Below are 144,179 nucleotides of genomic sequence, written 5' to 3' on the forward strand. Positions count from 1 at the left end.
AAACTAAAAATAAAAAAAGAACTGATAAATAGAAGTATGTATAGAATGATTTTACATTCACACATATACATATATGTGTATGTATGTGTATGTATACACACACATATACACATTTGTGTCTAATAGTAACCATCCCTAGTATGGGGGAAGGGGGCCATATTAGGGGGAAGAACAAAAAGAAATATACATGATAACTTTGTTATATATTTAAAAGGAATACCAAGTCGTACATAATAGGTTTGCAGTTTCATGTGCAGCCATCTTTTTTAATTATACTATGTTATGGAAATGCTTGTTTTATTCCATAAATTAAAAACGAGATAAATTTTTGAAAGAAAATATTGTATTAAATCGTTTTTAAATTTGTTAAAATAATGTTTGGATGACCTTTAGAACAAGAAAATATAAATAAATCCAATGGAATAAAATTTCATTTTGGAAATTGGAGATTTTTAAAGATACTTCTCATAATATGAGTACAATGAGACTAAATTGATACTTGTGAGTTGGAAGTAACAATAAGGGCAGATTGTTTTATTTAAGAAGAATACGAATAAAATGACCTCTATAAAGGTGTCCCCCAAGGGCTATCATTCAGAATTCAGTAGGACATTTGGAGAACGAATAAGATGGAACACAACATCAATTATGTATATTTAAACATGGATGTTAATTGCTCCCAAATCCTGTTCCTATCATCTTTCAGCATTAAATATTCCCTCACAACTAAACTGAATCTTCAGCTTATATAAGCAAGATTATTATTCTCTTATAATAAGACAAGGGCAGATACACATTTCTCTAGAATTGATCTTAACAGAGAAATTAAATTAGGGAACATACAGCTGTTCTCTGTGTATGCCTCCTGTCCGAGGGATTTGCTTTGAATTGAAAAGTTTCTTCTGAAGAAGAATGAAAATTGCAGGAAGTCATGAGGATAAGACAGACCTCATCCTTCCAGGAACAGAATGAAATCAGAGTGAGCATACTAAGAATCACATCATTTAATACGCTTCTTTATGGTCTCCCTTATATCCTCAAAGGCTATTCATATTCTTTGTAATAGAAGAATGTGAAGTGTGTGTGTGTGTGTGTGTGCGCGTGCGCGTGTGTGTCCTTGTGAGTTTATGTATGTGTGAGTTTGCATGTATGTGGGAAGGAATGCAGAGTATACATTTAATGGACCAAATGAAAGGTATGCAAACTTAATGAATCTTTAATTCCACTTTTAAGGCTGATGTAAAAACAAAATATACTTGTACTCACTCATCTTTCAAATTTAAAAGTGCATTTTTATATTGCCAACATTAAATGTCACTTTTAGTACATGTACTCATGATGATTGAAATCTTAACTGACTCTTCTGATATCCTTAATTTTAGTTTCTCATCCTAGAGCCAGAATGGAAAAGAAGTGATGTGTGTTCTAAAAACAAAAACAACAACAAAAACCCACCAGTAGTAAGGTTTTAAAATGAAATGAAGACCCATATTATACTTGTGGGAAATTATGGCTGCTTCATTGACTCATTGCTAGGTAATCTGGGAAATTTAATATCTGACCCCACTCCATATTGTGATCACCAAATCTCCTTTCAACCTCACAAGTTCACAAGCCTAAAAACATGAATAGATTTATTTACAGGTTATGAAGAAGAGAACCCATATCAGAACTCCTCAACCAGAATGAAATCCCTCAATGAGCCACCCTCTACTGGATTTCTATGACAGGTAGCAACTTACAGTGATACCCCAGATAGAGTGTAAGCCAGCAGCATCTGCTGGTTGCTCTTCCATGTCAATATTCTTCTGCATAACTCTCTTAGCTGTCTATATAATATTGCTTTTCTTACATCTCACACTTTCTCCTACTCTTAGCAGATGGCAACATTTTACTGCTCCCTATCACAGGCCACAGAAACAACCACCCCAGTCACATTACAAGTGGCTTAAAATGGCTTATCATTGCTTGATTTCCTCTCTCACTAGACAGTGTCCCGATATCAGTACCTAGCCAAAAAAGACATAAGGAAAACATATTTTCTCCCCAATTGGCTCCATCCACTGTGGTTCATCATCAGGGATTTAAGTGGGATTATTCATACTAACCACAGCTTCTTCCTGAATCATCTTATGGGAAGGTAGGTCATGTAGTTGAGGTATGAAAAATTATGAGATCAGGGAATAGCTAAAAAGAGTCATATAGGGCATAGAATTCATAGAAGGAAATAAAATTAAATCAACTTTGAAAGGTAGGTTAGAACCAAACTCTGAATGAACTTAAATGTCAATCCAAGAAGCTTTTATCACATGAGAAATAAGGAGATACTGACGGTTTTTGAGCAAGCAAACAAGTGTTATATTCTGACGTGGATTCAACAGATTATTTTGGAAGTTATGTGAAATATAAAAAGGTGCCCTTTTCAGCTGTGGCCTGTTTGGCTCACGGGAAGAACCACTGTGAGGAAACGTGACAAAAGCAGCCTCACAGAGAAAGGGCACTTGTTCAGGGTAAAGGTAGCCAGTGTCTCATTTCACAGCATCTAATCTGAAAATGACTGACATGAAGAAAGTAATAGCTAGGAAGCACACATTCCTTCAATTATTTGATGACTATGGCATAAATGTATATTACCTAGTTTTGGTATAAATGGCAGAAATGTGGATTTTGGTTTACTACCATGAGATAGAAGTCATATTACTGAAGAGATCATGTCTTTGACCAATTTTGGACTAGCTGTGCAGAATGGAGCTTCTCTAAGCCAAGCTGAAAGTTGACTTCAGAAAAGATCTCTGGTCAGGTCTGAGAAAAGATATCAGAGATCACCCTGCTATCTGTTGCTTGAAAAAAATGGAAGAAGAAAGGATTTGCACTGCCATTTGCTGCCTATAAAAGTGGACTGGGGGAAAAAAACATGGGTTGCCTTTGCTTTTCCCTATGATATAACCTATTACTTGAGATGCAGAAACCCCTTAAACTCCAACCTAGGAAGCCAATCTGGAAAAACACTTCAGAATCCAGGATTAGTTGTTGTGCTTATCATCCTTGGTGTTGTTGTCATTGTGATTTTCTTGGTTTTGTTTTTTGTTTTTCCCAAAAGAGCATAACTTTACTTCAGTAACCCAGAAAAGGAGTAGACTGAGCAGAATAGTTAGAAGAGAAGTAACTCTGCTTAGCAACAGAGGAGGGAGAGACGAAAATGGAGCGGCCAGGAGGAAGCAGCCTCAACTCTCAATGAATTATTGTATACACTCTTCCGAAGGGAGACAAAAGGCATCCAAGTCCACAGTCTGGAGTTATGAGCTTAGTCCTAAGCAAATCGTTCCCTATGTATGTGCTTCCCTGACACATTTCTGAAAGTTTGTCTCTTTTCTGTATGGACGTTTTGTGAATTGGTAGGAGAGAATGTCTCCGGTTTATGAGTGGAACATTATGTCATTATTCTTTTTGCTTTACATCATGCTTAGTAAATGTTTCCGATAAAAAGTTAATAGAGTTTAGCTGACTGATTTGTTAAATAGGAAGCATATTGGGGGAGGGGTTCAGGAGCTATAGTATACAGTGGTAGGAGTACATTCTCCCTTTGACACTTGACAGAATGAGTTGTAGCAAATTGAGGCCTTTGGGAACCTCTTTAACATGCCAACATGTGAGTATGAGTTGAGGTGAGGGAATTGAGCCAGAAGGAGAATTGAAAGCCACACCAGCACTACAGAAGGACAGTCTAGATAACAAACAGGTTAGATGCTGGCAGGTCATTTAAAAGATTGTTATAATAATCCAAATGAAAGGCTATAAAGACCTGAACTAGGATGGTTGCAGTGTAAGTGGAAACAAGAGGACAAATATGAAAATATGTTATAGAAACAGAATTTAAAAAAACATGGCAATCAAATGGATATTGGGATTTGGGAAAGGGAAAATTGTCAAGATTTTTAACCTTTTAAAGGGAGGATGATTTAGCCATAGATAGAAATAAAGAATCTGGGAGGAGAGAAAAATTGAAGGAAAGATGATTAGTTTAGTTTTGGACATGTTGAGCGTGAATTTCCAGTAGGACTTCAGGGCAGAAATGTCCAACAAGAAACTGGAGATACTGAAAACTGAGTTCAAGAGAAAGATTAGAGCTGCAACTACAGATTCCTGCATCAACTATAGAGATGAAAAATGAATTCATGCTAATCTTCTCCAACGCTAACTTTCCCCTTGTCTCACCCTTTTAAAATTTATTGGTTTTCTGTTCACATATCTAGCTGGATTTGTCCCCTGTTCTAGACTTACCCTAGACAGACTGAAGTGAGGTCTTTAATGATTACTATCTCAAAACAGTGCTCAGAACCTAGTATTAGCTCTTAAGGTGACCCTGTCATCCAGAGATAAGAAATCTTGGGCCTTCAATTTTGTGGCCTTCATATGACAACTGAGTTGATGGAGGTCTCCTAAAGATATTCAACAGGACTGAAACTGTTGATGGATTTTATCACCATATTTACTATTTAAAGTTAGTTATTAATTATTGTACATTGTTTAGAAGCTGTTCTGCTGATTTATATAAATTTTGCTTATTTTTCATTCATTTGCCATTTATGATGTGTATGCATATGTCTAAGTATATTCATTAGCAAATAAACAAGGCCACAAACTGGTTAGTGGTAAGATTAGAACTCAGTTTTCCTGAGTCCTAGTTAATTATTTTCTCCTATATCAGGTTCTCTTGGGGATAATTTTTTCTTCCCTTCCCCTCCTTTTGTTAAGAAAAATAGACACTCAGTGAGACCCAACCCTCAAGAGTGTACAGGAGGGATAGAGTGGGGTAGGGGTAGGTGTGGTGGGGGGGCTGGGGAGTGGGGAGGAGACAGGTGAACCTGACAGCCCCTGGAGCCATGAAGGCAGTGGGGCCAGGAACCATGATGAGGCTCTTTGTGTTTGCGGTGTTGTGTCTCCTCTTTTGCACAAAGTGAAGAAGGGACCAGGCTTCTGGCTTCTAAGTCACTGCTGAATAGATATGCTGTGGAAGAAAAGGACCTGACCTTGCAATACAACATCTACAATGTCGGCTCAAGTGCGGCCCTACATGTGGAATTGTCTGATGACTCTTTTCCCCCAGGAGACTTTGGTATTGTTTCAAGAAAGTTCAATGTCAAATGGGACCAAATGGCTCCTGCCAGCAATGTTTCCCATAGTGTGGTCCTGCGCCCCCTCAAGGCTGGCTATTTTAACTTTACCTCTGCAACCATTAAATATCTTGCCCAGGAAGAAAGGCCAGTGGTGGTTGGCTTCACCAGTGCCCCCAGGCAGGGAAGAATTTTGACACAGCAAGCATTTGATAGGAGACTCTCTCCCCATTTTCTGGATTGGGCAGCATTCGGTGTGATGACCCTTCCTTCCATTGGGATTACCCTGCTCCTATGGTACTCAAGCAAGAGAAAATATGACACTCCCAAGACCAAGAAGAACTGAACATGCACCCTCCCCTCCCAAGAAATCCAGGTGCTTTCCAGACTCCAAAGGATGTCTCAAAATGCAATCTCTTCCCTTATTCCTTCACCACCTTCTCCATGGCCATGCTCTCACATGGAGCAAAGGAACAGGCCTAGGGGCCCAAGAGAGCCTCCTTGGTGCAGTTTTGAAGCCATCCATTGGGTTTTTATATAAACAGAAACACCCCAGTATTGACCTTGAGCCCAAGGGCCTTCTCCTCACTTTGGGGCTGCTTGGTGCAAAAGCTAGCAATGAGGACTTTCTCTGGGGTTCAGAAGGAGGAACTTCAGAGGCTGCCTTACCACCTTTGGAAAGAGGAAATCAGAACCACAGGTCTCTTGGAGGCCTCCTGGTTTGGGAGCAGGGAAGCACTTACTGAAATGGGTTTTCTAATAAAAACAAACTCCACCTCAAAAAAAAAAGAAAAGAAAAGCAGCAACTGTTTGATCCAACTCCCTGCAACAGTAACCCTGTGGCTCATTGCACCCTGTGGCCTTTTCCTCTTTCTCACATTCACAAGCCTCAGGACTTTGCTGGAACCCCCTGGTGGATTCTCACTGCTACTACTTCTCTCTCAACACAAATTCCTTTCATCTGTGGACCAAGAAAGGGCTTGTAAACATTAGAGCTAGAAAGAAACTTAGAAGTCAAACCAATCAAACCCTCTCATTTTACAGATGACTAAATAAATGAAGTGACTTTGTTGTGGCCATACAACTGTTACATAGCTAGACAGCGCACAGCTGAGATTCAAGCTCAGGTCCTTTGACCTGAAATACAGTGTTCTTTCAGCTACACTACAGGTATAGTACTTAAATGGAGGAAGATCTAGGTTTGAATCCTGCCTCTAACACTTATTAGGTCTCTGACTCTAGGTCAAGTTACTTGTCCTCTGGGTGCCTCAAGAAAGTCCTTAGGAATGATCTATTAAATCCTAGTTTAACATCTGAATTACAGGAGAAAGCTCCCCAACACTAAAGGTATCTCAGATACTTTATATTCACACTTGTGCAAAGCTTCTAGTCAGATGTTACTTAATGCATATGTTTGTGTATGTGTGTGAATGTGTATTTGGTCTAGATCTGTGATTTGATAAGCATATGGAATTCTCTGAGTGGAAACTCTACTGATGAATAGTAGCAAGTTATCCGTACCTTTTAGTTTTAAAGAGTTGCCTGGGGATACTGAGGGGTTAAATGGGTCATACAGTTGTATGTGTCAGAGATAGGACTTGAATAGGTTCTATATACTGTAGCACACTGTCTAGATAATATATTTGTGTAAATATGTGCATGTTTAAAATTCAATTAGCAATCAACATATTTAAAACAGGATCACCCAATAGAGGGCCCAGGTTAGGAATTTGGTAAATTTGTTCATTAAAACTGGATTCCAATACTTTTCCACTTATGGAAAGGACTTATTAAATATTATCCATAGAATTTTCTGCTCTATAAGTGAGAATTTTTTATACAACCTTCTGTAGTCATGTCACACTGTCAGAAACTGTTGGGGCCAAGAATATGCCACCACATACTGTCAAAGATTCTTGCTCACTGTCTGAAGCTCGTGTCTCATTTCACGTTCTGTGAGTTTATGGTCTATGGGACTAGAGGAAAGAGTCCCAGACTCCATTCATAAGAGGAGGAAGAAGGAGGCCCTAAAAAAGGGAATCTGTTACAGTGAGTAGAACAATTCCCCAGCAGTCAATTTCCACATTTACAAAATGAGAATATTAGACTGGATAGTCTCTATGGCCCCTTTTAGCTCTGACACACTATGAATTGAAGTAATTTGCAATATTGTGTTGTTTTGTACATAACACCAGTCTGAGGTGCATAAAATGTTTATATGTATGTGTGTATTTGTGTGTGTGTGTTTGTGTATACATGCATGGAATTCTGTGATCTAAAAGAATTAACATAAGCCTCAAACACCTAACTTCCTAAAGAACTTGGTAATGACCTAAAAAATGGGGAGAAGAGACAGTTAGTAGTACTTGAAATTCACTCTAACTCCGTGTCAGCATACTTTTCCAATAAAGTAATTTCTTTGATGGAGCTTAACTATACATTTGAAATAAATAAACCCGAAAGGGCAAGAGTATGACTTTAAATTCTAGCAAAGCCATAGAATTGTACATTGGCAGGCTGTGTTCCTCCCTGAATGGTTTTAGGGATAATTTCATATATAATGCATTGTCTAGGAAACCAGTAATCCAGATTGGTTCATTAAATTAAGAAACAGTTTGTAGAATTCTAGTCATTCATCAGAGGCCACACAAGGCGTTTCCTATTTGGAGGAGAGGTGGCAAAAGGTTTAAATATTTTGATACTGATTAAAGGGAAACTATCAAAGCTTCTCAGACTATAATTGCATACGGTTTACACTTGTTTCAACTCTTCCAATTCTAGACATCTGTGATCTTTAAATCAACTAGGCAATCACCAAATCTTTTAAAACCTTTGACCCCTTTTGTCAATTGACTACATTAAGAAGCACTACTTTTTCAATTTTAAAAAAACCTCTGGATCACCATCATCTTCCTCCTCCTCCTCCTCCTCTTGCTCCTGCTGCTGCCGCTGCTGCTTCTCCCCCCATTCCCTTGGAGCGCACCATCCTGGTGCCTCTTTTGTGAAGCGGCGGCTGAGGAGACCTCGGGACTCGCCATGGCCGACGAAAAGCCGAAGGAAGGAGTCAAGACTGAAAACAACGACCACATTAATTTGAAGGTGGCAGGGCAAGATGGTTCAGTGGTGCAATTTAAGATTAAGAGGCACACACCACTTAGTAAACTAATGAAAGCCTATTGTGAACGACAGGGTTTGTCAATGAGGCACACCAGATTCCGATTTGATGGGCAACTAATCAATGAAACAGACACACCTGCACAGTTGGAAATGGAGGATGAAGATACAATTGATGTATTCCAGCAGCAGACAGGAGGCGCTTACTAAAAAGAATTTACAACTCTTCTCCAGAACTGTGCTCCCAAGAAAAACAATACATTCACAATTAGAAACCAAGATTTGGTTCATCCACATCCTGACTACTGCAGTATAGTTTTCCCTCTTCTTTGATTCCCTTCCCCTGTTCCTTTATTGTACATAAAGTAACTGGTGTATGTGCACAGGCATAATGCGTATTTTTTTTAACTAAATGGCCGATGGTATGTTTTGATCAACATCAAATGGAGATGGGGAGGGGGAAAAACAAACTGGTTCTGTGAAAATACCTTTTCTCCATTAATGGCATGCTCATTCAACTTTTATCTTTATATTCCAGTAAGTTAATTTGCTCTCACTGTTTAACAACAAAAAAAAAAACCCACAAAAAATCCTTGCATACCTTGTTTGATTGGATAATTTCAATGTTTTTCTTTTATCATTGTAAAACCAAGGACGATCTTATAACTTTTTTGTATGTAGCTGTTACATGTAGGGCAATCTCTGTCTCTCAGTAGGGATAAATTACTATAAAGAAATTGATCCTAGATAGTTTTCCCTTCAAGTCAAACATCTTGTTGTTTAAATAAACTTCTTGTTTAAAATAAAAAAAACCTCTGAATTCATCACTTTTACTCAAAGGGTTTATCTACCAAATAGAAAAGAACCCCTCCAAAAAATCAGAAACTCTAAAGCACCTTCTTGATTTTTTTTCACTTTCTGGTGGAAGGAACCAGATGCCCCTCCTAGGATAAGCTTATCACTTCTAAATTCACCACCATGCAGCTAACTCAAGCCTTGATTGACAACACCTTCCTCAGCCTCTTCTCTCTGATTGGAGGGCTTGAGGGCAGAGTACCAAATTCCTCCTAAAGCCTTCCTGTATAGAGGGCAAAAATTAAATTTTCAGCTCATCCCAGTTTGCATCTGCTACTCTGCCTGGTTTCCACTCCATGGAACAAAGTGTTCCTACACCCGGTACCCCCTGGTGTCCAGTCTCCTTTTGTGTATTGTCTTCTCCCCTTAGGATAGTCTTTTTATTAGTTGTATTCCCAATACTTAGCACAGTGTCTGACACATAGTAGGCACTTAATAAATATTTACTGGATTGGATTGAATTTTCCATCTAGTTTTCTCTCATTCACTTACTAGATACTAACAAGATTTAAAAGGCCATTGTTCAGAAACTCCCTGCCATTGATTGTCAAAGGGTGGTGGAAAATGGAGATGAAGGAAGTCGCACAGTTATAAAGGTCTAGTAGTCTAAAGCAGTAAAATTTATATAATTTTCAATCAATTTCAATTAAACAAACCTTTATTAAGCAGCTACTACGTGCTAGACACTGTGCTAAGTAGTGGGGCTACAAATAAGAAAAAGACAGTCCCTGCCCTCAAGGAGTTTACAATCTAATGAGAGAAGACAACCCACAAAAGAAAGCTAGGGAACAGGTTGGGAGGTACATGAGGAGGGACTCAGCCTATGGTAGGAGACAACTTGTTCTATGGAGCTGAGCTGCAGATGGAAAGTAGGATGAATTGAAGTCCAAATGTAGCTTTCCATAAAGGAAAGCTTTCAGAAGAGTTTAGTGTTCTACCTGCCAGGTCTCCAAGCAAATATCTTTGCAGCGTGCCCTAATAAACTGTCCATATGCCCAAGCAAGATGCAGTTGACACTTCCATTGCACAAAATTATAGATGCTCTACTAATGTCTTTCATTTCTAATTATCTTGGATTTATTTTTATTCCTATTTCTTCTACATATACTCATATAATGTCTCCCTAGACAGAATAGAAGCTCCTTAAGGGCAGAACTAGGAATAATGGTTGTCAGTTGAAAATTTAACCTTGACATAAGGACAAACTTCCTAACAGAATTATCCAAAAGTGAAAGGTTCTATCTCATGAGATAGTCAATAAACAGTGCCAGGCAATATGCACTGGGAATATTCCCAAGCATTTAAATTTAAATTTATGAGATTATGAGAGAATTTAAAAAACACTTGTTGCTCTCAAGGAGCTAACAATCTAACAAGAGAGGGAACATAAAAAAGACTGTATACTAACAAGCCATATACAGAATAAATAGGAAAGAAGGAACAGGGGGAAGGTACTAGCATTAAGAGATAGTGGCTTTGCCCTCAGTGGAGGTCTTCAAGCAAAGAGTAGATAAATATTTGTCTAGTATTCTGAGAGGGAATTCTTTTTCCGAAACTGGTCAGACTAGATGCTCTTTGAGGTCTCATTTTTCTCTTTTATTTTAGGCCATAATTATAGTTAGTTTTCTGGTGTGTAAGGCCTTCTGCTTCTGAAACCTGATTGTTGGCTATCTCATAGTGGTTCCTCTGTTAATGGATGCTATTGTCTGGAAGAACAGAATTCTTGCTTCTTGTCCCTCACTTACAGAGCCCTGAGAGTTGTAGACAGCTCCATCTACACCATGAAAGGTTCTAACCACCCTAGCTACAACTCCTAAAGAAAACCAGGAAAAAGAATATAATTTCAGATATATAAAATCAGACCTATTTTTCTTGATACACTAACTTTAAAATGCATTAGAGCAGCAGTTCTTACCTTTCTTGTGTTCCGTAAACCCCCTTGGCAGTCTAGTCAAGCCTATGAATAACATTTTTGAATGCACAAAATAAAATATGCCAAGTAGTCAAAGGAAATTAGCAATATTGAAATAGTTATCAAAATATTAATAAAACAAGTTCATGGACCCCAGGTTAAAAACTCAGTCTATCATCTATCTCTTTCTTCTCTAACATTTCATGTCATAATTAACAAACGCCAAATCAAAATAAGACAGAGAAGAGAAACAAAGACAGAGAGAGAGAGAGAGAGAGAGAGAGAGAGAGAGAGAGAGAGAGGGAGAGAGAGAGAGGGAGACAGAGACAGAGAGAGAGAGAGAAAGAGAAAGAGACAGAGAGAGAGGGAGAGACAGAGAGAGAGAAAGAGGGGGGGAAGGGAGGGACAGAGAGAGCACATGCAATGGAATTGATTAGCAAAAGAGATACTCTCAAACGTGACAATATCTGAGCTTGTTTTTCCTTCCTTTCCAGATTTGAGTCTAGATAAGGACCAACCAGACTTTTCCCAGAGCAGAGTGCAATTTGTTTTCCCCATATAGGAATCATGGTTAATTTTGCATATTGTTTCCTTTCTTAAGTACTGCGCTACTGTTGTTTTTCCCTCTCCTAATATTTAAAGACATTTTGTTCTAAAAGAATAGATAATATTTCCCTGTAGGGATACTAAACTTAAACCTCCTCATGAAGAGAACTATTCATAGGAATACTTTAGATTTAATCTAAAAAATGTCCTTATGTGTAACAGCAGAGCTCAGTGATTCATGAAATTGCCCAATGTTGCTATATTCCTCCTTATAAAGCTAATGTGTTGGAGTCCAGTAGTTTATGTCGGATAATTTTTTCCTTTAAAACTTTAAAGTTAAAAATATATTTTCACTCAGTACATTGAAATTCACATGAAAATAAAAGTTCTTACTCATGGGAACAGTTCACAGGGATGGTCTTTAGAAGCATGGAGATCTCAAGTGTACACAGGGCTGAGCTGTTAAGCTGTCCCTATTCCTACCTGGGTCACATACATGAAAGATTTCCAGCATATTGGGTCTATCACAAAAGACTGCTCTGGTGTGCATGCCTCAGAAAAATATAATCACTAGATTGACTAGCACGGCATTTTGCAAACTAATCTGGTCAGGGAATACTTTGGGACTGTATATATATATTGGCAGGACTCACAACTGAAGGTACATGGAATCTGGAGAAATAAAATATTCATACAATAAAAGTGGAGAGTTCACAGAATTTTAGGACCTAAATAGAAGAAATTAAGCCTATTTTGTGCTCAAATGTGTTACATATGACAAATGCAGCATAATTTCATGTTGAGTAGTTTAAGGCAAGAAATATCACTAATTTCCTCATCTATAAAATAAGCTTGAACATAAAAAAAACTTCACTTGAACCGGTGATCCCTGAAAGCCACTGCCCCATATTTCTCCTCTCTTTCACACCCAAACCCCTATAAAAAAAGCCTCCTAAACTCATTGCTTCTAAATCCTTCTCTCTCACTTCTCAGTACCTTGCAATTTGACTTCCTACTTCCTCCACTCTACTGAAAATTCTCTCTCCTCGAGGGCATTTAAAAAATTGGCTTTTCAAGTGTCCCCTTCTCTGATTGGGTTCCTAAGAGTAATTATAAGAACTTAGCAAGTTTTGGGGTTACTAGTGATTACACAATAAGAGGAACAAGTGAGAGATGACACTGGTGACTCCTTTCTTTCCAAATGGCCTCTCTCTCTACAGGGGAAGTCAATTTAAGACAACATCAAATCTATGCAATTTTCTTTTGAACTGTGGGGAAAAACATTAATTTGTATGGACTAAAGCATACGATTAAAGCATGAAATTCATTCCATGTGTGTATGTGGGGCTGGGGGTGGGGGTGTCTTTCTGACCACAATGCCAGATAAATCTTCAACTCCTCATTCTCCACCACTCCTTATACCTGATCGATTGCCAAGTTTCATTGATCCTACTGCCACAATATCTCTTAATTCATCCCCTTCTCTTTACTCACATAGTCATTACCCTAGGTCACATTTTCATCTTCTTTCATTGGGGCTATAGCAATAGTCTCCTAATTCATTTCCCTCCCTGAAGTTCTTTCCCCTCTCAATACATCCTCCACATAGCTGTCAAAATGATATTCCTAAAGCAATCAGTCAACAAACATTGATTTTCTACTCTATGCCAGACACTGTGCTAGGTACCAGGTATATAAAACCAAAAGTAAAATAGTTCATGTCTTCAAAGAGCTTACAAATATAATCATATACAAAATAAATACAAGGTAATTTTCAGGGGAAGGCACTAGAACCTGGGGTGGCAAGGGGGAAGAATGGAGAAAGGCTTATCATGGAAGGTGGTGTTTAAAGGAAAATGGGAATTCTAAAAGCCAGAGGTAAGGAAGAAGTGCATTCCAGGCACAAGGGACATCCAACCCAAAGGCACAGAGATGGGACATAGGGTACTATATATGATGAATATTAAGAAAGCCAAATGTCTACATTATATCATACATGAAGACCAATGTCACTCACCTTCAAGAAGCCTTAGTGGAATTGGAAATCGAAGGGAGGCCCATTAATTGAGGAATGGCTGAACAAGTTGTGTTACATGATTGTGATGGAATACTATGGTACTATAAGAAATGAAAAGGGGGATGGTATCAGAAAAGCCTGCAAAGACCAAACGACCTGATACAATGTGAAGTGAGTAGAACCAGCAGAACATTTTACACAGTAGCAGCAATACTCTTAAGGATGACCAACTGTGAAAGACTTAGCTACTCTGATCAAGATAATGACACAAGACAATTTCAAAGGTTCTGTGATGAAAAATTCTATCTACCTCCAGAGAGACAACTGATAAACTCTGAATGCAGATTGAGACACAGTTTTTTAACTCTCTTTTTCATAGTTTTACTTCATTTGTGTTTTCTTTGGCAAAATAGCCAATATGGAAATATGTCTTGAAGTACTTCACATGTATAATCAATATCAAATTGCTTGCCTTCTCAAAGAGGGAGTAGGGTAGGGAGGGAGAGAATTTGGAACTCAAACTTTTTTTAAAAAAGTGATTGTTGAATGTACATGTAATCGGGAAATACTTAGTGAAATGAATAAAAATAATTTTTAAAAAAAGAAACTTTAATGACTCCCTATTACTTCTAGGTTTCATATCACTCCCTGTGTAATTTATGTTCCAGTAACCAAAGCAGCCTACTTCCTGTTTCATAATAGGTGACATTCCATCTTCCAGCTCTGTGTCTTTGTACAGGCCATTTCCCAGGCCTGGAAGATTTTTCTCTGCTTACCTTTGTGTCGTGGAATCCCCAAGTCCCTTCAAAGTTCCACTCATGTGCCACCTTCTACCTGAGGCCTTCCATGTTCTCTCCAGTTCTAGTGTTTTTCCCACCAGCACAAAGGACCTATCCCTTGACTCACTTCTTAAAGAGGCCTATTCACCAAATGCGCATCATCTCACTCTAAGTGAGTACATGAAAAGGCCTTAGCCTAAAAGAGCCAGGATCTCCCATTGCATCCCGGGCCATCTCCAGTCCTCCTGATGAATATCTGGTCACTGGATCCAGATGGCTCTGGAGGACGAAGTGAGGCTGGTGACCTTGCACAGCCCTCCCTCACTCAGATCCAAGTCAACTGCAAGTCATGTCATCATTTCCCTGATGTCATAGTCCCCTTCAAAAACGAAGGACAAACACAACAACAACAAGCCCTAAAATTACTTTGCTCACTACTTTACCCAGTAGAATGTAAGCTCTTTGAGGAAAGGAGCAGTTTTCTTTTTGTCTTTGTACTATAGCACCATTCATCTATTAGGTGCTTAATAAATGCTCCTCATGTTAAATTGAGTTGAATTGACCAGATGATCAAATCCTATGATTCCTGTTATAGCCCAATGAGACTGTGGGTTACCTGGATTAAACTCCAGCTTGGCTGCCTACTGTCTATGTGACCTTGGAAAGGCATGTAACCTCCCTGGGCATCTGTTTCCTAGACTTGGTAACTCCAAAATCCCTTCCTGCTCTAAATTGAGTATCCTATTATCCTGTGATCCCAAGATCTTGTGGAGCTCTTCCACAGCTTCGCATGCTCACAAACCTTTGTCTGAAACACACTGCTGTTATTTCTCTTCCTTCAAGTCCCAAATGAGGTGCCACCTACTCCAGGAAGCCCACCTTGACATTCCTGCCATCTAAAAGATATTTCTCCTTATGACAAGTTATCTAAACCATTCTTTTGACACTATCACATTATGCTTTCTATCAGAATGATTCTATACGCATCCTATCCTACTGATTTCATTCTTTTCCTGCTTCCCCCTATGGGCAGCTAAGTGGTTAGAGGCGATAGAGTGCTGGCCTAGCTCTGTGACCTTGGCCAAGTCACTTAATCCTGTTTGACTCAGTTCCTCATCTGTCAAATAAGCTAGAAAAGGAAATGACAAACCACTCCAGTACATTTGTCAGGAAAACCCCAAATGGGGTCACAGAAAGTCAGACAGGACTAAGAAGACCCAACAACAACAAATTTCCTCCTCCATTCCTATTTCCTAGCCCTGCAAACTCTTTCAGGTCAGAGGCTATTTCATTTGAGCTTTTGTATCCCTAACAAAACTAGCAGAGTAATTTGCACACACTTCAGTGGAACTATGATCGCATCACTATGGATGGATACTCCCTTCAGCTATACAAATTGCAATATGCTTCTTAAGCATGTGCTGCCATAAAACTTCTGGGATGACACTAGAGGCCTTCTTCTAGGTGCTTTAAAACCAACATGCTGGAGACCTTCTCCTAGGCCAGGCATTCTTAACCTTGTTTGTATCCTGGAACCTTTTGGCAATTCAATGAAACTTATGGACCCCTTCTCAGAATCATGGTTTTAAATGCATAAGATAAAACAAATAAGATTGCAAAGGAAAGCAAGTATACTGAAACACACTTTATCAAAATATTATAAAAACAAGTTCATAGATCCTCTCCCTTGAAATCTATTCATGATTCTGATGGGGGTCCTTGGTTCCTAGGTTAAGAACACCTACATTAGTTCTTTTAAAATTCTATCACTCACAAGAGTTACACTGCAGTACACTCCCTCAGGTTAAACTTCCCTAAATTATTGCCTTGTTCTAAAATTATCTCTCTATTCCCCACCTCTCCATGATTTCAATTAAATATTTAAAAGAAAGCTATCCATTTAAACTAATTGAGAAGAAAGTGCAAATTTTTTATAAAAAGTTGGCACCCAATGAATGAATGAAAGAAAGAAGTAAAAATCATTCAGTAAATGCTTGCACTCCTGGCAATGTTAAGTGCTAAGGATACAAAGCAAGGCAGCTCAAATCTCTGCTGGGCTGTGAATTTCAGGCAATATCTATTCTGGTTTAGGAAGGCACAGACACACCTCATATCATCACCTAATCAATCTCCTGCTACTGCCGGAGCAGAGACCAACTAAAGTTTACCTCATCTGATTTCCCATAAGCATCCCTTCCAGCCTGTGCCTGGCATTATCGGAATTATGCCAAGGATTCCAAAGGTCTTTTGAAGTAACTGTCCTTGCCCTGGGCCCAGGCCCCTATCTCTGAAATGAGCCAAAGAATCCTTTTTTTAAAAAATTGGCTTTTCAAGTGTCCCCTTCTCTGATTGGGTTCCTAAGAGTAATTATAAGAACTTAGCAAGTTTTGGGGTTACTAGTGATTATACAATAAGAGGAACAAGTGAGAGATGACACTGGTGACTCCTTTCTTTCCAAATGGCCTCTCTCTCTACAGGGGAAGTCAATTTAAGACAACATCAAATCTATGCAATTTTCTTTTGAACTGTGGGGAAAAACATTAATTTGTATGGACTAAAGCATACGATTAAAGCATGAAATTCATTCCAGTCATGACTATGAGAGGGGTTTGAAAATGAATTGAAGTCTCTAGACCACAGTGCATTAATGCAATCATCCATAGAGCAAATAACCTGGAATGATTAGATTGCTGAAGTGTACCCATGGGTTCTTACCCAGTATGCATGGAGGCTTTGGAATGTCTTCTGTTTTGAATGGGGATCAAAAGAGGAGCTGAAATCAGATGGCATAATGCCCATCTGAACCAAATGCAGTAAACACTCCAATAGCTAATCCACGAACTCTAGCTCTCCTATTCTTTTATTGTATATTCTTTTATTTTGAAATACTTCCTGAGCCAGAAATACTTTTGCTCATTTCTTAAGCCAAAAGCAAAGTAAACACACAGCGCTAACTTTCTTCTGGTCCAGAAATTAGCATACATATTTCCTTTTTCTTGTTGTTGTTGCTTGGGTGCCACGGACTCTTGAGGGACTTTCAGAGGGAAAAGAAAATAACTAAACAGTGAGCTATTGTTCTAAGGTGGGATCTAAACTAATCCTAGGTCCATTCTGAAAGTAAATTTACTGCCAGCATTTGTGGAGTATAAATCCTTATGCTCAGTAAATAAATAACTGGTTTTTAAATTGTCTAAATATCTCTGCCTTTTTAAGTAACCTGAATGTCTGTCAATACAGCAGATACCAGGTCCATCAACACTTCAGGCCCAAAACAACTGATTAATGTGAATGAGAAGATCTCCAAGATAATAACACTGGAGAAGCCACTGGATGTAACCAGGGTAGCTACTCTCTGGATAGCATTTGGGTTTCACTATCATTACACCTTATACTAGAAGTGCCACAGATGTCTCAGTCTCCCAATGGGGCTGTTAGAAAGTCTTGAGAGAATACATGTGGTTAGTCCTTTCAGTAACTGTCATACCATTTACCAACAGGAACCAATTTAGATTTGATAAAAAAGGACTATAGGATCACAGAGTCAGAGATTTAGAGATTTAAACTTTAAGCTTTAAAGGGACCTTTGAATTCATCTAATCCAACACCCTCATTTTAAAGATAAGGAAACTGAGAACCAGAGAGATTAAGCAACTGTCTTAAGGTTGAGCAGGTTGTAAATGGACAAGCTAAAATGAGGGACATTGAGGTAAAATAGTGAGAGAGTCAGCTTCTGAGTCAAGGAGACCTGGGTTCAAGTCCTATTACAGATCCAAACTAGTTGCGTGACATTGGGCAAGTCACTTAATATTTCAGTGACCAGACAACTTGCTGAGACTACAAATTCCCTAGTACCCATTATTCTGAACTGATAAAGGGATTTTCTCCCCTAGGAGCTTCCTTATGCCCATAAAATTAACAAGTCCTTAATGGGGAAAATGTTTTAACAGGGAACATCTGCCTTTTGAAAATACATAATTCCACATCAAATATGTTGCCCAGAGTTGGGAAGGACTAATAAAAGATATTCTAAATGTTTACAATACATTATAAAAAGACTCCAACACTAGCCTCTAGCACAGCTAGCTGAAAACCTACCTTGATTTCAATAATTGTTCCATTATAGGTGCAAACACAATAACCAGGAGCCAGGAGGAGGGAAGATAAGCACACCAATTGGGTTACCAATTGGGTTACCATTGGATTCCTGCTGGTTGAACAAGAGCACAAGAAACAACAATCTTTCCTGAGAGGACCAGGAAGCCTGCAAAAATAAACCTGTATATTAGACAACAGGCAAAAAGCAACCATCTTTAAACAAAACTGATCCATAGCTATATGCAAAATCAGTGAAATGGGATTCTAAATAAAATACCCCAGAAAAATGATCACTGTGTTTTGCTTATCAGGTTTGGTTTTGGTTTTTTTATATAATGTTTTCCTTTTAAAACTTAAAATATTGCAATAGCTCTGTTCTAATTTAGAAAGTATTATATCCATTTCAATGAGATTTTCTTTATAATGTTCATTATGGAATAAACTGAAATTGTCTTTTTCTTTTTAGAAAAAATCCATCAATGACAACAAACTAAAAGACAGAGAGTTTAAAAACTGGGTTGCTCACTAAACTACTTTCATTGCAATTTAGCCCTTCTGAACTCCCCAATGGATGCCCTGTCTTCTATCATTTTTATTTTGTGCGTGTTGCTTATCTGTAAACATTTTATTCCCCCATCTCCCTATTGTACCCTGAGGTCAAGGGCTGTCTTAATATTGTACTTGTCCCCACCATGCCTAAAATATAATAGGCACATGGTAAATGTCTGTTGATTAAGTGATTGATAATCTTTTGGTTTTTAAATTGTTTTATTGATAAAAAAAATAGAGGTGTTTTAAAAGTCATTTCTGAATGTGTCTTCTTCCTGCCTCTATCCGCCAAACCCTTCACGCCTTATAACAATGAATAAATAAAAAGAAGAAATAGTTCGGCAAAACTAGCCAGCACATCAACTGAATCTGAGAATATACATAATGTTCTGTGGGCATAGTCCCTTACTTCAGCAAAGAAAACAAGGAAGGGTGTTTTCTTATCTCATCTCTCAAAACAACAACGAAACAGAGTGGAAACATTCAAAAGGAAAACATTTAAATATGGAAAACAAACAGGTACATACGGAGGGGGGAGTAGTTTAGTCGTTGTAATGACACTGTATTAATTTTCATTTTCATTGTTTCCAATTATATTGTTGCAGCCTCATATATAGCGTTTTGTGAATTCTTACTAAATTATGCATCCATTTCTATAAGGCTTCCAGTGCTTCTCAGAATTCCTCATATTCATCATTTCTTCTACCATTAACAAAAAATTAATTGCCTATAACAATATTTAGGGACAGGTAGGTGGCATAGTGGATAGAGCACCAGGTCTGGAGTCAGGAAACTTGAGTTCAAATTCAGCCTCAGACACATACTAGCTGTATGATCCTGGACAAGTAATTTAATCTCAGTCTGCTACAGTTCCCTCATCTGCAAAAATGGGGATAATAATAAATTCTACCTTCCGGGGCTGTTGTGAGGATGAAATGAGATCATATTTGTAAAACACTTGGCAAACTTTAAAATTCTACATAAATATTAGCCATTGATTGTTATTATCATGTTCATTATCATTTGATTAGTTTTTAAATTTAAAGGAATGGCACATCTGCTTTACGTAAAACATTTTTCATCATCAATACTTATGTTTTCATAGAATCTCAAATTTAGAGCTACCAGGCATCTAGAAGAGCCTCTACTACTACACCAGTGCCCTCATTGGTGAGAATGAGAAAATAGATCTAGAAAGGTGAATACTTGTCCTACATTTTATAGGTATTAAGCAACAGTACTGGTGTTTTTCAAAGATTGGGCTACTAAATTCTTTTGTTTCTGGCTAATGTATACCTAACTTATTCTACTGATTAATCTGTTTTCTTGAACAAATATCAAATTGTTTTGAAAATTGCTGCTCTGGAAAATGTTATGAGATAATAGTACTGCTAGGTCCCCCCTTTTCCTGGAAGTCAAACCAAAGTCTTCTGAATCTTTTCCAGAGCTCTTCTCACAGTGGGGGTTGGGAGAGTTGAGGGTGAGGGAGGGGAGAAGGGAATACTATAGAGTCCTATATTGTGTACCATCAATATAGTCACCATATTCAGTGCAAAAAAAATCACAGATCCACAGCCTTTTACTGATGAGATTCAGGGGCACCCCAAAATGTTGGGGTGCAAGATTGCCCTGAAAGAATTAGCTCAGGCTGTCTCCAAATCAAATGAAGGTGTTTATTGGGGGTAACACACAGCACAACATGACACAACACAACACACCAAGCACAACACATCAAGCAGGTTCCTCTTCCCCTCAAGGAATATGCAGCTTAAGGGAAACCCCAAGGGTGGCAACCGCCCCCCCCCAATGGAGAGGGGGTTTAAGGGAGATGGGGCCTTAAGGAAGACACCCATCAAGGGAGACCCAAGCTTAAGGGGGATGCCCTCCACTTAAGGAAGACATCCATTAAGGGGGATGCTGTTCCCTTAAGGACAACCACACCACCCCCAGCCAGGAGAGGCTAGGGATTCCCCCTATGGGAGGGGAGATGAGGAGATCTCTTAGATGTTAGAGACAGGTGGGCAAGGGGGTGGGGAGGATGAGGTAATCAGGGACAGCAGTTTCAGAGTTTCAGGCATTGTGTATTCCAATGTTCACCCCAGGGCTGAGGGGGCCCCCATTAGTTGCATATTTCATGGGCCAGGCTACTTGAATCTCATTTTCTCCTAAAGTGGCTTTAAGTGGTCCTTGAGTTAATGGGCTTCTCATTGACCACTCTATTTGAATCTCACCATCTCTGCCATGTCCCTCCCCACCCCCCAAAATATCCTATTATACATAAACCCTTTTTAAAAAAATTCAATTCAACAAATATTTGCTAAGCACCTAGTTACTACGCACAGGGCACTGCACAAGATGCTCGGGATACAAAGATAAAAATGAAGCCATCCTTGGCAAAACATACACCAATAAATAAAATACAATATAATTTGAGCAGGAGATGAGAGCAAACAGGGGAAAGGTTAGGGAGGGAAGAAGAATTTATTAAGTGCCTACTATGTGCCATGCACTATGCTAAGTGGTTTACAAATATTATCACATTACATCCTCACAAAGCCCTTGGGGAGTAAGGGCTATTATGATCCCTATTTTACAGTTGAAGAAACTGAGGCAGATCAAGTGATTTGCCTAGGGTCACACAGCTAGTATCTGAAGCCACATTTGAATTCAGGTCTTCATAACTCCAAGCCCAGTGCACTGCTGCTCCACCTAGATGGGGGTGGGGTGGGGGAGTGGAACAGAAGGGAGGGATCTGTAATTGCTCAATATAGAAAGTAGCACCCAACCTGATACAGATTGTGAGAGGCAAAGTGAGAGGGCATGTATTTTATGCATGAAGAATAACCTGTGTGAAGGCAGGAAGGTGGAGGGTGGGGCGGGACTCTGAATCTGTGGAATAGCAGGCAGCATGGTCTGGCCTGAGTGCAAAGTGTGCAAAGAGGGGGAAGGGTGACATGAAATACTAGTAATATACTGCATGGATGAACTTATTAAGAAAATATGAAATGCTGAATACTATGAACTAGTAATTATTATTTCCATGTAGGACAAAAAAAATGCTTTTTTTTCTGTCCTCACTGTAACGTTTACTTGAAATATTCTTTTCATGGCATGACCTACTCAAGTTCTGTTCAAATCATCGGAATTCATTCCAACTATTCCCAAAGGAAAGTTTTAATTACTTGCTGCCATGACAGGTTGAGTTATTAATATATTCATCACTTCATGATTCTACAACTTTCTGATTTCAGAGGTTCTCATCAACAAGACCACCCTTCTTAGATGTGGCTAAGATCTGAGAGATGAAGAGCTATGATTTTATAATTAGCAAAGGACAATGTGTGGCTAACTCATTCAGAAGCAGAGAAAAGAAGACAGAATCTCCCACCATGCCAGCTTTGATGATTTTTACTTTTATGTGTCTACAACTGTAACTTAATCCCAGTCCTTGACCTGTGAAATAATATCATATATTAATATTAACTATCATTATACTTAGTCTTCCTTCTTGAAACATGAGCACAACACAAAGACTTTGAAAGGCAATCATATTGATAAATGGTTTAAAAAGTAGTCAAATTATTAGACAACATAAAGAAGAAACTCCTTAGACTTGAAATAGAAACAAACATGAAGGAAAGTTGCCTCTGGTTATGATTTGAAAAGAACCCCTTCTGATGATTATTCTGAGGCTGGGTGGAGTGATAGAAAAGAGAGAGGTGGCTGGGTAATTGCAGCAAATGAGAAAAATAGCCATAGGCTAACGAAAAGCATAGAAGTGATAGATAATTAGTTCTAATTTTTAAATCTTTATCCATCATATATTCTCCCTCTTATTTAAAAACAGAGATGTGATGTGTGTGTGTCTGTGTATGTAGAGAGAGAGAAGAAGAATGAAGGAATAAAAGAAGGGAGGAAGGGCTAATGAGACAAAGAAAGAAAGAAGGAAGAGAAAGAAAAAGGAACAAAAGAATGAAGGAATGAACCAAGGAAGGAAGGAAGGAAAAAAAGACAATGCTTTTAATAATCTAAAAGATCAAGAGATATCTTTAGTGGAAGTCAGTTGTAGTATTTTTAAAGTAGAATCACAAATCTTAAAATGACAGTGTTAAAATTGACTTTAGAAGTTCAAGTCCATCCTCTCTAGCAGTTTCATTTGCTGGATATATCAATGAATTTGTCATCAAAGGAATTGGATTCAGATTTAGACTTTGCTACTTATTACCTATGTAACAATATATGACACAGTCTGGAAAGGAGGGGTGTATAGGTAAAGGATACTCTCCCTGGATAGACCTCACCTTTGGAAAGTAGGAATGTCCACCTTTCCTCAACCTCTTATTCCTCCAGTGGAATAATTTTCCTTTAATTGATGTCTCCTATACCAAAACCTGGTTATATGTGTGTGAACATTAGGCAAGTCACTTAATCTCAATGGGACTCAGTTTCCTCAGCTTTAAAAGCATGACTTGAGGACTTCTGAAGTCTCTTCTAGCTCTAAATATATATGATCCTATAATCTCCACAAATATAAAGAAATACACTCTACAATATCACTGAGTAGGTGCTTTTGGGGTTTTTTTTTAACATTTTTTTAAACTTTATGTTAGACTCAAATACCAGAACACAAATACAGAATAGAGAAAAGAAACAAAAACATATCATAAACTTAAATATTGGAACTTAAATACAAAGTAAGAAAGGGAAAAAAGCATGTCATATGCATAGAACATAAGAGAGGATTCAAAATACATAACAATAAATTTTCATTTCAAGAAAGCCTGTATAATAAATACTACACGTTGTGTTGAGAGCTGTCCATCTTTTCTTTGCTTTCTTGTAAGTTTTCTTTTGTTCTCTGCTGTGCCTTTTTTGCTTTGTTCTTTTTTCCCTCCTGCCTCCCCAAGGCTACAATTAAGTGTGGATATGTTTCTCTGTAACTATAGATATATACATACACATATACATATATACATATGTAGAGAGAGACATATACTTTCCCAAATTCTACTCCTGATCTTTGTTTTTGTTTGTGCATATCTCTTCTTTCCTAGCCCTCTTGCCTCCTCTACTTTACTTCTACCCACTACCTTGTATTCCTATTACTTGCCTACCCCCCCAAAGATCCCTCCCCATCCTCCCATTCCCATAAATCTAAACACCTTTCTAAAGGCCCTTCAACCTATTCCCTCCCCCTCCCCTCTAAAGAGCCCTCTCTTGTCCTCTCCCCCTCCCTATGCTCCTACCATTTTATTTCTTCTGAATTTAGAAAACTTTTATACTCTTCTAAATATATATGTATTATTCCCTCTTAAACCCATTCCCAATGAAAGCAGATTACAAGAACTACCAGCCCTCCTAGCCCATCTAATTCCTCTGCATTGATTCTTCCTCTTGCACCTCATTTGTATAAAATAATTACTCATTTTAGCTGTTCCTAAATGGTTTTACTTTTTAAATTTATATCATTCTCAGGTTTACCCCAATCTTTCTTATGAGCTACTCAATTATTAATAAGAATCTTAGACATACATTTTACATTTGACACATATAAAAAGTAAACGGTCTCTCCTTATTAAATCCCTTATAATCAGACTTTGGTATGTACCTTATATTTCTCTTTGCTCTTATATGTCAAATCTTCTAATAAGTTCAGGGTTTGTTTTAACAGAGCCTTGAAAGTCTGACAATTGATCAAATACCCATTTTTTTCACTCAGGATCATGCTTAACTTTGCTGGGTATGATATTTTCAGCCACAGTTCCAGTTCTTTTGCTCTTCAATATATAGTGTTCCAAGACCTGCAGTCCTTTAATGTCTCTGCTGCTTGGTCTTGTGTAATTCTAATTGTGGCGCAGTCATATTTAAATTGTTTTATTCCTGTTGCTTTTAATATTTTATTCTTGAGCGGGGGGTTTCAGAATTTGACTATGATATTCCTATGAGTTTTCCTCATAGGATCTCTTTTAAGTAGTGTTTGATGAATTTTTTCTATTTCTACTTTCCCCACCTTGTTTTAATGCTTCAGGACAATATTCTTTAATTATTTCTTATATTATTGTATAAAGAGTCTTTTTTATCAAAGCTTTCAGTTAGTCTGATTATTTTTATGTTTTCTCTTCTTGATCTATTCTCCAGATCAGTTGTTCTTTTTATAAAGTGTTTCACTTTCTCTTCTATTTTTTTCATTATTCATATTTTGTTTAATTATTTCTTGATCTCTTTTAATTTTGCTGGCTTCACCTTGCCCAATTCTAATTTTCAAGGTGTCATTTTCTTCCTTAAGATTCTGGATCTCCTTTTCTAATTGGTTGACTTTCCTTTCATAATCTTGTTTTTCTTGGATTATTCTTATTTTTTAAGGTTTTTTTCCTCCATCTCTGTCATTTGGTTTTTAAAGACTTTTTTAAAAATCTTCTATGAACTCTTTTTTGGGCAAATGACCATTTGACATTACTCTTTGGGGGTTTCTTTACTTCAATATCCTCCTCTGAAGGTAAACCCTGGTCATCTCTATTCCCATAATAGCTTTCTATGATTGGATTCTTTCTCCATTGCCTGTGCATTTTTTGCGGTAATAGCTTGATTTTTGTAATCACCTCTAGCCCTGGGGTATGGGGGGTGGTGCCTCTTGCTCCAGATCTTCAGTTCTCCCCTCTAGCCTGACCAAAGGGAAACCTCCAACCTCCAGTAAGTGCCCACATCCAGGGCTGCCCAGCCCACTGCTTCTGCACTCATCAGGCCTGTGCCCTTTCCTTCTCACCCCTGCAGCTCTCCGTGGCACAGCAGGGTCTGGTGTTCCTTGTCAGCAGAGGTTCCCTCAATTGCTATTTTATCTCTTTTATGGGGAAAAATCTTGAATTTTCTGACATATTCCTCCATCTTCCCAGAATCCTCTCCTGAATAGGCACTTATATAATCTCTTCTTTAGTGCTCCCACTAACAGTCAACATATTTCTTAACGAAGGAGGCTAATCAATTGTGTATATTTGGGGATGGGGTAAAGAATGGGACATCGTTAGGCTAGACCTGTCCTTCATGTTTTCATTAATATAGGGAATTGCCAGTGTTGAAATTCCCTCCACCAATTCAGAACAGCAACTTCTCTGAACCTAGGGAGTTGAATGAGGAGTAGTTAGGTTAAATGCCTTACCTAACATGATACAGATAGTAAGAGGTAACTTGATGTCAAATCCCATGCTCTTTCCACTGTACCTCTACGCCTAGGATTGGACTACAAATCTCTGAGTTCCCTTACAATTAAAGGTGAATTTCAGATCAGCTATTATAATTCGTATGGCAACAATCAAGTCATTTAGTCTCCTTGGGAGGTAAACTTTGATGGCCAGAAGCTCCTCGGTTAACTTGGGGTTTACTGGCTAGATTCCTACCTCCCTGTCTTTCTTCTCGCCCCACCCCACCCCCTCTTTTCTGACTCATTTTACTCTGAAGCTCATAGATTGGACCACAGTAGGTCCCTGCCCAACCTCCACTTAATGGCTATATTTTGGGCCCTCCTGACTCAGAGTGATTGTCAATGGTAACAGTTTCTCTTTTGACTAGCAACCCTGAGGGTCTTCCCCTCCCAGTTTGATTTTTTTCTCTTTTTTCTAATTAAAGGGGCCATCTCTTGACTCACTTCTTAAAGAAGTCAATTGAACACTGAATGGGTGTTACCTCACTCAAAGTGAGAACCTGCAAAGGCCTTAGCCTGAAAGGGCCATGGTCTCCCATTGCATCCTAGGCCATCTCCAGTGTCCTGATGAATATCAGGCCACTGGACCCAGATGGTTCTGGAGGAGAAAGTGAGGTTGGTGACCTTGCACAGCCCTCCCTCACTCAAATCAAAGTCAACTACAAGTCATGTCATCATTTTTCTGATGTCATGGTCCTCTTCGAAAACAAAGGACACACACAACCTATATAAATTTTTTTTAAAGGAGAGGATCATAATGTAAGAGACAGTAAAACAGCACCTACAGGTAGGAGCAAAGAGACAAACTAAAGATAAGTGGATATAGAGAGAGAGTCACCCAAATATAGCTCAATGAAGATTCTACAAAGAAAAAAAAATCCCATACTAGTAGTTATGAAGAATGGCACATTCCCAGCTAAGAGAAGTACCAGCTATGGATCAAAGAAAGGAACCTCTCATCAGGGCCTACCTATGTGGTTTACCTAGTACCTAGGTGAAAAAAGGTTTTCCAGTATCAGGAGATATGAATTACCCCTTTGTTACGGTCATCCCTTATTATCATTATACTCTAAGTTTGAATCTATGCTTCCAAGGAACCCCTTTGTATATTTATGGGTCTTTTGGAGGGAATTTTTTTTATAACTGCCATTTTTGCTGTACCTTCTTAGTCAATGCCTTTTCTAAAAGCTAATTAACTCAAAAGATGGACTGTTCATTGGAAGCACATGAAGAGCTACAATATTAGAAATCTAGACCTGCAAGGTTATCCCTAGAACCTGAGAGTAATAGTTAAGCATTCTCTTAGGATGACAACATGTAAGTGGGATTACAATTGGGGGAAGTTGGCCCGGAGGGGTTACTACAATAATAACTAACCTGTATAGCACTTTAAAATTTATAGATTTATTACCTCACAGCAACTCTGTTGAGAAAGGTAATTCAAGCATTAAAATCACCATTTTATAGATTTGGAAACTGACAATAGAGAGGCTAAATCATTTGTCCAAGAACTGATAAGAAAATAGCAAAGCCAGAAATTAAATCAAAGCTCTCTGATTCCAAATCCAGTGACATTTCTACTATGCTGAATTTTGCAAAAGCTCTACATCTCTTAATTTATATGATATTACAAGCTGTTATTTCCAGAATCTGCCCTTACCTAGTTTTTACATCAAGTACTTTGTAAACTGCAAAGCTTGATACAAACATGGGCTGTTCTTACAGACTTTCATGGGATTATTGTGAAGGAAATGCTATATACACTGTCAAATTTTATTATTTTTTTCTCTTGGGAAGCTTAAATTCTTTCAGGAGAGACAATGTGTATATATACATATATACGTGTACATATATATATAAATACAGAAAAGTAAATAAAACAATTTTTATTATTATAAATATGTATAGTCAACCAACATTTCCACATTGTCCATGTCTATACATATATATGTATATGTATATGTGTGTATATATGTGCATGTGTGTGTATATGTATATGTATGTGTATATGCATATGTATATGTGTATGCATCATATTCTGCACTGAGTCCTTCACCTCTCTTTTATGAGTTGGGAAGCATGTTTCATCATTAGTCCTTGGGAATTGTAGTTGGTAATTATGCTGATAAAAGATTATTCCATCACATTTATATACCATGACTTGTTCATCCATTCGCCATTTATGGACAACCTCCCAGTTTTCCATTCTTTGCTGCCCCAAAAAGAATTACAAATATGTTTGTATATCCTTAGGTGTACAAAAAAACAACACCCTTAGATGTTTTGCTTAGGACTAATTATTCCCTTAATCTTCCCTTCCTCTAATTCCTCCTTCCCCCTTCCCCTCCAATTTCCCTGTTGAGTGAAATCTATTTCTGTAACTAACTCTATGTAGGTATATACATTCTTCCTTCTTTTGATCAGTTCAGATGAGTGAGAGGTTCACATAATGATTGTTCCCCTTGCTACTTTCACTTGTTTGTATATTAACTTTGATACCTTGATCAAGTGAAATAATTTCCTCTCACTTTCCTTTCCCTTCCCCTACCCCCCACCACAGAGTATTCCTCTTTGCCTCTGCATTTTCTTAAGATCATCAAGAGATAACAGGACTACTCCCAGGCTTTGTCTAAATAGGTTCCCTTCAGGACCCCTAATCATGATCTAATTCAGAAGGCATACTATCTTCTCCACACATTTGAATATAAGTAGTTTATCCTTGTTCAGTCCTTTATCGTTGTTCATTCATGTTTACCGTATTTGTTTCTCTTTATTCCATGCTTAAACTTCAAAGTTTCTACAAAGCTCTGTACTTTTTAACAGGAATTCTTGGAAGTCCTTGGTTTCATTAGATTCTTTTTTTTTTCATTTGCAGAATTATACCCAATTTTTCTAGGCAGGTTATTTTTGGCTATAAGTCGATATCTTTTGCCTTTGGGAACAGTATATGCCAAATTCTCCACTTCTTTGTAATTCTGGCTACTAAATTGTGTGTGATTCTGATGTCGCTCCTTGGTACTTAAATTCTCTCCCTCTAGCTGCTTTCAACATTTTTATCTGACTTGAAAACCCTGGATTAGGGCCAAGACGAGTTTCATTTTGCGATTGCCCTGGTGAGCAACCTCTCCTTGGGCACTAGAGTGTTCAGGGCCCAACCCCATCCCCAATATCCATGACATTCCTATCTGATTCCATATGGCAAACTGGGCTTGACAAATGACTCATTGTGACTTTTTTCTGGATTTCTCCATCAAGATTCAGTCTGATGCATTTTCTAGATCTGTTTGGAGGAATGTTGTGGAGAGAACCTTGCCTGCTTTCTACCACTCAGCCATCTTTGCCTGCCTAAATGTATACAAATTTAATACAAGGTAGTTTTGGAGAGAAGACACTAGCAATTGTCTTCTGGCACCCCTTACAGAGTCAAGAACCTTGTGGAGGCAGCATGTGACAAGAGAATTGGATTTGGGGTCAGAGGAACTGGGTTCAAATCTGTCCCTACTTCTTATTTAATTAGCTTCCATTAATCAATTAGCTTCTCTGTACCTCAGTGTTCTCAACTGTACAATGAGAAAGTCAGAATAATGACTTCTACACTTCCTTCCCACTTTAAATCTATGCTCTTAAGATTCTTAGAATCCCTTCCCCCATTCCTAACCCTGTCCCATTGCTTTTCATAATGACTTACCAACTTCAGACCCTGGATTTCCTCCACAATCACATTCCTGATCATGTGCAGTGTAAGGAAGTGACAAAATCATACTAAGTCTACTACTGATGTATATTCTCTGTTCTCACTTGGGCCCTTACTGAAGTGGGTCAGTCATTTTGTTTTCCTCTGATTGACTCCCTATTGCATTCCCCACGGTAGCTATTTCAAACCTATTGAAATTTGCTCAGCTGAAGCCATACAAACATATACTGTTTTCTTCCTTATAATCATGAGCTCTAAGATAACAAGATTACTTCCTCTCAAAGTTCCCATTGCTTCCACATTATCAAGGTTTTTATTGGTCAGAATTATGACAATAAAAGTTCCAATGAAGAATTTTATATGAGGTTTTAAGAAATCCAAAAAAAAGTAAAAAGTCTTTTCTCCCCTTGCCAAATCTACACAAACTTTGACTGACCAATAAAAATAAAAGCAAGAAAATCCCAACTGTTCAAATACCATAAAATAACCTGTTTGTGCACTGTCACCCCCATTCCTAGCTGTTACAGATTGGGGTCCATGGAGTTGAATCAGCTCTTCCTTGACTGGAGAAAAAAGGCAGATACCAAAGGGCATTTTATTAAGAACTTGGTCTACAAATAGAGGTGAAAAGGCCCAAGGCAAGAGACAATATATGAAACAGAACCTAGGTATAAATTAGGAATCACAACAAAAATCAAAAGGAAATTAATAAAAGGCAAGGACTAGAGTTCAGCCCGCAAGAGTTTAGTCCTAGTCAAGCATTAGGACATCAGTCTATATAGTAACTCTAATTTTCACCATTTCTTAGAGAAATAACTCTTATGAAACAGTTGTCACAACGGGTAAGTCAAAAAGCCCTTAAACTGTCTGGGCCATCAAACATTTTTTCCTCAACATCATCAATTTCCTCAACAAAGAAATACATGATAAACAACAACAAAACTGCTTAAAACTACAAGTTTATTTCCAATATATTATAGAGGAGAAAAGAAGATTGTAGGGTTGTTTTCTTCTATAAACAAACCAAAGTGTGAAAAACAGTTAAAGGGAAAATTAACCTGCAGATGTCATCTTTATTCATCCTTCCCCTCACAGACAAATGGTCCTACTTCTAGCGCAGCTCTCACAGTCATCCAGGGAAGCAACTCTTATGGAGAAGAAACCAGCCATCCCCACCAAATGCCAATCAATCACCACTCACAGGGCTGCAACCTAGCCTAACGCTGACCACAAGCAGGATTAGTCAATCAATCAACAAACATTTCTTAGGTTCCCTTTATGTCTCATAATAAATATTGGAGATACAAAGAAAAGTCAAAAACAGTCCCTGCCCTAGAAAAGCTTATGTTCTAATGCAGCATGTATAAATCAGAGCCTATGAGACAGAGAAGGTGACATATTGCATAACCAACGAAGAACTCCAAAGAAGTGATCTAAAGGCTCCAAGGAGCTGTTAGTGTTCTCTCCCTCCCTTTTGAAATTATTATATATTGCTTTTACATACTCTGGACTTATTTGTTTTCATCTTGTATTCCCCCAAGAGAATGCTCTTCAAGAGCAGAGAAAATTTCATTTTTCTTATTTTATCACAGGTACCAAAACCAGTACCTTGTTCATAGTAGAAGTTTAATGAATGCTTGTTGCATGTACAATTTGAAAAGGAGATTCAAACAAGGGATAGTTAGTTGATAGACAGCCATCTTGCTATACTTGTATCCATGCAACATCAGCAGGCTATATGGTCCTCTTGTGGAATAATTATAAGAGTACATGGACAAAAGTTTTTGCACAACGTGAGAAGGTACTATATATTGCAATTCTATACAATTACACAGAGTACTCACATCAGTGAGGTCACTGATTAGTCAAAATCTCAAGATAAATATGTGTGTGGCTGAAAAAGGATGTGAGAAAGTCATGAAAAACGACCTCATTGATGTGAGCCCTGTAATGGTATAGAGATGAAAAAGGAGCTAAAATCTTCACTGAAAAAAATAATTCCTTAAAAATTAGAATTGGGCAAGTAGAAGCTAATGACTCCACTAGACATCAAGAAACAATAAAACAATCAAAAGAATGAAAATAATAGAATAAAATGTGAAATATCTTATTGTAAAAGCAGCTGACCTAAAAATACATTAATAAAAATGATTTAAGAGTCATTGGACTACTTGAAAACAATGATAAAAAAGCCTAGACATCATATTTCAAAAAATTATGAAGGAAAAATGCCTTGATATCTAGGACTAGAGGGTAAAATAGAAATTTACAAAATCCACTGATCATCTCCTGAAAGAGATCCCAAAATGAAAACTACCAGGAATATTATAGCCAACTTCCAGAGTTTCCAGATCAAGGAAACAATACTGCAAGCAATGAGAAAGAAACAATTCAAATATCATGGAGTTACAAAGGACTTATCGGCTTCTACATTAAAGGACTGGAAGGCTTAGAATATAAAATTCTGGAGGAGAAAAGAGCTGGGATTTCAACCAAAAATCATCTACCCAGTGAAACTGGGGGAAACAGGGGGAAAATGGATATTTAATGAAATAGAAGACTTTCAAGCATTTCTGATGAAAAGATCAGAGCTGAACAGAAATTTTAATTTTCAAACACAAGACTCAAGAGAAGCATAAAAAGGTAAACAAGAAAGAGAAATCATAAGAGATTCAATAAGAGTAAACTGTTTATATTCCTACATGGAAAGATGACAATTATAACTCCTAAGAACTTTATAATTATTGGTTGTTATCCTTCATTCTCAAAGAGAACCAAAATGACATCACTATGCTAGAGTCACGTTTCAGTGTATCTGACTGTGGCTGATCAGACCAATATGAACTCAGAATGTTCTACCACAGGTCAAGCACATGTAGTCCATGTGAACATTTGGTGTGGATTCTCTAAATTTGCACATCCTGCATTTCCTTTGAGCTGTTTCAATTTTACTTTGCTCATAGAGCACAGCACCTTCTCTGTTGTGGGCACGCCATGCTGAATGGTCCTGTGCCAGCATCTCCCATGTCACACAATCAATTCCAAAATTCTTAAGAGACACCTTGAGAGTGTTCTTGTGTTGCTTCTTCTGACCACCATGTGAATGCTTACCCTGTATGAGTTCTCCATCAATAGTCTTTTTGGTAAGCATATGTTTTGCATTCAAACAACATGGCCAGCCCATCAGAGTTGCACTCTCTAAAGCAGAGTTTTTACATTCAATTAAAAATATTTAAAATCTTTAAAATATATATCCTGCATGTTGGATAGATCTTGGTAAGGATATAGATAAGCATCACTAAGGATGAGAAGGCATGATACTATCAAGAACAATGGAGGGACTATCGAACTTGATGAAGTCACAAATACATTCAAGTAATGAAGTATATGATGATATAATTAGATGGGCACAACCATAGCATTTGCACTAGGACACAGATACGTGGACCATTGTACAGAAGCATTCCTGCCATCCTCTACAATCAAGTAATTATATTTCAATCTAGAAGTTGGGAGAGTGGGAACTCCTAGTAGTGCCTCCCTTGGAGGCAAGGAAAAGACCCAGAGCAGATCTCTTTGCCCTTCCTCTACCTTCATCATTCATGAACTTTGGAATTGATTGTGTGACATGGGAGATATTGGCACAGGACCACTCAGCATGGCATTCCCACATCAGAGAAGGCACTGTGCTCTATGAGCAAAGCAGAATTGAAACAGCTCAAAGGAAACACAGGATGTGCAAGTTTGGGGTATCCACCCCAAATGTTCACATGGACTATTTGTGCCCAACCTGTGGTAGAGCATTCCAAGCTCGCACTGGCCTGATCAGCCACAGTCAGAAACACTGAATCTTCACCCAAGCATAGTGATGTCATTTTGGTCCTCTTCTAGAACGAAGGACAACAACCACCAACCAACCTTCACTCATCCTATTTCACTTCTACCATCACTCAGCAGGTACAGGTGCAACTGATGGTCCCCTAAAAATAACAGGTGGATATGGGTATGTTCTTAGTAACGGTGATAAGCTTTAGTTCATAATGAGTGACCTGAGCACATACAGCCAAATCACCAAATCTCAGAATATAATCAGGGGTGTTCACTGAGTTATTTTCTATGTAAATCCAAAAGCCTTAATTGAAAGTCAAATCAGCAGCTAGGTTCTTGGAACAGGTGTTTACTCATGTGACAAATTATACAAAATGAAAAATCTTCCAAATGACATTCTAGCCAGCAGTGTTGTCTAACAAGTCTGATTGTAACCTTGTCTTAAACCATTTATTACTTGAAGAGACAAATAAAGGACAACATGAAGCTGACCCACCCACCCTGGTTATGTAACAAAAAAAAATTTTTAATGTGATCACAATCACTTTGTATTAATAACAGTCCCTGCTACTTAAAAGTGTTAACATTCATTTTCAAACTAGAAATATGTTTTAACCAAGACCTAACCTGGCTGCCACCCTATCATTTCCACAATCTCTATTAGTCTTTGTGTTCCTTGTTATCACAGAGTAGTGACACTGATTAACTTTGACACTATCATGAAAGTAAGGAAGGATGTGATATCACATGCATTACTCTCAAGTCCTAAATTCTAGATGTCTTGAAACTTGGAGTGATTGACATATTAAATGAAATTCTAGCAACTTATAAACTTGAATCATGTAGCACTTTTTTTCTTCACAGTCTGAGTAAATTAACTGTGAATCTATGGAGTTAAAAAATAAATGGCCTAGTTATTATCTCTGCCATGTATTTTTAAATGGTCATGTGAAGAAAAAAAGAGAAAAGTTTTTTTTAACCATTCAATATTTTAAGAGAATTTGTAGAACATGTTTCATTTGAATTAATTACCTGTTTATTAATAAATTTATGGAAATACCATCTAAAGCTCATCAAATATTACAGACCTTTGAAGAGTTCTATATTCCTCTTTGTCCTCTATCACTTGCCCTCTATGCTTCTGATGTTTCGTTTTTTCTCTCTTTTCTCATATCTATTCTTCCTTCTTTTCTTTATTCCTTCTTTTCTTTTCCCCCTTCTCTTTCTCTGTCTCTACCTTCTCCTTTTCCTTCTTCTGTTTCATATTTAACTCTTGTCCTTGTTATTTATTTATTCTTCAATGTTAATCCAGTACAAATCTGTTTTCTTCCTCTCCTCTTAAAATCTTTGTCAGTTATTTTGTTTTTCATGTCCTGTCCTCTCTTTATCCCTGCCCATTCTATACCTTTAATTGCCACCTCTTCTGTTTTTACCTACAGTTATTTTTATTCCACTTTTCAGCTCCTCAATCATTTTTTTCTCCTTTTTATGTGAAGTCCCATGATACAGTGAAAAGAGCACTGACTTTGGAGTCGAAGGCCCTGGGATTTGATAAGTTATAATGAGCAAGTCAGTTAACTCCTGTGAGCCTCACTTTACTCATCTTTGAAATGAAGGGGCTGCTACATGGCTTTTAAGACCCCTTCTAGCTCTAAACCTATGATCCTATCAGCTGTTCGGCTACTGTCGAAACACTCTGGGCTGCTACTAGACATGCTAAAGCAGCACAAGTCTTACGGAGAGTTTAACACAGTATTGCTGTTGTTGCCATAGTAATTGTTATTCATTTCATTCTTCTCATCTTATTGAATAATTTGAATATAAATGGTCCTGGGACAAGACAATATCCTGCTGCTATTCTTTTATAGTCAATGCTCTGCAGACCATTACACAGGTCATGTAGCTAGAGTAAGTGATAACTAATAAACAGCTTGCATGCTCTGCTGGTATCCGCTCAATGTCAGGAGGACATCCCATCCTGACATTTTATACACACGTGAACAAAATAACTTCATTTTGTAGTTGAATAAAAGTATTAGAATATAAGCCCATCTTCGGTAGGCTTACTGAAAGTATGCTCAGTACAACTCAAGTATCAAACAGATAACAGTGATGATGCGTAACTCATCCTGAGATAACTAAATGCTGCAGCAGATTAAGTGCTGAGCCTGGAGTTAGGAAGACCTGAGTTTGAATCCTGCTTCAGAAACTTACTAGATTTATAACCTCAAGCAAGTCATTTAACCTCTCTGACTGGCTCTTTTCATCTGTAAAATGTCGATGATAATAGTAGCACCTACATCATACGATGCTGAGGATCAAATAAGATATCTGAAATATACTTTTAAGCCTTAAATGCTACAAACATGTTATCATGGTTTTGATCTATTTTTCTACATCTCTATATTTTGGAATCTTTTTGTTGCATGTGCATTATGCCTGCCTTATAAGGAGCCATCTATCAACAACATTGTTCTTACTAAATAATAACTCGCAATCATATAGAACTTTGTAAATCTTAAAAGTGTTTATCTCATAACAGAGCCTTTTTAGTCCTGGGGCAAGGATGCATCAATACGTCAAGAAACCATGATTGTTTGCACTTATGATCCACCAATGCATACAGCAATGTCTCTCTGCTTCACTTGATAGTCTCTTGAGCTACATAAGCTTAAAAAAGTTCATGACCTCATGGGAAACTTTCTCTTTCACACTGGAAGTTTTCTATACCAATGAAATCATAATTCTGAATACCTCCCTCCAAAAAAAAAGGATGAACCTATACTATCAAACCAATCAAACAAAATGAATCATTATTGCTATGGTTAAATTAACTTCAACAAGCTACGTTTGATTATCTATCATCTGTTTGATCTGAAGAGGCGTAAAAGAAAATTCGAATACTGAAAAAAGCTTTATTCAATTCTGATTCTCAATGCAGGCAAAAGGACTTAGCATTTCTAGATACTTTCTTCCCACCCTCTTTTTGGATTATTTCTTAAATTCTTGATGAAAAGATAAAATTTTGTGAACTTGTACATATTATAGGCAGCTAGCTGGCTCATAGGCAGTTAGGTGATAAAATGGATAGACAACTGAGTTATTCCCTACCTCAAATACTTACTAACTCTATGACAGGAGTAAATCATTTAATATCTCTCTATCCTAGTTGCTTCATCTGTAAAATAGAGATGATAATAATAGGAGTCACTTTACAGGACTATTATGATGATTAAATGAGATAACACATCAAAATGCTTTTTAGCCTCAAAGTACTATGTGAATGCTAGCTGTTGTTGTTTTACTAGATAACAGTAGGATAAAAACATAAGCACAATTATGTAGGTCATATTATATGAGGAGGAAGAACCAGCTAAAACTATTCAACCTAGGTATGTATGGAGTGTATGTCCTTCTCATTTTCTGTTCTTCAGTATTTTGGTATAAATCTTTCTTCTGTTATAAATTGAAACATTTTTAAATTTGGTAGAGAATTTTAATAACTGGATTTTTAAAAGCCAATTATCCCCTTGGATAATAGAGGGAAATACAGTGGTAGGCTCCATACCACAGCTCTTGGAAATTTTCCAACTACAGAAGCAACTGGTCATCTTAATTACATGGTTCATTACTTAACTGTAATCTGCTTTGCAAAACTACCATGTACAATCCTTGCCAAATTCTGGCCCATTCATTGTAAGGTCAAAGTTTCCTAGCTCATTGAGAAATAAAACCAGATATATTAAGTCTCTGCATTTCAAGCTCATTAAATATCTAGCCTTGAGTTAGTTACCATTACTCATACAGAAAAAAACTGCATTTCTACAGATAAGGCACCATGCCTTATACTTTATTCTAAAAACTCGGATGTCAGGTATTTTTAGGAAAGGCCTATTCATTGAGATGATTACCTGAGCACTTAAGATATATAAAAGAACTGATAAAATACTGAATTTCCAATTTCTCTACTTTAAGAAATGTTATCTGTAACTCTGATACCAAAAAGAACGAGTTGAGCTGAACGTGATTTCATAAATATATACTTGTTATCTATCTTTGGCTCTTAAAATGAAGGTTCATTATCTGGGCATAGGAATCTGGCTTGAAAAAAATATTTGAGCTTAAAGACAAAGCATATATGGAGAAAAAAGTCTAGGAAAATGCCACCCGAAATTTAATAATTTACAATGAAATGCAAGGAACTACCATACTGGTAGTATTTCCACTAGACAGAATATTTACATGAAAACCATTTTTAAAAGAAAATACAGGGTCAACATAAATGTGGAAACACATGAGGTTTAAAAGAAAGATTATCATGTATTTATTATACAATGGGAGAAGTGCTTCACTAGGATTAGAATCATAAAAACTTTTTTAAAAAAATTCAATTATATTTTTCAATTAATAGGAAATTTTTCTCTCCCCTCAACCTCTTTGGAAAACAAAAGAAAAACAAATTCTTTGTAATAAATGCACAGTCAAGCAAAACAAATTCCTTCATTGGCCTTATTTTTTTTAATGTCTTGTTCTGCACTTCAATTCCACTGCTCTTCTGGAATGATGAATGGTCATTGCATTGATCAGTGTTTTTACAGCATTCAAAGTTGTCTTTATAATGCTGTCATTATTATATAAATTGTTTTCCTGATTCTACTCCTTTCATTCTTCATCGATTTATAAAATACTTCAAAATTGATTGGTGTTATAATAATAATATTTATTTTGCATTTATATTACATTTAAATGTTTGCCACGTGTTTTACAGATATAACCTCATTTGATCATTGCAACAGACCTAAAAAGTAAATTCTATTATTGCTCCCATCTTACAGGCTAGGAAACTGAGGGATGCCTTGCCCAGGGGCACACTGTCATAAGTGTCTGAGACAGGATTTGAATTCAGGTCTTCCTAACTCCAGGTCCAACACTCTATTCACTACTATGATGTTATAGTAGAAATTGGTTTTCTGGTTCTGTTCACCTCACCCTTGATCAGTTCATGCAAATCTTTTCATGTCTTTTTGAAATCAACTATTTCCTCATTCCTCATACCATAAATATTTATTTCCATCATATCCATATATGACAATTTATTTAGACATTCTCCAGTTGATAGGTATCCCCTTCTGAGCAGGCAGTCCTTAAGGGAAGAAATTCAGGCTATCTATAGCTATGTGAAAAAATGATCCAAATCACTAATAATTGGAGAAATGCAAATTAAAGTAATTCTGAGATTTAACCTTACATCCACCATAGTAGCAAAGATGACAAAAAAGGAAACCAAGTGTTAGAGGCAATTTGAAAAAATGGGCATACTGATGAACTGTTGGCAGACCTGTGAATGCATCTAACTGTTCCAGAAAGTGATTTAGAAATACATACAAAATTTTACTGAATAATAAATGTCCTTAGGTCCAGCTATGTCACTTCTAGTTTTATATCAAAAGAGGAGAAGATCCTATGTGTACAAAAATATTTACAGCAGCTCTTTTTGTGGTAGAATTACAAAAGCTGGGGGGGCGGAGCCAAGATGGCGGCTGGTAAGCAGGGACTAGAGTGAGCTCCGTACCCGAGTCCCTCCAAAAACCTATAAAAATGGCTCTGAACCAATTCTAGAACGGCAGAACCCACAGAACAGCAGAGGGAAGCAGGGCTCCAGCCCAGGACAGCCTGGATGGTCTCTGGGTGAGGTCTATTCCACACAGAGCTGGGAGCCGGGAGCTGGGAGCTGGGAACAGAGTGGAGCAGAGCCCAGCTTGAGCGGCGTGGACGATCCAGACCAGAAGCCGGGCGGAGGGGGCCCTAGCGCCCTGAATATGTGAGCTGCGGCAGTTACCAGACCCCTCGACCCACAAACACCAAAGACTGCTGAGAAGGTTAGTGGGAAAAGCTGCCGGAGTGGAAGGAGTTCCCGGTTCCGCTTCCAGCCCCGGGGGCAGCGGAGGTGGGGCAGCTACAGCTGTTGTTACTTCTGGCTCCAGGCCCACCTGGTGGGAGGAATTAAGTGGCGGATCAGAGCAGGAGTGCAACAGCCTGCTGAAGATCTAAGTCCAGTCTGGACTGGGGGTCCTTGGGGAAGGAGGAGTGTGGCTCTGACAGAGCTGGCACCTCCCCCCCAAACGTAGAACATAGAACTCGTTAGTCTACAAGCAGTCATACCCCACTGAAAAACTCAAGGGTCAAGTTAGTTGGTTGGGAACATGGCCAGGCAGTGAAAACGCGCCCAGATTCAGTCTCAGACTTTGGATTCTTTCTTTGGTGACAAAGAAGACCAAAACATACAGCCTAAAGAAGACAACAAAGTCATAGAGCCTACAACCAAAGCCTCCAAGAAAAACATGAACTGGCCCCAGGCCATAGAAGAACTCAAAAAGGATTTGGAAAAGCAAGTTAGAGAAGTAGAGGAAAAATTGGGAAGAGAAATGAGAAGGATGCGAGAAAACCATGAAAAACAAGTTAATGACTTGCTAAAGGAGACCCAAAAAAAGACTGAAAAATACACTGAAGAAAACAACACCTTAAAAAACAGACTAACTCAAATGGCAAAAGAGCTCCAAAAAGCCAATGAGGAGAAGAATGCCTTGAAAGGCAGAATTAGCCAAATGGAAAAGGAGGTCCAAAAGACCACTGAAGAAAATACTACTTTAAAAATTAGATTGGAGCAAGTGGAAGCTAGTGACTTTATGAGAAATCAGGATATTATAAAACAGAACCAGAGGAATGAAAAAATGGAAGACAATGTCAAATATCTCCTTGGAAAAACCACTGACCTGGAAAATAGATCCAGGAGAGATAATTTAAAAATTATTGGACTACCTGAAAGCCATGATCAAAAAAAGAGCCTAGATGCCATCTTTCAGGAAATTATCAAGGAGAACTGCCCTGATATTCTAGAGCCACAGGGCAAAATAGAAATTGAAAGAATCCATCGATCGCCTCCTCAAATAGATCCCAAAAAGAAATCTCCTAGGAATATTGTTGCCAAATTCCAGAGCTCCCAGATCAAGGAGAAAATATTGCAAGCAGCCAGAAAGAAACAATTTGAGTATTGTGGAAACCCAATCAGAATAACCCAAGATCTGGCAGCTTCTACATTAAGAGATCGAAGGGCTTGGAATGCGATATTCCGGAGGTCAATGGAGCTAGGATTAAAACCTAGAATCACCTACCCAGCAAAACTGAGTATCATGTTCCAAGGCAAAATATGGAGTTTCAATAAAATAGAGGACTTTCAAGCTTTCTCAGTGAAAAGACCAGAACTGAATAGAAAATTTGACTTTCAAACACAAGAATCAAGAGAAGCATGAAAAGGTAATCAAGAAACGGAAATTGCAAGGGACTTACTAAAGTTGAACTGTTTTGTTTACATTCCTACATGGAAAGATGATGAGTATGATTCATGAGACCTCAGTATTAGGGTAGTTGAAGGGAATATGCATATATGTATATATATATATGTGTGTATATATATATATGTATATATATATGTATATATATGTTTATGTATATATATAAGTGAATGTGTATGTATGTATGTATCTATGTGTATATGTATGCATGTGTATGTATGTGTGTATATATATATGTGTGTGTTTATATATATACATATATATATATGTAAAAGAGAGAGAGCAGACACAGGGTGAGTTGAAGATGAAGGGAAGATATCTAAAAGAAATAAAATGAAATTAAGGGATGAGAGAGTAACATACTGAGAGAGGGAGATAGGGAGAGATAGAATGGGGTGGATTATCTCGCATAAAGGTGGCAAGAGGAAGCAGTTCTATGGGAGGAGGGGAGAGGGCAGGTTAGGGGGGAATGAGTGAACCTTGCTCTCATCAGAGTTGGCCTAAGGGGGAATACCATACATACTCAGTTGGGTATGTTACCCCACAGGAAAGAAGAGGGAGGAAGATAAAAAAAAATAAAAGGGGGGGGATGATGGAGTGGAGGGCAGATGGGGGTGGAGGTAATCAAAACAAACACTTTGGAAAGGGGACAGGGTCAAGGGAGAAAATTCAATAAAGCGGGATGGGTTGGGAAGGAGCAAAATGTAGTTAGCCTTTCACAACATGAGTATTGTGGAAGGGTTATACATAATAATACATGTGTGGCCTAGGTTGAATTGCTCAACTTCTTAGGGACGGTGGGTGGGAAGGGAAGAAGGAAGAGAATTTGGAACTCAAAGTTTTAAAATCAGATGTTCAAAAACAAAAAAAGTTTTTGTATGCAACTAAAAAATAAGATACACAGGCAATGGGGCGTAGAAATTTATCTTGCCCTACAAGAAAGGAAGAGAAAAGGGGATGAGAGGGGAGGGGGGTGATAGAGAAGAGGGCTGACTGGGGAACAGGGCAACCAGAATATAAGCCATCTTGGAGTGGGGGGGAGGGTAGAAATGGGGAGAAAATTTGTAATTCAAAATGTTGTGAAAATCAATGCTGAAAACCAAATATGTTAAATAAATTGCATTAAAAAAAAGTAAAAAAAAAAACAAAAAGAATTACAAAAGCTTAAAAGGTAATTTAAATTAATCATAAATTATGTGTAAGGCACTGTTACTGCTAGATGTTGGGAAAATACAAAGATAATTGAAACAGAGGCCCTCATAGAGTGTGATTTTAGGAGAATTAATATAAAACTTACATATACAATGCAAGAAACATACAAATTATAGGGAATGGAGAATGGAATTCCTGGCATAGATAGGGCATGAATAAAGAAATAGATGCCACAAAGCACTGGAGTTATGTGATAGATGGTGAATTGTCCACTTTTAAATGTATCATTGGTTCTTAGTGAACCAATGATAGCTTCAAGTGATCACTGCTTTCATTTCAAAGTGTTAATCCACCTCTACGGTAGTTCTAGAATTCTTCCAGATAACAACATTAAGCTATTCAGTTATCTCAGCCATCTCTAGAAATAGCTACATTTTAAATACATAATCAAATGAAGATTCTCCTTTATAAAAAATTTTATTAATGATTTGAATAAATGCATAGATGGCATGTTGTAGTTGTTACAAATATGGAAAATATAATGAACATGGAAAATGAATGTAGCAAATAATTAATATGGCAAAATCAAGGTTCAAAAAGATTTTGGCAGGCTACAAAATTGGCTTAAGTCTGATAACATAAAAGGTATTGGATAAAAATGTAAAGTTGTGAACTTGGGTTCAAAAAGTCAACTTGTGGGCCCTTCCAATGCTGTTGGATAATTTTCAGGTTGATGACCTTAGCTAGAAAAGGATGGTGTGAAACCCTGGTATCCACACTTTGTAAATTCCCTTCCTCTTCCTGAGATGCTGTCTTCCTTCCTCTATCAGCCCTGCCTGCCCTCTCCTCAGATTCTCTCCTCCAGCTGATGCAATGAACACTTGTGGTCTAAGAAGGGTCATCACCACCTCTCTTTGGAGAGGGGCACATCTTCGCTGCTGCCAGCCAGTATTGGAGTCCTCCCAAGGGTTTCTGTGGGAAGCAAGGACACAAAAAGAGAAGCCAGAAGTGTCATGCCATGGCCCCATCCAGAGTTCAGGCAAGACAGGTGGATAGATACCCCTCTATTCTTAGTAAGTGGGGTTGATAATGGGTATCTAGTGCCGGTAGGAATCTTCTCTTCACCTTCTCTGAGCAGTAAAAGAGGCAGCATCTCTGTAGAACTCATTAGTGGGGACCAGGGAGGCTAGAGAAGTTGCCTCAGAGCAAACCCCTTTATTCAGAGGAGCTTTGTTCTTGTGTCTGGCCCTTAGCGACCTTGCAGTAAAGCATCATATGTATTTAGGTGTGTGCTAATCCTTTGGCATGATCCTAAACTTGAAGTTGATTAACAAAAACCTTCTCTAGGCAATGAAGTTCAGCTAGGGATGAGCAGGATGACACCCTACTCTGAGAATGTGTCAGATCCAACTCCACCTCTGCTTCCATACCTGCATACCTTTCTAGGCATGCCATTGCCCAGTGGTAGTAGTTTATCTGCTGTGAAGCCACCTGGGGGCCTACGACATACTCTCCTGGCCATGCCTGTGACCCTATTTTATATATCTGCCCCTGTAAGTCTTCTAACAGCCAAATAAAATTCTAGCAATAAAATTGATTACTCTAAGATATGTAACAAATAAATAAATGAATGAAATGGGGAAAATGTTGATAGACACAAAAAAAATCTAAGTGCTTAAGAAGATTATAAGTTTACTATGAATCAACAGTGTGATATCAATCAATCAACATTTATTAAGTGACTACTATGTGCCAAACCATTGTGCTAAGTGGCGGGGATAGAAAAAGAAGCAAAAGATAGTCCCTACCCTCAAGGAACTTACAACCTAATGGGGGCAAAAACATGTAAACAAATTATATATATATATATATATATATATATATATATATATATATATATATATATATATGCGTATATATATATATATACATATATATATATATATATATATATATATATATAGCTATATAAAGGATAAACAGGAGACAATTAACAGAGGGAAAGCTCTGGAATTGAGAAAGGATGGGGAAGGCCTCCCATAGAAGGTGAGATTTTAGTTGGGACTTAAAGGAATCCAGGAAGGTCAGCTGTCAGGGCAAAGAAGAGAAAGCATTCTACACAAAGAAGACAGCCAAAGAAAATGTCTGGACATAGAGTTAAAATATCATGTTCATGGAACAGCCAGAACACCAGTGTCAATGGATTGAAAAGTATGTCAGGGAGTAAGGTGTAAGAAGACTGAAAAGGTAGGAGTTGGACTGGAGGCATTAGGAAGTCACTGAAGTTTATTGAGTGGGGAAGAGAGGGTGAGATTACCAGATCTGGATTTTAGGAAAATCACTTTAGTGGGTATATGAATATGTGTTACGGCAAGAAGAGATTTGGGGTAGGCAGAACCACCAGCAGGCTATTGCAATAATCCTAGCTCTGAGGTGAGGAGCTTACACTAGGGTGGTGGAAATGTCAGAGGAGAGAAGGGGGCATATATACGATATGGCAGCCAAAAAAGCGTAGGCAATCTTGAGTTTCATTAATAGAGTCATAGTTTCCAAGAATAAAGAGTGATGATAAGCCCACTTTATTCTACCCTTGTCAGACCATGCCTGGAATATTGAGCTCAGTTCTAAGCAACACAATTTGAGAAAGACATTGATAAGCTGAAGAGTGTCAGAGTAGAGGGAGGGAAACAAACCCCAGGTGGGAGAGATTAGCATAGGAACCTAGGGGATCCACAGTAATATCAGGAAGGATCAACCAACCACCCCACACCAAAAACACAGCACTAGGTAGATCCTGGCCCTGACACATAGCTCCCTTTCAGGGAGTCGAAGCCAAGATGTCATTGAAAAGGCAGGGACTCACCTGAGGTTCCTGCCAAACCCCTCCAAATATCTTTAAATAATGGCTAAAAACAAATTCTAAAGTAGCAGAATCCACAAAAGGATGTAGTGAATGAAACATTTTTCCAGCCCAAGACAACTTAGAAAGTCAGCGATAAAGGTCTGTCGCACCAGGGTTAGAGTGGAGTACAGAGTAGGCCCCAGCAAACCAGGAGTGGGCCTTGGAGGCTACTGAATCAGTGGTATCAGTGGTGGCTTCCCAGCCTTTCAGTCCACAAATGGTAAGGGAGTCAAACCACTTATCAGAAAGTGATTATAAGGATCCCTTTGCTGGCACTGGGGGGCAGGACTCTTGCATTGCCCATACTTGGATCTGGGTCTCAGCCCCAGGGTGAGAAGGAGCAGTAGCACACCAAAGCTTGCCCCACAGGGAAATGGGGACCCTGGTCACAGTTCCAGGGTGGAAAATAGCGCACAGATCAGTGTACAATCCAGGAGAGTATTAAACACACTTCTCCCTAGATCATACCACCTTAGACAAACCAAAAACTTACAGATCCCCAGAACTACCTCTGAAAACAGCTGCACAAAAAACCTGAAGCTTGAGATTATGTACCCTCCACTCCAAAAAGAGAGCCCCACTTTAGCATAGAGTTAAAAGTCAAGAAATAGACTGAAAAATAATCAAACAGCAGAAAAATATTCTAACTATAAAAAGTTATTATGGTGACAGGGAAGATCAAAACACAAATCAGAAGAAGATAACAAAGTCAAAACTCCTTCATCCAAAGCCTGAAAAAAATGAATTGGCCCCAGGCTATGGAAGAGCTCAAAAAGAATTTTCAAAGTCAAGAGAGGTAGAGAAAAATTGGGAAGAAAAATGAGGTGATACAAGAAAATCATGAAGAAAAAAAGAGTCAACAGCTTTGTAAATGAAGCACAAAAAACTGAAGAAAATAGCATCTTAAAAAACAGAATGGGCCAAATGGTAAAAGAGACACAAAACCCTAATGAAGAGAAGAACGCCTTGAGAAGCAGAATTGGCCAAATGGAAAAGGAGCTACAAAACCTCACTGAAGGAAATAATTCCTTTAAAATTAGAATTGGACAAGTGGAAGCTAATGACTTTATGAGACATCAAGAATCAAACAAAATCAAAAGAATGAAAACATAGAAGAAAATGTGAACTCATTGGAAAAACAACTGAGCTGGAAAATAGATCCAAGAGAGATAATTTAAGAATTTTTGGACTACCTGAAAGCCATGATAAAAAAAAAAGAGCCTAGATATCATCTTTCAAAAAATTATCCAGGAAAATTACCCTGATATTCTAGAACTAGAGGGTAAAATAGAAATTGAAAGAATCCATGGTCACCTCCTGAAAGGGATCCCTGAATGAAAACTCTCAGGAATATTATAGCCAAATTCCAGACCTACCAGATCAAGCTGAAAATATTCCATGCAGACAAAAAGAACAATTCAAAAATCATGGACTCATAGTAAGGATAACACAAGATTTAGCAGTTTCTAAATTAAAGGCTTGAAGGGCTTAGAATATGATATTCTGGGAGGCAAAAGAGTTAGCATTACAACCAAGAATCACCTGCCCAGCAAAACTGAGAATAATCCTTTAGGGGGGAAAATGGACATTCAGTAAAATAGAAGATTTTCAAGCATTCCTGGTGAAAAGACCAAATCTGAACAGAAAATTTGATTTTCAAATATGAGACTCAAAAGAAGCGTAAAAAGGTAAACAGGAAAGATAAATCATAAGGGAATCAAAAATGTTAATCTGTTTATATTCCTACATAGGAAAATGATGCTTGTAACTCCTAAAAACTTTCTCATTATTAGGTCAGTTAGAAACAACAGACAGAAAGCACAGGTATGAGTTGAATATGATGAGATGATTATGTAAAAAAAAATAAAATTAAGGGGTGACAAAGAAGAATGCACTGAGAGAAGAGGAAAAGAAGAGCTAGAATGGGATAAATTATCTGACATAAAAGAGGCCCTAAAGAGATTTTACAGTGGAGGGGAAAATGGAGAAAACAGGGAGGGGAGCACATAATCCTTACTCTCATATGAATTGGCTCAAAGAGAGAATAACACACACATTCAGTTGGGTGTAGAAATCTATCTTAGCATACCAGAAAGCAGGAGGGTAAGGGGATAAGAGAAGGGATGGGGCTGATATAACCCTGCGGTTTCACTTAACACCCCGCAAAATCGACAGAGATGACAAAAAATGGCAACAGACAATATTGGCCAAGGGAAGGGAAGCAAGAGAAAGCAGATGGGTTTCTTTTTATCCCCATACTGTAGCACAGTCCTGGTACATATTAAATGTTGACTAGCTACCTGACTAGACTATAGAAGGAATGAAAGGAAGTGATGTGTAATAAGGCTGAAAAAGGAGATTGAACCCAGGTTGCAAAGGCCTTTAAGTTTCTTTTCATCCTTAGAGGGAACCATGGGAATTTATTTAGCAGTGAAATGATGTTGTGAAATTGTATTTTAGGAATATTACTTTGGCAGCTGTGTAGAGGATGTGTTGGGGAGGGGTGAGATTTGAGGCAAGAAGGACAGTTAATTGTAATAATCTGGAAAGAGTAAACTATTACTTAGACTGAGGGTAAACATGATGAAAGCATTCAGATTAGATAGATGAATAAAATTGGGAAAAGAGTAAAGAAGAGATACCATAAATATCATGGGAATGAGATGGGAGGGTGATATTATGAATTATGAATTCCAGTATTCTACTCCAAGCTGTGGGTACAACAAATTCATTTCCCATGTCCCTTAACAAGAGGTATATATTATCAACAAAGCACTCAGTGTCCTCCACATTGTCTTCAACTTACTACGAGTGAAAGAAAGGCCTAATGTATAATATGATTGTCACTTCACTGCAGAGGGGAGCAAAGGGAAAGATGGCAGGAAATATTTTGGAAAATACCTGAGATTCAGGGAGCAATGACTTATGGACTACTCAGAAGCCTCACGCCAGCATTGCATGAAAAACTTCTAAAAGAAGAGAGCCAGAAAACATTGGTTACAGTGAACACAAAGCAATAATAAAATGAAAAAAAGAATTTGAATATATTTAGATGGTTAGGGACTGGTTACTGATGTAAGAGGCATTTCCAAATCTGCCATTTTGTTAAGTCACAAACACTGAACAGACCTATAGAACAAAGGCAAAAATTAACATCAAATTAATGAAAGGGTAAGTATAAGGAGAAAACAGTTAAAACAATTTTAACACAATCCCTCTATTGTATATAAGCTGTTGACTGTGAAAAGGGATTTAATGTATCTAATGATCACCATTTCTTAGAAAAGTTTTATTTATATAAAATATTCAACACAAAAATGAGATTGAAAAATCTCCCAAACTGCCTTAGCTGATGAACACAATCTCTTTTCCAAACTGAGAAACATAGCAGCCAAGCTAATGTGCCAGATGTTATATAAAAGGAGAGCAAATCTTGAGCCATCTCAACCTTGCAAAACTGCAGCAACAGATGAGGAAAAGCAGACTGTTGAAAGTCATGTGGGTTTCTGATAAGCTAATTCATCTCAAGACCATTTTTGGATGAGGCAGGAAGGGAATCAGTGTTCCTACAATAATCTTTTCCCATTATCAGTGACAACAGAATCAGCATGTTTGGATTCTAACTCCCTGGTACCCAATGTACCCTATGATGAAGCTTAAAAGTCACAGAAAATGAAATCAGAAAAATAATCTAACAAAATTCATACATAATAAAACAGTGCTAAAAGTGACACCACTTTGAAAGCTCTATAGGATCAGAGTACAAAATATATATCAAGAGGAAGAAAAGAACAAAATAATGGAGAAAATCATGAATGGTGTTAGACATCTCATACCCTCAAAAAAGTGGTTTAGAAGATATCAGCAACTATTATCCCCTATGCATACTTCTGCAATCCTGTGAAATGTTTATAAGGAATGGTCTACTCTATGCATATATTAAACATATTCTTTTTGAAAATATGACAACCCCCCCCCGAAAAAAACAAACAGAAAATATGACAAGAGATGGGCAATTTTCCCATGATGTTATTTTCAACAGACCACATCTTTACTGTTACGCAATTTTGTGAGAAAGATGGAGAATATAAAATCTCAATGTATTTATTGCTTGTTGATTACAAAAGATCAATTGGTTCAAGCTAGCAAAAGTTAGTGTGAAAGGCACCCCTCCAAAAGGACATATTCCATGCATATGCAGATGTAACAAAGGCTGTTCCTCACATGTAACAAGACCATTTCAGAGTGGCTTGCAGAATGGCATGAATTGATAGCCTCTTCTTCCCTACCTCTTCTCCAAGGGAGACTTTAATTACTGCCAGGAGGGGAAACAGAAGGTTAGGGCCAGAAGTTGCTGCTATATTCTCCTCAGAGAGAGAGAGAGAGAGGTGCTAGACTAGAAATAGATGTATCCATTTCCTTATATAACATAAGTCTAGGGAATGTAATTTTCAAGTTCAAGCTAAACTCCTGATCTCTATTTATTAGTAAGGAATGAAGGATCCCAAGCTCTATTATACAAGTCTTGACTCCCTTCCCATCAAAGAAAGAATGCATGAGACTGTATACATACATATATGTATATAGCCACATGGAAATTCCCCAAAGTCTCTAGTGCAGGGAGCTTAAAATAAGGACATAATCAAAGTTCTACATGTTAGCTTCTTCCCAGAGTCTTCTCCCTTCATGTCATTGAAAAGAGGTTACAATCTCATGTATTTTCCCCATCATGCTTTGATCTCCACCAATAATCAGAGTCCCACACCAATGGGCTCTGGACCTTAGGTTACAATTAAAACATAACAAATTCATTTATAGATGCAGCCTGAGGTAACTTTCTGGCCTGGCAAAAGTTCATAATCAATATTCTCAAACACTGGGAACAAAATTGATTAGGAAGAAAACAGATAACTAGATTAAAATCAGCAAATTGTGTGATGCTCACAACCCTTAAGTTGGTCCCTAATATATACATCCATATTTTTTAACTTCAAGATTCTACTTTCATGCTATCTGGCTAGAAATCAAGGAGCACCATGGTTAGCAAATCAAAACTCTGGCTGAGTTGATGGTAATGAAGACACATAATAGATGCAGGCAAGCTATAGTATCTCACAACTCTGTACAAAACATGAAATATAAGGCATCAATCAGGATATGTATCATTGGGGGAAAAGTGAGCCAGTTACCCAAACAGAATGGAGGATGCTAGATTGACAGCCCAAGTCCTGTACTGATATCTATGAAACGACAGAAGACCTAGAGTAAGACCTTGAGCATGCTGGATAGAATCTCTATAGAGAATATTATGTCAAGACGTGGACAAACATCACATTGTTGGAGAAGGAATGGATAGATTGTAATCTACAGCAAAGAGGAGCAACCATATAGATAAGTTTACAGGTCCTCAAGTGTATAGGAGAAACTATTTTGGTCCTGCAGAGAAAGGGACAATTTTCTACAGCCTGAACAAAAGTATGTCAAGAGACTTCCCTACCCTCTGTGCCACCTTTCTACATACAGGGTTTGTAAAAAAGAATAAAAATAGACTATTACTTATTATTATATTATCCCTACTTATATCAGGTGTTATAAAAAATTAGTTATCTATAAATATTATAAACAGGATTAAGCACTATGACACAGTCATAATACTCACACAGCATAACATGGAAAATTATATTTTTCTTCAAAATGAAAATTAGCTGCCTTGGTTGCCTTCAAGATTTTAGCTCAAAAAATTACCTTGTGAGTAAAGTCTTCCTTAGTCCCCCAGCTGATAATGCCTTACTCTCTCAGGTTACCCTGTATTTGACTGGTAGATATGTTATATATACTTCTACATGCAAGTCTCCCCCATTACAATATAAGTAAGGGACAGTTTAAGTATATAAGACAATATAAGTAAGGGACAGTATAAGAAAGGGACAGTTTCAATTTGGTCTTTGCATTCCTAGACCTTATGATACTGTGGGAGATACGGTTAGAATTTAACCAATGTTTGCTCATTGCTAGGTTAATATCTGCATAGAACAAAGCCACAGTTTTTAGTTTTTGATGTCAATAACTCATAATATTGTCAGGAAGACCTAAGTTCCTTGAGGGCAGGTAAAGTCTCATCTTTTTTTCTGTCTCCAGCTTCTAGTACAGAGCCTTACACAAAGTACATGCTTAATACATACTTACTGATTTGTTGAATTGAATCATGATTCCTAAAAATTATCATTGGATTTTGTTTCTATAATCTATGCTCTTTTTTGAGCTGAATGTGAAAAATAAAAAGAATCATGGAGGACGGTACATTGTTTTATGAGGAAACACTGGAAAAATGTGCAAGTGAGGATTAATGTCCTTTCCATTCGTTTCTGACAGCCTGTATTCAAGTTCAGGTTGTCTGGTCAACATTTGAGTCTGACGTTTAGTTTCCAAATCATGATGCTTCATGCTGGACACAAATTCCCTAGGAGAAATTTAGGAATAACTTTCCCACAGGTTTTCCTAATTAAAGATGCATCTACTCTTTGCCCACATCTGCTCATAAAAACTGGATAATTGAATGCACATGTGCTGATTTGTGATTCATTTTAGCATTTTGCAGGTGCAAATGTGAGTTTAAGGTGCAAAATGGAGCCACAAATGTCATACGCTTCATCTAGCCAAAATTCTGGGCTTTAATCACATCTAAATAACTGTTCAGGTGATGCAATCAAATGCCTTTGCTCACAAAAGGGTTGTAATAATAAAATATTGTGGGTGAGACTGAGATACAGTCACAGATGAAGCTGTAACATTTGGAGAAAATAAGATCCAGCTCATCTTTGCCAAATCTGACATTAAGCAATGTATACAGTACTTTAAACACATTAACATAAAATTCACTTCAGATGGGTTTCAGAAGAACGTTAACCACCTAGAACAACGGAAAAATTCTATACATATAGGTCTATAATCTAGATATAAATATACATATAGGTGTATAGACTTATAAATATATGATTTTCATCATATCACTTATATACATATGTACATCTACATATATAATTGACTCAAGGATTTAAATTAAAAATAATTCAACCTTCATAATCATTATGTAATAAGGAACACAATGTACTACACTGTAATCATTATGTACTAAGGGAAAAGCCTCAGAAGGCTATTAGCACCCAGAGTTAAAATCTCTGCTACATACAGTGAGATAGCAGAAGAAGGTTTGGGAAAGGAGTCTGGTTCAGACTCTATTATTTACCAACTCTACAACACTGAGAAAAGTCATTTGCTTTTTTTTGAGCCTCTGATTCCTTACTTTTAACAATACTTGCTCTCTTCTGTTTTTCGGGGCATTATAAAATTTAATAAGGCCTACAAATACTCTGAAATCCATAAAGTGCCATGTAAGGGGTAAGGTATTAGTGTTCAGTATATAGAGCGGGCCTTCAGGAAAGTACTACACCAAAACCTTCTCCAGCAGTGGAAGTCAACACTGGGTTCTCAAAGGACATGCTAGAAAAAATGTAAGCTCTACTAGGCTGGAAAGACTTTGGATGTGGGACCCAGTGATAGATTATGTGTCTCTTGTCCAAGGACCAGGCTAGCTAAATTCAAAAAGGCCCATCATCAGAAGGTTGACCTTTAGGTGATGAACTCTTTTCAGCCACAACAATTTATGAAACCATATGCTTAGGCACAGAGGGGTTTTGATCTGTGTCAGTGTAGGGATTACCCATACAGATGAAACCACAGGGTCTTTTTTAAATATTGAAGTAAATCAACAAGCAAAGTACTGGTGCAGATAATCCTAAACAGTAGAAAATCCAAAAAGTATGCATATTTGGTTTGGCAACATAGTTATTGGGTGCCTTTCTTTTTAAAAAGTTTGAGCAGCCTCCCCTTCCTAATCATGCTTTACTGAGGATAATATTACTAGTGGTTCTGTGAATCATAGACCTCCCTTATGCATGGGTGAAGTAATACACATTGCCCATTAGTCCATGTGGTTTTTAGCTAGTGTAAAAGCTATAGGCAACAAATCCATTTTGTTTTAGGAGAGCAAATTCAGGCCCCTTTTTTTTATCAGAAGTTATTTATTTCTGTCACTTTTATTTATACTACACTTACATGCTACACATTTACTCGTACTATATGTATATAAATGCACATATATATATATATATACATATGTGTGTATTTCCATAACATAGAAGGGATATATTTTTCACAAAAATTATGTGTGTATATCCTCTACATATAATTATTATAGAAAATATATCCATTTAAAATAAGAGCTGCCATTTTCTTCCAAGGTAGCAAATTAAGTAATAAATTGACCTAAGAGTATATCTCAAGACTTTTTAATTGAGTCCTTTTTGGACTTAATCAGTTAACTCCTTCAAAGGTTATCAAGGAAAAGACAGAAAAACAAATGTTCTATGCCAACCAGTCAAGCTGAAACCAAAGCCTCAGTAATTATTCATTCCGTCAGTTACTCATTTACATTTACATGCCAATTGAGAAAACACTGATGGTTCACTAGTTATTTCATGGTTACCCTATCCAAAGCATTTCTGGATTGAGGATGGATCAGAAGAGGAATAATGTTTTCTCTATGATAATATCTTTGAATCCTGTGTTGATCTTTATTATTCTTTTTAAACGTCTGTTTATCTTTACCCTCCACAGTTTGGCCCCTGTAAAATAATCATCAAATGAATAAGTTTGGTTCTGTATCTAATCTCAAATGTCTACTTGTTTGTTATGTTGAATATGATATAACATTTGTTATAATTTTCTATGTATATTTTTTCAGTCTTCTGTAAAGTTGTTTATATAAACAAAGTATTTCCTTATTTCTTTTCAGTCTCCGTTGGGTTTTGTGTGTAAAAGGTCTGCCACATTTTATGCCCTTCTCTCTGCCAAACACAACTCATTCTCACTGTAAACATGCATGATATAGATGTATATGTGTGCATATACATATACATATGTGTGTGTTGTGTATATAGATATATAATATAGGCAGCAGAGAGAAGACTCTTGGGAGGGCTCTGGAAAGGAGTGGTATGCAGGAAAATATGGCTGGAAAGCACATAGAGTTAGTGGAAGAGAATGAAGAATAGGTCCTTGATGGACTTTCACCTATTTATAACCTCTATTAAATCACTAAAGGTAAAATAATACGAAGTCATTTCTATACCTGTATTTATCCCCCATACCCATAGATTCTCCATGAAGACTTCTGTGACTTCTTCATTTGAAAGTGATCTCTGACCCCTCTGAATTACTACAGGCCTCACTATCTATGCCATTTATTTGGTTTGTCAATTACTGGGAGATACAAAATTTTTAAATCATGGAGGGGGAAAAACATGGAATATGGCATTTCTTTCTGTTTTTTATAGTTCATGAGAAGTAGAAACTTAACAAAGTAATAGATATTATAGTAAGGCTATGTGAATTCATCAATACAGGGAACTCCCAGGTGAGGTTATCTCCTATTAATGTAGGTTGACACCTTCTTTGTAACTTACAGTCTTAAGTAGTTAGCTACCCCTGAAAGGTTAGGCAACTTTTCCTGGGGTGCCTGGTCAGTATGTGTCAGAGGTGAGACTGGAACCCAGATCTTCTATCCACTATTCCATATTGTAGAGATAAAAAGATATTTGTTTTCTGATCTTCTCTGTAGTATTTAAGAGATATAGAAAGCACCTGTTTTTTTTGAAAATTGAGTTTGGGGATGCAGAAAGAAGCTAAAGGAAAAACAAAGTGCCCTGGGCTGTAGGTTAAAATAACTAGTTTCTAGTACCTGCTTTGTTATCATAAAGCTGTACAATTTCATATATCACCTAACTTTTTTTCACTTGTTTATCTGCAAAATAAGAGGATTACTTGATGATTTCTGAGGTTCATTCTAACTCAAAAACTGGCCATTTTTACTACATGGATCCTTCGATAGCTTTGATCTCATAGGCTTGGACACCAAACATGTAGATGATTATCTGTGCCTATTCATCAATTCTGGTCCATATCCTTCTACACATGTTCCACAGAGGATATAACTAGTGTGCTATAGCCATTCCTCTGGTTCCTCTCATACATCAAGCATACTAGTGCAACATTCAGACTGTCCACCTTTCATTCTTTTCTCCTGCTATGTGACCAGCCCTCCTTTTCCCCAGTTATACACGTCTCTAATAATGCATTTTTCCATGTTTCGTGAGCAAGTTGTCATTGGCAATATGCTGCAGCCTATTTATACCCCCATGAGTATTTTCCCCACAGCATTTTGGATCATTTACAATTGAGTCTTCTAAAGTCATAGTGTTCCATGATTTACAACCATATAGGATCCAGAAGAGAAAGTTAGTGCTAAAAAGATGAGGTTTTATGGCAGGTTCATTTTAGATCACTGAAAGTGTTACATAGTCTCATTTTTGAACTATCACCAAAGAACAATAGATTGGAAATCAGGTAACTCATGCTCTTCTAACCATGGTTCTGCTACTAACTAGCTGTGTGAAGTTTGGCAAATTATTTCAACTGTCTTATACAGTTTCTTCATTTGTAAAATAAGTAGGTTTGATGGTGTAGGAAGTAGAGGAACTTAGGTCTAAGACCAGGTTGGACTCTGATTGGATAAACAAATTGGATAGAACATCTCAGAAGTGATTTTCTAAAGTTTCTAATGAACGCTTGGGTGGAAAAAGACAAAGAAAGTGGAAGCAAGGGGAAGAAAAATGGAATGTATGGGAACATTCAGATTCTTTCTTCCCTCCTGTCAAGGTCAGATATTGGTTATAGTAGGGATCTGCATAAGTGAAGGAAGAATCTATATAAATTAAACTTCAGATTTTTTAAAAATGTAATACCTAAGCAAGTGACTATTCCAGTATCAGCCAAAGAATCTTAGAATCCTAGAATCTCTGTGGGGAATTGACCAAAGAAGTCATCCAGTCTAATTTGTACCTATTCAGGAATAGCCTCTACTTCTCTTCTAAATAGTGATTCAATTTCCATTTGAATATACCTAGTGATTAGGAACTTACCTCTTCTTCAGGCAGCAAAGTCCACATTAGGAGTGCTATGGTAGGAACTTTCCTTATATGAAGCTAAAATCTGTCTCTCTGTAACTTTCACACATTACTCCTAATCCTGCCTTCCAAGGCAAAGCAGAACAAGTGCATTTTTCCCACCACAGCCTTCCAAATATTCAAAGGGAGGTAGCATGTCCTCTCTAAGTCTTCTTTATTTTTCCATGGAAATACTCCTCATCTTGGTTTCCTAATCAAGAAGTCAACAACCAAATGATTAACATATAGAGCAAAAGTCAAGAGGAAGTCTACAAAAGATATTGAATCTCTATTCCATTTCTTATGAATTAAGAAATATATTTTCTTCCACTTAAATATATTACTTTTCCTCACTGAGCAAAAAAATATAGTGGTCTGACATTGCAACAGACCTTTTCTAATGGAAATAAAAATCATTTATAAAATCTGTACAATCCTTTGGCCCTACGATCCTGTGATCTCGATATTGCGTAGATTTTAGAAATCACTTGGAGAAATAAAGGGCAGGTAGCATTATATGGATGCTTTATCATAAGCATTGTATTTAGCATTTTAAGATCGTCATAATCCAAGGTTTTGTTTTTATTTTTCAGAAAATAAAAGGAAAAGAAATCAGGGCTTCTCAACTCTAGTAAAAGCTCTCTGACAGCACGAACCATATATGTATTTATATTTCTTTGTAACCACGGCATATAACACAACAACTTGAACATAACAAATGCTCAATACATACATATTCACTGATCAAAGCTCAGGAAAAGAATCACATTTCTTTTTACTTCAAGCTACAATTCTGAATTAATAAAAAGAAAACAAAACCCTCTCGTTAGGTCTAAGAATTATGTATAACTATTTTTAAAGACTTAAGTTATATAATCTGGAAGACAGAAAATCATTGAATTTTTCTTTCACTGTCATTGACAGTATATATAAGCACACACATACATATGTATGTATATGTGTTTGTGTGTTACCTTTCATTACTACTAGACTAGGCACTAAGTAAAAAAATTCTTGGCCATGGATATTCATGAAACAAAGAAACATATAAAATAGCCCTCATTCTTATATAGGCTTTCTGAACTTGTACAGTGATTATGGCACAGAAGAGGAAAAGATATCATAAAGTATTAAGAATTGCACTGCTTTTAGACTGATTATATAACCTTTCTGAACTTGTACAGTGATTATGGCACAGACGAGGAAAAGATATCATAAAGTATTAAGAATTGCACTGCTTTTAGACTGATTATATAACCAATAACTCTGAGTAGTCTAAATGTAAGATCCTTGTCCAATGTTAGTACAATCCCTAACACAGAGCAACACTTAATAAATGCTTTTTATTTTTGACTATTTGAAATTTTCATTATAAGTGAAATCAGAAGAAAGTTGCAGCTAAATGGAAAGATGGATCACAGGGTATCCTTGGAGAGACAAAGGAGCTGGTGGCATTAGTTTTATTTCATGTCCAAAGAGAGTCAATCAATAAGTACTTATCATACCATGGACAAAAGGGACTTCCACATTTCTTTATCATTTCCCCTTCCTTTGAAGAATACTTTTATTGTACACAAGGCTACATTTTGTGATATTTGACAGTAGGAAAGGTAGTAGAGAAGTATGAAAACAAGCCTGAATTGAGGTAGTGCCTAAAAACCTTCTAGAACTTGTAATTGCTCAATTGCCCCTAAACAAATAAAGCCTTTAGAAGCAAGAGAAAAGGTTAGGAAGACTTGTTAGTCTTTCTCTTCCTTCCCCCCCCCCCCCACTCTGTTTGCTTCTCTTTCTCATACTGCAATACAGAGAAATCAACAGGAATTCAGAAGAAGGATTTCTTACCCTTTGCTGCCATCATGAGGCCAGAATATCAAAATGTCAAAAAAGAAAGATTTTGATTTTTTAATTTTTTCAAAATATATCTAAAGAATAAAAATTTATTTTAAAAGAAGTAACATTACATTTATCATAATTAAAACTCTCCATCTAAAATAATAGCTGTAATTTCTATATGCTTAGGTCATTATATAAACCAAAATGCATATTAAAAAGAAAGCTATGAAATTAATTTCAATTCTTTGTTTTGGCATTATATCACTAGAATCCACATTTTATTTTTTAACCTAATATAATATTTTCCATTTCAAAATCAACTATAACCCATAATATAGTGAACAAGATAAAGTGCTAAAATTATTAGGAACTTTTTCAAGTTTATTTTAACATAATAAGATGATCTCATGCATTGGATCATGAGAAAAAGAAGGAAAAACATCAAAGACAATATGGTAAAAAAAAATTACGACAGAAAAATGAACAGTGCATGAATAATAAATTTGCTAATTGAGTGCTCTCTGTACCAATTCAATTTAATTCAACAAATATTTAGTAAATGTCTTCTATATACAACGAATTGTTCTTAGTGCTGAAGATACAATTGCAAAAACAAAATAATCCCTATCCTCCAGGGACTTACATGGATACCACAGGTACACAGACAAATCAATATAGAGTATATACAAATTAATTTTGAGAGGAAGAGGATGTTAACAACTGGGGTGATCCTGAAAATGTTCTTTGAAGGAAGCTAAGAACTCTATGGGGTATAGATAACTACCACAAAGAATTACGACAGAAAAAAAACAGATGAAAAGATTTTAATTGTCCTTAAAAAGGAAATCTAGAAATTCCAATAGAGATGTGCTTTTTAAAAAATTACAAGTAATCAAAACAGATACAAATATTCTATGATCAATAACATTCTATTTGTAATGCTATGGTTTTCTATGAACATCACTGACATATCACTTCTTACTCACGAAATTAATAATATAATTTTGCAAGTCTATTTGTTAGTTTACAAAGATTCCTCAGTCATTTCCTCTCTGAATTGCTTGGTTTTCATAACTAATTCAATTCTACAAATGATTAAATGACTATCAAGTGGAAGGCACAGAGATAGGCACTACAATAGAAACCCCAGGGGGAAAAAGGAAGCAGTCCTTGCCCTCAATGAGTTTACATTCTAGTGAAGAGATATACTGTGCCATGTACATAAATAAGTTAATATGAAGTAATTAGGGAGAATAAGGACTAGGAAAATCAGTGAGTGCCTCTTTTAAGAGGTCATACATGAGCTCAGCCTTGAAGAGCACTAGGAATTCCGAGAGGGGAAACATGAAGATGGCAAGCATTCCAGATATAGGGAAAAGGCTGGAGGCAGGAGATAGAATGTTGTATGCAGGGAATAGCAAGACCAATTTGACAGGAAAATAGAATGTGGGAGGGGTTAGTGATGTGAAATAAGCCAGAAAGTGGTTGGAGCTAGTTTGTGAAGTGTTTTAAACAGATAATTCTAAAGCACTGGTCTGATTAGGAAGAGTTCATATTTTATTTTGGAGGCAATAGAGAGCCAGTGAGTCTTTTTGAGCAATACAGTGACATGGTCATATTTGTGCTTTAGGAATATCAACTAGAATAACTGTGTGGTGGCTGGATTGAAAACAGAGAGCATGGAGAATAATTAAGAGGCTATAATAATTTTAATAATAATAATAGGTAACATTTATAGAGTACTTTAAGGTTTGAAAAGCATTTTCCCTATATTTTCTCATTTGATCCTCATAATAATCTTGTGAAGTAGGTACTATTATTATTCTGATATCACATATGAAGAAACTGAATGACTTAGCCCAAGGTCCACACAGAAAAGAAATGTTTGAGTGAGGCAAAGTTCAAATTTAGGTCTTCTTGACACCAAATCCAGCACTTGATCCCACCTAGGTACCTCTAGGCTAAGACAATAGTTCAAAATTGAGCGGTAACAAAAGCCCAAACCAGGGTGATGGCTGTGTGAGCAGGGAGAAAGCAGACAGGAGATGCTGTGAAGACAAAAGCAACAAGACTTAGAAATTGATTGGTTATGGGAGGGGTACAGGAGGTAAAAGAGAAAAAAGGGTTAAGGATGAATTGAACTTTGTAAACATGAGTGATTGAAAGAATATAGGGTCATTAATGGGAATAGGGAAGATAGGATAGGGGTTAGGGAGAAGGGAAAAGATAGGGAGTTTATATGCAAATCTTATACCTCATCTCTTTCTATGGTTTCAAAATTTTATCAACACCTCTTGCACTTTCAAAATCAGATTATAACATGTAAAAACCTCTAATGTGTCTAGGCCAATTGACACAGAAGCACCAAACCTGCTTCAGCCATGAAACTAAGTCCTTCACTGAACAACAGGAAGTTTTGTTGTCTGGATCATTTTTTGGCAAATACTACTGAAAACTGAGAAGTAAAAGCAGGGTGGAGGGTGTAGAGAGAAAGAAAGAGAGAAGTTCAAAGAAAAGGAACAACTCAAAGTAGCTGTTTCCATGAGAAAATCATTTCCCTTCTCTGTGTCACAGTATCCTCTCTGGCTAAAAGAAAGAATTAGACTACATGATTCTAACACTTTAAACTGCATTTTCTTCACCTCTCTCCCTAGGATACCAGATTTTAATCTTCTCCACATTGCAACTCTGTTCAATAGATCAGGTATGTATATACATTGAAGAAATAGAAGCAAGATCATCGCAGTGGCATAAGAGTTACGGTTCTTTAAATTTCAGATGCATCTTTTTCTGGTGGAATTCACATCTGGCAGAACTCACATCTGGAAATAGTAGCAATTTGTTCTCATTAAATGACAGCTGAGATCTTCCTCCTTTACGGAACTGCCTCTAGGATTCTTTCTCTATTAGAGATGTCAGGCAGGATCACAGTGATAATACCTGCTTGGCTTTGGGCATATAATGCCCTCATTTGGCCCCCCAGAATACTACTCAAGATAGATCATTATCTTTAACATTTATCTCAGGGATGAACAGAAGTTAAGTCTCCTGCCATTGTTATAGGATCAAGGGTATTTTTCACAAGCAAGAGCTACCAAAAGACAGATGGCTTCTGCCCTGATAAAATTCTCAAAGGCCTTCTGTCTGTGGCCACTACTTAACATAGAATCATAGAAAGCAATACTAACTATAGATGAAAAGGATCTCTGTGGTCACCCAGGACCTCCTTTCTGGCCCAACAGGATTGCCTCCAGTTATATGTACAGTCTTATATTCTAATATCTTAAATGCCTTTTCATCCCAATCTGGTTCATCTCATTTTCCAAAATGGTTTCAGCCCACCTACTTAAGTTCATTCGTAATTTCATCTCATTCCTCATGTATCTTACTCCTCTTAATTATAAGGTGGAAGAGTGACTGACAAAATGGAAGGGAAATGAAAGCAGGGGTATGTTGAGTGCTAGAAGGACAGGGGAAGGGGATATTTGCTTGTGGAGAGGGGTAAAGGGTGAAAAACAGCATTCTGGGAGTGCTAAATACATCCATTACACATTTTACAGAGGGTTGACTCAGGGTCCCATATTGCTAAAATGCTTCATGGCTATTCATAAAAAAATAAACATTGAGTCTTTGTTTTAAAGGACGACATGAGTCCTTTCAAACAGAAGACTACGTCCTATTTACTCCATCATGTCCAGCACAAATGAATGTACTTTCTTCTGAAGAATTTTAAAATTAAAAGCCTTATGTAAAAGTTTCCTTTTCTTCACTATAATAGGAAGTCAAAAGGGAAAATGTATTCTTTCCCCCTTGGTTTAAAATGGAGTTACTGTGAAAATAATGTTCAACTAAATTAGTTTTCCATTTTATTCCCTGCTGATGGTAATGAAAACACATCACCCAGCAGTGATTGAAAGCATAATTTCTAATGGTTCCCAGCAAAAATAAGCTTCATCTTTGATAAACTGGGGAGAGTCAAAAGCATAATCACAATTTAAGGGTATTTTATTTCAATTGAATGCATCTTTAAATTGCATTATTTAATAACTGTGTCACAATAATAATCATAACACCTAAGTTTTTAATTACTAAACTCAGTGATTTCTTAGTTCTAGAAAATGCACTGGTATTCTTAATATAAAATTTTTATATCAGATCCAATAATTTACCAGAGTTTTTACTGCAAAATAAATAGTAGATTTAGTACAGCACTCTTTTAAAATAAAAATTAGTTCATCTCCTGCTACAGTCCCATGATGCTAAGTATTTTAATTCTAGTCCATTAAAATCTCCCAATTTCCCTTTCCTTAGGACTTAGAAGCACAGATTTTGAACTCAAAGAATTTCAGACATACTCTAGTCCAACCACTTTATTTTAAATGACTTGCCCAAACATAATGAGGTCATATTTGTCTGAGCTTTGATTTGAACCTAGGACTCTGATTCCAACACTGGCACACTTTCTGCTTTCAAGAGTCTTCCAACAGAAACTCAAGAACATGCAGAACTAAGTGTTGTAAACTAAAAATAAAAAATCTAATTTAAAAAAAGAGTCTTCCAATACCTCTGGAGATTCTCAAGTGGTGAGTCTAAGCTACAAACACAATGGGTGTGGGTGATACTCTCCCAGAAAATATAGTAGAACATTGTTGTGAATTTTCTCTCTATTCAATATAATATATTCATTCATACCATGGCCAACTAGATTCTCAACTCCATGAGGGCAGCAACTGACTCATCTAAACTTCTATCTTATCTAGTGCTTAGATAAATAAAGATAATACATGTATTAAGTGCTATGTGCCAGGCACTATGCTAACATAAATCTTCATGCAAAGTAGATGCTTAAAATATGTTAACCGAATCTGAATAAGTAAAAATATTTCCCCATCACCAACGTAAGCAGTGATGTACAAAACCTTTCTCATTATAATACCAGTAACATACAATGTGTGTTATCTTCAAACATATTTATATATGCTTGCTTTCACAGCTCTACAAAGGCTTTTGAGAATAATCTATGCATCTATCAGACAACTTTGCTGAATTAATCGGAAGGGAACAGTCAGGCTTTCCCAAACGTTCCATAACATGACATCTTATAGTCACAAAATGAACTGAACAATGCAGAGAATATAAGATCTTATTATAATTATTGTTTTTAAAAGTTTTGGTTTAGTAAAACAAATAGAGACCTTAAAGGATCTCCTCCAACAAGATATTTCTCATATTAAAATCTAATTTAATTGTGTTAAAAATAAGACAAGATTCCTTGAAGTTTGTGACAAGAGAAAACTTTTTTTGATGACCTTCTAATTATTAATTTTAAGTAAAGCATAAAATATGGAAGTGTGTGCTCACAAAAGGTATCAGCTTTTTGGGGGTGAATGTCCAATTTAGACTTCAAATAAAAGAGGTAACTCTTCCAGATGTTACTGATTGTGAATGACATTGTGCTGATTGCATCAAGACCCAGAACACTGAAAATCCTCCTTAAAAATCCATGATGACTCAAAAGATATCAGACTACCTACACAGGGAAAATGGAAAAAAATATGTGAATGTAGAATATCTATTGTGCAAATGCACATGTACAAACAGCCTGTAGAGCAGATCCATTAATACATATTTTTAAAAGGCCTACAAATGCACAATGAACTGGCCCAGAATTGAATAGGAAAGGACAAATAGGTTGGATTATGTTGAGAAATTGTGCTTTACTTCTCATGATCCTGAACTCCTTCAAAAAAAATTCCAAATTTTTAACATAAATATTCTTTAGGTTATACTATATAACTGAAAATAATATAAGACCACACTCTACAAAAAAAAATTAATTGTGGGTCACCCAAATGGCAATGCAAGGACACATAAAGGGTACAAATAGTGTGAAGCATATTATGACAAAGCATATATGTAGAGCATATTATAATGACAAACTGGTGTCAAATATTGTAAAAAAAAAAAAGCCAATTCAGATGTGGAGAAAAACCACATCTTCCCTACACAGTGACATAGCAAAACTAAAGGACAACAGATGAATATCCCAGGTGTTGCATTGGTACCCATTCAGCATCAAGCAGAAGAAAAAAAAAACATTTCAAAAAGTTCTCCCAGGGTCCCTGAAATGTTAACACAGTAAGTCCAAAAGGATGTCTGGAAGCCCACGGGTATCATTGTTGAAGACCTCAGAGCCTGAGCTCAGGTAAATAGGGCCAGAAGCTGGTGGAATTTCACATTTTGGCCTGTTGGAGTCTCCAAAGGAGAAAAAACCTGTTCCCAATAGGTGATTGTATAAAGAGAAAGGAGCTGAGGCTCTCTGTCAAAATGTGCCTCCAACCCTTCCAGGAAACCTAATCTTGAATCAGAATCCATCTGTCACACCAGGGGACAGAACCAATTCCAGATGGGTGGTGACTGAACAAGAAGACACAGATGGTAGGAGTCTGAAAGTTGGGGGTGGAAATATGGAAGAAGAAAGATGGCACCACGAGATGGAAGGAGACAGGGATTGAGGCAGTGGGTAGAATTTGGTCCCAGCTCCAGTCCTAGGTCAGGTTGAGAAATGAGACAAGTAGGGGGACTGGGACACAGCCATCCCATCAAACACTGAGAAGGGTAGCAAAGCTATCATCCAGATGGCTGCAAGGTCAGGATCCAGGACAATGTGTAGGGGTTACAGACACTGGCCCTGGCACAGTCTCAATCCAGAAACTGGTCCTGGAGATACATGTAAATAGAAGAGAACTTCTAATATAATAAAGGAATTCTGAGGGTTAAAAGGAGTCCAAGAGTTAAACCCAGAAGGCATTAACCCCATAATAAATATAAAAAATATAAATGTGATAAAATAATAAATATACAAATAAGCCTCAGAGACATCTTGGTCATTTGACCTAGACAATGAAGCACCAGATCAGAGGCGGGGAACCTGCAGCCTCAAGGCCACGTGTGGGCCAAATCCCCAAATTGTTCTGTGGAGTTTGGATTCACTCAAAGGGCCACACTCGAGAACCTAGAGGGCCACAAACGGCCTCGAGGCCACAGCTTCCCCACCCCTGGACTACATACGTTTGCCAGTTCTCATGACCTATAAGATGGCTCTGGAGGAGAAAGTAAGGCTGGTGACCTTGCACAGCCCTCCCTCACTCAAATCAAAGTCAACTGCAAGTCAGGTTATCATTCCCCTGATGCCATGGTCCTTTTCCAAAACAAAGGACAAACATAATGACCTATAAAATCTCTCCAAAATGAGAATTATGTGCAAGAGATAATGCAGCTGCAGCTGTCTCTAGTCTAAGACATCAAGAACCCTAACAAGGTAATAAACCAATGAACTAACAACAAAAAAAGGCTAAAATACTCATTTCTAAGAACGCTTTCAGCACCCCTCTCTCACCAGGCCACACTCTGGTATGTGGCACAAACTAATGCACAGGCTTTTGTTCTTGGATTCGCTCAACAATTCCCTTGATGCTGCTGTAGCCTCTGCCAGCTAACCCAAGGCCACAAGAATTCAATTCTGGCTCCCTTCCCACTACTAGCCCCAAATGGTAGAAGTGGAGGCAAAGGGAAAAAGCAGGAAAGCAGGCAGTTTGCCATAGCTCCACAGTGTGCTAGGTTACAAAGTAAGTTGGGTAGAGAGCTATTTTAGGGGCAGGGGAGGAGTTCCACCAGGCCTGAAGGAAAAAGGAGTGGTATTTAGCTGAGGTCATTTCTGTTCCCTCAGAAGGCACTTGCAGAAACTGAGACTGAAGAAAAGTGAATTTATCAGTGTGAGAGGAAACTGAGACAACTTTGAGATCTGACCCTTGGGGGAACCACCATCAAATAAGAAATCAGAAAGTGACTGATAGTGAAATATAAGGGAGAAAGGCTGAAATTACCAAAAATGTCAAGAGGAAGAAAAGTCAGTTGAAAACTTTGATCACAAGCGAATAAACCAATTAATATTATATTAATAAAAGAAGTAAATGTGACTTCCGGATCACCTAAATACCCAAACACTTCTGAATAAATATTGCAGTCAAAAAAAAAAAAAGAATCAACATCTGATAAGACAGAGGACCTTGCGGATTTCCAAAAGGGAACAGAACCATAGCAAGATGTTCCCAAATGGTTCAAGAGAGAAATAAGAATCATGAAAGCAGAATGAATAGCCTGAACAGCAAAAAATAATCTGGATAATTGAAATACTTGAATATATGTTGAAAAATCTCACCAAAGAAACAAAATAGAGATCAAATGACTATGAATTAAAATACAGAACACAATCTGGAAGCATAAAGTTGTTTTTAAAAAATAGTAATGTTAAAAGAAGCCATGATCTCTGTATAGGAAAATATATATATTGATCCCAAAGACAAGTTGCATAGAGTCAACTCAAGTATTATAGGTATCCCAGAAGAACCCAACAAATCAAAAAACCTGAACACCACAATGCAAGAAAAAATGTACTGATTGAAGGAGGTATAATCCCAATGCTGCATACTCCAAAAAACATAATGATTTTTAACAATTCCATTGACAAACCACAAATTCTGCAAAACACCAAGGGAAAGACTTTCAGATACAAAGGAAAGGAAATCTGAATAGCATAAGACTTCCCTGCTTCTACTATAAGAAGAAGGGAATGGAATCGTGTTCCAAAGATCAAAGGAGCTTAAGATATATCCCAAAATGCTTTATAAACCTGAGCCTAATCATGGACTTTTTTTTAAAAAAAAAGGTAGACATTCAATAAAAGAGAAGTATTTGGAGCATACACACATACACAAAACAGACCTAAACAGACTTTGCAAATATTCCAGAAAATTGAAATGCAAAAGAAAAAAAAGTTTAAAAAAAGTAACGTAGGAAGATACAAGTAATGCAAAAAAATTAGCATCTGACAGGGGTGGTTGGAATCTAGAAATAAGAAGCTAAATGGCACAGCAGATAAAGATCAAAACTTGGAATCAGAAAGAACTGAGTTCAAGACTGGGATTTGGAAGGGCCTGAGTTTAAATCCTATTCAGATGCTTACTCCCTGTGTCTTGAGCAAGTCACTCTCAAACTCAATGTCTTCATTTATAAAATAGGGATAATAATAGCACCTACTTCACAGGGTCATTATGGGGATCGAATGGGATAATATATGCAAAACGCTTTGCAGACCTTAAAGTGATATATAAATTCTAGAAAGTCATATATGGATTTCTACAACAACAAAACAACAATAAATGAATCATTAAGAGTTTTTTCTAAAAGCACACAAAGAGACAAGGGTGGAAGTGGTAATAAAACGGAAAATAAAATATTGGTGGAGGAACAGATCTAAAATACCGTAACACCCCATCTAGATGTAAATCAATGTTTTTAGAGACTAAACTGCAGAATAAGAGGGTACATAAAAGGCAGTGGAGAAAAAAAGATATAAGGGAATGTATAATCAAGTCAAAGGTTAACAATGAATGGAAAATGATTCCTACAGTCTCTTATGAAGAAGAGGATCTACAAGTGAATGAGTAAGGTCACAAAGGAAGGAATGAAACAGGAGAAAAGAATAGAAGAAATCAAAATTCAGTATGTGTGTGCTTCGGGTGGGTGGGAGGGTGTCCCAAGGAAGAATGTTAGTGTGGTAGAGAGGAAGTATTCTATAATGGGGCATAGGATCTCAAATATAATCTGCAAGGATTTGATGCTTAGAGAGTCTACTATCTCTGACCTTAGGGTCTCTGACCCAGAAGATGGCAATAGTCAGTGTTAGGAGGAAAAAAATAATTTTTGTAAAAAGATTTTTTTGTAAAACAAATTTGTAAAAAAAAAATGGGCAGACTGGTGCATTGTCAATGGAGTTGTGAATGAGTATAACCACAAGGGTAGCTAGGCTGGTGCAGTAGAGAGAGTGCCAGCCTGGACTCAGGAAGACTCATCTTTGTGAGTTCAAATCTGGCCTCAGACACTTATTAGTTATGTGACCCTAGACGAGTCGTTTAACCCTGCTTGCCTCAGTTTCCTCATCTACAAAATGAGCTGGAGAAGGAAATGGCAAACCACTCCAGTATCTTTGCCAAAAAATCCCATATGGGTTTTCATAACTACAACATGACTATTGGCTTCATGAAAGGTCCTATTTGATTTATAATAATAATCAATTTGCACTCCACTTCTATTCTCCTTTTATGAATCTAAGTATGTCATACATTTGAATGTATTGTTAACAATTTTATTCTTAAATAATTCATTTTGATGGGTTTGTATGATCATTACTAAGTTAAAAATTTCCTTAATGTCCTTATACTTGATACACTGAATTTTCTTTCAAGCAATAATATATATATATATATACACACACATATATATATAAATATACATACACACACATATACATACATACATACAGAAAAACACACACACATATAATTGGTAAACCTTTTAGGCCTGAATTTTTTTCTTTGGAGTTCATATATGGTTCATCCAGTTTCTTTATTTGTTCTGTTAATTTAGTCATTTTATAATTTTATAAGCATTCATGCATTTCATTTATCACTTGCTGGTATGTAATTGGGCATAGCAATTCTCTTTACATTCTCTTCATCAATTGTGAATTTCCATTTTTCCTTCCTGATCTTGATTATTTGGTTTTCCTCTTTTAAATAAGATTAAATTAACTAGCAGTTTGTCCATTTTATTAATATTTAATTGTATTCTTAGACTATTGGAATTCTTGTGGCTAACCTATTCTCTTTTTTAGACGTTACTTTTTAACATTGCTTTTATATATATATATATATATATATATATATATATTTTTTTTTTTTTTACAGTCTAAAATTTCTCCCAGGATCCTTTTACCTCCCAGAGAGTAATCCCAAATAACAAATAATTTTAAAGGAAAGAAAACCAGCAAGACTAGTCAATCATCAAAAAAAGTCTGAAAATATATTCAATGTACTATACTCATGGACCACACCTTTCCAAAGTATTGCCATAGGAACATCTTCTCATACCATTTCTTTGGTACCATATTTGTTCTTTGTAATTTTGCAGCATTCTTTTTTATTATTTTGTGGCATTGTAAAGGCAATCAGTGAATGGGAAGATCTTCCCTGCCCATTTGAGTGGGCTTTGGGGGCGGGGCTCTCAGGGTCCTGGGGGGAGTGGCTAGGACTGGAGCCAATGGTAGGCGCCTGAGTTCTGGTCTACATGATGACATGAAGCCCGTGGTGGGAGGAGCTTGCTGAACTGGTTGGGTCAGAGCTAAAAGACAGTTGGTTAGAGCAGTTAAGAGCTGAAGGAGAGAGGAAGTAGTCAGCTAGCTGGAACACAGCTTGGAGATTGCGGCAGAAGTGGCGGCGATGGCGGCAGGGGCTACAAAAAAGCAGGACTGACCCTCATGGAGAGCAGAGAGTGCTGAGCAGGGGTTTGAGGCCAGTGGGTGGTCTTCTTGCTGGAGGGCCCTGGCATTGGTGGGGAAGCACCAGTATGGCTTGGCTTGCTGCCATAATGTTTTTCTGTGGCCTCCTGGTCACTATTGTCAGATGGGCATACTGGTTTTGGAAGGTTCTTGCCAGGATGTCGAATTGGGGACACTGGTCCGTGGGTCTGCTACTTTTGAGTTTCAATAAATGCTTTAACTCCTCTGCCTTCTACTTAGAGAATTCCTTATATCCTGCGATTCTGGATCATTCAGGCGTATTCATGGTTACCTTTAAGTCATGAATTCTGCCTTAATGATATAGGCATCAATTATGGGACTTAGGGAGATGAAGGAATAAGGAACTTGGGGAGGTTGAGGAAGCATTTAATGGATAAGACTAAAAGTGTGTCTTTGCTGACAAGGAAAAAGTGATGAGTCCTTACTCCTTAAGCCCTCAACACAATTCATTAAGGCCTCATCATTATGGCCAGAGTCAGATCCAGAAATATTAAATTTGTATGTATGCATTAATGAGGGTATAGGTTAATGAGTACCTAATTAGTCTGTGACAAAGTATAAATTCACCTGAGTTATTGACTATCCCGTGGGTGTGTGTATGTATGTGTATATGTGTGTGTATGTATGTATGTATGTATGTATGTATGTATATAGAAACATTTTAATCTAGCAATGGAGTTGTCAATTCACAGAGCAGATTATTTCCTGCAACAATGTTGATCTTAACCATCCAAGACTGTCTCTTTTGTGTAACTTTTATCTATGTCCTCCTATATTTTTACTATAACAGCTCCAGAGGGGGTTTCCCCAGACTAAAAGCTGACAGTAGCTGAGGGATCAGAAGAAGTCCTACAAAAGCACATGACAGAGAAAACATGCTTGCAGTTGTCCTACTAGAAGAAAAGGATTTCCTCAACCATGTAGTTTTTAGGGAAAGAAGTGGATTACAAAAGTGGTCTTGTAGCTGTAACACCACATTCAGAGTTTGAGGTTTCAAAAACTGGACCTTTTAATGAGGGATGGGGCTTTCCTGAAGTAGTATGTTCCTTGGTTGAAGAAGAGGATCATCCAAAAGGGTCCTGGGCAGTGCCCTACTTGAAAAACAAAGCCAATGAGTTATTCAGACAGTGCAGGTCTGATCAGAAGGGAGTTCTTGTTCAATAGCTACCACCTCCCCATGAGTGTTTTTTCCTTCCCAGAATAGTCTAAACTAAACCATACCACAATAATACAAGCCTTGGGCAAACTGTAGAGGACTCTGTGGGAATTAATTCATTTTCCAGTGAAGACATTAGCACTTGCATCATGAGCACTGCTTAAGTAGACACTCTCTTAGGGTTCACATTTTAGTGACATCTTTGAAGATGGCTTCGCAGGACTGTTTTTGTGGAGGATTCAGGGAAAAGGAAAGCAGAGGCTCATGCTCATGTATATCATGCAAGAAGAAAGTCCAGAGGGAAGTATCAAATGAAGCACCAAATATCTGAGCGTCCGTTTCCTACATAACCCTGTGCATTCCTGTTGCAGAAAATGGGAGACTGAAAGCTGAGCAGTAGCCCTTCTCTCCCCTCCCACCCCAGCCAAGAACTGATAAGACATGCTACAGAGACTGCAGAGTAGCCAGAGGGAATTTTGAATTCATAAAACACATTCACATGTACACACAACACACACACACACACGCACGCACGCACGCACACACACACGCACACACACAGTTCCCTTAAACCAAATGGGCTAACTATTCTAGGTTCCCTCCCCACAATTGAAGGCCTAACTCTGGGGAAAATTTTGGATTCTATTCCACAACCCAGGTAGCTGTTTCTTTATACATACTCTTCAATTGTTTGCCCTCATTATTATTAATTATGGATCATTTCCTTGACCCATTATATAAAAGAAAATAAAGTAACCACAAATATATGTCTGGTATGATTAATGGTGGCAGTAAATAGAGATTGAAGACAAGGTTTTGATCTCTGTAGAGAGACAGGAGACATATCCCCACATTAGCACAGCTGGGATTAGAGAGAAGAATAGAAAATGATCCCATTTGCAAGTCCCCATAGCAAAAGAGCCATGCTGATATCATACCCAGAGGCAAGTACAAATTTCCTTAAATAAGAAATCCTATTAGCAGAGAAAGAATAATACATAACAACTAAGTTCTTAAGGAAAAAGTAAGTCAAGCCCAGGCAAAGTACAAAGTAGTGATAATACTAAAAAACTGGATACCCACACCTAAAACTTAACAAAAGGGAAACAAAAACTTGTGGGCCTGACACAGTAAAATGTTAGGTGGTGGAGGCTTAATGGCCCTGACACTTACCTTGTTCCTGTCTGCCACCTCCTTTAATATATTCACACAGAGAAGAGGCATCCCTTGTGAACACAAAGGAAATGAAGCAATAATAACTGGGAAATAGCATAACTTCATTATGATTAGCTCATTCCAGAATAGCTTCCTTTTTTACCAGGTTCCAAGGGCTACAGATGAAAGAAATTATATACATATATACATATGTGTACACACATATGTATATATGTATATATAATATATGTGTGCATAATATATATATATATATATCCCATCATCTGACAGAGTCTGTCAAACTATCTTTGGGAATAATTTGAAGAGATATGGGTTAGATACTATGGCTAGATCCCAATTAGTGCAAATATTGACTCTCCTGAAATTGTCACATGTATTTGAATTTACATGTCATATGTATTTGAGTTTATTTTTAAGTTTATAACTATGTAAAATATGGCAACTGGTTTTAGCCCAATGGAAATATGCAGTGTGAATTTGAAAAATGCAACCATTCCAGGGGATTAATTATTGGCACTAATCAGAATTTAGCCATGGTATAATTAGGTGGATTTGAAACTTGTTAAATGACTGGACCCAAAGAGTGGCCATTAATGACTCAGTGGTAACTTAGAGAAATGTATCTAGTGAATGGTTTAATTCTTTTTCCTTGGCCCTGTGCTGTTCAACATTTTTATCAATGACATAATAAAGCATAAATAGAAAACTTGTCAAAAATTCAAAAGCTGTAAGAGATTTAGAAAGTTGGGAGAGATAACTAAAATGCTGCATGGCAAAGTCAGGATCCAAAAATATGTCAATAGGCTAGAATGATGGAGTTAACCTAATAAGATAAATTTAATGGAATGAAATATGAAGTCCTCCATTAGGGTTAAAAATATTTTTAAAAAATAAGCTAAAAATAAGCTGAGGATTCCCCAACTGATAAATGGTCAAAGGATGTGAACAGGCAGTTTTTAGATGAAGAAATTAAAGCTATGTATAATGGTAGGAAAAAATGCCCTAAATCACTATTGATTAGAGAAATGCAAATCGAAACAACGTTGAGGTTCCACCTCACACCTGTCAGATTGACTAATATGACAGAAAAGGAAAATGTTAAATGTTGGAGAAGATGTGAGAAAATTGGGGCACTAATGCATTGTTGGTGGAGTCGTGAACTGATCCAACCATTCTGAGAGCAATTTGGAACTATGACCAAAGGGCAATCAAACTGTGCATTCCCTTTGATCCAGCAATACCACTACTAGGTCTATATCCAAAAGAGATCATTAAAAAAAGAAAAAGGACCTACATATACAAAAATATTTATAGCAGCTCTTTTTGTGTGATGACAAAAAAAATTGGAAATTGAGGGAATTCCCATCAATTGCAGAATGGTTGAACAAGTTGTGGCATATGAATGTAACGGAGTACTATTGTGCAGTAAGAAATGATGAGCAGGTGGATTGCAGAAAAGTCTGGAAAGACTTACCTGAACTGATGCTGAGTGAAGTAAGTAGAACCAGGAGAACATTGTACAAAGCAACAGCAACATTTCGAGATGATCACCTACGATAGACTTAGCTCTTCTCAGCAATACAATGATACAAAACAATTCCAAAAGACTCAGGCTGGAAATGTTATCCACATCTGGAGAAAGAACTATGGAGTCTGAACACAGATCAAAGCATACTATTTTCATTTGGTGGGGGCGGGAGGGGGGAATTGTGGTTTTTACCTTTCGTTCTGTTTCTTCTTTTATAACACGACTAATGTGGAAATGTGTTTAACATGCTTGCACACGTATAACCTATGTCAGATTGCGTGCTGTGTTGGGGAATGGGGAGGGGAGAGAGGGAGAAAAATTTGGAACTCAAAATCTTACAAAAAATAAAAATTGAAAACTATCTTTACATGTAATTGGAAAAAATAAAATACTATTTACAAAAATAGTAATAATAATGATAAGCTAAGGGAATCCAGGCATCAGTCAAGCTGAAAAAGATCAGAGGCCTTTAAGAAGATTGAATGGTTAAAATGGAGGGGTGTGCTGGAGCCAGCTTGTACAGGCTCCCTGAGTTCACTGTTGAACCTTCAATGTGAACATTTCTACCTTGAAACTCAGCAAATGCTACAAATCAGGCAGGGCTTGATTTATTGTTTTGTTGATTGTCTAGAGACTCAAGAAAGTGATAGAAAAAATATTAAGAATACAGTTTAAGCTAAAAAGTGTGCTGTGTATTTTCAGAGATCCAGTTGTTAAACATTTACCAGCATATACCTAAATGTCATATGGCAAGCAAAAAAGCAAATGTGATCTTGGTTTTCATTGAGAGGAACATAACGCCCAGAAGCTGAAATGTGAAAATTTAGTTGTGTCTTGTCCTAGACAAACCATATTCAGGGTACTGTGTTCACTTTTAAGGATTACATTTTAGGAAGGACCACCAAAAAGTTGTAGAGCATCCAGAGAATGATGACCTGGTTGTTAATAACTTGTGACCATAGCAGGTTGAAGGAATTTGGAGTGTTTAGCTTGAAGAGGAAAAGATTTAGAAGGGATATCATAGCTGTCTTTCAGTATTTGAAAGGCTTTTATGTGGAATAAAAGTTAAATTTATTCTTCTTGGTACCTGATAGCAGAACAAGGGGCAGTGGGTAGAAGCTATACAGATATGCTGAGAAAAGCCAGCAAACAATTAGAACTGTCCAAAATAAGGATAGTGGAATGGGCTATCTCAGAAATTAATGGGTCACCATCTAACTCAAGGATGACATAGAGAGAATTCCTGTCCAGGTGCAGTTTGAACTAGATGGACCTTTTCAATCCCAAAGTCTAGGATTCCAGGTTCTCGTTTACAAAAACAGAATGTTCCTCCTAGCATGCCCAATCTCCAATTTTCAATCTGTCCCTATCTACTGGCTCCTTCCCTGCTGCCTACAGACATGCCCTTGTGTCTTCTATTCTTAAAAACTCTCACTCAATACAACCAATATCTCTCCTTCCCTTTTTATCTAAACTCACTGAGAAAGTCATCTACATTTTGTGCCTTCTATTTTCTCTCTTATTTTCTTCTGAACTGTCAGTAATGTAGCATCCAACCTCATCGTACAACTGAAACTGACCTTTCCAAAGTTACCAATGATTTAATTCTTAAATCTAGTAGCCTTTCTCAGTCATTCTCCATCTTGACTTCTCTGCAAGCATTGGCACTGCTGATCACCATCACCTCCTGGATATACTCACCTCTCCCTGCTTTCCTGACTCTACTTTCTCCTACTTCTCCTTTTGTCTGACCTTTCGTTCTCAGTCTCCTTTCCTGTATCTTCACCCAGGTCAACCCCACGAACTGTTGGTTCTCTCAACCCCAAGGCTCTTTCCTGGGACCTCCTCTTCATCTATTCTATCTTGCTTAGCAACATCTTCAACTTCCTATGTGTTCAATTATCGTCTCTATGCAGATGATTCCTAGATCTATATATACAGCTCTAATTTCTCACTTAAGCTTCTGGCCAACATCACAAATTGTCTTTTGGATATCTCAAACTATATGTCCTTTAGGTTTCTCACACTCAAAATGTCTGAAACAAAACTCATGATCTTTTCCCCAAACCTCCTATTATTTTTAAGGACAGTATCGTTTTCCTTATCACTCAGGCTCACAACTTCAGTGTCAACTTCAATTCCTTGTTCACACTCACTCCATACATCCATATCTGGTCAACTCATCTTGTTCCTATCTTTGCAACATCTCTCATATACCCTCCTCTTTTCTCTTCTGCCATAACCCTCATGCAAGCCCTCATCACCTCACCATCACCTCACACCTGAAATAGTTATCTCATTGGTTTCCCTACCTCGTGTCTTTTCTCATTCCAGTCCTTCTGCAACTCATCTTCTAAAGTGATTTTCCTAAAATGAACATCTGACCATGTTACTTCCCTGTATCATAAACTCCCTATTACCTCAAAAATCAAACATAAACTACTCTCTATGTTATATGACACATTTCACCACTGATAAGTTGGATAGCATCCAGAGAAAGATGACCTGGTTATAAATAACTTATGACCATAGCAGGTTGAAGTGGCTTCTTTCCACCTTTCCAAGTCTTCTTACCTGTTTACTCCCCTCCAAGAACTCTATGGTCCAGCTACACTAGCTTACCTGCTTCTTCTTGCACACGACACTTCATCTCCTAACTCTGTGCCTTTAGAGTCCTCTATCCTCTGTCTACTGTTCCTGGGATGCTCTGCCCCTCACCTCCACCTCTTAGCTTCCCTGGCTCCCTTGAAGGCTCAGCTCAAATCCAACCTGCTACAGGAGGCCTTTCTTCTCTCCCTCCCTTCTCACCGTGGCATATATGTGTATGTATGTATATGCGTGTATGTGTATCTGTGTATATGTATTGTATATGCATGTATGTGTGTATACATGTATGTTTAATCATGAAGTTAGCTACTTACATGTTGCTTCACCATGTATAATGTGAGCCAGGGGTGAGTTTTACTTTCCTTTGTATTCCCAATGTTTAACAGAGTATCTGACCTACTAGATGCTTGTTAACTGACTTTGTAATTATTTTTCTTTTTTTTTGGAGATGAAAGATTTTTTCCCTTAGAAAAGAAAGCAAGGGTTGAGTAATACTTCTTCTTCATTGGTAGTTATGATCATCATCTCATTCATTCCAAGCAGCAGTAGATATTTTAAAAGCTGGTATCCTTAACTTGTCTCACCAGCTTCAACTTATTCTGAGCTTTAGCACTCCTGCCTCTATTCTTTATCAGGATCATTTGAGGCTTTTGTCTTCTTCCTTCCTTTCTTTATTTACCTATTTACTTATTTCCTTCTTTCTTCCTTTCCTTCCTTCTTTCTTCCTCTCTCTTTCTCCATTTCTTTCTTTTTTCTTCTACCTTTGCTTCCATTTTCAGTACACATGCATTTGCATAAGGCTCTTAAGACATTGCTTTTCTTTCTGTCTTCAAAATTTCATTCTTGAGTTTCTTATCCCTCCTACACTGACTTCTCCTCTAGAATTTTAAGCCATATGTTCCTACCCATCCCTTCTTTGAAACCTTTGAAATTTTCTTTCCTCAATCTAAGGTATATATAAGAATATGCCCAGTTTCCCTTTCCTGCTCTCCTTAAACTGAGTGGTTATTTCTCCCCAAGGATCTCAGCACGTATGCTTCAGCAACTAGTTCCTCCTTGTTGGTCAGAATCAGATCTATTCATTCATTGCTTCTTCTACCCTCTGAAGGATGAAATTATCACTGAGGCAAGCCAAGGAATTATTAGCTGCTTTGCATTTGGCAGAGAGAGCCATAGCAGATGTTCAGACAAATTAAGTCTCACATGCCAGGTTTGTGAGCTGCTTCTAAAATTTCTCATCTGTCTCCTCTTTCTGTCCAGATTGTCGCTCTATATTGAATTCTGATGTTAGCTCAGGAAGCCAGGTGCTATCTTACTGTTTTCTTATTTATCTCATTTAGCAACTCCCTTTTAGTCATTTCTGTTCTGTCCTTTGCAGTTCAAAGATAATTCTCCTTTGGTAGAGAAAACAGAAAACAAAAATGGTTGAATAGTTCTGCCTTCTTTATTATCAACATTCCAAGAGAACAAAGAAGTGATCTCCTTCACCTAGTCCTCTCCTTTCTTCCAACAATAAAATTAAATTTTGTTGCCTCAGGTGATGCTGAACTTTAATGCTCCCAACATTATTTCACACATTTGTCTTCACTCTTCATTACCTCCCATTTCTTCCATCTACCATCACATGTCTTTTTAAGACCTTAAATTAGTCAACAAGTTCCTTGTGTGGAACTCTCTAAATAAATACTAGTCTGTTCAGGCCATTTCCCATTTACTTATTTCTTGAAATTATTTGTTGTTCTTAAGGTTTTCATTCCTGTTGCCTGTTCACTCTTGGACTGACTTTCCTTGTTGGCTGTTCAGCCATGGAATCCCACCTATTTTTTTTCCCTGAAGCCTTCAAACCCATCCTCCCAAAATTTAGGTTATATGTCAAAACATGCCCACTGTTCCTTTCGTTCTATCAAAAATTCTAAGATTGTTCCCCCAAGGTTTCCATAAGGGAGTAGCTGGCTTTAAACAAGGTGGGATTCAAAGGACATCACTTCAAAGTGTTTCCTGTCCCAAAAGAGTTCCTCCATATGGCTGCCCTTACCACTAACATAGTTTCACATTTTTACAGTTAGTCACTCCTTTGGTTTAAAACACAAAAGTGGTCACATTTTCTTTTTTCTAGAAGATTACTGTTTATATCGACTTGTTATTTGGGAGGTAGCTACTAGCCTTTGCTCTTACCACATTACATTTTTTTCCCCTAACACTAATGAAGAAGAAAAAAAAAAGGCTTAAAGTTATAAGAGATGCTATCCACTACTTGAAGGGTTGTCATATGGAGGGAAAAAGTACATTTATTCTACGTGGGTCCAAATTAGAAAGGCTCAACAGAAAGAAAAACTTTCAAAGAACTAGAATTGTCTAAAAATGGAAAGGGTTCCCAGAAGTCCTTTAATCAGAGTCTGGATGTAAATAGAGATCATATATATATAGGATACATGCTTCAGGAACGGTTAGAACTCAATAACCCTGAGTTCCCTTCAACATAGATTCCATGAAGATTTTGGAATGATAATAGCTTTGCTAACAGGCTTTGTTATATGTACTGGAAAACACTCCATATACCTATTAGATATCCCTAACAAAAATATGTTTTGTTTTTGATCTCCTCTATACAGATACACATGTAGCATAAAATCACTAGGGGGCAGTATTGAACTTAAATTAAAGGTTTTTTGTTTTTTTTTTTCCAAAGATCACTGCAGAATCTTGGGCCTGGAAGCAACCTGGACATACCATCTATACTCTGCATCTACCCCTACAGCCATTTCAGGTTCACCCTCTTATTAAACGTCCCCAATGAAGATCAAGGGGATGAAGGAACATTAGATTTAGAGTCAGAAAATCTGGGTCACCTCTTTATGGTCAGAATTTTTTTCCTAAAGACAGACCTAACCTCTTTCTGCTATAATTTCATTCCATTCTCTCTTGTCATGTTCTTAATGGATCTGTTTTATCAAGCAGTTGATAGGATCACAATATTTATTGTCCATGAAATGGCACAGAAGTTAATTGAAAATATACTTGCTTGAATGCTTGAAGGACCTGTGATTTCATGTATTTGCATTCCCCATCAATCACCTGAAAAAATGACAGACCCTCCAGGAATCTCTGGACCATTTTTGAATTGTTTTGACTAAAGAAAAAAATCATTATCTGGTGGGGCCCTCCCACCTTTGTAGTGATAAACTTTTTTGAATTTAACAAGGCTTGGTCCTGGAGTGATACTCACACGGTGTTGTGGGTCAGTACCTTGACATAGCTGTCATAAACCCAATGCCACCTCCACACCATGGAGCAGTGGAGTAAGAACTTTAATGGGGGTTAAAATATACTATGTATTATTATATCAATGAAAGAAACACGGAGTAGAGTATCACTCCTAAATCATTCAATGGAAAAGGGGAAATTTTAGATTTGTGTTTAATTGGATAGTTAATTATCACAGTTCAATTTTTTTCTCTTTGGAGGATATTTTGATTTTTTCTGTTAATAATAATAGTGACATCTTATATTTGTATAATTTCTAAAATCTATAAGCATTTTTAATATCCATAGTGATGCCTCATTTATCCAGCAGAGTCACTTTCTCAGTAATTATAACAATGCAAAACTGCTGAGAAAGAGGCAGGATACCACCCTCAACCCTAAAGGTCTCTGTGTAATTGTATAGGCACAGCCAAACCATAGGCCATTTACAGATGCCCAGGCTAGTCCAGAAAGTCCCACCAACACCACTTACATACCCAAACACACATACATATACACCAAAAACAAAACAGAACAGGATTTTGGGTGATGGGAGAGATGCTTACTGTTTATCAGAGAATTCAATAGTGTTCAGTTATCTCGAATTCCCAGAGAGGCAGTGAACACTGCATTCTCAAGGCACTACCTTAGATGTTCACTTTGTGTTGAATTAGTAGAGGGAAGAGGGCAGAATGAGAGAGGACAACTCATTCAGGGTCCTCTAGCATTCTTTCTTCCCACACCAACTGAGTTGTTAATGCTCATCAGCTCAGTTAATAATGACATAACAATCAATTAAAACAATCACTGACTGGTCTGAATCTGATTAACATCACAATCATTCATAGGTTTGCTCTCTGTGTTTGAAGCCCTATTTTCACAAAATTCTGCATAGTGCTCTTGGTGTACAGTACAGACCAACATGATCACAAGACCTCAAGACCACATGTGGCTCTCTAGGTCCTCAAGTGCAGCCCTTTGACTGAATCCAAACTTCACAGAACAAGTCCCCTAAATAAAAGGATTTGTTCTGTAAAACTAGGACTCAGTCTGTAGGGAGTTAGTGCCGACCCCGGGGCTGCTTGGACCCTAGCGCTTGGCCTGTTTCCTGGGTAAAGCCAGACAGGCTTAGTAGGAGTTGGAACGGTGAGGCGCCCGGAGGAAAGACTTCCGTCCCTAGCAGCCCCCCTCCCGCTCTGGCAGCCATCCTTTCTCATGCAGGCAGAGTCCATTCACCAAGGACTCCCAAGCCCAGAAGGAGGAACCCAGCTGGCCACTACCTAATGCTCTTGAGCCACTGCCTAACACAACAATGCTTTGATACTTTACTTACTGGAACATCTTTGATACTTTACAAGGGCATCCTGCCCCGTGCCTCACATAGCTCATACAGCTCTGATATCAGCTGGCTACATGCCTGAGCCTTCCCATGCCTCCATAGATACTGTAGGATGGCACCCCGTTTTGTTCCCATACTCCCATGGAAACTACCTTACTACAGCCCTAGTTTTTCCCATATGCTTGTAGGAAACATAGTTTGCAACAATCCAGATTCTTTCCACCAGATATCGATCTTCCCATGCTCTCATACCCTCACCCCTTGAACACCTGCTTCTGCTTATGTAGCGCAAAGCCCTATAGAACTGGATAATGTCTGCCAATAAATCGGAGTTGTATCCATCTTTGACTCCCGCCTCATCATTGCGTACTGAGATAGGGATACTTGCTGGTCAAGGACCCCTAACATCGGTCAAAAGGCCTCACCCAAGGATCTAGAAGACCACATATGGCCTTGAGGCCACAGGTTCCCCACCCCTGTATTAGATGATGTTATTTTTTGTGTTACTATATCTTCTCTTGTATTCTTTAGCATTTATAAGTCTCATTTCCATAAAAAATAAAATTTAATTCATTTTTCTCTTTAGCTCTAGTTCCACATTAACAACTGCCTGCTTGTCTAAGGATTCCAAAAGGTAGAGATGAGTAAGGAGAGCAGTCCTGGAAGGAAGAGTCCACCCGGTTGTCCCATAAGCATTTCAAACTTGGCATATCCAAAATGGAATTCTTATCTTTCCCTAAAACTCTATCTCTATTCCTAACTTCCCTATCTTAGGTGAGGACATCATCTTTCTAGTCAGTCGCTCATGTTTACAACTCTTCATTCTCCCTCACCACCAGCACCACCACCACCACCACCTTCCCTATAACCAAGAAAATCCCAAATCTTGTCAATTCTATCTCATCAAATCCACAAGTATACAGTAAGTGTCAGTTATATGCGACTCATTGTGCTAAGTGCTGGGGATGGATTAAAAGAAACACAAAAAAGTAATCCCTACTCTCAAGGAGCTTGCACTCTAATGGGAGAAACAACATGCAAACAACTACAGAACCAAAAAATTATATAAACAGGTTAATTCTATCTCTACAATATCTCTTTCATTAATTTGCTTCTCTTTACTCATAGCACAAGAATCCAAGTTCAGAGTCTCATCACTTAGACTACTGTAATAGCCTCCTCTGATGCATGGATTATGGTAGTAGTCTCCCTGCCTTCTATTTCTTCTCTTTTTAATCCATTCTCTAAAGAGCTGCCAAATTGATGTTAAAACCCAATTATGTTAGTGTCACTCCCCTGCCTAAGAAGCTTCAATAGATCCCTATTACCTGCAGGATAAAATACAAACTCTTGTTTAGTATTTGAGTCTTGCAATCTGGCTCCAAGCTAGCCTTCTAACATGATTTCTTATTACTCTCCCTCACCCCCTCTATATTCCAGTCAAACTAGCCTACTTGTACCCTTCTGTACAAAACATTCAGTCTCCTGTCTCTATGCCTTTGCAAAAGCTATCCTGTGTTCCTGAAATGCATTTCCTCCTTACCTCCATTTCTTGGAATCCCTAGCTACATCCAAGGATTACTTAGCTCAAGTGCTTCCTCTTATGCTTTCCTTAATTGTTCCAATTGTTGGCACTCTGTCCAGCAGAATTACATTGAATATATAGTCTATTTATCCCTCTGCACATATGTGTTTCTCCTAAACAGAATATAAGCATCTTGAGGGTACTCACTGTTTTCATTTTTTATGTTTTTATTTTTATTTATTTTTTTTTATTTTATTTATTTCATTTTTATTTTATAATAAAATACAGCACCTATTGTATTTCCTGCCGTATATCAAGTGCTTAATAAATGTTTATTAAATTACATTAATTTAAAGGAATTGTTCACATTGATATGGTTCTGCATTCCTCATATCAGTGCCTAGAAAGGTTATGAGATATGAGGGAAAAAATCTTATAGATTATCAAGTCCAAGTTAGGTTCAGCATTTCCTTACAATATCCCCAACAAATGGGCATCATCAGCTCCTAAGGCAATTTATTTCATTTTTGGTCAGTATTAATATTCCAGATCTGGTCTAACCAGAGGAAAGAACAGCAGAAGTATCAACTTCCTTATCCTGGATAATGAAACAAAAACAAAAATCTTGCTTGGCTGCCATATCTCATAATTGACTCATGTGAACTTGTATGATTCAAGTTGGAAGGTACTTCAGCAGCCATTTAGCCTAAGCCCCTCATGTTATAGATGTGGAAACCAAGGCAGGGGAGGGGCCCTCTGACCAAAGAGCCACTGTAAATGAAAACAATGATAACAAACCAATTAAGAGAAATTATAATGACCAAACAGGGCTTCAAACAAGAGATAAGAAAAGATACCTCCCTCTGTTCCTTTTCAGAAGCAGGGAATTATGGGTTTGAAAATCTCAGACTTTTTTTTGTATGTTTTGCAGAACTTTTTTTCTTCCTTTTTTTCACAATTCATTTTAAGGACTGGCTTGTTTTGAGGTGGTGGGATAAGAATATAATGACAATTTTAATGAATATAAAAGCAAAAGATATAAATCAAATTTATTTTTAAAAGAAATAATGCCTTTTAATAAGCACTCCAAGGCTCCTGAATACCTCTATCACTGTAAAAATAGTCTATAGTATCTGTACCCTAAAGTGACTCACCTGCCTAAGATGGATGAGGCTTCATCAGAGACTTCCTATATCTCAGGAATCCTTTAAATCAGTCTAGTTCTATGACCACAGGACACGTAAGGAATTATGTTGGGCCAGGATAGAGTAGCTTTTTTCAACTACATAGAATTGGGCTCAGGATTGAATAGAAAAAAATATATAGGACTGAGCTTATTGTCCACTAAAAACCCTGATTCTTTATAATATTTCTAGTCCTATTTCCCCCACACTGTTCTTGTGAAGTTGATTATTTGATCCAAATTTAGGCAAACCATGAATCTGTAAGCCTTTCTACCCAGTAAACAAGAGAGTCAACACCCATAAAGTGCTGGCACTACCCGTGACGACTGATCCTCCCATGTAAGTGGAAAATAAACTACTATTGTGAATGGGTACATAATAAATGCATGTTGACTTGACTTGAATGTGCCTGTCATTCCACAACCTGTCCAGCATTGATTCCACATTTATTTCGATGTGGAGATGAGGATGGTCACATCTATGGAAGCTAAGTGCAATTGTATCTTTGTTGAATATCTTCGCTATTTTAGGATTAAGTGAACTTCCTTTGTTAACTGTCCAACAGTTGTGAGATATAACAAGTGTCTCATTTCATCTTCAAATTAAACCTGAACAAACTGAGAACTGTCACGTCCACCTCTAACACTTAGGTAATTTATCTTTTTCAGTTTATTGAGTAAAGTTATTTCTGATTCTTCTATGTCTAGACTGTTCAATTAATCTTTTCTATTTTTAATAAGTGTCTAATAGTTTTGATGATTGCTGCTTTATGATGTAGTTTGAAGCTGGAAATTTTATTTCCCCTTTGTTCTTACCTTTTACAATTATTACCCTTTTGGATCTTCTAGATTTTTTTATTCCATCAAATAAATTTTGTTAGTATTTCCTTTAGCTCTATAAAGTATCCCTTTTATAGTTTGTTATAGCACTAAATCTATAAATTAACTTTGGTAGAAGTGTTGTGTTTATTATATTGACACATCCCAGCCATGAACATTGTACATAACTCCAGCTATTAAGTGTTTCTTTACTTCTTAAGTAGTATTTTGTAATTGTATCTATATAAGTATTCTGTGTGCTCTGGTAGATTAACTCTCAGATATTTTAAACATTTTGTAATTTTTTTTTCAATGAGACTTGCCTTTCTATTACTGAAAATGTATCATTTACATGGCAGAATCCACATAAGATAAGAGACATTTCTACATAAATACTCTCTGCAGAGATTCTAGTTATTGCTTCTGATCTTATAGACCCCGGTCCTTGAATTTTCTGATTTAAACCCAGTAAAATGATCAAACTTCTGTCCATCTTATCATTCATTCTCTCATTACTACTATGAATTCCCTCTCCACCTTATCAATTTGTGTACTTCAGTATGGTTTTGACCACCCACTTCATTAAGCCATAAAATCTGAAGTTGGAAGGAAATTCAGTGATTATCTGTACCCATATCCTAAGTATGAGTCCTGGCTATACAGTACCTATCCTCTAATGTTATCTTAGATAATTGCCTGGTCATATAGAGAAGCTTAGGGAGTTGCCCTTAATGACATGGTGATATGTTTCAGAAGTAGGATTTGAACCCAGATCTTTCTAATACCAAGGCCAGATCTGTTTCTACTACTGTAGCCTGTCTTTTCCATTGGTATATGAAATTTTAGTACAGATAGAATATTTGGTGATTAAATAAAACATTGGATCAATGAATGGCAAATAATGGAAAAAGACTACCAAAAAAGTGAGAGAGACTAACTGAATTTTTTGTCATTTGTGGTCACCATTCCCGAATGAGTGTGGGTTGCAATCTGGGCCTGATCTGGCTGACTTGGGTGGGATCTCTGGTCTTTTCAACAAGAAAGAAAAAGAACTAACAGAAATCTGAGGAGAACTAGAGATGTAAGAGCAAAATATGTCTAAAACAGCTGAGACCAAATCATCAGTTGGCTCTGAGTCCCTTTGGAACTATCTGTTGAGATACTAATACTCCATGGGCTCATTTGTTTTAAAAGCTGGAGAAGAAGAGTCATTATTTGGAATCTGCTAAATCCTACTACAGAAAGCATTCTTCTGAAACTGACAAATAAAAGAGCAACCTAGGCCATATGGTTCCATAACAATCTCCCCTCCAAATACTAGACAAGCCCAACTCCACTTAGTGGGGTGGGCTTGTTGCCCAAGCACTTCCAGTTTGAGTCAGAAAGTGAAAATGAAAAATCATATGCCCATATTGAAAGTGAAACAGATTTGGGGATGGGGGAAATGATGCAAAGGGTTATTCAAAGTGAAAACCACAGTAATGTCTCTTATTTTTATTAGGCTTTCATCCTAATGATGGTTCATTTTGAGACTGATCAGAAACCAGAGCTCAAAGGCCTCAAAATTTGGCACAACAAAGTCATACCATTTATCAATATTTGGCAAGGTTAAAATGTTCTCTTCGATGAACAGATGACTTCTCACTAATGGGAGAGTTAGGTAATGGAAATAATTTAGAGGTGAAAAATTGATTTTTTTTCCAGCCACCTGGGGCTAAAGAGTAAGAGGGAAGCAAAATAACAAATCTTAAAGAATTAAGCAAGAAAACAGAATTCTATTTGTTTTGGACATTGACTTCCAATGAATTTAATAAACCTCCATTTCACATCCTGGATTACGGTAGAAGTCAGAAAAATTGTTTTGAGTTCCAATTTGGCCACTTATTAGCAGAGTGAATTTATCATCTCTAAAATACAGCTTCCTTACCTGTAAAGTGAGTCATTAGAATTGCCTGTTTATCTCATAGGGTAGTTATGAGGAGCAAATGAGATTATGAATGTAAAGGCCCACACCATCATCAATATAAACTTAAACTAATATTATTCATCTACCTTAAAACAGTATTGTGAGAATGAATGACACTACAGCTCAAGTTAATATTAACATCCACTAAGCATCACTAGTGTTTTAGGAGTTGGGCAAAACCCATATATAGAAAACAGAAGAAAAAAGGTCTGGTGGGTTCATGCCATAAATGGCAAATAAACATGATGTACACAGAACAAGAAGTTATCCTTTAAACAGGATAGGTGTGATGAGGGCACGGTCTCTAGGAATCCCCTTGAATCTGGAGTACAGTCTCTGGGAACCCCCTTGAACTCTCCTTGAATCTTCCCACTAGATCCAGCCTTGGCCTGAGGCTATAACCTTACATTCCCAAATATCTACCTAGCCTTGCCCTTTATTACCCAGTTACTTCCCACCCTTGATACTATCAATATCCATGCCTTCAGCTATTTCCCACTCTGGAGTTGGACCTCATCCCAGTCCCTGGAGTCTGACCTCATTTCAGTCCCATCAAGCTCCCCCTTAGACTCCTCCTCAAGACCCTCCCTAAACCCCTCCAGTCACTCCAGACCACTCCTCAATCCCTCCCACAATCTTTCTGTATATAATCTCCATCTTGCCTCCATGAAGGCGCCAGATTCAACCTAGCTCAGAAGATTGAATCTGGCCTGCTTGTGAAAACAGGCATCAGAAAGGGTGGGATTTCTTAAGACAACCCATGATGGAAAACCCTTAATAAACTTTGCCTTTTTCCTTGGCTGAGAAGGCTTGAGTCAAATTCTTTTGGCAGGACCCGGCGTGTAGGTATTTTGGGGTCTCGAGCACCCCTAAAAACCTATGGTTCCCTACTACCATCATTTTTTCCTTAACCTCTTCAAGTGGACTCTGTAGTTGCAATAACGTCATTCAGACTCTAAGTGTCTGGTTAAGTCTGCAGATGCCAGGCACATGTCTCTGGGGAGTGAGGCAAAGTTCCCCTGCTGTTCATTGTGCAGAAGAAAACAACAGTGACGGGGAAATTGCTTAAGACCTGTGCTATTGGGAAGTGCAGAAGGCCTGTGTTGCTACCACAAACTCTACCACTACAATCCTCTTTACTGTGAAAAATACTAGGATATACTGCCACTAATTTGCTGCTACTGGGAAGAAAGTGCCTAAAAGAGTCAAAAAAGGGGAAGAAGGAAGGAAAGATGGAAGGAAAGAAAGGAAGGAAGGAAAGAAAGGAGGAGGACATGGAGGGAGGAGAGAGAACAAGAGGGAGAGATGAAGGAACAGAAGAAGTAAAGAAAGGAAGGAAAGAAGGAAGGAAGGAAGGAAGGAGTCAGAGTACCTGAAAAAGAAAAGTTTTTTAATCTTTTTTTTGATAGATTTATAAAAATATTTACTAAGTACTATGTGCTAAGCACCATGCTATGCATTATCAATATAAATAAAAGTAAACAAGACCATCCTTGCTCTCAAAAAAATTGCATTCTATTGACACATAAGGAAATTCTGGAAAAGGAGGGAGAGGGGTACTGAAGGAAAAGGCAAAGGAAGAAACTGACTATAAGACATTGCAGTAGCATGGAGACGTAGTTCCCAGCAAGATAAGCCTAAAGACACCATTATCTGAGAAAAGATGGAGTTGAAGTCTAAGTTTCCAGAGGCATAGGTTGTTGGGGAGTTGGGTGATGTTGAGAAGACTGCAAGAAACAATGTATCTTAATATGCTCTTATCTTGTACCCCCAAATCCAAGAATCATAAACTCCAGTCTTAACAATAAAGTGTTTGGAAAATGTAGGAGACACAACTATTAGGATTCTTCTTCTAGGGAAAAGAGAAATCTTATGACTTAATGGAATTGCATAAAAATTGACTATATAAATGTTTTCCAATAAAATGGAAGTAGAGATTGAGTCTGGTTAGCAGTGTTCAATAAAACCAAATGATTATTTTTAGTCACTGACTTCAACTAACTCATTTTATAGAAGTGACCAATCTCTTCCAAATCCAATGTCAATACAGAATTTAGGCTGACACAATAGCATTTATTCCACTACAACGAAAAAAAAATGCACAGATTAGTGAGTAAACAGCACACGGAAAATTCATGGACTATAACTTCTCAATTCTGCTTCTTAAGTTACTTTGTTAGGGTAAACCTGAGTACCTCACAGGCCTCATTAAATCCAGTTCAACAATTACTGACTAAGCATTAATTGAATAGCTCCCCGGAGGAAATACAAAGGTTTGAGTTTTTTGTTCCTGTTTGTTTTTTAGGGGAAGTGGGGGTTGAAATATATAGTTTAGATAAGATATAACCTCTGTCTTTGTGGAGTTTGCATTGTAGAAACAGGAAATAACATACGCATAGATGCTTAAGATGCAAAAGAATACATAACAATTTTAAATAGTGCAAGGTGAGACAAAGGTTATTATATACTGAAAGATTCAAAGAAGGCTCACTTTTGGAGATGGCATTTGAATTGGGCTTTAAAGATTGGGCTCGACAGGCAGATTGGGACTAAAGGAAAAAGGCAGGGGAATTAATGTAAACAAATAAATAGAAGCAAGAAAGAAAGTGGCATGTATTAGGGATGGCAAAGAATCCAGGTTGGCCTTAACACAAAGAGTGAAAGTGAAATGAGATTGTGCAAAGATAGAATGACAATAGTTGTGCCAAAGGCAAAGAAGTTTTAACTTCTCTCAGCAGGCATTGGGCAGACAGTGATGGGTTTTGTACAAAGGAATGACATGGACAATTTAAAGCATAAAGAAAAAGGGTCAGCTCATAAGATGAAGGATGGCTTAGGTAGGGGGCAGAAAATGAAGAAGAAAAAATTCTGTTAGGAGACTAGTGAAAGAATCCAGGGAGGTAGCCAAAGCGGTCAAGATTAGGGTGATTATAATGGGACAAGGACGACAGATATAAGAAACATTGTGGAGATTGAAGGGATAGGATTTGGTAACTAATTATATATAAGAAGTGATGGAAAGGGGGAAGCCAGAAATAGCACACAAGATTCACATATGGAAGAATGGGTGAATGAAGGTAGTAAAGACAAATGATGAAACAAGAAGGATTAGGTTTACAGGAAAAGATAGCAAGTCCAATTTTAGATGCATTGAATTGGAGATACCAGTGGGATATCCACATAGTGATTCCCTGGGAAAAATAATTCTCAGATTAGACACACCCTGTGGCAACAGGTGCCACAAATTAACAGAGAAATCATTATTGTCTCATCAGACTTATTTGAATAGCTTTCAGAACTCTATAATGGCAGAAGGGATGTTAAAAATACACACTGTGACACATATTTTAAAAACATCTCTTACCCAAACCCACAAGCTGGTCTTATGACTTAGGCAAATTGCATATGATGAAAATTTTGAATTCTGGAGTCCCCTAGCATCCCCCTTTTCCTATTCTCCTTTCTAGTTTTGTCAATTATCCTCCCTACCTCAGTGTCGCACTTGCATCTGCTCTTATCAAGAGTGTTTTGTGCTGTGGGTCTGTCCACCTGCATTTTTCCCCAGTAAAACTTACAAATCTACTCCTTCAGAGCCCTTCTTTCTACTTTCCATGTGAGAGAATTGGCTAGTTATCCAATAGTTACAGATAGAGTTTGACCAGGGCTTTCTTTTGGCAGTCTTTTTTTGGCAAAAAAAAAAAATTTCATTCTCTGGTCTAAATGTTTCATCACAAAATCCAGAGATTAATGATCTGTCCCAGGATCACAAATCTACCTTGTAGAAAAGTCAGGATTAGAATCCTGATTGCATGACTCATCTCAAAAATCTTTCCCTTGTACCACTTGGGATATTGTTGGAGAAAAACCAATGATTCGGGTAGGGTGCATATAAATTTGGAAGGCTTAATGTTTTGGCACCAAACTATTTCTCTCAGTGGTACAGAGTCCATATTCACAAGCTTAAAATAAAAAAGATCTCTTTCTTTATAATCTCCACATCCTTTTGAACTCCTGAGACGAAGGGAAAGGAGTAGCTCTGGAACTGTAAGGCACCTGAGCAACTTATGACTTCCTGATCACAAAAGATGGGTTGAGCCAAAATGTCAGAGGATTCAAGAGGTAAAAGATTCCTCACCTCCTCCTATTACCCGGCAGATGGTCATAGGGATTGGGCTACAGGATAAAGGGGAGAAAAGGGGTCTGAGTGTCCCAGAGAAGGTTACCTGGGAAAGAAAGACTGTGGCAAAAAAAGACTGTCCTCTACCATGTGGCTATAACCTTGTTTCCTTTAGATACTATACTTCTTGCACTGCAGATACTATAGTTCCCCTCACTTGCAGTAATAGAAGCGTCTAGAAATAAAAAATGTTCAGAAAAAGTGAGATAATAGTCTTATGGCACATCTGAAATATAGTGATTAGTTCTGACCATACATGTATCACTATATCATGACTGTCTCACTCAATCCAATTCAACAGCCATTGATTAAGCATCTACTGTATGCACAGTAATGGGCTAGGCAAATAAAAAGATATAAAGTTTAGATAAAATGCAATTTCTGCCTTTTTAGACTTTAGACTTTGCAGTCTAGAAGTAGGAGATGGCATGTACATAAATTACTGTAGTGCCAAACAATGCACAGATAAATAAAATGGGGTAAGTCATAGTGTTGAGATTACTTAAAACCATTCCACACAGGGATAGGATGAAGGAACCAGAGATAATGTCTAAGTTGAAAAAAAAAGACTAAGAAAAACAGAATAGCTATCTTCAGACATCTGAAGGGTTATCATGTAAAACTGAGAGTGGCTGAGATTCTGATTCACCCAAGAGGGAAGAACTAGGATGCAAATGAAGCTGAGAGAGAGAGAAAGAGAAAGAGAGAGACAGACAGAGAGAGAGAGAGAGGAGAGGAGAGAGAGAGGGGGAGGGAGGGAGGGAGAGAGAAAGAGAGAGAGAGAGAGAGAGAGAGAGAGAGAGAGAGAGAGAGAAAGTATCTGTTCAACATAAGAAAAACTTTCCTAACATTTAGAATTGCTTAATATATGAAATTTCCAGATCAATGTAGTGAATTTCTTTAGAGATTTTGGCATGGAAGTTGCAGCTTACAGTTTGTTGGGGAATGTTATAGATGGGATTCATGCTTTGGGGGTGGGGCAGTGCTCTGAGGTACCCTTCAACCTATAATTCTGATTCTATGACTCTAAATTCATATGATAAAGTATCATTGGCCAATTAATGATTATCCTCTCTGAGCAATTAATAGGGGACTCCTGGAGACACAGTTTGCTTAATCTCACCAAAAGATTTCCTAAACATAGACGTTTACAAAAGCATGACATAGTAGTGAGGGAAATATTTTTGTGCAGGGGGACCACAAATGTCACTCAAATTTACTATGTGCATGTATGTCTACTCAGTTGTGCTAAAAGCTATGAATGAATAATGAATGAATGAATAAATGAGTGAATGAAAAAGCATTTATCAAAGCGCTTAGTATTTTTTGAACAATATTTTTAACAAAATTTTCTATTTATTGCAGTAAACACTAAATACTCAAAAAGAAGGTAATCCTTACTTTCTAATAGGAGGGGGAAAACACACATATAGAGAAGTGGTAGCTAGGGAGGGGTATTTTGGCTTGAGAAGTTATAATTAGTTGACATATGCTTTCCAGTAGCAATGGCAGTATTGATTTGATTATAATTCTCAGAGGAAGAGGTGTAAGGGAGAGAGAGGGAGGGGGAATTGCAATTACAGAATAAATATACAGGGACAGGAAGGCATGATCATAAGTTGGGAAGAGAAGGAAGCATTAGAATGAACTAGAGAGTTGGGAAAGCCTAAGTCAAGCCTTCAGCATAGCTTTCAACTGTGTCAATTCAATGAATTCAGCATGTCTTCAGCCATGGGTTATCACATACCCCCAACGGGGCCCCTTTCTATTCTTTAAAAGGGTAAAGATTCAGAAGCTGAGATCCATTCATAAAATTTAGAGGCCTTTAAGCCTAAAGCCTTTAAGTTGGATCATTTTCCTGTATGTTTTGCTAATTCTATTGTCTTTTAATTTTTGCTGTGGTGGACCTTAGGCAAGAGGCTAACTCCCACTAAAGTAGATCTGTTAATATTGCATTTGGCTAAGGGCTCTCTGCCTTCTATAACAACATTAAGTAAAATAAGCAGATGTATATGCCCCATCTTCTCTTCTTCCTTAAAGCTCTAGGCCAATTTCATGGCATAAGGATTACTAGGTTTATCTTGTCTACAAAGACCAAATAACCATTTTACTTCCTATATTAGCTAATCTGTATTCTTTAAAATGAATTCAAACAACATTCTTTATATTTTTTCTGGTGGTGCTATTCTACGAGGACATGCCAGGTCCACTAATACGGGGAAAATATCTCAATGGCAAAGAAGACTTCTTTGAAGTGTTTCTTTTTTGCAATAATTGCTTTTAAATGGGGAATAGTTCCTGGAGGACTCTGTGATCTCTAGAAACCCATGTGATTTATCTGTTTACTGTGGCATAGGACAAGGAGGAAGTGGTGCTGTCAAAATTCATGTCAAGGTGTCGTAAGTAGGATCAAACGGAACAGGGACTCGTCTCAGGGGATTCTATCAAACACAACACTCTCCCATTAATTAGTAGCCTGGCCTGAGATTTTCTTGTCCTTGAAAGGAAAAAAAATCTCTTCAAGTTTCAGCCCTACAAACTGCCATCAGTTTTATTCCCATTTCCAGTACTATTTCTCTTGGTGGTACATCACTTTCCAGGGATTAGAAATATACATATATATTATATATATCTTGGGGGGAAATTTTTCATGACAGGATCTTTGCATTTTTATTCCATATTTTTTTTTGTTTTGAATGTATTTCACATACAGTCAGACTAATCCAGAGTGAAGGTAGGACCACAGCCATTGTCCACCAACCTATTGCTTTACCTTTGGTTTGTCTCTCAGAGATTTACAGAACAAAGAGGCTTGAGTGGCCATCTAGTGCAACCTGTAATTATTTGAGATTCCCCTCTGAGAATTCCCCTCTCCCCTGTTTCCAAAAAGTGGTTATTCAGCTTCTACTTCAATATCTCCAGTGAAAACTAAACCACAACATTTCCGGGCAGACCATTTCACTCTTAGAGAACTCCAACTGTTAGAAAGATTGTTTTTTTCCCTATACTAGACGTAGATATTTTTCTCTGCAATTTTTACTCAAGCCTTAATGCCTTTTCCAAATGGCAGCCCTTAAAATACTTGAAGAAACTATCATATACCCCTTAAATCTTTTCTTTTTCAGGATAAACATCATCATTTCCTTCAAACAATCCTTCCACCACATGACCTTGATATCCTTAACCATTCTGGTTGACTTCCTTCAGACTTTCTCCATCTCATCAATGTCATTTCCAAAATACAGCAACTGGAATTGAATATGATACTCCCAAAGGTCTGTATTTCAAAGAGATCAAAGAAAAGGGAAAAGGACCTACATGTACAAAAATATTTACAGCAGCTCTTTTTTGTGGTGGCACAGAATTGGAAATTCAGGGAATGCCCATCAATTGGGGAGTGGCTGAAGAAGTTGTGGCATATTATTGTGATGGAATATTATTGTTCTATAAGAAATAACAAGCAGGATGGCTTGAGAAAAACATGGGAAGACATACATAAGTGAAGTGAGCAGAATCAGAAAAACACTGTACACAGTAGCAACAATATTGTAATGATTATCGACTGTGGAAGACTAAGCTATTCTGATCAAGATAATGATTCAAAACAGTTCTAAAGGACCCATTATGAAAAATGCTCCATCTCCAGGCAGAACTGATGAACCCTGTGCTGATCGAAGCATACTTTTTTTTTTACTTTCTTTGACTTTACTTTTCTTGGGTTTTTTTTAACTAGGTTTTCTTTTGCAACGTGACTGATATGGAGATATGTTTTACGTGACTTCACTTATAATCAATATCATACTCCTTTGCCTCCTGAAGGGATGAGGAAAGGGTGAGAAAGAATTTGAAACTCAAATTTCCAAAATGAATTTTAAAATTTACATGTAATTGATAAATATTTAACAAAAAAAATTAAAAAAAATATAGTACTCTACAGGCTCTTCCAAAAGTCTGGACACATAGGCAAAAATGCATATTTTCAAGAAATGAAATGAACGAAATCTTCCACAACATTTTATTTAATTGGAATATTAACAAACAACATCTTCAATATGATTTCCATCATTTGTGATGCAAAGATTGATGCATTTTGCAATATTCACATGAACTTGATGTAATAACTCCCCATTGCCATCAATTTTAGCACATTCACTCTTCATGCGTTCCATCAAGTGTGTTGCATCTGTGATTTTCATTGAGTACAGCTTCTTCTTTAGCACACCCCAGAAAAAAGAAGTCAAGGGAGCTAAGGTCTGTTAATATTCCAAATATTTCAAAATATGCATTTTTGCCTATGTGCCCAGGCTTTAGGGACACCCTGTAGATGTGGTCTGACTAATACAAAATACAAGTGTACTATATAGCCTATCTCCATGGTTTGCTTCATCTGAAAACCTGATAATAAGCCTTTATTATCCCAGTCATTCATTAAAAGGTTCAGTAGTATCAAAACCAACAGATTAGACTTTGTCAAGCGCCCAGGACATATATTCCCTTGGAGATTACTTTCCATATAAGATATAATTTCAGACCATTATAAATACTTTAAACATAAATGATTCATGTGAATGTAAATAAGTAATTTTCAGATGTGTTGAACAGAGTGTGATTAAGACACCTTGACAATAATTTTCTGGAATATCAACAAATGTTCTCCTAAAAGGAATCCCAGAGTTCAGAGTTGATGCTAATAAGTCATAAGTGCCTTGCGCCTTCCTCGGGCACTTTTTCTTTTGGTCACCATACTCACATACTTAATATTATGATTTGATACCCTTTCATCCAAAATAACACAATTAGTTACCAGGACATTGGATCAAGGACAGAGGCCTGAGATATATAGATATAGATATATAGGTATATATAATGTATAGATATAGATATATGAATATCTATATGAGTACTTTTTTTACAATAGCAAAGAACTAGAAATAAAACAGGTGCCTATCAATTGGAGAAAGACTGAACAAATTATGATAAGTGAATTTAATGGAGTACTACTGTTCCATAAGAAATAACAACCATGACAGATTCAGACAAAAACATGGAGAGATTTCTGTGAACTTATTCAGAGCGAAACAAGCAGAACCAGGAAAATAATTTACAGAATGACTCCTGTAATAGTATAAAGGAAACTGATTTTAAGCACCCCAAAATTCTGATCACAGCAGCAAACAATAGTGAATTCCAAAGAATCATGACAATACATCTCTACTACGTGCTGACAGAGAACTTCCAAATGAGATAAGATATTCTCAGACATGGTTCATTCATTTTGCTAGACTATAGTCATTATGTTACAAGGGAGAGCTTCTACTTGGTTGAGGTTGTGTCATCATAGATCAGCGGACAGGGACATAGTTCCGTGACTCTCCCATGTTCCTGTCCTATTAGATGTGGAATCCAACTAGCCCCCTGATATTCAACAAGTGGTTGAAATGCATCATCTTCACAGGAAGTAGACCATTCTCTGGGTTATTATGTAGGCCAGAAGACTATTTAGCCTCTTTTCACTTTGGTATGAGAACACTTTCTACCAATTTACTATCATATATCTTTTTCCTGGGATACCAAGATTTCTTTCCCTATGCTGTAATTCCCAGTAGTGAACTGGAGCACTAGTGCTATTTTCTGTTCATCTCTCCACTCTTGTGAACCAAGACTGGATCCAGTTACCTGTTATCCCAGTTGGGTGACATATTAGATGTGAGTTTTTAGGCCCCACAACACCAGTCAAGGCTCTCACTCAAACACCAACATAGCCTGTGGCACCCTTCCTCATGGCATTATGGGTGTGCAGTATTAAAGCCACATTGCTGACCCCACAGGTCATTTTGCTAAGGCCTCTGTGGCTCCAGAATACTTATCAGTTATAATTTAAACATTCTGGATTCAAGTGTTCTTAAAAAGCATAGTCCCAGATTTCTACGTTCTGTTTGTTCAAGCCCCTCCTTAAATAGCCGACTCAACATCTTAACCCTGATGAGAATGAATACTAATACAAAAGCCATACACTGAGAAATACTTCTCCCATAATATGATGGCAATTGTGGAATCTCTCTGATCCCTGCTTAGGAGGTCTGTATATACTTAATACTCAGGAAAATGTTCCACTCCCCAGGGCCCACTGCAACAGGGCCAGCTGGCCCAGTCTGCTGTAGCTACTCCATGATGCAGTTGTCTCTCCATTTCTCCCCAGGCCACAGTGCTGGCACAGCCATCATGCAAACAGGAAGACTCAAAAGTGTCATGGAGATGGAAAGATCCAGGGGTGTGACCAGTAGGTGAGATCTGAGAGAGGACATTTTATTCACCTGCCTGTATCAGCAAAGTTCCTCCCATTCACTGATATTCAGCCAAATCTTTCCATTTCTACCTTCAAAACATCTTTCATATATACATATATATGTGTGTGTGTATATGCACGTATATGTCTTTATGTGTATGTATGTGTGGATGTATATGTATATGTGTATGTGTGTATATATGTATGTATACATGCATTCGTGCACACACATATACATATACATACATATATACAGACATAAACATGTGTGTGTGTGTGTGTGTGTGTGTGTGTGTGTGTGTATCTCCCTGTCTCTCCACTCCCACAGATAGCACCCTAGTTCAGTTTCTCATCTCACCTAAATTACTGAAATTTATTGTCGTTGTTCAGTCATTTTAGTCATGTCCAACTCTTCATGACTGCATTTGGGGGTTTCTTGGCAAAGGTACTGGAATTGCTTGCCATTTCCTTCTCCAGTTCATCTTACAGATGAGGAACTGAGGCAAACAGAGTTAAGTGACTTACCTAGGGTCACACAGCTAGTAAGTATCTGAGGTCAAATTTGAACTCTGGAAGATGAGGTTTCCTGACTTCAGACCTGGTATTCTATCCACTACACCATCTAGCTGCCCTAATTATTGAAATAGTCTTCTAATTAGTCTCCCTGATTTAAGACTTACACTCAAAACTTAGCACAATTCCTGGTATATAGTAAGTGTCTAATAAAATCTTCACTGTCTGACTAACTGAATGGCCTTATTCCCCAATGATAATCAATTCATCCTCTCTTACTCTCCACATCTCTGGCTCACTGAATACCAGACTACCAAAGAGATAACCATCTTCTTCAATGCCTGTTTCCCTCTCTTTTATCCTAATGCACCCCAATTCTATTGTACCCACCTCCCCCAAATGTTCTATTTCTATCTTTTTCCCTGGAACTAGTACTGCAGATTTAACAAAATCCCCTTTTCATCTTCTGGCTTTCACAGAGTTCATGTTCCACCTGGACTGCGATGCATTCAGGTCTCCCTTTAGAATATATGTTGCATTATTTTTCATATTCTCTGGGCCAAGAGATAAAGGAAGAATCCATCTTGGTCACCACTCATTTCCTACCACTATCACTCAGAAACTTCTCCTCTTTTTATAGTCATTGTAAACAGATTTATTACTCCATCCAGATCACTAGTGGCTATTATTTACCAACCCCTAAAAGTCACTGTCTTTCCTTTCTCAATGAGTTCAATGCCTGGCTCAGCCTCCTCTGTCCCAACTTGTGCGGCCATAATAGGTGACTTCAATATACATACTGCTGTTCCCTCAAATAACCTATCCTCTCATTTCCTCAGTCTGCTAAACCCTCACCACCTACTCCTTCATTTCACCTTGGCTACACACAGACATGGTCATCCTCTTGATCTTTCCCCCTTTCCACCACCCTGTCAGGCCCTCTTCACCTCTCTCCTGGATGACTGCAGTACTGCCATTTTGATTCCCCTTCCCCAAGCCTCCCCCCATCCCAATCCATGATTCTAACATCTGCTAAGGTGATTTTTTTAAAGGGCAAATCTAATCATGTTGCCCTACCCTATAAATTCCAGTGGCTCCCTATTATCTGTAGGCTCAAACATAAATTCTTCTGTTGTACATTTAAAGTTCTTCACAATCTGGCCCCTTACTACTTTTCTTGTCTTTATACATATTATTCCCCTGCATGTACTCTGACAGCCAATGATCTTGGCCTACTCCAGGGACTAACCTTCTTGTGTATTATGGACCCCATTAGCAGCCTGGTGCAACCTAGGGACTCTTTCTTAGAAGAATGTATTTAAATGCATAAAATGAAAGAAACTGATTGTATCAAAAGTTATCAAAATATATAAAAAACCTGGAGCAGCTAGGTGGCGCAGCGAGTAGAGCACCAGCCCTGGAGTCAGGAGTACCTGAGTTCAAATCCGGCCTCAGACACTTGACACATTTACTAGCTGTGTGACCTTGGGAAAGTCACTTAACCCCAATTGCCCTGCCTCCCCCCTACAAATATATATATATATATATATATAAAAACCAAATTCACAGACCGCCCCCTCCCCCAAATATATTCACGAACACCTTAGGCATTCATGGATCCCAGGTTAAGAAACCCCTATTCATTATTCAGTTCTCTACACACACAAAGCCCAATCTCCCATCTCCCTACCTTTCTCTGGCCGTCCCTATATCTTACCTCTGTCTCTTGAAATCTCGGATTTTCTACAAGATTCAGCTCAGTAACTGCCTTCTATATGAAGCCCTCCTGACCCTGCCAGCTACCCCCTAAACTGCCATTACTGCATTTTGTATCTATTATGTGTAGCAGGGACGAGGTAGATTAAGAAACAGGTTTGTCCAACCACTACTAACCACCCCCACAGGAAAAAAAAATTGTATTGTCTAAGTGGGCTTCTGTTCCCATAGTCCTGATGAATCAACCCAAACTTCTTCTCTTAAGGAATCTCAGTCCCTTTCTTATGGTGGCTGCCACCTCCACATGGAGTTTTTGGCAGAATTTACAGTTGGGTTAACACCTCACTAGAATTGCCACCTTTTCTGTGATTAGATTCTGGCTTTCAAGAACAAACTCTTTTACATATAGGATGTGAACTCCTAGAAAGCAGAAGCTGTCTTACTTCTCTATTTATATCCCCAGCACTTCACATAGTCCTTTGCACAGAGAGAGTGCTTAATATTTTTTTCACTCATTCATATAGCTGCACATGAACATTTTGTCCCCTCCATTAGCATGCAAATTCAAGGGCAAGGACTGTTTCATTTTAGTTTAGCCTCGATACTTTGCACAGTGCCTGATAACATAATAAATGCTTAACAATTGCTTTTTGCTTGTTTGATCTTCTAGTCACTGTCTAAAGACAATCAGCTCCAAAGACTTGCTATTATTCTCCTGATGAGTGGCCCTAGTCGCTAACTCTTCTGCCTGTGTGACTCTCAGGATGTCACTTAATCTCTGTCTTCTTCAGTTTTCTCAGCTGTCAAAGAGAGATAATACAAGCACCTACCTGTCACAGTTGTGGTGAGAATTAAATCAGATAATACTTGTAAAGCGCTTAGTCCAGGTCCTGGCACATAGAGATGGTTGGCAAATACTTAATAATGCCCAGCGGAGAAATAACACTTCTTATTCCCTATCGTTGGGACCAACAGCCCATGCTCCACACGAGATGCAGAACTATCTTTTGGCCCAGATGTCCACAATCGTTGTGGAAGGTTTTCATGGGTTCCAAGCAGGAATAATGGACTATTTGTGTTTTGCAGAGGATCAATTGTGGTTCAATATGATATCCCACACCACTTTTTATACAATCATAGTGTGACTTCAGGACAGTGAAGGTCATGTGAGAAATCACAAAATCTCAGAGCTGGAAAAGACCTCAGAGAATATTAAGCCCAACTCTTCTCTAAATAAAAATCCTCCATAAAATATGCCCAACAAGTGGTCATCTAAACTTTTCTTGAAGATCTCCACAGACAGGAGATCCCACTACCTACCTCCTCCCAAAGTAAATCACTCTACTTGTAAATAACTCCAAAGATTAGGAAATTTTTCCTTACATGAAACCTAAGTACTTCTTCACACTCTCTACCCTCAGGATTCTTCTAATTCTTCCCTCTCAGGACATGAAGAACACATCTAATTCCTGTTGCATTTATCAGACATCCTTTTACATACAAGGAAGCAGGATTCATGTCTCCCCAAATATTTTAAATTCTCTTGGCTAGTACCACTGTTCATAAACCCTCTTCCTATATCTAGGCTTGCTGCCAATTACCCATATTCAAATTGGGTAAGAAATACTGACTCAAAGCCAAAAACTAACTTCTGTCACTGGCACACTCTCTGGAGAAAATCTCAGATCTTTAGCTGTTTTTTCTCTGTTAAGGAGGGGTTTCATTTTCAAGACATATAAAAACAGGGTAAAAAGCTTGGAAAGAATCATAAATGTAATTATTAGAAAAGAGAGGTGACCAAGAAAATATCACCAACTTTAAACCTGTGCTTGCTTCCTCATCTCTATAGAATCTGTGACATTTATTTACTCACCCACTAGGGACATTCTTAATTAAAGTTTGGAACAGAACAGTTTTTGCAGATATTATACAGCAGAATATATATTTACAGTTGAACAATAGACTGAGATAGATAGAGAAAAAAGTCAAAAAGCCAGTCAACTTTAGAGATCAAGAAAACAGCTATGCAGAGAAAGTGCTACATATCAACAGAGAAAAACCAAGAGGAAGAAGAATGCCTATTATCCAAATTATGCTACGCAGTTGGATAGACAACCCCATGGAGCTGCTCCATTAGTACATATACCTTGAACAAACATTATATATGAACAATGAACTGGGCCCAAAATTGAAAAGGAAGAGACTAGGCTGGATTGCTTTTATAAAATAGCATAGTGCTTTTCATGGCCCCATTATCACTAATGCAATTACAAGCTGTATGATTTCATTATAAAACACATTAAGTAGCCCCTTTGTCTGGAGAATCTTTATCCAATGATCTCAAAATGTTATTTGGACTTGATAAATGTAAAATTCTTAATATATGCCATAGAAAGATAGAAACTAAAAGGTCTGAGTCTGAATTTAGAGGTCACATTGAACCAATGAATTAAGATGATTCCAACAAATACCACGGTCTCCTCCAAGCAAGACAAATCAAACATAAAGATTTTTCAAGGAGAAATCTGTGGCTGAATATATTATGAGACTTACCAGCATTCTAAAGTCAAAGCTGAATGGGAAGAGTACATTTAAAGCAATCACACTGATGCAATACATATCTTAACGTAAACTTCCAGAAATGTAAAAAAAAATTTAAGTGCTATTCCAAGGTTCAGAGAAACAGATAAATTGACTATGCTCAGAAAATAGACATTAAGAATTCTTCTCTAGCCTGATAATTAGCTGTATTAAGGTTTCTGTCTTATCTAAAAATCATAGCAGAAAAACCTACAGGGTTTAAACTACAAGATTAATGGCAGACCAAACTCCTCCTCCTATGATTTTCTTGGTTAAGTGACTTGGTCAGGTTAACATAGCTAGTAAGCATCTGAAGGCTGAACTCAGGAAGATGAATCTTCTGGACTCCAGTCCCAGCACTCTATCTACTATAGCTAGGTAGCACAGTGGATAGAGCACTGGGTCAAATCCAGCCTCAGACACTTACTAGCTGTGTGACCCTGCACAAGTCACTTAACCCTGTCTGCCTCAGTTTCCTCATCTGTAAAATGAGCTCCAGAAGGAAATGGCAAACCACTCCAGTATCTTTGCCAAGAAAACCCTAAATGGAGTCACAAGTGAGATGACTGAACAACAAATGAGCTCACACAAGGACAGGATTTAACAAAACTTTATCACTACTCGTAAGGAGAAGAGCACAGATGCCAAAAGGGAACAATCTTGATGTATGGTCTCAATTTCCCTCAGCCAAGGGTAGCATATAACAGGCTAGCTTCAAGATGTGGAACCACGTAGCAGCTTTTGCCTTTGAGTCCAAGTCCTAGAGCCCCTCAGTACTCAAACTTATATAGAGTTTTAGAGAAACAGTACAGCACCAACTGGTGACTGTCCTATGTCTAAGAGAATATCCTGGACCAGTAAAGTATATTGTCTAATAAGGAGTAATGAATAACAGGTACGGATACAATAAATCTAACTCTAATAATAGTGCCATCTAGCAAGAAGCTGGGGTGGGGGAGGGGGAGGAGTTAATGGCCAGTTAATAGAGTTCATCTTGGAGGGCTGGGGTCATACCAATCAAACTGGTTTTCAATGACTAACAGTCCTCCTCTCTGCTCTCCATATATTCTCTTCTTCTGGTGATCTCATCTGTTGTTGAAAATTCAATTATCCTCTCATACAAATGATTCAAAAATTGATATACACATCTCTAATCTTTCCTGAATTCCAGTCCTGCATATCAAACTGCCTGTAGGACTTCTCCAACTGGATGTCCCGACTGTCATTTCAAATTCAACATAAATGAAATAAAATTCATCATATTCCACCCTAAACTCTCCCTCCTCCAAATTTCCCTATTTCTCTTGAAGGTCCCACTATCCTCCCAGTCACCCAGGGTTGAATCCTCAAGACTTGATTATTGCCTTATTTCTTTTCCTTAACCCATCCTACTGCATATCCTGTCAAATGAGAAGATTCTACCTCCATGGCATATCTTGCATCTGTTAATTTCCGTCTAGTATTACGGTCACACCCCACCTCAGGCCCTCATTTAATACCTAGATCATAGTGATAGCTTTCCAATCAGTCATCCCGCCACCAAGCTCTCCTCTCTAGAAAATCTTCTACTGCCACAATATTCTTCCTAAAGTCCAGGTCTGACCCTTGTCATTCTCTTGATAAAAATCCTTCTATGGGTATGCATTGCCTTTAGGGTTAAAAATGAATTCATTCTGTCATTTAAGACTAATGCTCTCTAATTTATCAGATTACCTTGTAGTATACATATCTGTGTACATCTTATAACACCACCAGCCAAATGTGAGGGGAGGGACTCTTATTTTTTATCAATTTATGCCCAGCACTTTACAGAGCGCCTTGCACATAGTAGGTATTTAAAATATTTGTTCTGTGGATTTGAAGACAGCTATCTTGTCTCCCTGCCTCGAGTCATCTCTTCTTTACATTAAAAATACATGATTCCTTCACCAATCTTCATATGGCATGGCCTCTAACTCTCTCACCATACAGATTGCCCTTCTCTATATACTTCCTAGTATTCAAAAATAGTCTTCAAAATTCATTGTCCAAAAATGAATACAATAAGACAGATGTGATCTGAGCAGTCCAGAGTACTATGGGACAAACACGTCCTTTATACTGGATATCTCTTGGTACAGCCTGAAATTACATTAGCTTTTTGGAATGCTATGTCACATTATTGTCTCATACTGAGTTTCCTGTCCATTAAAACCCCCAAGGTCTCTTTTTTTTACATGAAAAAGCTTTGCTTCTTCCATCCTTGTGCATTTGATTCTTTTAAACCAAATGTAGGACTTCACAGTTAACCCTATTACACTTCTATATATTAGATTTGGCCCATCAGTCTAGCCTTATGAGATCATGTTGGATCCTAAGACTGCTGTCCAATGTTTTAGCTAATGCTCATAGAAGGGACTAAGCAGTCACTACTGAAAAAATCACTTGCAAACTTGTTCAAAATAGAAATACCTTCTAGAAATTTAAATTTGTCCCTATCCTCTTCCTCACAAGCTCAGTCTCTTATCTCTGTGGTATGGTCTCATAATATACATAGAATTAACTCAATTTTCCTATAAAATACAGTGCGTTTAAGTGCCTGGGATCATTATATTCTGTGTTCATTCAACTATCTGATGGTTTAGGATGGTGCCTTTAACATTTCATCTGAAATATAGAGTATGCTAATATTTCAGTCAATAATGATGCTAAGTCCAAGAGAATATTAACTTTTTGGAAATTCCATGAACTTCTGTAAGCAAGAATAGATTGTATAATGAACCTAGCTTTAATCAACAACTTCAATTTAAACTTCCATTTCTTATTTACCACTGAATTTAATTTGGTAGCAATGTATATTTTTACCACGTATAATGGATATTTCTCTAAACCCAATGTACTCTGTGAACTTAACAACCTTTACAAAATCTAGGGTTCTCACTTTTCCACAAAGAATGCCTTAATAAAAAACCTTCTATTTCACAATATCTGAATTATCTTGAAGGATCAAACACAAAGGCTGAAAGTTGGATGAAATCAATTTGAAAAACCAGTTATCATTGCTCAAAAAGAACCATTAAGTACCATCTTACCTTTGGGGAGACAAGAGAACTACTTTCAACTACTCAAAAATGCTATTTTAAAAAAAAGTACCAGACTTGTTCTATTTTGGCCCAAGAGGGCAGAATTAGAAGCAACAGATAGAAGTTACTAAGAGGCATCTACTCTTCATGCAAGGGAGAACTTCCTGACAATTAGAATTAAAAATAGCATGGACTGGTGTGGTGAAGGGATAGGGTAGTTTTGTTTTGTCTTGTTTTGCTTTATCCCTCTCTGGAAATAACTAAAGGATTAATGACCATTTCTTGAAGATATTGAATAGGGGATTCTTGGTGGAATACAGGTTGTACTAAATGACCTCTGGCAGCCTTTCCAACTCTAGAATTCTGTGATTCCTTGATATGCTGTACACAGATAATTATGTAGAGCATTGTCCTATAGGAATTTATCATTTACCACAGATGATATCAGTGAAGACAAATTGAGTCAAGACTTTTCATAACAGAATGAGTAAGGATATTTTATGACAAAATGTAAGCCATAGACCAGGCTGTCAACTGAAATAATCTCAAGAGTAAATTCAATTTGGTACAGAAGGCAATGATAGGTGAACCTAATTACTGTTTCTGAGAATAAGGTGATACCATCTTGCTCTCTTCTGCTACAATAACATTTTATGTTATCTTTATAGAGCTTAGATAATGAGATATGCATTATGACTGAGCAAACCCACCTTAATACATCTGATTTCAAAGGATATTCAGTAGTTTAATAATCCTGAGACAGATGCATTTCATTTTAAATCCCACATTTCCAGGCTTTAAAATAATCTGCCTTAACCCTTACTAAAATTCTTATCCCTTCAACAAAAAGAGAGAAGTGATATGAGGGAGAAAAAATTATGCTAATGGCACATATTGATGACTCAAAAAAAGAGTCACTGTTAAATTGTTTTAAGCCATAGATAAGAAAGGATTTTTAAAATTCACTTTTCTAGTTTAGTTGATGTCCTTTCGAATATATGCGTCAGAATATGTTAACAGCTCTTCATGCTTTAAAGGCCAACAACCACAATTTATAAAACAGTAATGGCATTGAAAATGTTCCACACTATTTCACAGGCCTCTTCCAAAAGGTGAGGCTGGGATACAAGTTTGCCTTCCTACCTACCAATTTTTCCTTTGTTCCAAACGTAAGCACTGCCATAAGATGGCAATTTACACATGCTACAAACAGATTTCTTTCAGAGGTACAACATTTTTTATAAAAACCTTCCTACCTAGTTAAATGAACTTTATGCTTATTTAATAGTTCTAATACATCACCCCTCATGCTATCTCCCACCCTTTAAAACAACATTTACAATACCCATTGTTTCTACTACTCCTTCTTCTATATCCCACCTACCTAGTTTCTCGATCCTCTCAGTCCCGTTCAGCTGGAATCCCAGTCATTCAATTTTTTTTTATTTAAGAGTGAACAAAAAGCAAAAGAAGAAGGGAATGGCAGAGAATGTGATGGAAGCAATAAATATGAGTTTGTGTAGACTTCAGGAGATAGTGAAGGGGGCCATTAAGGGTCAGATGCGACCGAAGGAACAGAAAGAACAAAACATTTCACAGTTTGAAAATCCATCTTCATTTCCATTTGGAAAGTATTAACAACAATAATAACTCACATTTATTTGGCACTTTAAAGTTTGCAAAGTCCTTTACCAACATTATTTCATTTTATCTTCACAAAAACCCTAGGAAGTAGGTACTATCATTATCCCCACTTTATAGATGAGGAAACTGAGGAGAACAAAGATTAAGTGACTTGTTCAGAGTCACACAGCTAGCAAATATTGGATTCCAGATTGGAAATCAGGTCTCCTTGTCTCCAGGTTCAGCACTCTAATTTATCATGCCACTTAGCTACCATAAGACATTCAGTATTATTTAATACTACTGCATCTATTTCCTCTCTCCCTCTGCCCCCACTCCAAAATGCATTTATTAAACACCTACTATATACAGGGTACTGTGGGGACATAAAGACAAAAATGAAACTGTCCCTTCCCTGGAGGGCCTTTCACTGGTGGGGGGAGGGCAGGGGGAAAATAACATGTACGTAAGTGAACACACATGCATATACATATATCACATATACATATGGCATGTATAACATGTCACACATATGTGAAATATGTGTGGCATTATTATGTTTTTGAAATAAAAAGTTTCCTGAGGAGGACACTTACAACTATGGGGAAATACAGGAGGTGGTCCTTAAATGGGATTTAAGATAATAAGAGGCAGAGGTAAATAGAGAGTCCACTCTAGGCATGGGGAGAAGCCGGGGGGCACGGGGGATGGCTAAACCCGTGCAGAAATAGAGACATAAAAGATGAAATGTCATGTATGGACACAGTACGTAAATTAGTTTGGCTGGAACATAGAGAACATGAATAGATGAATGAATGAAAAAGCATTTGTCTAGGGCTTACTATGTATACCAGGTACAATGCTAAACAGTAGGGACTCAGATAGAAGAAGTATAATAGCTCCTGTTCTTGAGTAACTAACAGAAGAAGATAACACATTGGAGAGCAGTGGTCAGAAAGGAGAGTTGTTGTCTGGAAGTCAGAGGGATGAAGTGGAGCCATCGGGTAATAGAGTGATACATCTTTTCCGGAAATGATTGTAGTCAAGATTGGCCATTTTAACTAAATTGGGGACAAGAGAATGAACGAGAAAGAAATAGTATTACTAACTGCACTGGAGAGAGTAGTGAGTATGGGCAACAAAGGAAAAGAAACCACTATTTTCCTTCTGTATTCTTTAGTGTCATTTTGGATTTGGAAGGAAGGAGAAAATTGAAACCCCAAATAAATAAGTGTTGATTTGACTACTGTTCTCTGATCAAAAGGCAAGAAACAGGGAAGAAAGGAGGCACTTACATAGTGGCATGACCAAAAAAAATGGCCTAGGGACAGCCTGGTCAGCTCTGGCACCAGGTAAATGTGGAGAATTCTCCCAAATCAGGAAAGCCCTGCTCCACAGTGAGAGCTAAAGGATCTAAGGGGAGGTAAAGGGTAGCCTTGGGGGCTGCATGGTCAGGTCCAGAGCCAGATAGCCATAGGAAACTCTCACTGCTCAGGGCTAAGTATATGAAGGGAAGTGGGGAAAGAACAAACGATTATTAAGTGCTTACTATATATAAGGCATTATTCTGAGCACTTTAAAAAAATCTTATGTTGATAGGGGTAGAGGGGAAGTAATGAAAGGGGCTCATGACTGATAAGCCTTGATAGAGCTGCACCAGATTATGAAGGAAGTTAAATGCCAAAGACTATTTTTCCCCCCATGGGGAAGAGGGAGCCACTGGTGCTTCTTGAGAAGTATAGTAGCATCTTCAGATTTGTGATCTGGGAATATCCATTTGACAAGCTTTATGGAGAGTAGATTAGAGAAGGGAGAGACTGAAGGCTGGAAGAACAATTAGGAGGCTATGCAATAGTCTAGATGAGACAGGATGAGAGCCTGAACTAAGATCCCTTGTCAGTAGACAGAAACCCTTCAAGTTCTGCCTCCTCCCTGGGATTACTGTTCACCTAGTTGTCGCTACAATTTGGCTAGCAGCTGTTGTGGGGGTGAAAGACCAACACAAGCCCAACAGCAAGAATGCTGCCAGCACAGGTTCTTTTGATCTGCTTTACTAAGGACAGCAATGTTAAGGGGTTAACAATCTTACTTTAATCCAACATATACATATATCATTCACGTATTTCAGGGGAAAAAGCCAGCACCCTGAACTTCAGAGCAAATACAAACAAATTACAAACATTCATAAACAGACCAAATACAACTCATAGTTACCAAGAAACCACCAACATTTGAGTTCAGCCAGGAGGCTCTTAAAGTGGCTGCCCAGAGTCCTGTTTCTCCAGGAGTGAGAGCCTCCAAATAACGCCAATCTCTGGGTTTGTATATCTTGTTCAGGGTCAAAGGTGAGTCACACATGCAACTCACCCATGTGACCTAAAAGTGTCACAAAAATGTGACTTAAACCCACGCGGCCAAAAGCCTCTGATGTCACAAACATGTCACTCAAACCCATGTAAACTAGGCTTTCCCTTGAGGCAAGGAGGTCATCAAGGACTCCTAATTTGATCAAGGAAACAAAAGCCAAACTCTTCAAGGGCACTTGATTGAATAAGTGCTAAAAGCCCATTTTGATTGCCAATACACTAGTCCTGGGAACTTGAACCCTTTGAAGACAGCTTGGTGATCCCTTACTTATTTATTTGGGGTTTCAATTTTCTCCTTCCTTCCAAATCCAAAAGACATTAAAGAATACAGAAGCAAAATAGCAGTCGGGTAGCTCTTTCCCTCCTTTGTTGTCCATACTCACTGCTCTATCCACCCCAGTTAGTAGTCCTATTTCTTTCTTGTTCCTTCTCTTGTCCCCAATTTAATTAAAATGGCACTTCATGACAGTATTCTCATAAGAACATGTGCCATTCTACTGCATTCACATTCAGTTTATTTTAATTTGCTTCCATCTTTCATACACATTTTAAAGAAATATGTTATCACCAGTGAGTTCCCTTTGTAGCCACATCAGTCTCTTTAAGACATCTCTTTTTTCTTTCTCTTTAGAACCATCTGTGTTTGCTTCATCAGCATTTGTTTATTGAGAGAACCCTATCCCTCTTGTACTAAATTTTCCTATTGGACCCAAGGGCTTGAGAATCTTTCTACCTCTTTGACTTTTTGGGGGGAGGCAGTCATGTAAGTCAACTCCTTCCTTTCACAGACAACAATGTGGTCCAGACGGAATTCTGCTTTACAAAATCTATAGTGTATATAACATTTTTGTCTATATAATTCTAGACAAATTACTTAACCTCTTGATGCTCTAGGCAACACAGCTCCATGTCTTTTCACTGGCTGTCTCCCATGCCTGAAATGTTCTTCTTCCTCAACTATGGCTCCTGGTTTTCTTCAAGACTAAGCTCTAGTCTCACCTTCTTCAAGGGACCTTTTTCCCATGTCCCTGACCACAGCCCCTATCCCAGTTCCTTCTGTCTGATATAATTTCCCTTTTATACCTTATATGTTTTCTATGCTTACAGTTGTTTGCATATCTTCTGACCTATTAGAATGTGAGCTCTTTGAGGGCAGAAACTGTGTATTTATCTTTCTTTATATCAATAGTTCTCAGCCAGCTCTTTTCTGGTATCAAAGAATTGGAAATTGAGGAGATACCCATCAATTGCAGAATGGCTGAACAAGTTGTGGCACATGATTGTGATGGAATACTATTGTACTATAAGAAATGACGAGCAGGATGCTTTCAGGAAAACCTGGAAGCGAAATGAGTAGAACCAGGTGAAAACTGTACGCAATAACAGCAGTATTGTATGATCAACTGTGAATGACTTAGCTATTCTCAGCAATACAATGATCCAAGAAAATTCTGAAGGACTTATGATGAAAAATGCTGTCTATCCTCAGAGAAAGAACTGATGGAGTCTGAATACAGATTGAAGCATACTTTTTTATTTTTCTTGGGTATTTTGTCTATGTTTTCTTTTACAACACGACTAATTTGGAAATGTGTTTTGAATGACTACACATGTATAACCTATATCAATGCAGGGGTAGGGAGGGAGGGAGAGAATTTCGAACACAAAATTTTAAAAACAAATGTTAAAAATTATTTTATATGTAATTGGGGGAAAATAATTTTTAAATAGTGCTTAGCATAGTGTCTGACTCACAATAAAGCAATTACTAAATGTTTGTTGATGATGATGAGAAATTGCAAAGAAGATAACAATCTGCATAATAGAGGGAGTTTCTTCACCTGGGAGGTCCTTCAACTGACGAAAGCACACAGATCCATTCTCTGTCCCTATCCCTTATAATAGGCTTTCCCTAGTGTTCCCTGATTTATCTGTTAGAAAGTGGAAGATGGTAAGGTTATTTCCTCCTGAGTTCCTTGTCATTTCCATTTCATTAACTATTTTTTTCTAAATTGGTCAGAATGGTCCATCTACTTTCTGAAAAGTGAATTCAGCTAAAAAAAAGTCAAGTATTTATCAGACGCTCCATTCTTAACAAAAAGAAACCTAGCAGATGTTGAAGGAATTGAAGTCCCCCATCACAACTCTATCTCCCTTCAGCATTGACATTATGATCTAAATAAACAAAATTCATCATCCATTTTCTTCTTTTGACCCAGTAGTTTGTAGTATAGTCTCCCATACTTTCTTTCTCCTCTCCTCATTCAAATGCTCTCTAACATGCTTCTCCTTTAAAATGTATGGATTTCCAAACATTATATCGGTTTGATATAAATGCGAGTCCACTCTACTTATAATCTAATCTATCTCTGTCTTTTTCTTAAACCATAAGTTTAATCACTACACTTCTTCCCAGATATTGTATTGTATTCTCTCTCTCTATCTCTCTATCTCCTCTCTCTCTCTCTCTCCTTTTTCCTCCCCCTCCCTCTCTTCCTCTCCTCTTTTCTTCTCTTCTCTTCCCTTCCTCTCCTCTAAACTGAAGGATTGTACTCACAGGCACTAACTTATCATAAGGACACATTTTCTTCTTCTTAGGAAAGGTACCAGCTTCCTGTTGAAATTAGGGACCAGTAGAGAAAATGTTGCTCAGAAATTCAGAACTATACCTAGAAGGACTCAGGTACTGCCCTTCCCCCTCTATGGAAAGGGACCAGTACACATTCAGAGCTGAGGTGGTGGCTAGGGCCATATGGAAGTGGTTAGTGGCTGAGCAGGTTCTTTTCAGATTCCCCATGCACAGGGAGTCTGGCCGGAGAAGCCAGAGGAAGAAAAGGACTCCTTTGACTGACTTCGCCTACCATAGACATATGTACCCATATCAACAGTAGATATAAATAACTGTTTTGTGGTCACTGGAAGCAAAGATGAAACAATTCAGATCTATGATATGAAAAAAAAGGTAGAACAGGGAGCACTACTGCATCTTAATGGCACAATAAATTTCTTGAAATTCTTTGGTAATGGGCACTTAATCAGTGGAGGAGAATATGGTCTAACTCTTTTATAGACTAATTTATGTTTGGGATACAAAGAGATGGGAATGTTTGAAGTCTATTACAGCACATAAGGGATGATGTGATTTTTCTGTCTTTTCATCCAACTGGTAAATTAGCACTATCAATTGCAATAGACAAGATATTACAAACATGGAAACATATTGAAGGAAGATCTGCATTCATCAAAAATATAACACAAAATGCTCACATATTTCGGTGCTCCCCTAGTAGAGAGAAGTATATATTTGTCATAATAAACAAGATAGATATCTACCAACTTGAAATTGCATCCATTAGTGGTACCATCATCAATGGAAGAAGAATTTCTTCTGTTTCGTTTATTTCTGATTCTATGCTTGCTGTGGTTGGAGATAAAGAAGTTATAAAGTTGTTTGACTGTGAATCACTAAAATTGGTCTATGCATTTAAGATTCACAAAAACAGAGTAAAAGACATATTCAGCTTTGAAATACCAGAACATCATGTTATTCTTATAGCATTAAGTGAAAGTTTCATCAAAACGTGGAGGCATAATCAAAATAAGAAAATTCCCCCATCGTTACTATGTGAAGTAAATACTGAAGTCAGACTTGCAATACCTTCGACTATGTATAAATAGAGTTATGATGCCAATGATTAACTTTCTACATCTATAGTACCTTCTCCAATAAAAAAAGAACAAGAGTCCAGACTAGCAAAAAAAAGGAAAAAAAAAGTCTGATGATTCAGTAAGAAAAAAACAATCCAAGAAATTGGGCTGAATGAGGATAGTTATAAACCAACAAAAACAGAAAGCCCAATGTCAGCCAAGAAAAGATCATTGAAAAGTATACTAGAAAAGAATACAAATCACTGAATAAATTTTTGAAAATTCCAGAAAACTTTTGTAATAGAATAATTATTCTTCAGTTTTCCCAATTATTTTTGGTTTTTGAGTAAAAGGAATTTCTACGTGTGAGAAATTCATATGGAACATATATGAAAGTTTCTTATATTCTAGAGGTCTCCATGTATTAAGTGTATGTCATAGAGCAACATAAAACATGTAACATTTTAGATATACAAAGTAAATAATGTTTGAATTTGCTATCTTTTTAGAAGCCTTCATCACATTCTTCTCAAGTTCAAATGTAAAAGGAATATAGATGGAGATTAGTATGCAGGGGTGAGAGGCAAGGAGGTAGGGAGAAATCAACTTGGTGGAAAAAAATATCAATTACTTTTATTTCAGAAAGTAAACACGGCATGAAGATGGTTCTTGTTATTGCTCTTTAATTCTTAATTCTTGTAGCAACAGATATACTTAAGTACTTTCATTAAAGTCAAACTTTAATATTTTTACTTATGTTTAGGGAAGTTTAAAGCTATCGCCATATTTTCTAACTCATTAAGCACTTGGGAATGCCAGTAAAGTAACTGATTAGTCCAAGAGTGCCAGAGGAAAATGAGAGGACAAATAAGGAGAGTATAACAAAGGCACTGGTACAATTCTTCAAGCTATTCTATTCCCAACAGTGGAAATTGAAAGTTTATAAATGATACAGGAAAAGGTAACATTCAAAGTGTCGTTTTCATCCCATCTTCGAAGAATGGAAACAAATCTCAGTTGACATGTGAGTCAGTAGTCTCAACAAAGATGAAATGACCCAATACCCAAGCTGTTCATTTCAATGGGGTTCTCTCCTAATGAGACTCCTAGCTGCTTTGAAATAGCAGAGCAATGAGAAAGCTGAGTATTTAATGCAGCTGTACAGACAGCCAAATAACCTGAAGACCTGTAAAGATGAACATGGAAAAAGTAAAGAAAACTGATTTTATTTTTAGCCTAATAGACAGAATATAAGAAAAATTTTCTGAAATGTTTTAGAATTTTTTTCTTCCTTTGTAAGGCAGGGTTTAAGCAATGGGATGTTTATCTGAAGAACAGGTTTTTTATAGGTAGGCCATGTTATGTGAGTGCAAAAGGAAACCAAATACTTGGATTTGCAAGTAATTTGGGATACATGGAAAAAGAATAAAGATGGCAGGAATAAAGTCTGGGAAAACTGGCAACCTTTTGTACTATCTGAAACTTCAGTCTACCCCTCTGTAATTTCAGGGCTATAATCAAAGGACTCTGCTTCTCCAAAGATGAGTTGTACCATACAGGATTCAAGGTTAGTAAGAATCCATAAGGTACTATGGAGTAAAAGTTTCTAGAAAAAGTTAACATGAAGACCGGGTTAGTGTTGCTGTTTAACACTTGCATTATCTGATTAGATATACAGTTGTTAGAAGAAGTTTAGTCAACCAATACAATCTGCCCTTGGGTTCCCATAGCAACAATTCAGGTAGCAGCAGCTGTTGAGATGTAAGACCCACCAAGACCAGCAACAAAAGCTGCCAGCACAGGTTCTTTTGATCTGCTTTACTAAGAAAAGTAACTTTAAGGGGTTAACAATCTCACTTTAATCACACATACAAATTTAACTCACTTCGTTCAGGAGGAAAAGCCAGCACCCTGAACTTCAGAACAAATACAAACAAATTACAAATATCAACAGACAGACCTTGTCTGATTCAAATCACAATTCATAGCTACCAGGAAAGCATCAACATCTGGCTTTACAAGCCAGGGAGGGCTCTTAATAACAGCTGTCCAGAGTTTCTACCTCAACACTCCTCCATTGAGTGAGAGCCCCAGACAAAATGCTAACTTCTGAGTTTTCATACTCTGATCAGGGATCTAAGGATTCACACCTAATCAGCAAAAGGGTGTGAACCTGGGGCTTTATACCTAGTTAGCAAAAAGGTGTGTGCCTGGAGCTTTGCACCTAGTAAGACTTAATCAAAGGTACTTAATTAATTTAGCATTCTAAAACAGTAAAAAAAAAGTCCCACCTTAATTACCAATACAGTTCCATGCCACAGAACTACCAAGTCGTTTCTTGGCTATTTAAATAGATAAATCCACTAAATTGGGTCTTATGTTGATGAATGAATGCACTTTATAATTTTCTCCTCATATTGAATATAATTTTGCCTTTATACGGAGTTATCTGCCTTCATTTGCCTTGATATGGAATTCTGGTCTATAGTGAAAATGGCTGAGGCAAGTTTCAATATACTTCAAATGACACTTGAAAATCTGTAGGTGATCACATCTGTCATTTGACTATTTTGCTTAAACTTCAAAGATGCTTGGTTAAAACAAAGGTTTAAGTTGTGTCCATTTATACTTCTTGGTTTTTGTTTTCCAAAGTATGCTTCTATTTGAGACTATACGCTCATTTATATAGCATTATACAGCAAGTATCTATAGGGAATAGTGACTGAGATAATGTATGGTGAATGGCTGTATCTATATTCATATAACATTTATTTGTCATGCAACATTTATATAGCAAATATCTATAGTGGATGGCTGAGAGAAACACCTTCATAGCATTAACCTCAAAATAAAAATGATGTTCTTGGAGAATGGGGGAATGGGAGGGCAGAAGGAGGGGACAGGTATCTTAGTTTCCTCATCTGTAAAACTATATAGCTTCAATAACTATACTCTCACTATGTTATAGTCTTTATGCTCTGCATCATAAGAAAGTTCTTATCGCTACAGTCGTTTAGTACTATGATGTTTAAATATCTGAACTAGATTTTGTTGAGTCAATGGAAATGCCACTAAAGAAGATGCATCAGAAATGGTCCTGCAGCTGAATGTTCTTATGTATGTGGTCTCACTTGTATACTCAACATTTAGAACAGTGCTTTCACATCTGACACTTCATAAATGCTTTTCCATTCATTCATGACATGATTTGCTCATGAAAATACAGAGGAATCTGTCTTATTTGAAATTAAGTATTTTCTTGGGATTATGCAAGTGTGAGCAAGCTGACTGTTATATATACCAGTTGATGATGCAGTGGAAAGAGCAGTGGACTGAGAAGCAAAGGGCCATGGTTCTATCACTCACTGTGAGACCATGAACAAGTTGCTTATCCTTTGTGTGCTTCCATTTCCTTAACTGCAGAATGAGAATAACATTTGCATTATCTACTCTATGATGTTGAAAAGAAAGTGAATTGCCAATTGGCTACTGTACAAAATCTCTATATGTGACATTTCAAAATAAAGTTACAGTCATTTTTAAAGTATAGCTGTGTTAATGCTATTAAATGAACAGTAGGGAACTTCCCATTCAATGCAGGAATCCCTTTAATGTATCCCTGAGATGACAATCTAACCTTTGTACCAAGGGATGGGCACTGACTACTGTATAAGGCAGTCCATTCTATTGTTCTACATCTCTAATCCAAAGCTCTTATACTGATGACTGAATATTCCTTATAGTGTTTCTAGTTGCCCCTAGTTCCACTTTCTAATACAGAAGAAAATTGGAATATGTTAAAAGACCTATCGTGTCATTCCCTCAAAAACTCTTTAATATCAGCTTCCAATTTAGAAGTATAGAATTTAAAGTTGGAAGTGGCCTTAAAGCCCTTGTCCATTACCATCATTTTACAGATAAGGAAACTATCCTAGTCAGAAAGGTTAAGTGACTAGTGTTTTATGGATAGCAAATAGCTACAGTGTTAAACTTGGACCAAGGTCTTCTGACAGCAAAACCAGTGTTCTGCCCTCTACATTGCAATGTCGCATCATTTATAACTTCCATTTAAATAAGTTGAGTCTGTGTCCATGTCTTGATAGAGACAAAATGAAAATAACATTAATGTAATTGAATTTTATTCCATTTAATAAGCATTTATTAAGTAACTACTATACGTCATGCACTGTGCTAGGTGCCAAGAATAGGGGATTAGAGACTGGATCTTTGATTTCTTTAGAATAAAGTACTCCCAGTCATCTCCACATTATACCACTTATACTCTTGGCCAACATCTTCATCCCCTCCCAGCTGGACCTTGTATTCTGCCCCTTGTTACCCTGAACTCTGATAAATAAGTTTTCACTTTAACTTGCTTAGAACCAGGCCTCAATGCTACTTCACAACCCTCTCTACATTTATGTCCCTTCCCTTTCAGCTCCTCTTTATGTGTAGACTTTCCTGGTAGAATGTAACTGAGGGCAGAAACTACCTTGCTTTTACTTGAATCTCCAACACTCATCACAGCTTATAATTAGCACTTACTTAATCAATGCTCTTCTATCCCTAGGTGAGGGAACTCTCTCTATTAATGCAAGCTGACACCGTATCTACAATTTACAGCCTTGAAAAGTTCACTAGAACACAAAGAAGTTTAAGTCACTTACCCAGGGTCAAAAGTGGGATTTCAACCCTGTTCTTCCGTCATTGAGGGCAGGTTTCTATCCTCTAAATACCACTGCTACAAATATAAAGAAAGTCAAAATGGAAAGTCTTCAATGTGAAGGTACTTATATTCTACTACAGAGAAACCACATGTACATAAAAAATTAAATAGAGCATACAAAATAACATCTGATGAAATAATAAGGTGGTAGATTGTCAAATCCTTCACAATAGTAAAGATAATGGTTATTTTTTTTATTTTAACTAATTTTTTCTCAGTTGAAAAACTATTTTCTACCCCACCCACTAGGGAAAAAAAAAGAAAAGAAAACCTTTATAATATATATGCATAGTCAAGCAAAACAAATTCCCACATGGGCCATATCCAAAAAATATATGTCTCATTCTGCACCTTGAGTTCACGTTTCATGCTTTCCCTTTAGTCCTCTGGAATCATGGCTGGTCAAGCAATAGTAATGTGATAATTATCGATCCTTGAGAAAGAGGTAAATAGGTGCCGCTTCAGAATGGAAGATGACTAGTCCCTAGTTCTACCCAATGATCAAGACACTAGTCTGTGAAGCCCTAGGACATGGCTGGTCATACAGGGGTGATGCATGTTGGGGGGACTCAGTCTCCAATCCTTAGAAAGTTCAGCCCTGCCCACCTTTTTTTGGTTGAAATGTAATAGATGCACATTTTCTTGTATGTTAAATATATTTAAAGAATCTTTTCTCTGTTTTTATTTACAGTAGTTGTATTTGAGTATCTGTACAGTGGTACTTTTTAATAATTATAAAACTATATTTTTCTAAAAAAAAAGAACTAGACTTGAAATTCTTTTCTTGCTGAGAGCACAGAACAGACTGAACTCCTACTTCTCTGGACAAGAGCTCTCAGAAAACACTCTAGCTTATGCCAAGAGTAGAGATTAGGTGGGAATAAAAAAAAATAATAATACTAACTCCAAAATCAGTTGGGGTATGAAGGACATGGACCAGGCTGAAACTTAGGTGACTTAATAGTTATCCAGAATTGAGGAATCATTTCTTCAAAGAGCCCCTATGATGGGCTCTATGATGCTTCTAAGCGCTTTATGCCTTTAAAAAGTTTGAGCCTATATAAATCTTTATACTTGTAGTGAAATAACTTTTGATGAACTCATGACAACTGGTCCAAAAGAACATTGCTGGCAAAAATTTAATCATTTAGACAGGTACAGGAGTTAAAGGGAAAGGTTATATTCTAACTGTTTAACCCCAAAGCAGAGCTCTACATTTCTGTTAGTGGCATCAGTGGTAGTAATAGGCAACCTCGCATGTTGTAGAAAGGTTGCCTACTCAGCCCACACATAAAATCATCCCTGGTGACCCAGTCTGAAGCAAGGATATAGCAATTCGTATTACCTGCCCTTGGCAGGCAGTTAAGTGGCACAGTGGTTAGATCACTGTGTTTAGAATCAGGAAGACTCATTTTCCTGAGTTCAAATCCCACCTCAGACACTTAACAGCAGTGTGGTCACTTAACCCTATCTGCCTCTGTTTCTAATCTGTAAAATGAGATGGAGAAGGAAATGGCAAACCACTTCCATATTTTTACCAAGAAAATGCCAAAGGGGATCATGAAGGGTCAGACATGACTGAAAAATGACTTAACAACAAAATTCTCTCTTCTAAATGACAGCCTTCCAAATACTTGAAGCTACTGTCATGCCCTTCCATTCAAGTTTGTTTTTTTCCCTCTGGGATAAATATCCTCCCATCTTTCAACCAATCCTTTAAGTCCCAACAACAACAAAAATTACTTGCCCTTAGACCCCACCTCTCTTACTTCAAAACACACCTCTCAAAGCCGTCCTATTAATCTTGAATAAATGACATGCCAATAGCAATTAGCTGGGATCTCCCTCCTTGTCCCATGTCATACTTTTCCTGTTCCGTTTTTGCTCAAGCATATCTTCATGTTCACTTTTGCAATATCTTCACTCCCCTTCTACATTTTTATGAATTTATTCAACCCCATGAAGTTAATCCAATCCCTCATTGTAAAAATAACAAGAAATAAAAATTCATTTAGTGCAGGTACATTTTCTACAAGAGTGCTAAATTTTTTGACCAAGACAAAATTGGTAGAGTCCTTCTTGTGCCCCATGAGACTGTGGATCAAGAAGTGGTACCAGACAAAGAGAGCTGCTGCAACTCAAGAGATTTTAATAATCTAGGTTTCTTTCCCTATATCAAATATAGGAAACAAGTTTAGGAGGACCAGGATTCTTAGCTGAAATGCTAAATAAATCCTTGCTAGGAGGACTACAACATCCCTTTAGCCTAGATCCCTTTTATGTAATACTACTGTATAATTATTCTATTTCCCTCCCCCAGGAAACAAAACATTCCTAATTGGTGTCAGCTCCTAACAGCTAAAAGAATGCATATATCTTTGGGGATTCAGCAATTGCTTCAAGCTTTGTTGTCAAAACCCTTTAGCTTGTCACATCCTACACTGTTCTAGTTAATTTACCTAAGACTTTTATCTTATCTTACTCCAAACAGTTCTGGCCATTCCCTATCTCCTTCTTTCTTAGTCCAGATGCTGTAGTATGTCAACCCAAGACATTTGGCCTGACAGCCAAATACTTGAAAGTGTTATCTTAAACGTTCATTGTCTAACAAGTTTGAGAAGGAGAATTAAGGAAATTACTTAAGACTCCAAGCTCAAAATATGGGAATCTCAAAGTCAAAAGGGAGCTCAGAGGTTATTCCATACAGTTGTTGTTGCTGTTCGTGTAGTCTTTTCTGATTCTTTGTGACCCCATTTGGGGTTTTCTTGGTAAGAAATGCTGGAGTAGTTTTGTCACTTCCTTCTCCAGACCATTTTACATATGAGGAAACTGAGGCAAACAGGGTTAAATGATTGGCCCAGAGTCACACAGGTAGTAAGTGTTTGAGTCTAGATTTGAATTCAGATCTTCCTGACTCCAGGCCTGGCATTCCATCCACCCGCACCATCCGGGGCCCTAGTCTATGCTGTACCTGAACAGAAATTCGCTCTACAATCCCTCTGAAAAGTGATCATCTAGGTGCTGCTTGAAAAACCTCAGGGATGAAGGACTCACTGCTTTATTAGGTAGTCCATTCCACTTTTGACCAGCTGCATATTGTCAGAAAATGTTTCGTTCCACTGAGCTGATCTGCCTTTCTGATAATTCTAGCTATCCGAATTCTGGCTGCCAAACAAGCAGAATGAACAAAGGATCACGGATCTAGAGTTAGAAGGAAACTTAGATATTATCCAGTCCAATCTCCTCATTTTACAGATGAGGAAATAGAGGCCAGGAAAGTTTAAGTTGCCTGAGGTCACATAACTAGTACATGGAAATGACCAGAATCAAACTCAAATTGGAATTGACTCCGAATCCATCCCTGTTTCTGTTGTATGATGCTCTTTCTTCTAAGGCTAATTCCTATTCCACATGATACCATAGTCAAAGAAATGCAAATTAAAACATCCCTGAGCTATTATCTAACACTCATCAAGCTAGCAAAATTACTAAGGGATGAGAAAATTCATTTTTGGAGAAGCTATGGGAAGAAAAGCACTCTTAATTCACTGCTGCTGGAGTCGTGATCAGTTCAGCCATTCAGGAAACCAAATGAAAGTCAGAAAAAGTTATCAAACTGTTCGTCCCCTTTGACCTAGAGAGTCCCTCATGGAGACTAGATTGCAAGGAAGTTATTTTCAGCAAGAAAAAGATACATATGAACAAAAATTCTCACAGCAGCATTATACGACAATAAAAAATGGGAACAACACATCCCCAATGATTACTGGATGGATGAGCAATTAATAATCCTTTGAACCATAAATCTAGGGCTAGAAGGTACCTGGGCAGTCATGTAAGCCAACTCCTTCCTTTCACAGACAACAACGAGGTCCAGAGGGGATTCAGGGGTGGGGAGCCTGTGGCCACATGTGGCCTCAAGACCACAGGTTGCCCACCCCTGGGCTAAATGCTAAAGGTCAAACAGGTAGTACATAGTATAGTCAAGATTCAAACTTGGGTCCTATGTCTCCAAATTAAGTGATCTTTCCACTGCACCTAATGTATTAATTAGTGTCATAAAATATCATTATGCTCTAAGTAGTGATAAATATGAAGAATTCAAAGAAACTTATAAAGTGATTTGGAGCCAAAAGAACAATATACATAATATAAAGTCAACATGGAAAAACAACAAACCTCTGAGAAAACACGGTGGTCAACGTTAAGTTCCACTTGACGAGCTGTTTTTCAGTCATGTCTGACTCTTCGTGACCCCATTTGGGGTTTTCTTAGTAACAATACTGGTGTCATTTGCCATTTCCTTCTCCGGCTCATTTTATAGATAAGGAACTAAGGCAAACAAGGTTAAGTGACTTGCCCAGGGTCACACATTTAGTAAGTGTCTAAGGCCAGATTTGAACTCATGAAGATTAGTCTTCCCAACTCCAGGCCTGGCATTCTATACACTGTGCCACCTAGCTTTGCCATTAGTCCCATACTATCAAAGTTAATTAGTCCCATACTGCCAAGTTAAAGTATATACCTCCTCTTCCTGTTATCAATTGATAAATCAACTTATTTTAGGGAATGTGTTTGTAAGGGAGTTTGGGTGTTTATTGAGAAATGTAGATTATGTCAAAGCAAAATGTATCAAGTTAAAAGCAAAGAATAACAAAAAACAAAAACAAAATAATTGAAATCAGATTTTACGATCTCTTAAAGTATTCTTTTCGGAAGTTTTAAATGTTCTTAGTTCCTTCAACTCATCTTTGCAGAGCATTACTTTGAGTTTTTAATATTTTAAACCAAACTAGTAATTCTCATCTGGACACATTCTAATTTACCAGTGTCTCAGAAGGCAATCAGGTGCAGTCCAAGAGGAGGTTTCCAGTCCCAATTCTCCAACTTAACACCAGAGTGTCATTGAGCAAGTCACTTAACCTTTCTAGACCTAAATTTCTTCATCTATAAGATGAAACTAATGGATTGATTGGGCTAGATGGCCTCAAGGTCCCTAATGATTATCTGTGATCATTGCATAGGACTGAACACAATATTCCACATGTAGCTGAATAGAAAACAGCAGGGCTTATCATCCGTTTGGTTAGGTACACTATGTTTCTATTAACATTATTTATGACTTCTGGGATTACCTTTTCTGGTTGCCAGGTCACATTGGTGACTCATTTTGAACTGGCAGTTCACAAAAGCCTCCAGGGCCCTTTCAACAGGAACTGTTGTATAACCAAGCTTTCCCCATCCTATAACACATCTTCCATTATTCCAAGGAAACTTCATTTCCTATGCTAAATCTGAGAGTGATTTCCAGCACTTTCAGTAAATTTCAGCAATTTCATCTTCTCTCATATTTAGGAGATCATCCCACATTCTTTATGCTGTAGTTAGTGGTCACTGATGAAAATAGTCAAAGCACAATCTCTGGAGGCCCTCCATGCTTGCTAGAAATGAGATCCCCTCCTTCTCTTTCTTTTGGTTGTTCACTTATGTGGTTGTGGCTGTCATATAGTCTGACAACCTCCACTTTGCTGAACAAGCTTGTGGACACTGGGACTCTGTCTCTGAGGGCTAAAGTTTTATTTGTAGCAGAACTTCCAGGCCTTTTTTTTTTGCTCATTAGTTTTGGTTTCTATGATCCACAGTTAGCAGACACTTGTCAATGCCAAAATATAAATAATGACTGCCCTTGGCAATTGTCTGCAAGAAAGCCCACTATGTGGAAATCCAATTTTCTACTACTTAATCATATGGAAGACAGCTAAGATATGTCTATATTTCACATTTTTTAACATGTTACTGTCTGTGATCCTCACAACAGCCCTGTGAGATAGATAGTAGAGGCATTATTATAAGAAAACTTGAGAGTCAGTGGGGTTAAATGAGCTGCACGTTCCATACAGCTGCTAAAGTGATGGAGTCTAAATTCAAACTCTAGTTTCTTGTAACTACAGATTTCAAGCTTGTAATGGGCAAGCCTGATTCAGGCCAGTTTCCAGGAATGTTTAGCTCAGATATTGAAAAGAAAAAGAGACAGTAAGCAAAGAGGTTCATTTAGCCAAAGCACAGAAAGGACACTCAACAAGGACACAGCACCTAGCTCATATAGACCTGTCTCTTCTTCACATGAGTGGGCCTTTTTCTGCCCACCAGGAAGCCATCATCTAAGGTGCCAACGCTGACCAAATGACCAAAAACCCACAGCAGTTCTGCAACTGCTGTTAACTCTAAATTAAAAAAAAAAAACCAGAGAGCTCACACAGGTTAACAAAACCGGTTAGAGTTAACTCTAAAAATAAAAAATAAAAATAAAGCCAAAGAAATAACAGTGTTCAAAAGCAAAAAGCTTTCTTTATTCCATTGAAGGAAGGAAACTAGACACATGTGCAGGGGCCCCTCTTGTAGGAGACCTTTCTTTAGTGTGGACAAATCTCAATACAAATAGTAGTGGCTATGGCACAGCCCCTACATAGTGAGCTACAGCCTGACAATGGAGAGGTAACAGCAACAATGAGACAAGTCTGATTCAGAGCAGGGCTTCACGACTAGAACACGAGTACTATAGGTGCCCAGGGACCACCTGAGGCTGATGTGAAACAATTCTGGGATTCTGCTGTAGATGAGAGCATGCAGAGGGTGAGCACAAAGGATTGTTGTTATGTCAAGCTCAAGGCACAGCTGGGTCTTAGCTCTGGAAAACATGGCATCTCCTAATAGTAAGAAGGATCATCTTGGAGTGGGGATCCTGACAAAGGTCACCAGACCTAAGGATAGCAGCAAGCTGTGTCAATGGCTACCTAGCTGGAACCTTAGTCCATTGGGACTCTCAATACTCTAGATCTGCTTTCTTGCTTTTTTAAGGAAAAAAAAACTAACCTAACTTACATGGGAGTAGCAGGGGAGGTGGAAAGGGACCAACCCTATCACAAAACACTTTCTATGATATCATTTGGCTCAGTTCAAAAATTTACTTATGTCTGTGATATCAAGATTAACATGAGAGAATCATCTTCCACTTCAAAAAAACATTATGGACTCAAAAAGATATACGCATACAGGCTTACAGTAAAAACTACAAGTATGTCAACTAAGAAGCAATGAAAGCACATTATAATAGAACAAAAAGTGCATAGAACCTATGTGGTGTTTGAGAAGTTATCAGTACTCACAGAATAGGCTACATTAGGACAATCAATGTTAGCTATCATTTATCTAGTGCTTCAAAGTTTGCAAAGTACTTTACAAATATCTCATTTTATCCTTATAACAACCCTGAGAGCTAGGTGCACTTATTCCATTTTACAGATGAGAAAACTGAGGCAAACAGTAGTTAAGTGACTTGCCTAGTGTGACACAGCTAGTAAGTATATAAGGCTGAATTTGAACTCAGGTTTTCCTGACCCCAGGTCCAGCACACTATCCAGTGTGCCACCAAGCTGACAATAAGAATACATCCCACATGGAATTTAAATTATGTCACTTAAGTTGTGCTATAAGGTGTACACCCATTTCCCAGGTGAGGATGTCTCCCCATCCAATAATTCTAAGCCTGTACCACCATCTGCATTTGGCTTCAATGCCAAGCATCATGCAGGCTAGTAATCAATGCCTGAGTGCCTCCACCAGGCTGCTGGTCCCAGGAACTGTTTTTACAATTCTCCTAAGGGTTGTAGTAGAACCCAGTTGGTTGTTTCCAGTATTGTATCTTATCCATTTATTGATATAGCTTAACTTGTCTTTGTAGAAACTGTCTAAAGGCCACAGCTAGTCAGCCATTGCAAGTTCGGCTGTTTGAACTTGCTCATAGAACCTAGCTAATCAATGGGGGATGAGGTGGGACAAAAGCCTATGGTGGAATTTCCCTTTCAACAAAATCGAATGTGTCCCTGTAATACGATCCAAAGCAGCAGAAAACTGTCTATAATGAACCAACACTAAATATGCTGCATAGTTAGTTTACCACACACTACAACCATGCTGCCTCTTAACTGTTCTTTTTGTTGTATCCTCTTGCTATATGTAGATCAAGTTTCTAACAAGTCTTGCCTCTTCTCCATCCTGCGATCTTTTATTTCCCACTTCCCTCTGCACCATAAGCCAGGGCCTTCTGTCAGGAAAAGGGGATGAGATGAATATAAACTGAAAAGCATTCCTATTACTATTTTGGCATGGAAAATACTTTTATCAGCTGTGACAAGGGCTCCTGGTGGCCATGCCAAATCAAGATGTTAAGAAAGTGCATTAGGATAAGAAGTTCAAAACTCTGCCTACTTAGCCCAATCCTATCTAAATTGGGTTCTCACTCTAGGGCAAAATCCTTAATGGAATTCAGGAAGATAACTGTAGGGTATTCCTTCCCCCCACCCCCGCCCCACACCTCCTTTTGTTTGTATACTCTAAATTTTGAAGTGTAAAAGTTTGTATTTTTAGTTTGTACCACTCATAACTCTTTCTAATTCTTTCTCATGTCATATCTAGTTCTTTCTCTCAGGTCAGCATAAAAAAATTCTTAAAAGAAAAGTATACCTTCTTTATTAACACATTTGTAAATAAATGGATTTTAAGATAATTATTTTGAAAATAAATTCTCTTTAAGTGAGAGGCCTATTTCTAGCTTAGTGAGTCTTAATTTAGTTCTATAAATCAAGTTATGCTGATTCTAACCATGATCCTGCCACCTAATTCCCTGAATAAGTCACCAAACGAAAGTTCTATTTTCTTACCTATAACCCAAGAATAATATGCTTGTTAGCCCACTTCCTAGGGCAGTTAAAGAAAATCTTTGTTAAATGATAGTTAAGACTCATGACAAACACAATGAATTCTACCTCAATTATATGAGCCCAACATATTCTACATTTTACTTTTCTTATTTTACTTTATTTTATTTTACTTTGCTCGTTTGGTACTAGTTAAGACTCATGACAAACACAATGAATTCTACCTCAATTATATGAGCCCAACATATTCTACATTTTACTTTTCTTATTTTACTTTATTTTATTTTACTTTGCTCGTTTGGTACAGAAACAAGAAACATGAGGTTCAATTCATTCATTTATCTGGAATTTAAATTCCCTTAGTGTTTCAGGATGTATTGCATATGTTCCATTAACCACTAATGCTAATGCTTTTCTATTACATTGACGATGAGAGCTAGCGTGGCATGGTGCACTGGAAGCCTAACAGGAAGAACTGGGTTCAGCTTCTGATTCTGACACATGTTGGCTGTATGCTTACAGCTGGAAAGTCACTTAACTTCAAAATACTCTCGACAACTCTCTAAGATTAAAAATTTCAGAGGAGGCACCCAACTAGAATGGGTATAGGGAATTTCTTCACCCAAGAGTTTCCTATGCAAATTAAATCAAAGGTCCATCCTTTGTTCTAATCCAAATACAAGATAATGTCTTTAGAAGTTGTATAGAAGGAAAGTCCATATCAGGTTGATTTACGTACTTTCACGTTCAGATGTTAAGAATTTATTTAGATACACATAAATAAATTTATAGCTATCTGTTAGAAAATGTAGGGAAACAGGTTTAAATTTCTATTCAAATATTCATGTTAAAAAGCAGGAGACCAAACACATTCATAAAAAGGATCATGCTTTTGAAACAGAGCTATGTTTAAGTACAGTAAGAGAAAGATAATGTGAAAGAAAGGAGGGGAGAGTTATAGGCCAACTGAAATGTGTTCCTGCCACACAACTGATGAAAGAGAAGAAAGTAGCTGGAAAATTCTGTAACTATTTTTAGGCTGTGATTTTCTCTTATTTGCACTCCTACACTCCTTTGATACTTAACTCAAAAATCTCTGTAGATCTTCTTTGGAAAAAGAGCCAAAAAGCAAAATAGCTGCATACATACCAGAATCAGTGCAGACCAAATGTTACTAAAAGACACAAAAATCTAGACAGTCTAGGGAGATTCTTTCTTCTGGGTGTTTATGCAAGATACAAAATATGTTCACATGAAGGAAATCAAAATATATAAGCTATCCAGCAAAACCATTCTAGGCTGTCTGTCGTGGAAATATAAGGAGGAAACACAAGAAATGCAGAATGTTAGTTCATATAAACAATACCTGGAAAACTAGGTTGTATTATATATTTAGACCTTTGTAATATACCCCCAGAATTCTTTATGATTTGTTACCGCAAATCACATTACAACTTCAAAATCACATAACTGTCTGACATAGACAACATATGATCCTACTGTGTTGATTACAAGTCAAAAAGCATTTTTTAAATGCCTATTATGTGCCAGGCCCTATGCTGAGGATACAAAGAAAGGTAAAAGATAGCCTGGGCTCTCAAGATGCTCACAGTCTAATGAGGGAGAAAACATGCAAACAAGTCATGTACACAATCAAGAGAGAATGTACTATAATTGAGAGGGATCAGGAAAGGATTCCTGTACAAGATGGAAATTTAGCTGCAACTTGAAAGAAGCAAGGAAGCCAGGGATTAAAACAAAGTATTTGACTCAGGAGAACAAAATGATGGCTTGAAGGCTCACCTCAAACAAGATATCTGTATTAATAGTTGAAGATCATATGAGATTCCACAACAGACATGATGGCACGGATAAATTTATTTATTAGCAACATTAAACAAAGCATGAAGGTATAGAACAGGGAGAAGGGTTCACCAGTGCCATGGAGAATAACCTGTATGAAATCTCAATAGAAGAAGGATCCCCTATTAACAAAGAGCTTCTCCAAATAATCCAGGTGGCCAAGGATATTGTGCTGATTGTAGGTTAACCATCTTGTATCAGAATGTTACAGAGCCCACTAATCGAGATCTATCAACCCTTAAAAGAGACTGAGGTAGCTATCCACATGTGGACAATTTTCCTGCATAATTTCTTGAAGCACAGTATTCAAGTTTTCTTCTACATGGTTTTTTTCTGGATCCCTATATCATCTTTTCATATCCTATCTTCAAGTTCAATACTCTTATTTTATAGCACTCTTATGGATTCTTTCATGATAATTCTGATTTCATTTTAATTTACTCCTATTAATATTCCATCTGCTTCTGCATTTGGGAGCTTCTAATTCTATTCTCTTTTCAGAGAATGCAATGATTTGGAGAATCTCTTTCTTTCACTAAAAAATCTCTTCCTTCTCATGAGACTTTTTGATTTCTTCCCTAAGAGCTCTGTTTTCTCTCCTTATTTTTTTTCATATCTTCAGAGAATCTTCTATTGCTTTTCTAAACCATTCTGACAGTTATTGGAGTTATACCATTGACATTTCAAGCAGCCCTGTAGAATGTATTATAATTCTGTCATCATCTTTCCTTTGCTGTAAAGTGTTGTTGTTCAGTCATTTCAGTCTTTTCTGACACTTTGTGACCCCATATGAAGTTTTCTTGACAAAGATACTGAAATGGTTTGCCATTTCCTTCCCCAGCTGATTTTATAGATCAGATACTAAGGCACACAAGGTTAAGTGATTTGCCCAGGGTCACGCAGCTAGTAAGTGTCTGAGGCCAGATTTGCTCTCTGGAAGATGTGTTCCTGTTTCCAAGCACAGTACTCTATCCACTGTGCCACTTCACTGCCCAAAGCACCTGTCCATTAACACAGCTGTTTTCTTCAATTGTTAATTTCACCTCCTCAGTAAATTCACACCTGTCTTCATTAGTAATTCTGCTAATTTTTCTATGATGTCCTTGCTGTAAATATGCTTCCCACTATCAGTCCTTTCCTGTTGGCCCAACACTCTTGTGCTGATCCCTCAGAACCTACTTCCAGGTCTCTAGTCTCTTAGACCACAGGAGTTGGACAAAACCTATGTCCCCCAAGGGATGAGGGGAACTAGTTTAGACACTTTCACAAGTAGGCAGCAAGAAGTCACTACACTTGGGTCTAGCCTTCACCTTTCCTAGGTCCATTCTTCTAGACACTAGCCTCTTCTCAGAAAGTAACTTCATCAGACCTAGATTGAGCAAAGAGACTAGTCAAATTCAAAGGCCTCAACCTGCAGATCAATTAGTAGAGTAGAATGTGGGTTTGGATATGAGTTGGATTACATGTTTCTTGATGTCCCTTACAACTGTAAAATTCTGTGAATCTGTGATTAGTCAACAGGCACTAATGGTAAACACCTAGTCTGTGTCAGGCCTTATGTGACAGGTAAATATGGAGGATATTTAAACAAAGGCAAAATACTTCTTGCCCTCAAGAAGGTTTAGGTCTAATCTGAGAGATGATATCTTACATACGTATACAGTACACATACAAAGTTTATGGGAGGTAACCTTGGAGAAAAAGCACTAGCATCTTTGGAGACCAAGAAGAACTTGCAGCAAAAGGTGCCTTCAGCTGATTCTTGAAGGAAACCAAAGATTCTGAGAAGCAGAGGTGAGGAGAAAGCACTACAGATGTGGGGACTGGAAGTGTAAAACATGGAGACAGGAGACAGAGTGTAATGTGTAAAGAACAAGGAGAAGTCCAATCTAGCTGGATTGTACAATATGTAGAGAAGAATGATGAGCAAGATTGGAAACTAGATTGGACATATAGGTAAGGGCCGCTAAGTGGTACAGAGGGCCTGAAGTCAGGAAGACTGGAGTTCGAATCTGGCCTCAAACACTTACTGGCTTTGTGACCTGAACAAGTCACTTAACCCTGTTTACTTCAATTTCCTCATCTGGAAAAATGAGCTGGAGAAAGAAATGGCAAACCATTCCAGTATCCTTGCCAAGAAAACTTCAGATGCAATCATAAAGAGCTACACAGGACTGAAATTAATCAACAACAAAATTGTTTACATACATGCAAGAAAATTAAGGAAGGCTTTTATAGAAAGAAGATTGAGAGAAATGATTATTAATAACCAATGATTTGGGGCAGCTAGGTGGCGCAGTGAGTGGAGCACCGGCCCTGGAGTCAGGAGGACCTGAGTTCAAATCTGGCCTCAGACACTTGACACATGTACTAGCTGTGTGACCTTGGGCAAGTCACTTAACCCCAATTGCCCTGCCAAAAAGCAAAAAATAAATAAATAAAAATAACCAATGATTTGGGGAAATCCAGAGTTCTATCCCTTTTTCTAAAGTCCTCATTTCAAGGTTCGGCCTCTGCAGACAGGATTGAGGACAGTAGACAAAGTTAACATTCTCCTCTATCTAGGCATTGCTACCTCACCCAAACTAAACACCAGACCCATTGTGTTCTAGTCAGGCTTGGGTGGAGGATAAAGATTTCCCTGAAACTGGGGGTGATTTGGAAGTAAAGTCACTGTCCTCTAGCCCCTCCTTAGAATAAGTCCACCTCTCATTATAATATTCATTCTGTCTCATTAACTGTTAGCCAATCAGAGTTGATTCCCACCCTCAGGAACATCCACTCTTCCAAGGGAATATAATGAGTCTCTTTGGTTCAAGAGATATGGCCAAATGACCATTCCTTTTATTAATAAAATGCTAGCATTATTAATAAAGTGATTAATTACTCAGAAACTATCTCTTTCAAACTTTTTGAACTTCACAAAATTAATATTTTATTCATATTTCAAAAAATGCACATATAACTCATGGAAAGCCTTTATACTCAATCCTATCCAATAAATATTCTTTAAGTTCCTACTGTGCAATGCCTTGTGGTAGGTATTGGGGAAAAACACACAAGAAAGGAAACCATTTCTGTTTTCACTACAATAGTTAATGTGTGTACCCATCATGGTCAGAAACAAAAAACACAAATCGACCCACTAATATCTCCAAGACCTGTGTTTAAATCCTACCTCCACTGCTTATTATTTGTATGACCACAGACAAGTCACTTTAACCTCTCTGTGTCTCACTTTTTTCACGTATAAAATGAGAGAATTGGACCCAGGATCCTCCAAGGTCCCTTCTAACTCTAATTCTGTGATCCTATGTGAGGAAAAATAGATCATTCACCATAACCAAGTATACTTAGTATTAAAAATATAGTTTAAAGTAGAAAATGAAAGAAGAGCAAGGTTCAAAAAGTTGCCACATATTTAAGCCATTCAATCCATCATCAATATCTAGAAATTATATCCTTTCTCAGATCTGAAAGCAACAGAATTATTAATCTCAAAACCTACTTTAAATGTCATAGAAACTATAATGACCCAGAACAAATGAAAAATTTTATTAAAATTTACATCAATACTTCTTCCCCACTGTAGCAACAATTCAGCTAGCAGCTACTATGGCTGTGTAAAACCAACAACCAACACACAGAAGGCCACTAACACAGGTTCTTTTGATCTGCTTTACTAAGGAAAGTAACTTTAAGGGGTTACCAGCCTCACTTTAATCCAACATATAAACATCATTCACTTAGTTCAGGAGGAAAAGCCAGCACCCTGAACTTCAGAGCAAATACAAACAAATTACAAACATACCTTATAAACAGACCAAATACAAACCAACATCTGGGTTAGCAAAGCCTGGTGGCAGTTACAACAGCTTGCCCAGAGTCTTCCAGTGAGTGAGAGTCCCAGACAAAATGCTAACTTTTGAGTTTTCATATTCTGTTCAGGGACAGGAGGATTCACACCTAATCATCAAAAGGGTGTGAACCTGGGGCTTAGCACCTAGTTAGCAAAAGGGTGGAGTTTTTCACCTAGTAAGACTTAATCAAAGGCACTTAATTAATTTAGCATTCTAAAAGAAAAACCAGTAAAAAAAAAAGTCCCATCTTAATTACCAGTACACCCGCCCCACCCTCAATGATCATATTTCAATTTTCACCTATAGACGCACCTGTTGTGTTTCATCACTTGATTACAAACTGTTCAAGGAAAGAGATTATCTCACTTGGTCATTTTATCCCCAGTTCCTACTACAATGCCTTAACCAGAGGAGTTTCATAAATGTTTGTTGACGGATTCATAAATTTAAGTACTCTCTCCACTGACACAAGTCATATTCTCTTCCTCTTGGCAAATGTTCTTTGTAACATGCTCTAATTATCCAACAATAAAAATTCAGTCTATCACTTTGTCAATTCTCAAAAGCCTTTTCCATCTTGGTGGGACTTTTTGGAATTTATGCCCTCCTGCCATATTCTTGAGGAATAGAAATTTAGAGGAATAGTTTGAGTCATAAGTCATGTTAATTAATTTCAAGTTTGCCAAGAAACAACTAGTTAGGAATCTTTTTTTATTAAATATTTTAGTTTTCAACATTGATTTCCACACTTCTTTTAAGTTACAGATTTTTCTCCCCATTTCTACCCTCCCCCCCATTCCAAGGTGGCATATATTCTGATTGCCTCATTCCCCAGTCAGCCCTCCCCTCTTTTACCCCATTCCCTGCCCATTCCCCTTTCCCCTTACTTTCTTGTAGGGCAGGATAGATTTCTATGCCCCCTTCCCTATATGTCCTTTTTCCCAGCTGCATTCAAAAAACTTTTTTAAATTTTTTTAAGCATCTGCTTTTAAAACTTTGAGTTCTAAATTCTCTCCCATCTTCCCTTCCCACGCACCCTAGGAAGGCAAGCAATTCAACATAGATCACACATGTATCATTATGTAAAACACTTCCACAATGCTCATGTTGTGAAAGGCTAACTTTATTTCCTTCCATCTTATCCTGTCCCCCTTTATTCAATTTTCTCCCTTGACCCTGTCACTTTTCAAATGTGTTTGCTTTTGATTACCTCCTCCCCCAATCTGCCCTCCCTTCTATCATTCCCCCTTTTTACCCTCTTCCCCTTACTTTCTTGTGGAGCAAGATACCCAATTGAGTGTGTATGTTATTCCCTCCTCAAGTTGAATCCCATGAGAGTAAGATTCGCTCATTCCCCCTCACCTGCCCCCTCTTCCCTTCCAACAGAACTGCTTTTTCTTGCCACTTTTATGTGAGATAATTTACCCCATTCTATCTCTCCCTTTCTCCCTCTCTCAATATGTTCTTCTCTCACCCCTTAAATTTATTCCATTTTTTAGACATCATCCCTTCATATTCAATTCATCCTGTGCCCTCTGTCTATATATATGCATATATATGCATGCATGTATGTATGTATGTAAGTATATGTATATTCCTTTCAACTCCCCTAATACTGAGAAATGTCTCATGAATTATACACATCATCTTTCCATGTAGGAATGTAAACATAACAGTTCAACTTTAGTAAGTCCCTTATGATTTCTCTTTCTTGTTTACCTTTTCATGCTGCCCTTGATTCTTGTATTCGAAAGTCAAATTTTCCATTCAGTTCTGGTCTTTTCATTGAGAAAGCTTGAAAGTCCTCTATTTTATTGAAAATCCATATTTTGCCTTGGAGCATGATACTCAGTTTTGCTTGGTTTTAATCCTAGCTCCTTTGACCTCTGGAATATCATATTCCAAGCCCTTTGATCCCTTAATGTAGAAGCTGCTAGATCTTGTATTATTCTGGTTGTGTTTCCACAATATTCAAATTGTTTCTGTCTGGCTGCTTGCAGTATTTTCTCCTTGACCTGGGAACTCTGGAATTTGGCAACAATATTCCTAGGAGTTTTCTTTTGGGGATCTTTTTCAAGAGGCGATTGGCGGATTCTTTCAATTTCTATTTTATCCTCTGGCTCTACAAGGTCAGGGCAGTTTTCCTTGATAATTTCTTGAAAGATGATATCTAGGCTCTTTTTTTGATCATGGCTTTCAGGTAGTCCAATAATTTTTAGATTATCTCTCCCGGATCTATTTTCCAGGTCAGTGGTTTTTCCAATGAGATAGTTCACATTGTCTTCCATTTTTTCATTCCTTTGGTTCCGTTTTATAATATCTTGATTTCTCATAAAGTCACTAGCTTCCACTTGCTCCAACCTAATTTTTAAGGTGGTATTTTCTTCAGTGGTCTTTTGGACCTCCTTTTCCATTTGGCTAATTCTGCCTTTCAAGGCATTCTTCTCCTCATTGGCTTTTCGGAGGTCTTTTGCCATTTGGGTTAGTCTATTCATTGGGTGTTATTTTCTTCAGTATTTTTTTGGATCTCCTTTAGCAAGTTGTTGGCTTGTTTTTCACGGTTTTCTTGCATCAATCTCATTTCTCTTCCCAATTTTCCCTCTACTTCGTCCAAATGCTTTTTGAGCTCTTCCATGGCCTGAGCCCAATTCATATCTTTCTTGGAGGCTTTTGATGTAGGCTCTTTAACTTTGTTGACCTCGTATGGCTGTATGATTTCATCTTCTTTGTCACCAAAAAAGGAATCTAGAGTTTGAGTCTGAGTTCATTTTTGCTGCCTGTTCATGTTCCCAGCCAACTACTTGACCCTTCAGTTTTTTGTCGGGTATGACTGCTTGTAGAGTAGAGAGTACTTTGTCTCAAGCTTTAGGGTCCAAGCACTGCTGTTTTCAGAACTACTTCTACTCCGCTGTCACCCCAGGCTCTGTCACAGCAGCGCTCCTTCTGCCCCAAGAACCACCAACCAGGATAGCAATTCAGATCCAAACAGGGCACAGTAAGAGAATCTGCCTTTGTGCTCACAAAGCACTCCTTGCTATCCTGCTCTGATCTGCTGCTAGATTCCTCTCACCATGTGAGCCAGGGACTCAGGAAGCTACTGACACTGGCACTCTGGAGGCAGCCCCAGGAGTTTCCTGCTGCTGCTACCACTACTGCTGCACAACTTCCTCCACCCCCAGAGCTGGCAGCCAGACTGCTCTCAACTCGATCCCGCAGTTTCCACCTAACCTGCTCTTTGGCGTTTGTGGGTTGAGAAGTCTGGTAGCTGCCACAGCTCACTGTTCCATGGCCCCAAGTCCTCTTCTGGCTGGCCGACTCCGGGTCTGGTCTATTCCGGCTCAGCCCACACTGGGCTGCTCTCCACTCTCAGCACCATTTGATAGACCCTTCCCAGCGACCATCCATGCTCTCCTGGGCTGGAGATTTGTTTCCCTCTGCTATTTTGTGGGTTCCGCAGCTCTAGAATTTGTTCAGGCATTTTTTACAGGTGTTTGGAGGGATTTGGGGGGGAGCTTAAGCAAGTCCCTGCTTTCCTGCTGCCATCTTGGCTCCGCCCCCCAACTGGTTAGGAATCTAGGGTATAACTAACAGGACTGAGATTTCCACCTTAGTTTTTACAGCCCCACAAAGTATCTTAATTACATCAAGAAGTATTATAATCTTCAACAAAAACTTAGATTTCATTAAAAAAATAGCAGTACCTGCAGACTGTAGCACTTGCCTCAGACAGCACTTGAAAAGGAGAGCAACAGATATAATGTTAAAATTATCATGGAAAACTCCAGAAAGATGGGGATTACTGCTCCAGGTTGGGTTAATAGCTTATTATTAGAATAATAGAATTTTAGATAGTCCCCTCCTACCTCTGATTCTTATTTTCTAGAGTTTGCCACCATGATTCAGTGGCAATTTCACTCTGGAATTTCTCTCAATTCCTCAGGCTTTCTCACCCTATAGTATCCACATACTCCTGTATCCCTCTCACCCTGGAAAGTACCTACCCCATCATACCTCGTCCTTTATCCTATTGGTGAGTTCCTCTGTGGCCTACATTTTGGGGAGGGGCTCAGGGCTACGAACTTTCACTCCCTTCCAAGCTCTGATTTCCTGGACATCAGTACTATGCCCCAATTCAGTTGCCTTTTATTAACATTAGGCAATCAACAACTGTGTAGTAGAAATTATGTTGAAAGTTGTCAGTCTACACACCTGGCTTCTGTTTTCAGCTCTGACATTAAGTTACCTATCTGATCTTGGCATGGTATTTCATCTTTTGGGCCTTACCTTGCTCATCTATAAAGTGATGAGATCAGACTAGATGATTTTTAATGCTTATGTTACTAAATGATCCATAATTCACAAATTAGAAAATAAAGGAATGAAAATAGTGGGTTTCAGCTTCATCATCTATAAAAGGAGAGATCTGGACTAAAATTTCTCTGAGGTTTCTATGATACCTCTAAGAGTCTTTGCTCATATAATTCTAATAATATTCAGAGGATCAATAATAGAATGTATGAGGGTACAGTCCCTGGGAACTCCCTTGAACCTGATGGGGTACAGTCTCTGGGAACCCCCTTGAACTCTCCTTGAATCCTCCTACTTGATCTGGTCCTCACCTGAGGCCATAAGCCTCTCCTTATCCCTAGGCCCAAATCTCTACCTAGCCTAGGCCTCTATTGTCCAGCTGCTTCCCACCCTTGATCCCATGAAAATCTCATTCCCGGAGTCTTGACCTCTAGTCACCCCAATCCCATCAAGATCCTCCTTAGATTCCTCCTCAAGACCCTCCCTAACCCCTCCTCTAGTCACCCCAGACTACTTGACCACCCCTCAATCCCTCCCACAATCTTTCTGTATATAAGTCTCATCTTGCCTCCATGAAGGCACTCAGATTCAATCTAGCTTAGGTTAGGTTGTTCTGGCCCGCTGGCATTAGCGTCACAAATGCTCAGGCTCCCTAAGGGTCTACTCAATATGGCAAATCTTTAATAAACTTTGGCTGTGAGAAGGCATGAGTCATTCATTCGGCGGGACTCAGTGCATCGGTATTTTGGGGTATCAAGCACCCCTAAGAACCTATGGTTCCCTAACCTCATCATTTTTCTTTAATCTCATTAGAACCAGGATTGGGATTTAAGAATTAAATCTCCAATAAAATCCTGCTAACAGGTACTAAAGCCAAATCAGGGCTTCTTTTCAAAAAACAAAGCCTCACTTGTCCCCCTGCCTATGAAGGACAGACCTACTTCAAATATTCTGATGGGGGGAGAGGAGGGAAGCTGTGCAAATTAGTTTTCCTTAATGCTTAGTCATTCTCTGCCTCTTCATAGACCTTTGTTGAGAAACCAAAGCCCTTTCTGTGTAGACTAGTCAAGTTCAACCTTATAACTTTACACATCTCTCCTTTCCTGTTACTCCCTCACCAAAGGTTTCCCCTGGGGACACCAGAATTTTATTCATGCCTATATCTCCATAAAAAAATGTTACCATTCAAACTGGGAAGCTAATACAGTACATCATTGAATATAGAATAAGCTTTATTTAGCACAATAAAACAAATACAAAGGACTAGCAAATAAGCCCAGAAACAACTGAAATAACCCACTCTCCTAGGGCGAGCATTCATTTCCTCCATCATTCTGGCCCTCCAGAAGCATTTACCATATTTCCCTATGTATAAGACACACCTTAATTTTGGGGCCCAAAATTTGAAAAAAATGCATTCTATAAAGTTATTGAACTCAAGTTTCATTCATCATAAAATTCATACAACTCCTCATCACTGTCAAAACTCCCATCCATTAACTTGTCCTCATCTGTGTTTGATGACGTCTTTATATATTGCCTCATCCTCAGTTCCATCTATGGCATTTGAAATGCCACACTTCTTAAATGACTTGACAACGATCTCAATCTTGATATCGTCCCAGGATCTTTTCATCCAGATACAAACTTCTCCTATAGTTGGTTTCTTCACTCTTGCCTCTCATGGCCTTCTTCTGCCGTGGCATTTTCAGTAGGGTTTCTTCTTCCGGTAGCCAGTCTGGGATTGTTTTCTCAGTTGGAGGAGGACCAAACTTATGTTTTCCATTCACTTTTGCAAACTGTATCACTTTTGACTTGAATTCAGCACTGTACGAAAATCTTTCCTGAGCCATTTCTGGGCAGAATGTGGCAAAATGTAACCTAATAGACTGGTAACAAATGTGAAACAATAAGCACAAAGACAAGGGTGAAAAAGCAGGAAATGCAAGTAAAAAAATCTATAATAATGTGCGCAAAAACAAGCGCAGAAAAAGTGGGAAATGCAAGTAAAAAAATCTACAACCACTGTAGAAGGTGCACCCAGTTTTTAGATCCCAAATTTTTTCCAAAAAGTGTGTGTCTTATACATGGGGAAATATGGTAAGTGCCTACTAAGTGTCAGGAATTGTGCTAATCACTAGAGGCACAAGTAATGTCCATCAGACTTTTAGTATAGCCCTGGGCTTAGGCCTTCCCACCGAAGAAAAGCACTTGGGGTTACCAGGGTCCAGCCCATTCCTTTCAAAGTATACACATCATGTCAGGACCAGTCTGGGTTTGCTCCTCCACATGGTGACTCAGTCTGTCACTTGCTGCAATGTGGCTTCAGCTCCTTTTTTGCTGCACAGCTTCCTCCCCAAAGTCCTGGAGGTTTGTTCCAGGAATTCCTCTAATAGTCTGGAAACTCCTCCATTGTTCTTCTACTGGCCTAACACTACTGCCACCTCAGTGCCTGTGGTTCCTGGCTTAGAATGGAAATTGCTCATTTACCCCTCCATCACTGCCTCCATCTGATGCCATCTCTGGGGCCACATAATTCCCTGGAGAATCTTGCGAATGAACAGGCTTCCCCTTCACTGAAGTGAGTCTGAGTCCAAATGTAGCTCCTTGTGTGTGTGTGTGTGTGTGTGTGTGTGTGTCTTTGTATCCAGCTCTCCTTGTGAAGGTCAAGTCCCAGGGTATAGGCTAGATATATGAGCTGGCCATGTACTATCAATCATCTCTACCTAGTGGTGTTAAAGGGGAAAGGAAATAACTAAACTAGGTAAATTGTCACCTTATAAGAGACTTAACTTGCCATGGGAATTTAACACCTCATTAACGAGACACGGAAAAAAGGATTCAGAGGAATCTCATTGGGCTACCTCAGAAACATCCTCTAAATTAGGAATTCTTAACCTTTTTAGTGTCAAGGACCCCATTGGCAGTCTGGCTAAGTGGATGGACTCCTCAGAACAATATTTTTAAATGTAAAAAAAAAAATAAATTGAATTACAAAGAAAACCAATTATATTGAAACAGTTATCAAAATAATTGGTTATCAAAATATTTCTTAGAAACCAAGTTCATAGGTAACTTCATTCTCTTAACAACCTCTGTTCTCAATGTTAATTTCTTTAAATAAAAAAAAACTCCCTTCTACCATCTTTACTTGGATAAGGCGAAGAACTAACCTAAATTGTTAACACTAATAGAAAGCATTTTGATAAATTTTAGAAAAATAACTGACTGATTTACATTGGTATCATGTTTAAGGAGATAGTACATATGATAAGTCATTAAAATTAAGGCAGCCTAGGTCTACTTCAATTTCCTATTTCAAGTATCTCTTCTACTGAATGTAATTTTAAAAGGGAAATGAATACACTGATACATGTTATCATCAGCACAATATGACTTATATAAAGCAACTAGATTTATGATATGTTATTTTATTAAAAGTCCTCTGGCAGTCCAAGAAGGTCCCCACCATATAGAGTGCATTGTATCTGGTAATAACATTCTAGCCTAGATCACAATTTTCCTGGTAACAATGACCCTACTCATAAATTAGAACTTTGCCTGAGAAGAAAATAATCAATAGAGAAATTTCCCAATCTAAAAATGTTATTTCTCTATAGCAATTTTTCCATATACAGTTTTAAAAGACTCCCCTAAACAATAATACTTTGTCTTACAAATTTGATTTATTCCCACTGGGCCTACCCATTGTTAATGATCTCTCCTAACCATTAACCATAGCCACCTCTCTAAGAGTTTACCATTTAATTGTGCTTAGATACCTAGGCAACAAGCACATAGTAAGTTTAACTATATGCCAGACACTGTATAAAAGCTAGTTAGAAATTTCAAGCAAACAGAAAGTTTCTGCTCTCGAGAAGCTTATATTCTAACAAGGGAAGAGAATACATAAAAGGGAGATAGGAGGAAGACGTACCTTCATAGGGACAGGGTGGCAAGGTCCAGGTGACGCAGAAACACAGATAGCAGGTGAATAACAGAAGAAAGCATGGCTGGCCCGGAACCATCCCCAAAATGGAGGATCACCCTGACCCAAAAAAGGAATTTACCATTGGTTAAAGGGGGCCAGCATGGTAGAGTAGAGGGATGTTCTAAGGTGAAAAGGTCCCAGGTGCTAAAGAATTTCCAGAGCAAGAAGGCAGTTAAATCATGGTGACAAAAATCTGGAAGTCAGAAATACAGATGAAAGGGGCTTTCTTGTAACTGTTCTCCAAAGCTCCGTTTGTATGACCCATCGGGCTGAATGCAGCAATCTCCAGAACACTAGTTTCCTAAATGAGATTCAGAATCTCATAACTCAATAAACATAAAACTAAAAAACAAACAAACCCATAATCTCATGAACTCAAAAGAGTCCAGCTAACCTATCCACAGAAAACTGTACAGGAAAAACTGTGAACAGTAATATCAGTAGAGAGAGGAATGAAGGAAAAAGTAAGTGGAGTAGAGAGTGTGAGGGATAACAGCTAAAATGTACATGGATTTCCATGTAATGTCAAAAGGGCTAGGGCCCCCCCCCCCCCGGGATGTTGGGCAAACTGGGGGAAGATGTGGTTAATGCAGAGGGTAAGAAGAAGGAGGAGATAGATTGTGATCCACATGGTGAGGGGTGAATGGTAAAATACCAGGTTCATTGACATCTATTTTCACCAGTACCCAGTTGTAATATTAATTAAAGTGGAACTTTTTTTTACTGTTTTCTCTTTGAGAATGCTAAAGTAATCAAGTAACTTTGATTACATCTTGCTAGGTGCTAAGCCCCAAGTTCACACCCTTTTGCTGATTAGGTGTGAAACCTTCAGGGCCCTGAACAGGGTATATTTACGCGAAGGTTGGTGTTTTGCTTTGGAGCTCTCACTCATTGGAAGTGTGGTTTGACCAGAAGAGACTCTGGGTAGCCACTGGAGCCCCCAGCTTTGAAGAAAACCCACATATTGGTGCTTCTCTTTTTGGTAACTATGTATGTGATGTCTTGATCAGACAAAGCTTGTCTGTTGAATTGTGTTATCTGTTCCATATATATTGTCTCTGTTTGTAATTTCAGTTTGTATTTTCTCTGAAGTTCAGAGTGCTGGCTTCTCCTCCTGAATGATATATGTATGTCTGATTAAAGTGAGATTGTAAACACCTTAAAGTTGCTTTCCTTAGAAAAGCAGATCAAAGAACCTGTGCTAGGAGAAGCCCTGCAACCCAAAGAGCCAGAGCCAGAGCCAGGGGCGGAGGGCCGAGGCCGAGGCTGAGGTTAGGCCAGAGCAGCAGCTGGTAGCAGCAGCAGGAGGCCCCAAGATGCCCAGCAAGAGGAATAAATACAACTCTCGCTTCCCAACAGCCAGAATCAAGAAGATTATGCAGACAGACAAGGAGGTTGGCAAGGTGGCAGCTTCTGTGCCTGTCATGATCTCCAGGGCATTAGAATTGTTTTTGGAATCGTTTCTCAAGAAAGCCTGTCAAGTGACCCAGTCTCGGAATGCCAAGACCATGACCACCTCCCACCTGAAGCAGTGTATGGAACTGGAGCAGCAGTTTGATTTCTTGAAGGACTTGATGGCCACCATGCCCAACATGCAGGAAGATGGAGAAGATAATCACCTGGATGGGGAGAAAAGTGTCCGAAGGGGCCAGAAGCCCAGGAACAGCTGGAAAAGTGGTGGTGCTAGAGCAAAGGGGAAAGACAAGAAACAGTCTGGGACCACCTTGGAGCAGGAGGATGATTCTGAAGACACACAGACAGATGGGGTGGAGAAGATGCCACAGGTCCCACCCCAATCCAGCCAGCCCATGGCCCAATTCCAGAGCCCCTTGGCCCCTTTCCTCCCCTTCTCCTCCACCCTGCTTCTCCCTCCAGCACCACCTGGCTTGACTGCTGTTGAAGAAGAAGAAGAAGATTATGACTCATAGACCCTCTCCCCTGGCTCTCCCCAACTCCTCCTCCCACCCTCCACCCTCATTTAGTCAATTTTAGTGGCTGAGGGTGAGGTGGGGGGGTAGGGGAGGGCCATCTTAAATTTATTAAAAATTTTTAAAAAGAAAAAAAAGAATCTGTGCTAGCAGCTTTTCTGTGTGCTGGTGTTGTTAATCTTACACCTCTATAGCAGCTGCTAACCACTTTGTTGATACACCAGTACAGTGTCGAAAAGTACACAGCAGGTGCTAATTATATTTTGTTGAATAAATGAAGTGACAAGAGTATACAACAAAAATAACAAATCTTGGTTCATTTTTCCTTTCCAACAGCAGTAAAACAGGAGTTTTCCACCTTCGTGAGTCATGGACCTCTCTGGAAGTCTGGTGAAGCCTATAGACACCTCCTCCCAGAAAACACCTAGAGTTTGTGTCATTCATGTTGACTCTTAACCTTATTCTGTCTTGTTACCTCAGTGTTTCCTGTGAATATGTATAAAATAATGTATAAAATGTATAAAATGTATAAATGTATAAAATGTATAAATGTATAAAATAAAATATGTAGAGTTTAAAAAGGAAGTCATTATTTTGAAATAAAGTTAAATTTTTTTAAGTTCATTTGTTTAAGAACCCCTACAATAAAAGAATAAAGCAAAGTAGTCACTTTATATTTGAATTTATATTTGAATGAAAGGCTAACAAGGGTATGCATTTTTCTGACAATACATATGACAGGAAAATAAACTCATTGTTCTTAAGGAAGGAAACAAGCATTTATTCAGCACCTTTTAGGGGCCAGGAACTAAGCTAAGCACTTTACGAATATCATGTCATTTGTTCCTCATAACAACCTATTTTTATCCTCATTTTACCATGGAGAAAGCTAAGGCCAACAGAGTTTAAGTGACTTGCCCAGGGTCACATACCTAGTAAATGTCTGAGGCAGGATTTGAACTCAGATCTTTCTAAGTCTTTCAATCCATTGCAATTTTTCTTTGAAAATCTAAAATCTGTTTCTTAAAAAACCTAAAAGAGATCCCAAAAGGAAAACTTCTAGGAATATTATGGCCATATTCCAGAGTTCCCAGGCCAAGGAGAAAGTATTTCAAGCGGCCAGAAAGAAACAATTCAAGTATTGTGGAAACACAGTCATGATAACACAAAATTTAGCAGCTTCTACCTTAAAGGATCAGAAATTTGATATTCCAAAGGTCAAAGGAACTGGAATTACAACCAAGAATCACCTACCCAGAAAAACTGTGTATACTACTTTATGGCAAAAAAAATGGGTAATCAATGAAATAGAGGACTTTCAAGCATTCTTGATGAAAAGACCAGAGCTGAATAGAAAATTTGACTTTTAAATACAACACTCAAGAGAAACATGAAAATGTAAACAGGAAAGAGAAATAATAAACGACTTATTAAAGTTGAAAAAAAAAACCTAAAAGAAAGACAAATGCCTAAACTAGGCTGTTGGTAAATAATGCCATCAAATTTAATGGGTCTTCAGATACGATTTATAAATTAGACTTCAGAGTTCAGAAAAACTGAGGGAAAAAAAACCTAATGAAGATAGGAAGAAGGAAGTTGAATTGCCAGTCTTGTTTTGGCTTATTTATTACTTAAGAACTAATCCATCAATTTTGCAATTATATCAATGATTCTTTTATTGTAAGAACATCCTGATGTGAGAGCCACAGAACTATTTGCAGAGGTTAATCATTTTCACTCAACTATTGTCCACTCCCCTTATTTGTTTGTTGGCTGCCTCTAGACCCCTGTGACCCTCTCCTAATTCCCAGCCTCCTTTGTGTCTTGAAAGTATATGCCACATGCTCTTACGCTTGTCTTTGGAGAATTTAAGATTGGTATGTCCAATAGGGCACGTTACATCACAGAACTGAAAGGAGACAATTAGGCAGAGGCTTAACCCACACTAATTATAAAGCACTTCAAAGACACAAATGTGAAACACATGTAAAATGGCTTCCCTGTTTTCTCAAGTGTTTCTATCCAACTCTCTTTTATAAGAGTCAATTCAATTAGTATGGGTTAAGTGCCTATTTTGTGCTCAGAACTCTTCTAAGTATTGTGGAGGATTTAAAGAAGTATGATACATTTCTTGCCTACCCAAAGTTCACAACTCCATTAGGAGAGAGAGAGAATATATTCACAGGAAACACTGAGGTAACAAGACAGAATAAGGTTAAGAGTCAACATGAATGACACAAACTCTAAGTCCTAGAGGCATTGAGAGGAGTAGGAAACCAATGTGAATTTCTTCCCTCCTAAGAGATTTCATCAGATCCATTCATTCAACAATTACTAAGAGCTTCAGATGTGAGAGCAATGTACTAGGTCTTGGGAAGATTCACCCCCCTTTATGATACTCATAGTCAAGTACAAAGAAGCGACAAAGACATATCAAAAATACACAATATCACAAATACATTAGAGTTGCAAAATAAAGTGTGAGACGTGAGAGAGATAGTTGCTATGGATTGCTGGGAAGTAGAGCCAGATAAGCTCTCCTTAACAATCATCTGGTATAATTCAGAAGATATGACTCCCACCTCTACTTTAATTATTCATAGCAACATGCTCATCAGCATTTTTCTTGTTGGGATATAATTAATAATTAGTGCTTGGTGTCACCCAAGGTGAGCCAGTTGGCATAGTGGATAGAGTACCAAGTCTGGAGTCAGGAAGATTTATCTTCATGAGTTCAAATTTGGCCTCAGATACTTACTAGCTGAGTGACCCTGCGTGAGTCACTTAACCTTGTTTGCCTCAGTTCTTCATCTGTAAAATGAGCTGGAGAAGCAAATGCAAACCACTACAGTAT

At 37.8% G+C, this 144,179-nt stretch overlaps 2 protein-coding genes and 2 pseudogenes across 2 annotated transcripts; all 4 read left to right on the forward strand.

Moving 5' to 3' along the window:
• The first annotated feature begins 4,910 nt into the window (after positions 1-4,910).
• LOC118858063 lies at positions 4,911-5,460 on the forward strand (annotated as a pseudogene).
• A 2,564-nt stretch (positions 5,461-8,024) lies between these two features.
• On the forward strand, positions 8,025-8,570 carry LOC118858073 (small ubiquitin-related modifier 2-like; the record flags this gene model as incomplete). The annotated part of the gene is made up of 1 exon (XM_036768518.1): positions 8,025-8,570. A coding segment is annotated over one exon (414 nt), but the record flags the coding sequence as incomplete, so codon positions are not given.
• Positions 8,571-43,578: 35,008 nt separating this feature from the next.
• Positions 43,579-111,962, forward strand: LOC118837404 (annotated as a pseudogene).
• Positions 111,963-140,713: 28,751 nt separating this feature from the next.
• LOC118838099 (dr1-associated corepressor-like) lies at positions 140,714-141,325 on the forward strand. Its single transcript, XM_036745313.1, has one exon. The coding sequence runs from the start codon at positions 140,714-140,716 to the stop codon at positions 141,323-141,325; it is 612 nt and encodes a 203-aa protein (XP_036601208.1).
• Positions 141,326-144,179: the final 2,854 nt, after the last annotated feature.

This window comes from Trichosurus vulpecula, chromosome 1, assembly GCF_011100635.1.
Source record: "Trichosurus vulpecula isolate mTriVul1 chromosome 1, mTriVul1.pri, whole genome shotgun sequence".
Taxonomy (NCBI): domain Eukaryota; kingdom Metazoa; phylum Chordata; class Mammalia; order Diprotodontia; family Phalangeridae; genus Trichosurus; species Trichosurus vulpecula.

Excerpts from the sequence above, each read along its gene's own strand:
- LOC118838099 (XM_036745313.1), top strand. The coding sequence starts at position 140,714 with ATGCCCAGCAAGAGGAATAAATACAACTCTCGCTTCCCAACAGCCAGA.